Source organism: Pogoniulus pusillus, chromosome 12, assembly GCF_015220805.1.
Source record: "Pogoniulus pusillus isolate bPogPus1 chromosome 12, bPogPus1.pri, whole genome shotgun sequence".
Classification (NCBI taxonomy): Eukaryota; Metazoa; Chordata; class Aves; order Piciformes; family Lybiidae; genus Pogoniulus; species Pogoniulus pusillus.
Genome location: NC_087275.1, coordinates 17,503,014 through 17,647,192, shown reverse-complemented (window position 1 = coordinate 17,647,192; position 144,179 = coordinate 17,503,014).

Genomic DNA, 144,179 nt, shown 5'->3' with positions numbered 1-144,179 from the left:
TAGAGTAGTAAATTGTCTTCCAGAAACTTGCATATAGATGCTATTGGTGGCAGCAAGTGTGCCTTCAGACAACACCCAGCTGGGGCCCCGTATCCTGCAACCTTGGCCTCTCTGGGTTCAAGTTGTCCTATTGATGTAGCTCTCCATTGCACATTGCACTAGGTGTTACCTAGTGTGGAGGGTGCAATCCTAGGGTCTGTGTGCTGCTACTGCACATAGGGTAGTTCCCGTATTACTCAACTCCTCTTCACTTGCATGGTAACTTATGCAAGCATACAAATCTAGGTGCCTTCATAAATGGAACTCTGCTTTCTTCTGTGTCCTTAGGTATCTAACTGTGATCATGCAGACTCTGAGAAGACAAATGCACTAAAAGCTCAGATTTGCAGACCTGTGTTCACCACGAGGTCCTCTATGATGGGAAATGTCAGTGAGAATAATTTGACATCAAATGTATGTGTCCAAGGCCCCAGATTTAAGCAAGTATTCCCCAACATTCTTCATAAAGTGTTGCCTAGTAGGCGAGCAACTCATCTGTCATGGTAATGTAAGGTTTACTTTCTTAGTTATGAGCCTAGACTCTGAATATGCAGCATTTTTGCAAGGTGAAAATATTGGCTTTAAATTCCTGAAGTGGCACAGACATTGTTACTGGCAGATTCAGGAACCTGACACTTCTACATTTGCTTGTTTAATGAGATATAGATGGGCAAGCATTAAGATAAATGTTTCACAGAATTTGAATGATATTAATTCAATACCCCAGTCAATGTCTGAAAACCACAGAATTTTTTGAGAGCACAGGGCTGACAACAGACAGATCTTGTGGAATGGAGTCCACACTGCCCTGCTGTCCACCTGTCTGGAAGTGTATGTGGGTATGATTCTACTTCAGTGCTCTTGCTGGATCTCATCCACTGATTTTGCTCCCCAGTGTGCCTTGCACTGTATGTGGAACCTTTGCAGTGTCCAACATACTAAGCTATCAGCTTGGTCCCAGCTTTTAAAAGTGATCTGTTACTCATCTAGAGATCTCTTAAAAGGTTCATCTTCTACAAAGGAGTTAAAAGTTTTCTGATAGTCTGTTGGCACTAGTCAGTGCGAAAAGGGAGATTTTTTGGTGGTAGAATATTGAGTCATGGTCCTAATCACTCAGCTTTCAGGCAATGTGCTGTGAAATTACTTATCAGATGCCTCTTTAAGTTGAAAATGCATGTTAGGCACTTGGGCAGACAAGCTAGATTTTAGGTGCTCGGTGATCAGAACCACCACTAGGAAAATATTTGCTGAGGATAGAGCAACTATGGGAACAAAACATGGATATAATGCATGTTTCATTGTCACCACAGTTGTGGAGAAACAACGAGCACTTCATAGCACTGAAAACTGCACCTTGTCAGCAAAACTACGGGCAAGCATGTGAAATAGAATGAGAAGGAAGGAAGTTTTTGCTTGTAAAGTGGTGTCAGGAGTTTCCTGTTAGAGGAAAACCCAACCACTGTGAATGGATACAAATGAGTTGAATCACTTTTTTTTTTCCTAAGTGATTTAATTTTTTTTTTAAAGGAAGTGACATAAACAATCAAAGCAACAGAAATTTCAGCATGAGGTGGAGGTTCAATTTAGAGTGGAAACTAAAGAAGGTGAAATTTAACCTTAGCCTCCCCAGAAAATCAAAGCCTAATTTTGAAATTAGAGACTCGTTAATTTGTTCTTCCTTACTGGTAGTGTGCATGTGTAGGGAATGTGCTAGGTGTTTGCAGAGAAATATTTACCAATGACAACAGTTTACACTGCAGGTAATTCACAGATACAGTTGAAAGCAGGCTGGTTAAGAGTTTTACTTATTGATGTGTTGCTCTTGTCTTTACATAGAAGTAAGTTCCACAGAGCTTGGATGTTCAAATCAGCTTCATCTGTGGTCTGGAAATCTCAATCTACTTGGACCATGTGAATTTGTGTTCATGAATTCAATCTGCATTCAACTTCTTTCAACAAAATAGAAAACTAAAAAAGAAAAGTGATTGTTGTTTGAAAGAAGTTAAGAATCATGAATTTTGGATGAATGTATTGCTAAAACCCATGAGTCCTGTACTTAGCCCCCCAGTAACTGTACTGCATCCCCAGCTGCCCTTGCAAAACAGATACAATGCTCTGTAAGGGGAAGCACCCAATGACAAGGGTGATAAATCACCCAGATTGTGGGAGCTACCATGCTTTACTCAGTCTGGACTCCGCATCAAAGGTGTGTCAAGATGAGTGGTTCAGAATCTCCCTTATTTGATTATTAAGCTTCAGAGACGGTCAGGTGAATGCCAACCTTTTCTTAGGCTGGGAGCCATGAGTCATGCTTGGTTATTTTTGGAATGCTTCTGTGTATTTCTGTGAGTTTCTGAGGGAAAACCTAGCCAGGATTCCCTTTAGCAGCCTAAAGTAAGTGTCTTTACAGTGTTTTGCATGACCTTTTCAGAAAGGAGTTTGGTAACATGTTTCATTCAAGTTTCCCTCACCATCTTTTAAAACATAAATTCTCACCTACTTTAAGAAGCACTTCCCAGCATCAACTCTTTTGTTCAAATGCTGGTGACAATTTCCTTGACTTCTGTTTTAATAGTGGACATGAGGGTGACAGAATACTGGGACAGGCTGTCTAGGGGAGTTGTGGAGTTTCCTTCTCTGGAGATATTCAAGACCTGCTTGGATGCATTCCTGTGTGATCCTGCTCTGGCAGGGGGGTTGGACTGGATGATCTCTCGAGGCCCCTTCCAGCCCCTGACATTCTGTGATTCTGTGAAGTCTCCACTATGTTCCTCTTACTTCTTCCATTGTTTAAGGAGAGAGAACAATATGACATGTCAGTGGAGGAAAAGATGAATGTCTTTGTTTTAATGTATTTCCTGAGAAATGAATGAAAAAGCTTCATAGTGAGGATAAATTGACCAATTAGTAAGCATAATGCACAACAAAACTTTTTAAGATTGCAGATGCTGTAATCTGATGGGAACCTCTATATCTCAAACCAGGAACACGATGGAGTTCTAATTATTCTGCAATTGGGAGAGCTGATAAATGAAACTGTCCATCTCCAAAATATGCAGAGCATCTAACAGACATCTGATCTTGAAATTCAAATCAATAGGATTTAATATTTCACTAGCAATCATACATATGAAAATCAATGCTGTCAGGGTTGGTAATGCTCTTCCATAGAAGAGATAGCTACAAGCCAAGGAAACCAAAGGCAAATATTCAGGGATGAATTAACACAAGCTGTTCCAAAATTCTTGTCTGTTTGTTTAAAGAAGTGAAAGCTACTTTACAGTGACTTTCAGTAGATGTAGACTTCATATGCAGTCCTCTCTGGAAAGGAGTTGCCCAGATCCATACTGATATTTGTTGAGGGAAAAACACTCTTACCCTATAGATACTCAAAACTTGTTGTACTGGTCAGCACCTGACTATAAAATGTAAAACTTCCCTGTGAAGCATTGTTGTGTCTTGGGCAATGGGTGAGATATCCAGTGGTCATTAAATCTGTACCTCTCTTCAGACTCGTCTTCTTGCATCACCCGGCATGCCTTTCATGAGACAATCTTCTGTCCACAACCCTCCCTCCTTTAATGTGCTTCTCCTGTATCTACCAGACAAGAGATGGACTTCCACAGTGATATGCTGTTTTAGTTTGTAGAGAAGGAGAACTGAAGCAGTGTAATGGACTGATCCCAAATGCTCTATCACCAGTCCAAAGCAAAGCTTTCAGGTGTGCTTTTTTTACCTCTGACACAAGCGTGTTGTGAAAAAGAGGAAAGGATATTTTTTTCTGAATGAAGATCACCTTAGAGTCTGATTGTGCCTGGAATTGAAGTGCTGTCTTTCACTTATGTTTTAGCCAAAAGAGAAGGTCATTGTAGGAGATCTAGCACGACACTAAAAATGAATGCTTCAGAAATGCAGAGCCTAGAAAGCGAAGAACTGTCTTACAGTAGGTGCTTCAGCTACCTACATACATGAGGGTGGCTACAAGAGCATCACCTGATCTCTGTGTGTGCCATACAGAAAACAGCAGTGGCTTATATATATAGGACAGAAGCACAAGTCCTTCAAACCAGCTCCTCTTCCCTTAATCACCTTCAGTCTCATAGACTAAATTAATCTGTGTTGAAGACGAGAACCAGAACATGAAGGATATTGGAGATTGTAACACAGTTAAAGTCCAAAATGTTGCCACAAATATTTTATACCTTTCCTGGCAGCTTTTCTCTTCATACATGCTTGCATCTCACTTGTCTTTCCACAGGCACCTCAGCTGGGTGATTTGCAGCGAAATGTGTCAATAAATATCTACAACTAATACATCAAGATCTCTCACCTTGGGTTATTTCTAATTGTTAATCTCCTAATTCTTATGACACTTTCTTGTTCTTGACCCTTACTAGTTTTTGTTTTTAAATTTCATCCTAACACAGTTACTACCAAGATAATCAAATTTTCCCTGGGGGATGTTCTAACCCTCCTACTTTACATTACTAGCACACATGCTATATTTTACACCAGTCGTTAATTGAACAGCTGAGAAGATTATCCTAAGATGGGTCCTTGTAACCTCTGAGCAATCCAAACATTCTTCTTTCAGCAGTATTCATTATCATCTCTCTTCAATTAGTTTCTTATGGTTCTCTGATAATCTTTATCTGCTCCTATTACATAATAACTTCCCATGCAGCACCAAAGCAAATGTTTTACTGACATATGAATAGATCCAGCAGACTCCACTGACTTAAAATTGAATAAATCAGTCATCAGATTATGTGAAAGGCATTAGATTAGTCTAGAATGATTATTTTTTCAAATATCAGCTTGATTTAATAACATTTTCCATTTTCTTTGAGGAGTTTAATTTTTCTTTCCTTCACAGTTTGTCTCAAGTCAGACTTATGAGCCTGGAGTTATCAAAGGTGCATGAGAGGAGACCTCTTAAATGATGCAGTTGTTATTTCCTGAAGATTTGCTATGATCACTGATTTGACAGATATATTAAAAATCCTTCTTAGCAGCTTCCAACTGCACATCTCCCTCTTCCTGATGCATTCTGGAATGGACATTGCAATGACCATTGCAATGCATGACATCTCTAGGTGACACTGCTTTGGCAGGGGGGTTTGACTCAATGATCTCTGAAGGTCCCTTCCAACCTTTAATGTTCTGTGACATCAAGTCCTTTGTATTTTCATCTCCAAGGCTGATAATTTCTTTTCCTGTGCACTCATTCTCATTAATTATTCTTGATTTTCCATTTTTCTGTACTTACTGATCTTTCATGAATGTGAGGGAAACTATTTGAATATTTCTTAGTTTATTTGCATGACTTTTAATCTTTAATCCATCCTCTACACTTCAGTTGGCCCTGTTTCTCTGATCATCCTCCTTCACTCTTATTTGTGTAACTGCAGAAGGTTTTGCTGTTCTTGGCTTCACGAAGTTTGTCTTCATCCCTATGCTTCCTCACCTCCTGGATGCATCTGTCTGTGCTTCAGTCTTAGCAGGGTGCTGCTCCTGTGGAATGAAGGATATGGACCCTGAGCTGGGCTCTTTGCTTTTATGTGTGATCTCTATGCTTTCAGAAGAAGGGAGGGTGATTGGATTTCTCCTCTCTGATATTTTTCACCCCAGTTCTATGATGTTAAGTCATGCCAGTCAGGTGTATAATAATATAATAGAAAATAACTCTTTTCCAGAAACAAAGCATAAACCTTACAATCACCTTCACCTCATACATTTCTTATTCACGTGCTGACACTGGCTTCTTTGCTTAAAATTGTGAGAATATGCTATTTCAGGTGGGTGACTAAGGCAGTAGTACACATCAATATAATACTGGGACGGCAAACTGTCCAAAGTAATCTGAGCTGCAGACCTTAGGGAACAAATTAAGGATTCAGACTTCAATTTAATTTTTTTTTTCCTTAGAAGCTTTCCTCGATGCAGAATTTTAAACCAAGTGCAAGCAGAAAGAGGTATATCTGTTAAAGTTTAGTGTGGACTTTAAAAGAATGTAAATTGTCCTTTTGCTTTCAGTTATTTTGGTTATGGCCAGGCAGGATAGAACAATGTCTGTGTTAATACAGTTCCTGTGTCTTCTACTTTGCTTCCATCTTGGATCAACAGCACTTTTGACACACTCAGAAGCACTCTACTTTGGAGGCACTGGTGAGTTACAAAGTACTGCTTCAAAGAGGTTTTGTAGACTCAGCAGGGGGTGAAAAGTTATCTCATGTTATACCTTCCTTGACTTAGAGATACACCCAACAGTACAAGCACTAGTGGGCATTCTTTTATTGATCCAGAGATTCCCCTTTCCACAGTGGTTACTGGCCACGTCCTTTGCGCTAACCCCATGTCATTTGTGGCTAGAAAATGAAGACACCTAAGTATGCTACTGTCAGCCCCAGTGGACAGTAGCACAGGAGCCTGGGGAAGCCTATGTCTGCGAGACTGTGACGCCTGGATCAGTGCTGCCAGGCAGCAAGATGGCAAAATGAATTTCCATGATGCAAAAATTAGATGCGATTGATAGGAAGCTACGACTAAAATATCATATGTTATAGATATGGAAGGACCACAGTGCCAGTGATAAAGTGAGACTGGTCAAGTCTGACAAACGTGCATCAGAGCTGTGTTATTGACAGTGGGGGGATAATATTGATTGAGCTGCCAAGCTTATCATATTACACAATTATGATATTAGATTTGCATTTTTAATTCTTTTAGAAGAAATTGGCCCAAGGCAATTACAAGAGAGAAATGCTGGGATGGAGCCTGTTGGTCCAGAAAGGAGGAATCATAAGCTTTTAAGAAGAAGCAGCCACTGTCAAATAAAAGTTTTGCCTAGAAGACCCATGACAAGGAAACAATGGAAACACAAACCCAATAAAGCTTTAAAGGATTTGTTTCAAACAGTGTTGTCTCAAGGGACAATAAGGCAAAAACAGATGACCATTAAACTTGGGCTAATGAAAATGAGATTTACAGGTTGCTTTGTACAGATCATAATCCCTGTGGATGTGCAGCCTGTAGACTCTTGGAGACTCTTTACAGACAATGTCTGTTTCTTACAACACAGTGTGCAAAAGCTTCTAAATCTTTTAATCGTGAGCCTCATCTGTTGGCAGAAGCCACCCAGGCTGGAAGCTTGTCATGTACTCTTCTGCAAGCCACTGACTGTCACCCAGCAGAACGAATGACTTGGACATAATCTTTTCTCCTCACTGATATGTTCATTGCACAAAGTGGTTACAGGAGTTCTTCTGAGATTCTCTCCTCGAAGGAAATATCTTAAGGACAATCCATTGGTCTAGCCCTCTCGGCCCACGGCAGGTCATGTGAACAGGACACAGGGTTTCTGCTGTCTTCACTGTTGTATCAGTGGAACAGACACTGGTCATAATTATGCTTAATTTTCACTATTGTAGAGTAAAAAGAACAAGGTTTTTGAAGTCTCTCAAGATATGCAGGTGAAATGCTCTGAGCAGTTATCTATTTGACTATCTCCTGTTTTGGAGAACCTGATTTTTGAAGAAAATTTTAGTGCTGAAGACCATAAACAGAGTCAGCAAGGTATTAAATCATCCCTTCCTCACCCCAGTCACAGCTCATCTGTATCCAGCTAGCTCTTTTTTGACTTGTTAACATCCAACATTCTGACTGGGAGCTACTGAATGATTTGTGTTCAGGGACCACTTTTCATTCTTTCTGGAGACAAGAAAGGAAGGACTGGAAAATTTCAAAGGTAAATTTTCCTTACAAAAAGGCTGTTCTTTAGAAGAATACCCAAGTCAACAAAATCCTTAAGCAATAAAGGAAAAGTTTAAAAAGGAGGAAAGAATTATGCAACCTTGTCTCAGAGCTTGATGTATTTTCTATTAGCGTTGGGCTTGAGCTGCCAAGCTGAAGCCCAGAAGGTTCCCACAGCTGAGCGCTAGTGTCTACAGCTGGGCTGTGATTCAGGCTTTCTTTTAACATCTCAAAAAAACATCAGAGCTGTCTGTATTTAATGCAGTTAGTGGCTTGAAAGAGAAGCAGGTACAGGAGTGTTGAAGGTACCTCTGGAATCCCTGCACCGGTAGGAGGGCACACAGGAACCAGCCAGTGGAAAAGCATTTGAGCTGCTCTGTGCATTCCACTGCTAATGTGCTTCTGAGTCATCACACTGGTATGACACCATAGGCATGATTATACAGTTAGTGTGAGGAAGGGTTGTGGTACTGATGACAGTCCTTTTTACAGGGCCAATGGCTTTGTTATTTAATCCTGAGGTATTGGGAAAAGGTCTTTTCAAGGCTTCTGGGATGCACAAGTAGTTCTGCTTTAGTTCAGGTGTTGTTTAGACTATGTATTGGGCAGTGCGTTGTGATTAGTGAGCTTGATAGTCATCCTTTCATGCTATGTTAGCCTCCCATTTGGTTTACATGAGTGTTTCAAAAAGAAGCATGGTGGAAAGTCACATTTCAAATAATTCTGATTGTTCAGGGGTAAGCAAAGGTCAAAGGCATCCAGGACCAAAGGAATTTCCTGAAGCTCATTTAAGTACTTTCTTTTCCCTTACTGATTTTCTCCCCCAGTTGATGACATACTTTTCTTATGAGAATGTTAATTAACATTGCTGTATTAAAATACTTTCTAGAGATGGCAGCTTCAAAATTATCTGATATCTGTGTGTCAACCCTTTCACAAAATGTACTATGGTCCTCATCCAAGGAAAATATTTGTTGCTTTGAATTCATCAAGACTTGTATGGAACAATAGGGTTTAAAGGCTCTCCTAAACAATGATCCTTTGTATTCTGACCTATGTGGTTTTCTTTTGCAGGTTTGGCACAGATATTACACATGTTGCAGGACAGTTTTTCTGTTGTTGTTAAGTACATTGAACGTTGCATTCTCTAACTATGACACTGATCATGTCATAGGTAGCAAAAGATCTCAGTTGGCCTATTGGGAGGCTCAAGCTCACAGCAATAGGGAACAGACAAGGGGAGGGAGGAAACCTTAAAAGACTCCTTCCTCACCCCCTCCTCTGAGGAGCATTACTCTTCTGTAGTTCTGTGTTTTGCAGCTAATTTGCAGCAAGACCATAATCATAGAATTATAGAATGATCTGGCTTGAAAGGGACCTCTAAAGGTCACCTAATCCAACCCCCTCTGCAGTAAGCAGGGACATCCTCAACTAGATCAGGTTGGGCAGAGCCTTGTTGAGCTTCACCTTGCATACCTCCAGGGAAGGGACCTCAACCACCTCCCAGGGTAATTCGCTCCACTGTTCCACCACCCTCATGGTAAAAGACTTACAGAAATCAGTTGCTTGAAACAAATCATAGGCAATATCCATTGAATTCATACCCACATGCACAGATAAAGGAGAGCATGAACCCCTATGAAATAAAGATGTGGAATTGGCTCACATGAAGAGAATTTTTGCTGCATCTAGCCAGAGAGTAAAAATTCAGCGTCAGGAACTAATTATTTAGGATGTGGGGTAAGACAGGAAGAAGGTGAGGGGATTCGTAGTGTGGTTTATTGAGCTCAAGCAAGGCATATCAATGGTTATCCACAGTCAGGTTGAAAACTGCATTTTCTGGTTTTGATAGATTTATGTAAAATAAGGAAGCATCCCACCTTGGCATGCTGTGAGTTCACATCCCAGATAAGAATGAGTGCTCCCTGGATGAGCACCTTGGCAGCAGGGCCAGGGCAGCCTGCCGCTGGCCATGAGCCTGATCCTACCACTGCTCTGGTAGTGGTTAACCACACAGCAGCAAAAGATGTTGCATAGCTGTGGCATCCCTGCATGCTAAGAGCCTGGTCTCCTTGTGCTTGTGCCAATGCTTGGTGGAGATCCTCAGGATAGAATGGGATAGAATGAGACAGAATGATGAGAGAAGACATCATCTCATCTCTCTAATCCTAATGCCTACCTAATCTCCTGTCCTTGTCTACCTGCACTGCCAGTGTTTTGGGAGTGGATAGGTGCTTGGCTGGATGGAGGGAGAGGTTTTGTTTGGGAAAAAAGTAATACATACAGCAAAGGTCTGTTGAGCCCCTGATGTATGGGAAGTGCCTTGAAAGCTGCCCACAGCCCTGCAGGTATATAGAAGGGTCAGGGCATCAATGTATGTACAAAGCTGGGCTGCTCATGGGTCCAGCATACTGCTGAAAGTATCAGGGTTGAGATGCAGTGCTTAGTCCTTTGCATCCTCAGTGTAATGGAGTTGAATGACAAGGATTATGCTGTGTTATACCTGGACTTCAGCTGGCTGCCCCAAGGAGTCCTCTGCTGACTCTGCTCAATAATCAAGTGAGAAACACAAAGCTGCTAAATGTGAGCATAGAGGAAGAGGAAAAATGGATAGGATGCTCTTGAAGCTTGCCCATTCCCTGAGAAGAGACTGATTATGTGCTTATGAGAGCATGAGTGCACCAAGAGAGGCTCACGGAAACATGAGCTTTTGGTGACACTGCAACTTGCCATAGAAGCTATATTGCATACATTATCATAGTATCCTTCTAATGGTAAGGTTTTGGTCCACCATGTAATGGAAATAAGAGAAAAAATAGTTGTCCATGGCCTTTCTTTCCTTCCCAGTGTAATGGTGTCTGCTTTATGAAAGGCTGTACACTTCACTCCTCTCTCAGGCTGTCACACTGGCCAGCATTACATCTCCTGTGACAGAAGATCCTCAGCAAAAGCAGTTTGGGTGTAGGATAGAAGAGATGTGTACAGCTTTGTTCACTGTTAGTTTTACATACTGAGTTCATTACAAGGCTTTCTTAGTATGTGGCTGTAAAAAACCAGCACTACAAGAACAGTGAGATACTTCCCTCCTCGTCTTCACTGGAAGTTGATTTGTAGGCAATTACTGCATTTTGAGGCACCTTCATTTTCACTGCAGGAAGCAGGTGGTTTAATTTTTTGTTTTTAATTACTTAGTGATGATTCAGATCAGGAGCTTTCTTAATTAAAATAAACCCAAACAAACAACTGACCAGTTTTCAGCGTCAAGGGGTGTGTGGTGCTTATGAATGCACACACATGTGGGTAAACCATTTGCTTGGCTGACAAATTGGTATGAGGGAAGTGCTTCTGTCAATTGCACCTTTGAATTTCAAGAGCAGGGCAGATAGGCTACTGTCAAGCTTCATCTGGCTCCAAATTATGTTATTGTAGTGTTCCTCCTGTTAGATGGAGCACATTTATTTCCTGTTGATAGTATATAGCTGATGGCAGATAATTGCACTGACAGATTTAGAGACATCAGGCAGACTTAAGAGCCCGTGTTACGAAGGAAAAAGGAGGAGACTGTGGTTTCACTGACAAGCAAAAGCCACGGGGAGACAGCCTTTCACTGGGCCTAGACAGCTAACAGCCATTTAGCCTTTGAGAACTGCCTTCATGTTTTGTAATAGTTCAGACTTCAACTAGGGTGTGCAGTGAAGATCACAGTGTGCACCTTCCATGACAAAGTTATTTCATCAATCATATATATAATGTTGTTCTGCCTACAAACCCGTGACAAAAGATGGCTCACCAGAAAATCCACAGCAGTGCTGCTCCTCTTTGTCATTTATTTCTGCACCTGAGCATGCAGGACCACTGGGGGAAAGGTTTACATAAAATGGTTGCATCTGTAACCCTTGTCTTATGAGGTGAGACTGGTGGAAGCCACAGTTGCCTCTTTTTGTACAACATTTCAGTTGAAAATGACTTTTAGTACATACTTAATCAGTTGCCCACGTAAATGTTTTGGCTAAAAATAGCTACAGGAAAACCTAGATGCAAAGGTGACGTAAAGAAGTTTTTGGCTAAGGAGGCAGGTTCTGTGTTGTTGTCCAGACGGAGCTGGGCATTAGGAGCTTCTGGCAGCACTGTAGGGTTACCTTAGAGATTTTGATTTTTAACTGAAACTGTACCTAGCCTTGGTCTTTTTAGTTAAACAGGGATGCATTGCTGAGAAGGCAAAATGAGCTGATCCTATATACACATCAACCATTATGGAACAATTCTGAGCAGTTATTGAGACAACACTGAATTAATGCAGGGAAGTGTTAGACATCTGCTTATCAGTTATTCCTATGTGCCAGGCATTCTCAGAAACACAGTTGTGCAAGGTTGACTCTTTCTGAGGGATGCTTGAGTTCTTACACAAATCTGATTTACTATTTACCATGGTTCAATCAGTGAGCAGATTGCTCTATTGCTCCAAAAGGGGCAATGGTTTGGATAGTCTTGGAAAGCTTAAATGGAGAAGCAATTCACAAGCTGCAATGTTACAGTTCTGCATAGTAGTGAGCATAGCAAAACATATAAAATACAAAGAAACCCATAGTCTGGGTTTACACAGAAGCTCATTAAGCCAAAGCTTCACACAAAACCCAAAATCCCAGAAAACCTGAATGCCCCTTCCCCATTCCTCTCTACCCCCATACCAAAAGCATTTGTGATACAGCACAAAATTCAGCTTGGCAGCTCCTGGCCCAATTAAGACACTCCAGGCCTAATTGGCAACATTGCCAAGGCTGAACAGGCTTTACCTCCTCTGCAGGAGATAACAATCTGCTCACCCTTCCTAGGAGGAGAGAGAAAGGGGAAAGGGAATAATCTGGCTTTTTAGCTGGTTTTACAGGGAGGCAGGACTTACAGCTATGAAATACAAAGATTACACTTTCCAGTACACTTTCTGGACCGTTTTAACTTCTGGAGGTCTTCAACCTTGTGGCTCCCAAAGACAACTAGCTGAAATGGCCACACTATTATTGAGTTAAATTGGGAACAGTAGATTTTACCTAAAATAGTACTGCCTTTTTTATATATAAATGCAAAGAGAAGACAGCCATTCAAATACTGTCTAGTGAATTTTTCCTTTGCCGGATCAGGTGACAAAAAGACAATGAACACAGTGTCTTCAATCATTCCAGTTCTTTACGTCCCAGGTCAATAAGTATATTGCCTGTCATCTCCTCTTCTCTTAACGTAACTTAAAAGTGTTGGAGTGAAAAAACAGTCTAACAAGTGCTCCTGCTATAACAAGACTATTAGTTTCATTGATTTCCAAAGAGGGAAACCTCCAACTAGAACTCAAGAGATTAATACAACTACCTTTTAATAATATTAACTTTCTTGCAATCAATATTTTTTTCTCATATTACAGCATACTTTGCTACATACCAGGTACTATGCAAACAGGACTAATAGATACAGAGCCTGTGTATGTGCAGAGACCTTTTCAAAGGCTGGCGTAATGGACAAGCTTTAGCCAAATCCATTCTGTAAAGTCAGAGTGCCACTTTCATCTGAAAAAATAGGAGGGGCTGTTGGGGGCTCCAAAATCAGAGAGCTTTTGGTTGGTCTTGTTGTGGTCCTGGGGATGACTAGTGTATGATGATAGAAGTTATGCACTTGGCCATGGTGGACTCAGTTGTTTCTGTAACAGCATTGTGCTGCAGAGGTCAGGTTGTCAACCTTTGCTCAAATCCTGCAATTGAGCTGATAGAAAGTTTGGAGTGATTCCCAGCCTTGAGTAGAGCTCACTGGTATTCTGGACTGGACACAGAAACACAGGAAGAATGAGGTTGGAAGGACTCTCTGGAGATCATTGAGTCCAACTCTTCCTCTCAAGCAGGACCACCTACAGCCAATTTCCCAGGATTGTTTTCAGGCAGCTTTTGAATATGTCCAAGGAGAGAGACTCCACAGTTTCCCTGAGCAGGCTGTGCCAGCCCTCAGCCATCTTCACAGTCAGATTGTTTCCTGGTGTGCAAACAGAGTCCCTTGTGTTTCAGTTGGATGAGCACAAGTTTCACACAATGCTTAGTTGCATCTATTAAACCCTTTGATATTTAATTTACCAACAAATATAAAATCATAGAATCATTTTGGTTAGAAAAGATCTCTAAGATCATTGAGTCTAACAATGGTCTAACTCTACCAAATCTGCTGCTAAACCACATTCCTTAACACTAGATGTATGTGTCTTTTAAACACCTGGAGGGATGGACATTCAATCACCTTCCTAGTGTGTTATAACCCTTCCAGAGAAGAATTTTCTTCTAATACCCAATATAAGCCCCCTGCCACAACTTGAGGCCATTTCCTTTTGTCTTGTCCTTTGTTACTAGGGAGAAGAGACCACCACCCACCTCGCTACAGCCTTATTTTGTGTAGTTGTAGAGAGTGATAAGGTCTCCCCTCCTGTTCTCCAGACTAAACAACCACAGTTCCTGTAGCTAATTCTCCTAGGACCTGTTCTCCAGACCTTCGCCAGCATTGTTGCCTTCCTCTGTATCAGCACCAGCTCCTCAGCGTCTTTCCTGTAGTGAGTGGCCCAAACTTGAACACAGTACTCAAGGTGTGGCTTCACCAATGCTGAGTACAGGGGGACAATCACTTCCCTACTACTGCTGGCCACATTACTCCTGATACAGGCCAGGATGCTGTTGATCTTTTGGGCACTTGGGTAGGCTGTTCATGTTTGGCCAACTGTTGATCCACACCCCCAGGTCTTTCTCTACAGGGCAGCTTTCCAGTCGTTCTTGCCCAAGCCTGTTGCCTTGCTTGGGGTTGTTGTGGCCAAAGTGCAGGTCTTGGCAAGTGACCTTATTGAATGTTATACAGTTGGCCTTCGCCCATCAATTCAGCCTGTCCAGGTCCATCTGTAGAGCCTTCCTACCCTCAAGCAGATCAACACTCCCTCTCAGCTTAGTGTCATCTGCAAACTTTCTGAGGGGTGCATTCAATCCCCTTATTTAAATCATTGATAGAGACATTAAAGAGGACTGGCTCCAGTACTGAGCCCTGGGGATCAACAGCTGTGACCATGTAGCCCAGGGACATTAATTACCCCTGGCTGATAGGAAAACTCAAGTAAGAATCCCTTTGTTAATTGGAATATATTGCCATTCCACAGGGAAGAGAGTGAATCAGGATATTTCATGGCTCCTTCCAGATTGCCACGAAGAAACTCAAGGGCTTAGCATAGTGCTATCTCAGAACCTCATGTTGAATAGATCAGAAGAGTCTCTTACTCCAGTTTCTTCCTTCAGCATGCTTCACTACATTACAATTTGTGCCATTATTGTAAGGCTTTCTTCCCCCTCCCCCCTCCCCCCCTATCTATAGACTTCAGAGTGTATGAGGAATATGGAGAGTCGTAACCACTGTGATGTTTTCTCAAGGACATTCTGTTACGTGATCTAGTTGAAAAATTAAAATGTTTGGGTAACTTGCCTAGTGTCCTGGCTTGAATTAGAACAGAAATTCCCTTCAGTGATTTTCTTTTTCATCTAGGTCTCCTCTAAATGGTGTCACTTTCTGAAGTTAACAGCCTAATTTTTTGCACTCAGTGTTGGCTTCTAAAAGAAAAAATGCTTGACATTTGTAGCTGCTACTGAGGATACGTGGGTGAAAAGGTTTTCTTATACTTATTCCTGTAGACCTCCAAGATTATCCAGTCCAACCTAGCACCCAGCCCTGTCCAATCAACTAGACCATGGCACCAAGTGCTTCATCCAGGCACTTAGTCCAGGTTATGCTGTGAGAGCTGACTGTAAGAGGAATAATGAGGAAGCTCCTTGTTCTCAACATTGCTTTCTTTTCCAATCATCAATGCACACAAAGTGTTTTGTTAAAACACATATTCTTCAGAGAACTGTGCTTTAAAGCAGGAGAGATTTTTGTGATTATGAGAATGATTATGTGAGAACTGTAAGGCATTATCTAGTATAGCCTTCAAAACTCCTGCATTGGAAAGTTCTCTGAGAAAGGAGGAGTTCTGCCCTCTAATGCTTCTGCTTTGGATGAAGGTCTTCTTACCAACCAAAATTTCTGACTTTTGATCAATTCTGCTATCAAACTTTGTTAGCTACAGCAGGCTGGGCAGAGAACTAAATGTCAAGGCATAGAGAATATGAAATGAAAAATATTCATCTTCTTTAGTAGGGATATTTTTTTTTGCCAGAAAACAATAATTTATTTTGGATATTGTTAGGATATGTCAAATGGTCCTTCTCTTTTTACATAAAATTTACTTTTAGTTATCCTACCACTCCTGAAGAGTGATGTTAGGCACATTATATGGTGAATTTCTGTGTATAGCAGGGTGACTCTCATGTGAAGATTGTTGCCTGAATCATTACGAATTGTCCTCCAAACAGGTGGAACTGACTTTTAAAAGGACGAATTTGTGGTTTTGGGAACCTTCTCAGCTTTTGCTATACTACCGAGTTACATTTTGAGAACAGGGAGTTGAACAGCAGAACCAGGCATGGAGCTGAAAGTAGAGGGGTAGATGCTGCTGGTCCTTCTATGGTATACAACAATTAAAGATGTTTTCCACCCATGAGCAAAAGCTGGAGAACAGCAGAGAGAGGATTCATGGCATGGTTAGGGAAAGTATCTCCTAATTTTAACTCATAGTTGCTTTCCCTTCCCTGCTTCTCATTCCCAGTCCCAGAGTAACACCTTCCTTAGTATAGCATTGGTATTGTGAATGTGTTTTAGGGGCAGTGCGTGTGAAGAAATTAGTTAAGAAGAAGGAAAAAAATATTTGTTTTCAAAGTGATTCTGAACATGAGCCACAAAAAAAGACCTTGCTGGTGTTTTCTGTAAGAACAATATGTGCTGCACCCATACCTTGTCAAAAAATAATCTAGCAGAAAAAGAAGACAAAGGTAAGTAGAGACTGTTCAAATGTCACTCTGGGAGCCAGAGACAGTAATGGTAAACCTCAAAGGCTTTTTGCTTGTTTGCATTAGAATTTTGTGTTCATTTTTCCTAGTTTATCATCAGCATTCCTGTGTCTTTCCCTGCACTGTCCCTACTGCAGCCACAAAGACTGGATCCCAGACTGTGAAACCACAAGGACATGCCAGTCCCCTTACGTTTTCTGTTTATTAATCTCTTTAAAACATGTCAACGTATTTGCTGCTCCTTGCCATACAGAAGACACATGCTGGACAGGCTAGTGCAGCAGGCACTGGAGAAACCCAGTTGGAGAGCTGAGCAGTTCCGTGCTGTGATGTGCCAAAGGCATCTCCCAGTGTCAGAAGGGAGGGTGCAGGTCTCACACAGATGGTCAGTACAGATACCTTTTCCTTCCCTTGTTACTGGGAACAGTGGGAGAGTTAAAACTCTGATGGGCCTCCTTCACAGCCTGGAATCCTGGCTCTGCTTCACTTAGGGTAGTTCTGTGCGGAGTAAAATGCAGCTGTGAATGGCAGGAGTTAGTGACAAGCTGGGTTCGACAGGGCTGGTAGCTGTGGCTAAAAATTTTTCATTGCCTGTGAGCACACCCAGGGAAAGTGAAGTTCTCTTTCTGTCCAGCTTAGAAAGACACTGTTGCCTAAATGAAAGATTAATGCTTGAAAAAAGTCTGAAAAATGGATATCCCTTTGACCTTTCCAAGGTTTGTCATTTAGTTGACATACCCATTACCTCAAAAATCAAATGTGTTTGTCTAAACATTATTCTGATGTTTGGTTTGGGCACCAAAGGTCAGACAGCTGACCACTAACTCGCTGACAGTGATCAATTCAGTCTGAAATCTTGTCACTTTCCCTGTTTATTCTGCTATCCATCTCCGCTTTGCCAGCCTCCACAGCCACTTTCTGCTGTTGAGGCGCTTTTAAACCTAACAATAATCCAATTTAGAATTGATCAATGGGAACGTGTGGTCAGTAAGCAAAATGACAAAGTCTGCATACAACCACTGACCACAATCTGGTGGTATTTTACATAGGGCTGAGTGCAAACTTAATATAAATAAACAGCTCCCAACCACAACTGTTCCAGCAAATAGGAGGTGATAGGGACCAAGGTTTCACATGCTGAGGGCTGACACTTGTCTCATGCAACAAATCAGTGTGGCCCTCTGGTTTGTTATATGGCTGCCTAGGCTCGGTGTGATGCAAAATTGTTTCCCACAGGGAACAGCAGTCTCCCAGGTTTTGATGTGGTGCTTTTCCAACCAAACTCTGCTGTGAATTTCAGCCTTGTTAGTGGGAGAAGTTTGTGGAAATTGTTAGGAATGTCTCAGAAGGAAAAAAAAATCACACCACTCCACAATGAGCTGTAAGTACAAAGTAAGATGAGAGAAGGAGGTCTTCTAATTCTTAGTTTGTAGACTTTTTATTTAAAGGGAAGGAAGCTGGGGTTGTTCCCTTCATTTCAGTCAGGTAACACAGAATAATAGCACAGCAAGAAGAAGGAAGTAATTTAAAAACCACTTCTTGGATTTTCATGGAGAACAACACAATGCTTGAATAAATGCATCCCAGATAGATAAAAATGGTATTCAGGTAAACACCTGAGGCAAAAATCCTCTCCATCTTTCTAGGAACTTTTCAAATGTTGTTTTTATCCTTTTTGCTTGCCTGCAGACACCTCTCAGGCTTCAGCTTGCACAGACCAGAGTGGCATATGACAAATGATAGTGAAACACTATTTTATATTGTTTGTAACAACATTTTTCATTAGCTGCTAAACCTGAATCTGCTTTGCTTGATTGCTCGTGTGACTACTTGTGAGACAGAAGACTCCAGTCTCAGAAACATTACACCTAAGCCTGGGGTAGGGCACACTGATCCACAAAACATGCTCGTAGCAGCTATTTGCAGCATATCTTGAGATTCTGCTGGAAAACAGGAACTCTGCCCCAAATATTTGTTTTCACATATGTTCAAACTGTGAGCACACCTATGGCCAAGTGCTCAGCACTGGTGATGTATTTTGTCTCATCAATGTATGCAAATGCTACGGCAATGCTTTGCCCAGCCTGTGCTACATGCAGCGGTGCGTGCCCTATATACTCATCTACACTGCTGAGGTTAACCTTTTTCATTACCAGCAGTAATCTTTCTCTGCTATGGAATGACATTTTTTTCTGACTCCTAAATGTCAGTTTTCATACTTCTGCTCCAATCTGCTGACTGAACTTGTTTGATAGGGTTATTTTTTGGAGGAATTTGTTATTCAGCCAATCCTTTCGATTGTGTTGAATGTTTCTAGTGTCACACTGCTTGTGGGTGTTGCTTTATGAGGCTCATATGTGCTGCCTGTGCCACTTGTGTGCAAGATACCTGTCCAAGAATTGAACTGCAGCTGTCATGCCCCTGCTAACATTGTGGATCTGTGGAAATCTGCTGAGGTGAAGAACAGGCTCTGTCCATAGCATTTTCAGCCATCAGTGCATCTCCTGGGAAATGCTGGTTGATGTTATTGGGATGATACCATCCATTCAGCAAAAAAAAGCATGGTAAAACCAGCATCAGACTAGAGAGGTTCTTTTTGCTTTGATTTGGAAGTGGAACAGGCCAATGGGCTGAGCTTTGGCTGCGGTTTCCCTCATCAGCCCCTCAGGATGGAGGGTGCTATAATGTGCCATGAATCACAGTGCAGGAAAGCTCCTCTCCTGGCAGCTTGTCAAGAACACATGAGAGCATGAGTTCTTGACAAGTCACAGGCCCAAACACATCTTGGAGTCTGCTGCAATTGGCATGGCAACATCAATGACAGCAGAAAGTGCCACTGGTGTGATTTCAACTGGTGCAGCTGGCTTTTGGTGTACTACGAAATACTGCTCCTGCTTGGGCTGCACCTCCCTCCAGTATGCTCACTGGCTCTGCAAGAGACTTCATGCTAGCTCACTGACTCCAGGCTTGTGAAATGGAGGTTATTCATGTCTGTGACTGTACGACAGCAATCTTTTGTTATCAAACTCAGAGATTTTAGATGTCTTGCATCTTACCACAGATTATTTTGATAGAACATTTTCTGAAGGATGGTGGGAACGTTTGGACTCCTCTTTAGAGGGGGACCCAAGTTTCCCAGGGTGTTGTGGAGTCTTGACTCACTACTTTCTTCTGAAACTGCCTTTTTATTGTGTCTCTTCTTAATCCTGCAAAATTTATGAGGCAGACTCTAGGCTCAGTGCTGCAGCCAAGCTGAGGGACAGAGTCTCAGGCCTGGCAGATTTCCTCTTTTTCTATTGTTTCCCCATATTCCTTTGTCATGCTAAAGAGCAAAGGGAAAATTGCCCTTTCAGCAAGCATGGCAGAGTAACTTCAAACAAATGGGTCCCTGAGATAGTATATAAAATGTCTTATATTTAGTTGTTCTTCTTGATGAACTTAGCTTTCATCTCTATTCTCATGCCACCTGAGAGAACCTCTCCATGACATCTTGCTTTGACAGAAGGATGAACAATTTTACCTTTGGTAGGAGAAAATACAATTAATTTCTTCTTTGAGCTTCCTCCTAAGACTTCAACTGCAGATTCTTTCCTGAGTGTGCTGGAATGTAAATCAGATGGATATAATTTGGCTTGACTACAGATATGTAAACTCAATCTTTAGGTACAGGACTTGTCTTTACTGTGAATTCAGTGTACTACAGGCAAGTAGTCAGCCAGTGAAGGACATCTCTTTGGAGAGCAGTGGAAGAATCACTAAATTTCCAAATTTGCTGAGTGTTATTAAAAATTAGGAGGGGAAAAAATGTGGCATGTGATTAACAGTTCTCACACAGAAATTTACTGTGTAGATTCTTGACATGCAAGATCCATTGCTAGTACAAATTTATGCCAGATCATGGAACACAGGGGTGTTATGCTAACAGATAAGGATGATGTGGCTCCAAGCCCATGTATTTTCAGGGGCTACCAGGTTCTTTTCTGTCTTCAAAAGTTTATTTTAAAATGTAATGTTTATCCATTAAGAAAGAATTCTTGATTAATTGACAGCACAGACTAACACTGCCAGAGATCCAGAGATGGACTGTGTGGAAACAATGGCTTTCCATGTCTCATTTATTTTGTTCTTCATTTTTGAGCACATTTCTGTGATTGGAAAGTTCAGCTAATGCTGCAATGTAGCAGATAGAGTTTCATATCAGTTGTGCTCATTTAAAACTGTGCTCAGAACATATTTTCATGCATTCCTCCCACTCAATAGACATTGGTTTGCTGTTAAAATAATAACACATCTTGGCAATATAATCCTCCTTTGATAGCCTGCTCAATCTATTTTTAGGATGTAATTAAACCATATGAGTACAATGACAGCAAATTGATGACCTTTTAATTATTCCAGGACAGCTGAGTGTGTAGTCATTTCTCATATACCTGTTGAAAATAGAATGCTTTACAAAGGAATTATAAAGAAATTTGGCAAGATCTTTTTGCTTTTCACTTTTAAGCATATTATCTAGTTCCTGCCGTGCACCAGAAGTATGTGAATAGAACACAACATTTGCTCAGTCCCAACATTCACACAAACTAGAAAGTTTGAGTATCTGAGTCCTTCAAGTCCTGAAAACAGTGTGAGCAATAAGTTTCTGATGATTAAAATGTGTGTGACCAATGCTTATACACTTTTTTGGTCAGTTTTGGGTTTGGGTTATGGGCTGTGGATCTTTGGAGTATGTGGTCCTTTACGTCTGTCCTCTCTGAGCCTTCACTGATGGGTTTGCCACCTCCAGCACAGACGTAGCACAGCACAACCAGGGCACGGCAAGTTACTCAACCATTATGCTCTGAAAAGCATAATTCTCATGGCAGGGCTGTGGCCACTTAGAACAAAAGGTGTCTGAGCAGCTGTGTCCTGGGAGTTTTGCTTGGTGGTTTTGTTTTGTTTTGTTTTGTTTTGTTTTGTTTTGTTTTGTTTTTTTAAGCCCAGTTAACAGTGGATGCCCAGGAAACTCAGTACAAATAATAGTCGAAAGCTACAGAGACATGAGCATTTGATCTTTGTCACCTACATAACTAAGGATGAAGGGAGATGATGTCTCCATTAATTTAGTTTTTAGACTGTTACTGTTGATGGTGATCTGTACAACTGAGTCCTAAAACTCTTGGGAAGTCAGTGTGCTATGTACTGATGTGGGAATTACAACAGGAAGAGTAAAAGAATGAGTCTTTTAAACACTTTGGGGAATAGCTTTCCCTGAAACAGAAATGCTTCTAAAGACTGCCTCATCAGCCTTTGACCCAATAATGCAGTACAGAGTGGAGGCTTGCACAAAGCTGAAGAAAGACTGAATGTGGGAGATGATGCCTTTTTTCCCTTAATGAAATTAATTTCAGCTATGTAATCTTTAGCAGGATTTTTAAAGTCATTAATTCAAGAAAGAAGCAGGGCTGCTTTATAACAAAGTAGCACAAGTAAGTGATCTTGATTTATCATTGTGTATGGGGAACATACATTGTGTCTCAAGTAGCTTTTTGCTGAGTACACTTTATAACCAAATCAAGCTTATGATTTGCTGTCATACAATATGCTTTGGTTTTATTCTTGATGGGGTTTTTTAGGTGATTTTGCTGGATGTTTTTCATTCTCACTTGGCCATTTCTAGCAGTTTGAGTGTTTCCACTACACTGTTCATGACAAAGACCTCCATTAAGGGCATGCCTTTATGATGATATAGACTTTTAGCTTTCTTTTAAGTGATGGGAAAGGGGCAATAGGGCTTACATGAGGAATGATATCCATGCACTTTTACATGCCCAAAAGTCAGCTACAGAGCAGACCCAGAGAAGAATAAGATTAGAGTCTTCCTATATGACTGCAAGGAGTTCTACAGCCAAAAGTGGCTGTCTTGGTGCACTTATTCTCAACAAAAAAAAATTGATTAAAAGTTTATTGTCCACAAAGCTAGGTATTTTCAAAATGAACAGCCTAGTTTGTACCATTTTGGACCATTTATCTAATTCATAAAGTTTTTGCTATGAGTTAAACCATGCAACATGCTTTTGGCCAATGCAAAGCTGCTAGCTGAAATGGCTATACAAGGAAAAGAACATTCTCCCTTTGTTCCAGCAGCTTAGCATTTATTTTCCACTAAAGGCAGCAAGATACTCACCACAGTTCCTCGCCCAAACCAAAGGGTCTCTACTTCAAACACTATCAGCTGTGCCCTACAGTGTTGCCACAATTCCTAACAGATGGTGGAATGTCTATACACTGTATTGTTCAGATTAAACTGCATGAGGACTGTATATGAGTAATGTTCCACTATGACTTGGAACCAGCCAATCCGAGAAAATTAAGTGACAGCATGACAGTACATGACGTGATGCACTTGTCTGAACACTCCTGAAGCAGGGACAATGACACTAAATTATCCTAATTTTTTTCCCCAAACTTCTGAATTTCCTTGCTTTTATTAATACTTTTTGACCCGAGCTGCTGTGGTTTAATTTCCTGTAGGTATCAAGTAACAGTGAATCAAGCAAAGACCTTAACCTTTAGTCCCTTTTGCATTTCAAGCTACCTTGCCTCGACAGTGTTCAAGCTAGTGTTAATTCCCCTCCCTTTCTTCCTCTCCTCACTTTATCCTCCTGTTTGGTATTGTAGAATATCAACATACAGCCTATACTGATATGAACTACCGTTATTAATTGGGTAGCTTTTAAACACCACCACCCTGACAGACAAAGAAACAGTTTTCCAGCTACAGCTAAATGCAGCTTGTTTTGCCCAAATGCTGTAGGACTGCTCTGTGCAAAAGCTTGCACCAGGCACAGCAGTGACTGCATTGTCTGACAAAAGAGGAGTCCCAGCAGCACTGCTCTTTTGATCTGTTTCACAGTGGTGCTGTTGTAAGAACCTAGGTACAAAACCAGCAGGTTTGCTTTTCTCTGGTGTAACAATGATCCACCTCAAGTTAGCCACAACAATCCAGAGTGATCAAAGACATCACTTCTGTGAGTTGAGGAACTGAGAAACCACCGACTTCAGAAATCATTAAAAGACAAAGCATTTAAGTTATGCTGCATGAGTAAAAAGAACACACAGCAAAGTTGCACTTTGTTTAATTTTCTACTGTTTTCCATACCTTGTGTTTCCTTACTTTTCTCTCAAAAGTCCCATTGTGGAGCTGATCACCTAACCTGTCATCTATTTCATGCCTTCTGATTTGTTATGCTCCTTTCTTTCTCAATAAAACCACTAAATCTCACAATCTGTATTACACCAGTTTATTAGGAAAGAAGGAAAAAGAAATTGCTTGCTCTCTTGCTTGCATTTAAGGCAAGTATCTCAGGACAACACATTCCTGCTAAAGTCAGAGCTCAGGCAAGAGAGCAGCCATTTATAGGCTACGAAGTCTGAAAGAGCTCAGAAGCTGCCATGTGCCAACAGCTGTGCTGACAAACAGCACTTACTGCCTTTCACAGTCTTTGATTCAGGGGCTTTGCTTGTCTCAGAGAAGGCCAGCGTTAATGATTAGAGACAAGGACCTGAGTGGAATATGTAACCTGGAATAGGAAAGAGCACTGAGCTGTTAGACTTAACTCGGTTTTTAACTTGTAGCTTTTTTAAAGCAAGGTACTTCAAATAAGGTAGGTGATAGACACTGCGAGGTTAGTAGATACAGGTATGGAGCATGAGATAGCTTGTAGCTGTGCAGGAAGCCTGGTTACAAATCCTCTTGAGTGAGTTAGTCTGTGTTAGGATTTTGTCAGCAGAATCCCAGTTCCTTGGCAGATTTGTCCCCTGGGGCTGTGTAGTTCAGTTCTGGGATGGTTTCCTGATGAGTAAGAGGAGCTAATGGATGGGACACTGTGGGTGGCTAGCTCTTGTTTCTTCATCCCTGATGCTTTGCTGAACTTAATACCATGGCAGCAAAACACCTTTGGACTGGATTGGCTGTGCCTGGTTAGAGTCACATTTCCCTTATAATTCCTTTGCTTAGATTTGTGGAGCCTGCAAGGGAGCCCAGACCCTCAGGGTAGTACCTGTCAGGGTCAGATTCCTGGGATGGGCAGGTTTTTAGGAATTTGAGGCTATGAAGTCTGAAATGCCTTGGCATCTTCAGGCTGCCAGCTTTTGCTTGTGGCTGGTTTGTACCAAGCACATGTAGTTTTACTCTTTATTTCCCACCCCCCACCCCCCCCCACCCCCCTTTTTTTTTTATAACTTCCTCCCCTCCACCCCCATAAAATATGTGAAGGCTTTTTAATAGTAGAGAGAAACAGGAATTTGTGGAGTTTGTATGATTTGGCAAAGGCATATTTATACCTCTTGCAGCATTTTCTCTCTTTCATCCTCTTTGCTGCTGCCACACACATTTTCACTTTCTTGAATCAGCAAGCCTGTAGAACCAACACTTTTGATTCTTTTGTTACAGTCTTATACATTTGAAAACATTAAAAGAAGAAATTCTCTGAAATTCAGTGTGTCTTGACTCAAACTTCAAGGAGTACCGAGGAAAGCTTCACCATCCCCACCTGTGCACAAGGACTTGTGTGTTTTCCTCTTGGAGTGTGTGGAGCAGTGCAGGGCAAAGCAAACCGAGACAGCAGAGCCACATTGAAGCAGTTCTCTGGCTGAATGTTGCCTTTCCAGAGGAGCTTAACAGGCAAGGAACACTGCCTGCATTTCTGCCCTTGGCCTTTTGGTGTCATTCTGTGATTAATAAGGAGGACTAAGAGCTTCCTAACTGCTTCTCCTCTCTTTTCAGAGCAAGGCAGAGCTGGTAGCAAATGATCATAGAATCATAGAATCATTAACGGTGGAAAAGACCTTTAAGATCATCGAGTCCAACTGCAACCCAACTACTGTGACCACTAGACTATATCCTACTGAAAAGGCACTGTGCTTGATTAACCTCATAAAAGTTAAAGATGGAGTGAAGGCTCTCTGTTGCACCCAGTTCCTAAGACCACTAAGAGAGGTGCACCCATCACTTTCATTCAGTAAGGTGACCTCACAATTAGGTCAGCAATGCTCATCTAGAGATGCAATGTGGTAAAAAGGTTTAGGAGACCTCTGCCTGGCCCTGTCCATGCCCTGCAGAGCACCTCCAATGACTGTGTCACCTCACCTATGAGGACAGACTGAAAGAGTTGGGGCTCTTCAGTATGGAGAAGAGGAGGCTCTGAGGTGACCTTATTGTGGTCTTTCAGTATCTGAAGGGGGCCTACAAAAAAGCTGGGGAAGGACTTTTTAGGATACCAGGGAGTGACAGGACTAGGGGGAATGGAGCGAAGCTGAAGATGGGGAGATTCAGAATGGACATGAGGAGGAATTTGTTCACCATGAGAGTGGTGAGAGCCTGGAATGGGTTGCCCAGGGAGGTAGTTGAGGCCCCATCCCTGGAGGTGTTTAAGGCCAGGCTGGATGAGACTGTGGCCAGCCTGACCTAGGGTAAGATGTCCTTGCTCATGACAGGGGAGTTGGAACTAGAGGATCCTTGTGGTCCCTTCCAACCCTGACTGAATCTTTGATACTATGATAAGTGTATTGTAGTAGCTGGTATAGGCCTGACTGGCCTGGCTCTGCAAACACAGACTGAAGTCCACTTTGTGCCTGCAGGGGAATTGCACAACACTTTAAGTCTCCTAGGCTGAAAGATCTAATAGCTTTTTCAGGATCTACAGAATTGGGAGGCACTTGAGAAACAATAATGCAATCCTGCCAGCCACTTTGAAAGGAATAATTTCTTTTCTATGGAACTATGCTACAGAAGACAGTTTAGTTTGTCATCTTCCTGAAATTTGCTTCACCATCTAAATGCATGGATAAAAGCATTGCATTTGTGATAGAGCATAAAAAAAGTATCTTGGCTTCTTTCTTTCTTTCTTTCTTTCTTTCTTTCTTTCTTTCTTTCTTTCTTTCTTTCTTTCTTTCTCTCTTTCTCTCTTTCTCTCTTTCTCTCTTTCTCTCTTTCTCTCTTTCTCTCTTTCTCTCTTTCTCTCTTTCTCTCTTTCTCTCTTTCTCTCTTTCTCTCTTTCTTTCTTTCTTTCTTTCTTTCTTTCTTTCTTTCTTTCTTTCTTTCTTTCTTTCTCTTTCTCTTTCTTTCTCTCCTTTTCTCTCCCTTCCTCTTTCTTTCTTTCTCTCTCTCTCTCTCGCCCAGGTGGCCAAGAGAGCCAATGGCATCCTGGACTGGATCAGGAACAGTGTGGCCAGTAGGACAAGGGAGGTTATTCTGCCCCTGTACTCAGCACTGGTCAGGCCACACCTTGAGTGCTGTGTCCAGTTCTGGGCTCCTCAATTCAAGAGAGATGTTGAGGTGCCGGAATGTGTCCCGAGAAAGATGATGAAGCACAACCCTATGAGGAGAGGCTGAGGGAGATGGGGGTGGTTAGGCTGGGGAAGAGGAGGCTCAGAGGTGACCTTATTGCTGTCTACAACTACCTGAAAGAAGGTTGTAGCCAGGTGGGGTTGGTCTCTTCTCCCAGGCAACCAGCAACAGAGCAAAGGGGACACAGTCTCAAGTTGTGCAGGGGAAGTATAGGCTGGATGTTAGGAGGAAGCTCTCATTAGAGAGAGTGATTTCCTATTGGAATGGGCTGCCCAGGGAGGTGGTGGAGTTGCTGTCCCTGGAGGTGTTCAAGCAAAGCCTGGATGAGGCACTTAGTGCCTTGGTCTAGTTGACTGAACAGGGCTGGGTGCTAGGTTGGCCTGGATGATCTTGGAGGTCTCTTCCAACCTGGTTGATTCTATGATTCTATGTTTTATATATCTTTCGATTTTGAGGTCCTTCCTCTGTCCTTCAGAGCTCTCCATGTTGATAGCATGCTGACAACTGCTGTCTTCTGGAAGAGTGGGGGTTTTGTTTCTTTTTCAGCCTGCTTTTGAGTAATATTCTGCCAGACTGCAGGAATTTAAAAGAAGGTGGGGTTTTTTTAAATGCTGTACCAAGGTGCTGGCCTCCCCTCACAAACCCTGTTCTCTACTGAGACAGAAGAGAGAAGTACTTTTCTGAACCAGTTCTAATCTTAAAGGATAGAGTTTGGCTTGAGGGTTTCATGCTGAGGTTTAGAGTGACTTCTATTTTGCAAACAGGCCTACTTAGTCTCTTAGAGTTGCACAACCTCTTTAAGGTAGAAATATACATAATGCATACTGCCTGCATGCTCCAAACCACGAGTTTCTCAAAAAAGCCAGGGTGGTGGATCCTGCTGGGAAAGTTCAAACTAATGAAAGAAGAGCCACTTCTTGCTCTGTTGCTGTCTATGACAGCTATATTTCTGATGCGAAGTCACACGGGGAATATAAAACTAAAATATAGTTAATAAGAGCCTTCAATCAATGCTGGTTACTCAAATGCTCTGTCATTATCTTCTACTGTGATTTCAGTGCTGCTGATTGTATAGAAAATATGTCACCTGTTTAGAGAGTAGATTTTCTTTTCTTCTGAAAATATTGGCATATTTCTTCCAATTGAGGACATTCCTATTCTGCCAGAACCTTGCTTTGCTCAAACATGACTGAATAACCTCCTGTCTTTTAGAAGAGAGAACACAGAAGGGGTTTCTTTACCTTTAAAGAGATTTTCACATTTTTTTTGCTGCATAGCTCTAGATTTTTGCAGAATGACAGCAATAAAGCCTCAGAAAAACCAGCAGAAGAAAGCAGAGTGCTAATGGAAACGGACGTACTTTTCCACGCTCCTTCAGAAAAACAGAAGCAGCTGCCACTTTTTGTTGAATGGTATTTCTGATTGGACTGAATCTCTTCTGTGCTCTTCTTTTGCTCTAATGGGGGCAAATGAAATATTCTTCCCTATAACTCAGGGGAGTAGTTACCCATCTCCTCTTAATTTGAGTGATCTTTAGATTTCTTACACGAGGCTCTGAATCAGACAAAGTGCTCAGAGTCAGCTCTTATCCCTACATAGTAAATAAGGTTGAAATTTAAAAAAGGCCATTAGCAATCAATACGGTTGGGAGATTTAATTTCCAGCGCGTGCTTGGTTTGTTTGATTGTTCTATACCCTAAGAGTTCCGAGGGATTATCTCCCTATTATTACGTTTGCAACATCTGCCTGAGTAACCTGCCCTTCTCACATTGTTTTCCGTTTGACCAATCTAGTCTTAGAATCATAGAATCATAGAATCAACCAGGTTGGAAGAGACCTCCAAGATCATCCAGTCCAACCTAGCACCCAGCCCTAACCAATCAACTAGACCAAGGCACTAAGTGCCTCATCCAGTCTTTTCTTGAAGACCCCCAGGGACGGTGCCTCCACCACCTCCCTGGGCAGCCCATTCCAATGGGAAATCACTCTCTCTGTGAAGAACTTCTTCCTAATATCCAGCCTATACCTACCCTGGCACAACTTGAGACTGTGTCCCCTTGTTCTATTGCTGGTTGCCTGGGAGAAGAGGCCACCCCCCACCTGGCTACAATGCCCCTTCAGGTAGTTCTAGACAGTAATAAGATCACCCCTGAGCCTCCTCCAGGCTAAACAGGCCCAGCTCCCTCAACCTCTCCTCATAGGATTTGTGCTCCTTGTCTTGCTGCTCCCTTGCTGAACAGCTAGAGGACAGCAGCCTTACTGGGGCAATGACAGGCTGTCTCATCTTGCAGCTAGGATACCAAGGAAACAATAAAAGAATGGCCAGACCCCTCCCTTGAGATAGGAGCTGCTCCTCTTGCTCCAGCTTGGCAGTTAGAGTAAATTCGCTGCTCTGAGCTTTCCACCTATTATAGAAATGCAGAAGTCATTCCAAATGCAGTTCCCTCAAAGCTCCTCTTCAGGATAAAATGCAGCTGTTCAGTGGAAGGGTTTAATAATGCACTGCGCTCTCTGTAACTTAATAGACCAAACACCATTGGGGCAGACATTGGAATAGCTCATTCTTGTCACTCTGTTCAGTGAGAGGAGCATCATGGCTCTAAAGAGAGCAAATAAGTCAGAATGGAAGAAAACAACCAAACCAAAACCCACCTGAACAGTATTGCAGCATAGAACAGCAAAACTAGTGATGAATTTATGCTGTAAGAGTTAGAGCTTGCCTGACAGCTATGACTAGACTGTATCTGTTGCAATGAGAAAATGGCTTTGCCACCCCAAGACTAAAAAGCAGAGAAATAATCTAAATGAAGCAAAAAGTACAATACTCCAGATTGTTTGTGGTATGTCTTGCAGCATCCTCTCTTAAGTAAGCTAACTATTTCACCCAGAGAAATGTGAAAGTAATTCCTTGTAGATTAATTTTGAGTATATGCTGGTGGCCCCAGTGAGATTCATGTTCATTTAATGTCAAGTAGCAAATGTTAGGATACTGACTGAAGGGCTAAGTAAAACAAGTAGAGAGTAGCCAAAATGTAGTGCTTTACTTACTGTGTTCTACAAGGGAATATTACGGAAGCCAAACAAAATTATTCAAAGTAAGATTTAGTTCATCTGAAGTCTCTCTACACAGTGGTGTGGAATGTTTCACATTGTCAGAAAAAAGTTTCTTTATGTTGTGCATTGCTGTACACAGTAGAATTTTGAAGGAATATATCAAAATCTTCTAGAATTAGTCTTATTTTAATCAACACGATTTTGAAAGCAAATCATGGCATACAGTCCATAGTCCATACAGTCCATAGAAAAAGCTTTAGTTCTGTTTAACACAGGAGACCACATATTTTTAACTTAGATTCAGTAAGCCTTTTTAAGCATGAAATTGACGCAATCCAATATATCAAGCCTCTGGTCCGGTCTGTTTCATTACACTTCCTATATTTGAATATGGGAATAGTTTAAATATGCTTCAACAATAGAGAAGGAGAAGAAGAAGAATAAGAATGAATAATCTAGTTTGTTATCACCTTCATTTCTGATACTATGTCAAGAACTGGAATGAAAAATATGACTACACCTGTGACTGTGCTCTGGTGTAAGCTGGATCTACTTGCTGTCAGTTAGTTGGCATGATACATATTCTGCCATGTATTTAGCTGGCAAGTAGACAGCCTCTTCTCTCAGGAAAGACCCTTTAGTGTGTAAAAACAAAACATTCAAGTACAAAATTGTTTGCTTTATGCTGATGTCAACCAATCCTGATCTCCGAAGGTGTTCTTTGCTATTTGTAAGTAGCACAGGAGTCAGAAAATCATAGAATAGTCCAGGCTGGAAGGGACCTCTAGAGGTCATCCAGTCTGGCCCCCCTGAAGTCAACAGGGACATCCCCACTAGACCAGCTCACCCAGGGCTCCATCAAGCCTCATCTTGAATATCTCCAGGACAGGGCCTCAATCATCTCCCTGGGCAACCTCTTCCAGTGCTCCTCCACCCTCATAATAAGGAACTTGTTCCTAACATCCAATCTAAATCAGCTTTTCTCAAGTTTGAACCCACTGCCCCTCATCCTGTCACTGCAGGCCTTTGTAAACAGCTTCTCTCCATCCTTCCTGTACGCCCTCTCTAAGTACTAGAAGGCTGCTATTAGGTCTGCACAGAGTCTCCTTTTCTCCAGGTTGAACCCCAGCTCACTCAGCCTGTCCTTGTAGCAGAGCTGTTCCAACCCTCTGATCATTTTCATGGCCTTCCTATGGACCTACTCCATCAGGTTCATGTCCTTCCTATACCGAAGTCTCCAGAACTGGACGCAGTACTCCAGGTGAGGTCTCACCGGAGCAAGGAGTCAGAATCACCCCTCTGGATCTGCTGGCCACACTTCTTTTGATGCAGCCCAGGATGTGGGCTGCAAGCATGCGCTGTCTGCTCATGTCCAGCTTCTGGTCCACCAGCACCCCCAGGTCTCTTTCCACAGGGCTGCTCTCCAACACCTCATCCCCTAGCCTGTAGCAATAGTGAAGATTGTTCAATCCCAGCTGCAGGGAGCACTGAACGAAAGAACCTTTCCTAGAGGAGAACAGTATGAAAAAGCAGGTTTTCTGGACATTGTTTCTTGATAATAGCACTGCACATATCAAACATTTGAAGGACAATGAACATTTTAGTTCTGGGTTAAAGAGAGTACTAACAACAAATCAGTATGGTCAGGACATTTTTCTTATAGCCTGCTCAGCCAGGAATACTATGGATTGCACATTGTGAAGGAAAACTTCTTTTAAAGCTTTCCTTCCCACTGCCTGTTTGTATTTAGGCACTTGATTAAATAAAATAGTTCTTTAATTTAAGCATACATTATTATATGTATTCTGCCACAATACTGTTTGAAAATCCACCTCCAGAGCCCTGTGGGTCATAAAAAAACTGAGGCTTTTGGGTTTTTTTTTTAAGTCTTTACATTTGAGCCAGGTAAGATGTGACAGTAAGAAAGAAAACCCAAACCAAACTCTGAATAAAGGTTCTTAACTTAATTAATGTTGATGGACCCTAAATAGGCGTAAGTATATAATCATCCTTAGAAGGGGTTAAATTTGCAACTGATAAGCTGGGAAAGGCTGCAAGCACACTTAGAACTCAGGATTAAAAGTGAATGTGATCATGATAAATAATATTGATAGCCTGAAGGAAAAAAAACCCCACTATTTTGTTCACTAAGGAGAGAGGCAAATACAGTAAAATAAGAGCAAGAGTTTGCACAAGCACCACAGGGGAATGACTGGGCAGCAGTACGGCCAAGCAGCACCCAGGCAATTGGCAGTCACAGAGTAAACACAGGTGTGACTCAGCTCCAGCTTTGCCTTGTACCTGCATGGAGGGTGCTGATGTTGGGTCCCACAGGTCCATCATGGGGACTGTCAGGCTCTCACAAAAGCCACCCTGAATTTTGTCTGCTTGTCCAAGGACACACAGGAAACCTGTGGCAGCATGTGGGCTGCAAGCTGCATCTCAGGTCTAAGACATGTCCTGAGCAAAGAATCGCCTTCAGAGAGCAAGACAAAGTGGTGCTTTGATGTCTGGGGATGTGGCTGCTGATACTTATAGCGGTTGTGAAATACAGGCGTTTTGTTCTTTCAAAGGAAACATGCAGCTGAGCTGAAAGGCAGTACTGGCTTTGGTGGACCCTTTTCCTGATGACAAATGGAATAAAATTCCTCCTTCAAAACACTTGCTTTTATTCTCATTCTCAGCCTTTTTCATGGTAAAGTATTCTCATTCTCAGCCTTTTTCTTTTTCATAGTAAAGTGAAGCCTCCTGTCCAATCTTACCTTCTGCTAGGGACACAAGGAAGGCTGACTGGCAACAACATTTCAACTAGTGACCGTCTTGTGGCAAGTTTGAAATGCATGGCAAATGGATCTGTCAATGTAACTAAATTAATAATTCTGTATTTTCTCCAGTTTCTGCAATTTTACGATCCAGAATGGTTAATGCAGATATAATTCTACTTGCAAAAACAAGTCTTACATTTCAAAGTTGTTTGAAAGCTTGATAGATAATAAGAATTGTGATTAGCATTTTACAGCCCTCTCAATTTCACTTTTACTCCCCTGGTATATTTAGTATAGACACCAGTGGTGATACCTGCTTTCAGTAAAGTGTTGGAATATTTTTGGAAGGAATAGGGTGATAACAGCAATGGCAAGGCAATAAATTTCTATTCTAAGACAAGATGGCTTTTTAGGTAGAATTTTCATTGAGAGAAAATCCTGCAGGTTAGGACTCCAGTGTAGAAAAAAAAATGCTAAGAACACATCTTTCAAAAGTGGTTATAATGCTCATACCTTTCAGTCCAATGTTACTTTTCAGTGGTTTGGAGGATATTTGAAGAGGTGCAGAACTTATTAGAAGGATAAAGATGCAACTTCATCCTGGAAACTTAGAGATATTCCCCCAAAGCCTTTGTTTGCCCTAATATTCCATAATGTTAGGCTTTTAGAGTCAATAACCCATTAGTAATCAAGAGATGTATCATTTATTAATTATGCACCATATTAATATTTAATCTTTTGGGTTGCTGAGCATATTTCTAAATCTACTTTTTAATTACATTAAAAAAAAATAAATCTTCAAGGCAACCATTAGAAAAGTCATTTTTCTGTGCATTATGACTTCAATTACTTTGAAACAGCTGTCTGTGAACTCTGTGATGGTACAGTACTTGGTAAAATGGCCATCTCAGCTCATCCACCCTCTTCACTCATTTGAAAGCTAATTGAATATTAGAGCAAAGGGAATGTTACAAAGAATTTCCTATGAGCACTAAAGTACTCTGGAATTAGACCTGGAAATGTGGTGCCAACCACCTGCCACTGCCGCTTGGCAGGAGGATGCTGGCCAGTGATAAACAACCATCTGCCTGTAGGCTGAGCTGAGATTTCTGGCTCAACGTGCATGGTGAAGCAGAGGCATTAAAGAGGCTTTTTGCCCCTGGGGCCAGGAAGAGCATTGTTCTAACCGCGGGCTCCTTAGCTTGGAGGAGACAGTGTCAGGTAGAGGCAGCTGGGTGCAGGACCTGCCTTAGCCCCACCACAGGTGGAGTGCGATCAAGTGGCGTGCTTGAGGAGCCTGGCCAGCCCTTGTAGCTCTCCTAGGCAGGCACAGAGTGGGGCAAAATCCGTGATCCTGGGTCCTGTTCAACCCATCTGCAAAGACAGAGCTTTCCTCCATGGCTTTTCACAGATATATTACTAATAATGAAAATATTATGGTAAATCAATGCCCCATCATAAGTATGTGCAGACACAAAACGCAAAGTACTTTGTTTCCCAGATGATGAAGCCTTACAAGATGCCTCACTCAAGTGCCATTTTAACCCAGCATTTCTTGAACACGTCAATGGAAGCATCAGCTGCAAGCCACCCAACAGAAAGTCTCTTACAGTTTCCATTGTTGAAATCCGAGTTTTAAAATGTAACAGAGGAAATATTCCCCATCCCCCTCTCTTCTACCTTATGTGCTCTAGTTGCAAACTATTTGCCTATATATGACAATCAGATTCTGATTATTTGGGTATGAATAAAGGAGAGAGGTTTTTTTTTTTGAAAGCTGTGGATTTTGGAAGGAAATTTTTCATACTCATGCCATAACTTCAGAAACAGCCTCTAGAAATGAATCCCTTCAGTCACAGAAGAATACATGATCTATGGAGAAAATGGTGTAGTTATTCTGAACACTGTGAGTGTACAGTTGCATAAGGAAGGATAACCACAGAAGATGAATTACTCATATGGTGGAAGTCAGTCTACATAAATAATATCTACAAAATCCCAAAGGGCATATTCTTACTAGGAGAATAATGACTTGACTTCAGCAAAACTTTTTCTGCTTTATAGTCCAAACCAAGAAAGAGAACCTAAAAATGTCTTTAAATTAGGTGAACATACTCCTGAAATAAAAAGGTGCCTGGAGTCAGTCTGACTTTGGCTGAAGTCCTGCACATTGCATATGACCCTGGTAGCATTTAACAATGAACTCAAACCAGACAGAAATTACAACAGAGAAGTCTAGTATCTAGTCCTCTGAATTTATTTACATTCAAATCCAGAGCTGGTAATGATTTCCTCTATTTTAAAACCAAGACTTATCTTTTCTTCAAGGGAGGTATTATTAGCATAAAGAAAAAAAAATATCTTTATAAAGTTATTTGAAGTTGCTATCAGCTGTGCCACCAAAAGAAGAAGAAACATTCTCCTTTTGCAAACATATTTTGGGGTCAATCTGTGTAAACGAGATTAAGAAATGAGGATGAATTGTTGTATTCCTGCCACTTGAATATTACTAGGACATCTGAAAAGAAAATAACCCTGTAAGGATATATATTTACATATATTTGTGGCTTAAAGTAGGGTGAACTTTTTGAAAGGTATAACTTGTCAAAGCTGGCTCATGCTGCAGCCCCCGACAAGCGACGATATTTGTGGACACCAGACCTCCTGGGTTCAATTCTCTTCTCCTAACTGTTGACACTCTTTATTGCTCTCAACAACTTCTCTTTCCCTCCATTTTCCCATGTGGGCCTATTAATTTATGAAGTGATGGTGAGTCACTTAATGATGCTGATGACGGGAAAAGTGCCATAGAAGTAGCCAAGCATGATTTCCCAGGAGAGGCGATCAGAATGGGGCACAGGGGATGCTTCTACCAGTGAACTGGGAAGACCTTGATCCTGGCAAAGCAGTGCTCAGGCATGCCATCTTCCCAGAGCCTGGCAGGAAAAAATGTTTCCTTAGGATTGTTAACTTGTCTCCTGGCTGGTCCTTTTTCGTCTCCACGTTAATGCTGTGCATAGCTGAGAGAGGAAAAATAAACCCAAACATTAATACTTCTCCTCCATTACATACCTGATAAAAAGGAAAGTTGATTTTTCCATTAAGTTCTGCAATGGCTGGTTCCTTGAGTTTTCACAGGGCATTAAAGGAATGAAGCATTACCAAAAAGACATTCTGTTACAAAAGAGTGCTAATCAATGCTGAGAACATTGGTTATAAATTATTCACATTTTGGTATAAACTACTCAGATCTTAAAAAGACCCAAACCTCAAGACCTCAACGGCTTGCAGCCCTGGCACCCAGATACCACAGCATGACTGCCTCACCTGAGAAGTTCCAGCACAATAAACTGCATCTTGCAGCACACAAGTAGATGCAGCACAGAAATGCCTGTTTCAGTGGATTATAAGGAATAAATCACCGAGTGGCTTTGCCTGTGATAGAACCTGATCACTGTAACTTGTTGTGCATTCTTCCTTTACCACACATTAATTTTTAATGAAACCATTTCAAAATAAAGTCATAATGTGAGTCATAAATCACAAAACCGTGGTAATAAACCACTTTGGTTTATATTAGCTCTGTGGAGACGATACTTAAGCATTTCCACCATTAGCGAGGCATATGCGAGCGTTCTCCACACAACATTTCCTCTATTACTTCCATCTTAAACTGTGGAAATGTGGGAAGCAAAGCCAGTTCAAATCAACCTCTGGGTCACTATTTATTCTCCTAATTGAATGATCGTATCCTAACAAGTGAAGAATTTTAGCACTTTTCTGACAGCTCACAGCATTTTTCTGTGACTTAGAGTTATAAAAACAATAATGCCAGGTACAGCTGAGAAGGCAAATGGAAAAGAGAAGGGGGTAAGAGTGGAGGGAAAGGCAGGGGTAACTGGCATGAGGGCTAGGCAAGGTTGCATACTACTATTTAGTTATCACACAGAGCGCAGGCAGGTCAGCCAACCCTAAGGGCCACCTCTTGTTAAAAGGAGGAGCCATATTGCAGATCTACAACACAGAATATGAATTTTGTATTTTTAATTGGTTTGGGGGTTTGTTTTGTATTCCCATAACTGCTTTTGCAAGATATGCTGAGCTTGCCCTCTTACTGGTCTCCCCCCCTGTAATGTGGACCGTAACAAGATCTATAATAGACAGCAACTAGGAGTAATCTGAATGAAGACCTAGACTCTGCAAGCCAGTATCTCACACAATACAAGTAGCTGGGGTCTCAGATGTCTGAAAACCTGCACAAAACCACTTTTCATTGGTGGATTTGCTTTCTGGACACAGAACTGTTTGCAAGACGTGTAACAGTCTGTACATGACAAGATCATCCAGTCCAACCTAGCACCCAGCCCTATCCAATCAACTAGGCCACGGCACTAAGTGCCTCATCCAGGCTTTCCTTGAGCACCTCCAAGGACGGCGATTCCAGCACCTCCCTGGGCAGCCCATTCCAGTGGCAAATCACTCTCTCTGTGAAAAACTTCCCCCTAATATCAAGCCTACCTCCCCCGGCACAACTTGAGATGTATGGCTCTCCTGACCAGAGCAGGGACTTACAAGACACAAATATAGACTATTTCCACTTACTAGAAACCTTCTCTCTATTAAACTTAGTAAGGTACCAAAGGAAAGAGAATATACCTTATGCTTTTGTCCAGTAGAAATGAAAAGTCAGAGTTGGAATAAATAAGATAACTTGTAGCCATCACCTAACAATTTATTAATTCTCAGGTTTCAAGAATTTACACAATAATTCCCTTGGCAATTTTCATAAGCGTTCTCTACTTCCAGGCATGTAAGAATCCTGGGGCCCATAACCCATCATGATCTCTTAATTGGGCAAAAAGCAATTTCCAATTAGAGTTATCCTTATGTGCTTCATGACCCTGAGTAATACAAAGTTTGTATTCACACCTGCATGCACAAGCTTCTGAGGGACTTTGGGAATGCTAGAGCATAAATTAACAGAAACAATAAGAGAATACATAATTTCTGCATTTTGAGAGGGAGTTATAGCATCAATATCTGCAGGACAGAGCAAATAATCTATTTGAACACAGACTGTTGAAGATTGAAGATTTTTCCATATAAGTTTTGGTGACATGTATTCATTGTGTGTCTTGATAAAACAATGTTTTGATAACTTAAGAATGAAGCTAACATCTAGGAAACACCTCATAAGTTGAGTTAAATGCAGAAGCAATTAGGAGCCATATGTTTTTTAAGACAACAAAATAGCCTATCTGCTTTAGTCTAGTGGAGCAGAATTTATTTCTGCATCTGCAGCACTCAGCCTGGAGGAACTGGCTGTGCCAGTCCAATGACAGTGCCTCTGATATCACAGAATCACTTTTTCTGCTGCTAGGTGTGGCCCTACCAGGTGTTGGTTCCACTGAGGCCATATGCTTTCCAGTCAGGAACCACAGCAAATAAAAGCTCTTGGATGGCAGCCCCAACCACATGTACCTCTGCAGCCAGCCACAAGGTGTGTGCTTGTTGACCACTAAGGGGAACCAAAATGAAATGGTTGCAGTGATTTTTTGATAAATACTAAATGCAAAGATTGACAGACAAGAGGATGCTTGGTGCAGGAGTATGGCCATAAGGATGAACCTTCCCTTTCATGAAATGAAGATGGAGACAGACAGTTGTGGTTGGGAAGTCCCTTAGGAAGCCATCTAATACCCTCCAAGCTGGAGGAGGAGCAACCGTGCCAAGGCCCTTTGCTGAGTGACTGTCTCAATCTGAAGAGATTTCCCATCTTCTCCTGGCATATCAATCTGCTTCTTCAGCCTAGTAGTGTCCCACAGACATTTTTCCTTCAGTGCTTGTTTCCATGTGCTGTGACAAAAAGCGCTAAATAGTATTAACCTTTTTGGAACAGCCTTGTTATGGACATAAAGGCAATTATTGTGTCTTCCAACTGTTGCCTCCTTTAGAGTAAACCATTGACTCTTTTGTTTCTCTCCTATGATCTTGACATGATAATTCTCAACATGAGATCTTTTCTCAGCACTACTCTTCTCTGAACTCTGCTCCAGATTTTCTATGTGCATAGCCCTAGCCTGCCTCTTCCATTTCAGCTGACACTTTAGCATTTCTACAGCAGAACACTGCTAATGCAGACAGTCTCACACCTGCTGTATGCTTTCATTCACAGATGAATTGAAAACATCAGGCCTACTTGTAGGGACCTGACAACATAGGGTGCTTTATGGTGTCATTCTTGGATGCCAAGTTCTTGTCACTCTTAAACTTAAAATGAATACTCAGTTACAAGAGTCTCAGGTGCTCTGATGTAAATGAGTCACTGTGCAAATCTGGGATCTTCAGCTGCACATGAACCAACCTACCTTGTACTAGGCTTGTATCCTTACCCTTGCTCACACAAAGGCTTTTTTAAGCCTTCACGGTGCATAGAGGTTGAAAGAGTGACTTTCAAAGCACAATGAACAGGTCTGTTTGCAATTTTGAGAGCACCCAGTTGGCAGGTGCCACTCTGAGTAGCCCACTTCAGCCCACTCAGAACTTTCCTCAATGGCATGGCATCAGGTTGCTTTGCAAAAAGGCAGCTCTAAATTCAAGCTGTCCTTGTGGCATAGCTCTTCCTGCCAGTCACTACAAGTGGTGTGGATTTTCTCTGCACTGAGCAACAGGGTAAATCTAGCATATGGGATTCCTGTAGTAATAAATAGGAATGAAACAAACTCAATGATGAAAAGTAGAGCAGGAGATGAAAACTTTTTTTTTTACCTTAATACAGCAAAGCAGAAGATTAAGACTGTTGAAGCTCTTGTTTAGTCCTTCCTCCAAGCATTTGCTTTCACTGGGCTAGGAAAGAAAAAGCTGTACTTGAATTTGCTATTTTCCCTCATTCATTGTCCTTTAGAAGAGACCAATGACAAAACCATAGCAGGTATCAGAAGGAACCAAATGTTGACTTCCTCTTTGTTCTGCTCTCTTGGGTTTCTTGATGCAGCAGAAACTTAGACCAAAGACCCCTGCGAAGTGGACTAGTAAGCATTGTTTTGCCTTGAATCAGGCATGCATAGTGGCATTTTAATTGTGTGGTGTAAAGTTATGGAACCATTAACAAAGTTGCCTTTCTCTTCAATGTTGACATCAAATTACTGATTAAAATGCTAAAGAGTGCAGACATCTTTTACAAAACTCCAAAGCTCTTCATCATCTAGATGAACACAGACAGACATCTTTCAGTCTGTTTTACCTGCCTCCTCTGTTAAAACTGTTCTAAACAATAACTAATAGCAGCAGAAACCAATTTCAGTGAATATATCTGCTACAGTTTTGCAGGAGGTTCTTGAAGAATTATGTATTTTCTCAGGATAACAATTTTGAAAGTGGCTACAGGAAGGAAATATATTGGCAATTAAATTAGTGTGTTTTAGCACAACAAGCAATAAACTGCTTAACACTGAGCTTCTGTGAATTAAAAGCCAAAACAGCATTGGACAAAAGTCAAGGTTATGCTGACACATTTATTTCTCAGTAAATGAAGACTGTTTAGTTTTAATGCATTTGTGGTTAGCAATAGTTTCAAAAGATCAATGTAAATTCATTTTGAACTAGTAAATAATGTCTTAATGAGACTTCTGACAGCATGCTTTCACACCTTATGGTTCCTTACCTTTAGGAATGCCCAAAGGTGAACCTATTTTTCCTGGCATTTTACAATAAACAAATAACATCATGTAGTATTTTATGACTTCTGTCTGAAGTGTATTTGGGGGAACTGCAGTTTGGTTTTAACAACTACAGAACCGTGGTCGTTCACTCCACAGTATGTTACTGTTCTTCTCCTACAGGGGCTTAACTCTGGCTCAGGGGAAGAAGGAAAAAAAAAGAAGTTAAATGACCCTTTTTTTTTAACTGTCACATGAAGTAGTTTATATGAAACGAAGTGCAGGATATTACCACAAACCTCTGATGGTATGGTGATGTAAACCATCTGCCACACAGAACCTTGGCGGTGTTTATAAAAGCACTTCCACATTTTCTAACTAGAAATCCAACTCGGTTGGCATTAGGTCTGCCTGAGTCGCTCCGCTGGTATTTAATAGGTGTTTAGTCAGACACACAGTGAATCCATCATGGCAGGCACAAGGATTTTTCAACAAATCTGAGAGAACATCGTTGCTTACACGGGTAAGGCACAGGGATGTGGTGCAGCTAGCTGTCGGGTTAGTCTTTCTAACGTGCTTGTCTGCTGAACGTGCAGAATTTGAGTCTTGCAGCAGGGTGTGCTTCGCAGAAGTGGGGCTTCATATCAATCTCTTTGCCAAGCCAGATAACTTAGGCTGCAACCAAGCAGCCCTCCCAGTGACTTCTGCAGAGCTGTTCACGTGACTGGTGGTACGCATCTGCCTTCTGACTCAGGGTTCCAGTTTAAGCCAGCACTACAGGTCTGAAGGAAAAACAGGAAACACAAATCTTGCATAAATTTCAAGAACCCTCTAAAAATAACTCCCAAGCTTGCATATAATAAATTTTCAGTCTGACACCTTGCAACTTGCCAGGTCTATAAGGGAGTACTTCAGCAGTCAGATACATAGAAAGATTCCTTTTACTAACGATCTCCAGCTCTCTTATTCTAGTTCTAATAAAGTGGCAAGAGTAATAAACTGGATATTGAAACAGCCATGTCCTTGTGACTGCTATCCATCCCTGACCTTGAAGTAACATAATTCAGAGGAAGGGATTGCTAAATCTTGGCAGGAAATAAGTATTTCTTTGGCTCTCATTTTCTGGTGAAGCAAGTTGTTGTTTCATGAACCATTCCTCAGGAAAAGCATGTCCTCAAACCTACTTCACTCTTGGCTCTTCTGCTGGTTCCTTCTCCTAGGGAGGCAAGATCATGAGGTAAAATTGAACTTTTTCCAGGTCACCTGCCCTCATTGCACTACAGACATACTCTGAAGGCGTTATGAAAAGTTAGTGCTTTCCCAAACTAGGATGCCATGGTGTTATTACACATATTTTCATAGGATTATAGAATGCTTTGGGTTGGAAGAGATCTTTAAAGGTCATCTAGTCCAACCTTCCTGCAGTGCACAGGGACATCTTTAACTAGATCAGGCCATTCAGAGCCCTATCCCTGACCTAACCTTGAGTGTTTCCACCTCTTTGGACAATCTATTCTGGTGTTTCACCACTCTCATTGTAAGCAAATTACTTTCTCTGTCTAAGTCTATCTAAATCTGTCATCTTTTAGTTTAAAACCATCACCTCTTGTCTTACCTTAACAGGCCCTGGTAAAAAGACTGTCCCCAAGATAAGGTTGCACTAAAGTCCCCCTATAGCCTTCTCTTCTGCAAGCTGAACAACCTCAACTCTCTCATCTTTTCTTCATAGGAGAGGTGTTCTAACTCTTTCCTAACTTTTTGTGGTCCTCCCCTGGACCCACTCCAACCCCACATATTTCCTGCATTGAGGAAGGGCAACAAGGCTGATGAGGGGGCTGGAGCACAGCCTTATGAGGAGTGGCTGAGGGAGCTGGGGTTGTTGAGCCTGGAGAAGAGGAGGCTCAGGGGGGGACCTCATTGGTCTTTACAACTACCTGAAGGGAGGTTATAGCCAGGTGGGAGAAGATCTCTTCTCCCAGAACAAGAGGACATAGTCTCAGACTGCACCAGGGCAGGTTTAGGCTATTAGGAAGAGATTCTTCACAGAAAGAGTGTTTGGCATTGGAATGGGCTGCCTGGGGAGGTGGTGGAATCATCATTCCTGAAGATGTTTAAAAATAGGCTGGGTGAGGCACTTAGTGCCATGGTTTAGTTAATCAGGAGGGTTAGGTGATAGGTTTGACTCAATGACCCTAGAGATCTTTTCCAACCTGGTTAATTCTGTGATTCTGCAAAACAGATGTGTCTCAGTGGATGCACCCTGACTGCACACATCTTCTAGCTGTACTTGCCTGTGGGAATACAGCTCGACATATGACCTACCTTTGGCAACAAAAAGAATGAACTGGGCAGAAGTTAATAATGCAGAGGTAATTTTAGTTGTGTGGAAAGGCAAGTGGAAGGATTGTATAGGTGCAACTGTGTGAAATAAGCAGTTTTGAGAATCAAAGCCTGAAATCAATCCTTCAGGCACACCACCATCCAAAAAAACAAAACCAAGGAAAAAAATGAGCAAAAGAAAAAAAAAAAGCAACCTTCCAAAACTGGAAAGGAATGAGTCAACTTAATCAATCTAGCAGAGAGAATTAAAATAGAGTCCATAAAACTTTACAAGGAACTTCTCCGAAAGTGTAAACAGAGGAAAGTCTCAAAAAGCTTTCAAATGTAACCTGTGCCAGTAATTATACTTAAAGAAAACAATTATCCTTCTCAAAGTGTAGAAGTCAAACTACCACTAGGGTGTTACAATAATAATAATGCATAGGAACTCCAGCAGTCTTACAGGAGATGAAACAGGGGAAGTGATGTGGAAATGCTGGGTTCTTTACCTGGATTCATTTTGGTTAAGGGGATTTTCTGCATTTGACCCTTAGCAACCTTCGTCTGAAGAGAAGGATTATGCTGTGTTTAAAGTAGTTTCTACAAATCATCCTTTTATTCTTTTCTTCCTCAGTGAAACACAGCTTCTTTAGAAAACCATTCTTGAGAAAGTATGTAAATATGCTTCATGTGCTCTCTCTCTGTAATTTTTTTGTTCATTAGCCCTCTTAGATGCTAGATGTAGTATGTAACCGGAACTACACAGTGGCTTAAGTGTCATACAAGCTAAAAGTGATGCTTGGCTATCAACTGGATTAAATAAGCACAAAAATCAGTTCAAGAAGTGGCCACACACTAATATGCCAAAAAGAGCTGGCAGTACACAAGAGTCAGTTGGTCTATTCAAGAGGATGAGCTGCCAAAAGGTCCAAGTCAGCATTTGTTACTTCCTTTCTGTTGTTCTCAGTGTGACTGACTGCATTTGGTTTGACGTAAAGATGAGATATGCCTCATTGCTCAGCATGACACCTCATGGAAGCCCTTATACAGTTTGGGGTTTCTTTTAACTGGAAGGGATGTAGACAGGTGCCTGCTTGCACACTCAGATCAACAGGCAGGGTTGCAGGCAGGCACTTTGAGAGGAAAATAATCTGTTGGCAGCAAAAGGGCAGAGTTCTTTTTAGGTGATCGCTGGGAGTTCTGCTGTGATGTCCATCTTGCCTCCATGGGAAAAAGAGTACTTGAATTAGACAGTGATCCCAAGCCTACTGAGACAAGTCCTACTTTCTATGGACTTCAGTAGGCTTTGAACTAAAGTCTCTGTCCCTCTTAGTTCTCCAGAACAGCTTTTTGGCTTTAGTTGGGTCTGTATGTTTTACCTGCATCTCTGGAGGCGTGCACTTCATCCAAGAGGTCGTATGTTTATAACAGCTTTATGACACTCCACCTCTAACCTTGACTTGTAGGGCTGTAGGATTGTGAACCTGCCCCAAGATACCAGTGAATTTGCTAATGAACTTGCCCAGAAGGTACAGGAAAGGGTCAGTTCTGCACTTTACCTGAGACAAATTAAACCATAAATTTTACAACTTTTTGTTGACATTAATTGGGTTACACTTGTGTAAGAAATTCTTCTTTCTTGCTCATTTGTCTTGCAAGCTGTTTGCAGTGCCAAATATTTCTGCCATGCCAGTCACTCAGCCATGTGATTTCCAGGCTTAACAATTTCTCTGAGACACCACAGACTCAAACCTCACTGTAGTTTATTGCTCAATAAAAAACAAAAACTTCAGATATTTCACCAGACTGCTGTTCTTGGAGGGTCAAAGTAAAACTCCCATTTAAATAAGATTTTCTTCCAGCCTCCTCCTTTTTTATTAGTCCTTTATTCACATCTCAAAACCACTGGGCCCTGAACAAAAGGCTCTTTTCAGAACAGTCACTTGTATTCAAGATTAAGTGGAGTGATTTATTACATTTATGTAGTGTTAGGCATTGATCATTCAGATGTTAAATTAATGGACATTTCCTTACCAGCTTCTCACCAGTTCTTCTGGTACTGTTAATGTACCATTTGATCCAGAATACATGGAATAGTCCCCTCACTAGCTGTGGAGAAAGAGTTGTCCTTTGTCACTGTTGTTATTCCCCAGTAGGGCCAGTTGCCATGCCCAGACAAAAGCAGACCTGAGAGAGTTTTGCATTCAAAGTTTGTCAAAGGCAGAGGTGTTTATGCTGCGCTGTGCTCTGGGGAAATGTTGACATCCCTAGGAGCCACTCTGGTGCAGAGGTACACAGATCAGTAAGAACTCCTAGGTTCAGACTTAGAGCTTGAGTACCCTACTGCTGCACATTGGCACATGATTTTTTTCTGCTAATGCCCTTTGGGATCTGCAGGCTCAATCTTCAAGATGTTGTAAAGATGCTTGGTGCAGAAAAGGAGATGCTGGAGGAGAGGATGGCTACCTCACTCACTGGAGAGGCTGAGACATTTTCAGGAATAAATGTCTTCTGGGAAGAATACAGAAAGAACAGCAAATGTAATTTTCACTGAAACTCCTGTGAGGGAAACCCTTCGTTCTGTAGAGCCACAAAGGGGAAGCTTCCTTAGTTTGTGTAAGGATAGCACAATGTGATTTCTTCTGTCTACCAAAAGCACCCTTGTGCAAAGTACCCTTGAAGAAGTGTACTGCAAGTACATAATTGCTACCTATAGGAGAAAATTAGCACACAGAGAAGTCACTTTTTGTTGTATTTGTCTTGGTATAAGCTTCTTTGTTAAAACTAAATTCTCCATCCAAATGTGCCAAACTCATAAATGTGTTTAACTGGAAAAGCATTGATATTCTGCCATCCTTTTACAATGTGGTTTTCCAAATCTCTGTGCTTGTCAGGGCAGAGATCCAAGCAGAATGTTTTGGTCTGAGAAAAGATGACTGAGCGGTTCATTGTCATGTTGAAGCTCTGAGCATAAGATTTCAGCTCAAAGGGGTATGTTTAAGAGCAAGTTGCCATGATACAATGATGTGCCTCAAAGACACGTCCAAGGTAGTCCTAAACTAGCTGGTTGTGGTCCTAGAATGTGTTCAATGTCATTATTGATGATCTGGAACAGAGGATTGAGTCCAGCATCAGTAAGTTTGCAGATGAGACCAAGCTAGAAGCAGGTGTTGATCTGTTGGAGGGCAGGAGAGCCCTGCAGAGGGACCTTGACAAGCTGGATGGGTGGGCAGAGGCCAATGGGATGAGATTTAACAAGGCCAAGTGCAGGGTTCCACACTTTGGCCACAACAACCCCAAGCAGCACTACAGGCTGGGGACAGAGTGGCTGGAGAGCAGCCAGGAAAAAAGGGACCTGGGGGGAGTACTGGTAGATAGCTTAACATGAGCCAGCAGTGTGCCCAGGTAGCCAGGAGAGCCAATGGCATCCTGGCCTGGATCAGGACCAGTGTGGCCAGTAGGACAAGGGAGGTCATTCTGCCCCTGTACTCAGCACTGGTCAGGCCACACCTTGAGTCCTGTGTCCAGTTCTGGGCTCCTCAATTCAAGAGAGATGTTGAGGTGCTGGAATGTGTCCAGAGAAGGGCAACAAAGCTGGTGAGAGCCTGGACACAAACCCTGTGAGGAGAGACTGAGAGAGCTGGGCTTATTTAGCCTGAAGGAAAAGAGGCTCAGGGGTGACCTCACTGCTGTCTACAACTACCTGAAGGGAGGCTGTAGCCAGGTGGGGTTGGTCTCTTCCTCCAGGCAACCAGCAATAGAACAAGGGGACACAGTCTCAAGTTGTGCAGGGGGAGTATGGGCTGGATGTTAGGAGGAAGTTCCTCACAGAGTGATTGGCATTGGAATGCACTGCCCAGGAAGGTGGTGGAGTCGCTGTCCCTGGAGGTGTTGAAGAAAAGCCTGGATGAGGCACTTAGTGCCATGGTCTAGTTGACTGGATAGGGCTGGGTGCTAGGTTGGACTGGATGATCTTGGAGGTCTCTTCCAACCTGGCTGATTCTATGATGAAGCCTGATCTAGGTTTCTGCTGGTACTGATGTAACCTTGGGGACACTTGTAGTGTACACGCTGTAGAAGGGTGCAGCAGTAGTGTGATTTCTGCTGTCTGAGTGAGTTGTGGTACCTCTGTGTGACACCAGACTGTGTGATCAGGGATCTGTAGCTTATTGTAATTTTTGCAAGCTCTTCATTTACCAAAGCCATTCGATAGAAATTGACTTTTAGCCATCACGTTAGTCTCTTATCAAGCAAATTCACTTCTGCTGCACGAGGCATGCGTGCTTGTAAGGCACCTGAAGCACAGCAGCTGTCATCCAGCAGTAAGCCACACAGACAGATATGCAGAATTAGGTTGGTCTCCTGACTAGTGAGGCAATGCAGTTGGGTGCATGCTCAGATTTAAACACGTGCTTAAGCCCTATTCATGTCAGGGAAATCTAAGCATGTGTCTCAAACTGAGCAGTTAATTTAATTGTGGCAAAATTGAGTGGCCTTTGTAGAATTAAACTACTCAAGATACTTTTCATGGATGTGACCCAAAAAAAAGACTTATATAGCTTTTTTTGTGATTTTTTAAACTTACCCTTCAGTTAAACCAAGGATCCAAACCAAAATGGTAGTATGTATGATATGGATTTATGACATTCCCTGGTGGATTCTAGGTCAATAAAGCAGTGAATGGATTACAAAGAGGTCTCTAAAGTGTTTGCTGGAATTTGCCAGGAATGAATGAATTACTGTTTGGTTTATGACTGGAAAACATCTTTCTTTGGATGCTGCAGATCAGGCTGACAGACACAACGTGCTTTTGTTGTGTTTTGAACAACCCCATTTATTGTATTCAGGCCAGAAGCTGGAAAACAAAAGGGAAGCAGAATGTCACAGCAGTATACTTGAAGTAGACTGGAAAATAATACAGGTTCAATGCAAATGATTATTTATTACTCAGCATGATTACTTTTCCTGGAGTAACCTGGGGGCTTCCAACAGGACCAGTGCTGCAACTGTTACTCCGATACATTGTATGCGATGCACTAAGTTTGTACTACATTCAAAACTTACCTGAATACCTGCTTTACATTGATCTAACTCAAAAGCAAACCTGAGTTTTCTGAACAACTAGATGAACTATTGCTGAGCCCTGTCCAAAGAAGGATGTTTCATCTCCACCTGGCGTAGAAATCTTGTGTATAGGAACAACCACAGTCAAGATATTGCAGAATCACAGAATGTCAGGAACTGGAAGGGGCCTTGAAAGATCACTTAGTCCAAAGCCCCCCATCAGAGCAGGATCACCTATACAATCACACAGGAATGCATTCAGGCAGGTCTTGAATATCTCCAGAGAAGGAGACTTCACAACCCCCCGGGCAGCCTGTTCCAGCATTCCATCAACTTCTCAGTGAAAGTTTTTTTCCTCATGTTTCCATGGAACTTCCTATGCCTCCACTCCCACCCACTGCCCCTTGTCCTGTCATTGAGCATCATTGAGAAGAGCCTGGCTCCATCCTCTTGGCACCCACCTTTTACATATTTATAAACATTAATGAGGCCACCCCTCAGTCTCCTCCTCTACAAACTAGAGACCCAGCTCAGTCAGCCTCTCCTCGTGAGGAAGGTGTTCCAGGGAATATTTAAAAGTGTGAAAACTGAAGTTGTTGTGAAGGATAAGAGGCCAAAGGAGGGAACCTCAAGTCTGCTCAACACTTTAACAGTGATCAAGGCATCCTTGCTATACATGTGGGCCCCAAGACAGTAAGCTGCCCTCCCTATCTTTACTGCATTGGTAAGGTGGGTAGAAAGGCTCCTGCATTGCTTGACTAAAAGACCAGTAAGCTTTCTGGGATATTTTGATTTCAGGATGGGGAAGTTCAAGTAGCAGGAGGACAATGCTACTAGTGGGAAACTGCTGGATGTCCATGTCTCCTTATTCCCTTTCTAGCCAGAGGCAACAGGGATACCCTTTGCTATTGCTTGGTTTGGCCATCCAAGGGTGCAGACTGGTGAGAGGCTAGTCCTTTGGAGAGACTTTTTTCTTTTCTGAAGCATGGCTGATGTCACCAACAAAGAAAGAGACTCCGATTCCTGCCTTGTATTCAGTTCCTATCTTGGCAGCAAAATGATTACTTGCTGTGATTTGAGTGCTTGGCTTTTACTCTACTTTAAATTCTCAATTTCATATCAAATTGATATAGGTAAGGTTTTGGTGGTGTATGGTACTTGCTAAACACAAACAGCAGCATTAGTTACCTTGCAGCTGTCAAAAAGCAGCAGTCTGTTGAGTGGCGATCACATTCAGCAACCACAAGATGCATTCAGGGAGTTGGTACTGTCAGCGTTTGATATTAACACTCAATGCCCTAACTGCAATAATTAACACATAGGGCTAATGAAATTAGTGATGCAATTATTATTAATACTTTGCAAGCCTACTAATCACTTGCACAGCACCCACTGTGTTGGGCGGGGATTTTTTAAAGCATGTGCCTTCCCACTCTATGAAGACACTCAACTTTTGCTTTCTTTGAAGAATTAAGGAATTAAATCAGTGCAGGGTAAAAGTAGATGAGAATAACAGCAGTAACAAATACAAGGAATGAATTGGAGCATCTGTGTTTATGGTTTTATCAATTTATTATTGTCAGCAGTGCCAGCAAAAGCATGTTCTAGGTCTCTTAACTGAATGGAAAACATCCACTAAACCAGCCAAATTAAACTAAAAGAGAGGTGCTCTACCTTGAGTTCAAATAAAGCACAGACAGTAGGCAGCAATGGAAAGTCCATTACATTTTAATTTGCTGGTCATTAAAGTATGCCATTCATTTGTAATATTACATGGCAAGGAAGTTCAAGAACAGAAGTGTATGTTTTACTGTTCTTAATGGTCTTCTTATGAATTTCTGCCTGTGATTATGATCAGTTCTCTCTTATTGTTCATGAAATTTATGAACCAATTTATTACATCAGCTGAGTGGAAATACCAGATAATGCAGTGCAATAAAAAGTAGCTACTGATTTTAAGAAATCAGTGTGCCCTCCATGGTCTCCTGTGTGAAGAGCTAGAGGAAAGCACCTAATTACTTCTGCAACATAATGGTGTACAGAATCATTTAATCAAAATGGACACACAACACTCTTGTAATTATATGAAAAGGTCATGGAAATCATCAATTTAGATGAACATAACATGAAGAATACGACTTAAAACTTCCAGTAAGGCTATCTCCTGGAGATTATTTGAACCACAAAAAAGTGGTTTGTATTTCCAGTTTAATAGCTGAGGGCACAATGCCATACTGTGTGTTTTGCCTTACGAGATCTCAAAGCAGAACTTTCTTAATTGGAACTGCTCAGATACACAGCGTGAAGGTTCATTTCAAGTAACATACCTGCTGCTGGAAAATATAACTGCCTACAATTTAATTATATAGAAGCTATACTCTGGCTTTTTGATTGGTCCTGTGAATTTCTTCACAGAACTGAAACACCAATTCATCTGTTTTAGCAGAGGAGAAGGAAAAATGAACTGCTTTCAATTTCCTTTTTAGTATGCAGTAATGGATAATTTCCAGCTCTGGAAATAAAAAACGTCCCAGCCTGTACCTGGGGGTAACCTACTTCCACCAGGTAATACCATCTGTTTTCCTTACTGGAGCTGAGCAATGATTGACCCTGACATCTCGATTTGGGGCAAGACAATAGAGCAAGCAAAAAGCCTAATTCTGAAAAGTGGTACATGCTTTGAAGTGAAAGGGAAGTAACATTTATGTGACTGTCAGGGTAGGGCAAATTAAGGAGTAGACATGGAGGACACTTTACATGGCACAAAAAGTGCTGCGCTCACCTTGAGCCTGACGTTGCCTGGGCACTGGAGAAAGAAAATAACAGTATTATAATTTCCCTATGCTATTACTGCATCTCAACTATTCTCTGCTGAGATGAGGTTCCCATGAGGATGCTGTCATTAATGCAGATATTTTACTTCTGGTAGATGTTTGGAACTGGTGCTGGTCTCTTTACCCATGCTTTTCTTGTACTCCTCTTGGGCATGTGTGCATTTTATTGACACACCCTTTGCAGCCAAGGAAGATGTGATTGCTTTATAACCTGTTACTTTAAAGCAGAGTCTTCAGCACATTGGGACTGCCAAGGAGCACTCATGAATCTGGTGGAGAGTGACCATGCCCTGCTCCATTTCCCTGTTTCTCAAAAAGTATTTCAGCCCATCAGCTACTGCTCATGTCATTGAAGTTGCTGACCAGATGTCCCTACTTCTAATGCAACTCTTAATGTGGAGAAAAAACATCCTGGTGCCATTTCTGGAGGTCTGTGGCATTGCCCCTCAGTACGTGGATAGGAAAACAAACTCCATGGGCTGGCTTCCTTAGCTCAGGCTTGGTTCCTCACAGTGCTGTGTCAGGAAGCTTGGCATAAGGCACATAGTTCCTGCAGCTGCATATCTGGGATTGACCCATGACCAAAATGAGTTGAAATGGCAGATGTGAGAGAACAGCCTTTTTCATAAACATCTGGAGAGAGGGTACTGTGCTGGTTTGAGGTTTTAATGAGACCAGTTAGAACATAAGTTGTAAGAAGAAAATAAAGTATATATCATTCATTAGTTTGCTAAAAGGGATAAAAACCAAAATTTGCCCTTTGCTGTGGGATGCTTCTTCGCTTCTCCTTTGCTCTGCTCTAATATCTTTCACTAACAGATAACAAGCAAGCTTTTCTGATTGCTTGTCTGGGAGAGAGAGAGGATGGCTTTCAGCCCCTTCTGGGCAATTTCTTTGTCCAGGAAGGAGTTTGAATTTCTGTATTATTTCTCCTTTGTATACAATTGCAAACACTTGTAAATATATTGTGCATATATATTTGTGAATTTAGCTTTGCTGTAAATATAGCTTCATCTTACTTCCAAACCATCTGAGCTAGTCTGGTAAATTCCAGTAGTGAGTGTGTGTAAGTTCCTAACCCGCCATAGGTGCTTTGTCTGTGTCTGGCTACAAAAGAGTTGCCTTAAAGCCTGGTTATTGTGATGATCCATGCCACTGAATCTAAAACAGCTCAAGCTTGGTGCACTTCTGGCTCCAAAAAGGAAAAGTGTGGTACATGGATTGACTTTTCTTTGGGGAGATAGAGCTGGGACTTGGAACATACTGAGATGATCAGTTTTGCTGGAAGAAATCACCTAAAAAGCCTGTGATTGTAATTAAAAAGTGAAAAGGGGGAAGTTAAATTCAAATATGTAAAAGAGATGAAAAAAAATCCTACAGATGCAGTTTCATTTTATAGATTAATAACAACCAAAAAAACCTACCAATTTGCCCTTTATTATGTTGAATTGAATTTGTTATACGGGGTACACAGTCAAATCTGGCTCTGCTAAGAACTTTGGTTAAGTATGAGAACTCCAAGTCAGTTACATCTTTAGAAAGAACAATTGTTTTAAAATATGAAATGAATAGAAAGATATTTGCCAACAGATCATATGAATTTCTTTGTCCAGGCATGTAAGAGAAATGAGAATCAAGTTTATATTTCTCATTTAAAGAAGCAATTGCCAGTGGATTTATGAAAACTCTGAATTAGATGAAAGAAAGAGATGTGATAGAACAGTGCACCTCTGCTATTGTTCTGTACCTGTGTTGCTGCCCCTGCCTCTGGATATGAGTGTGGAGGAAGCAGATGTGCAGAGGACAACCTCTCTCCCCACATGCTCCCCACATGTCCCAGCCACTGGGGTCCTTGTGTCTGCTGGGCATCACTAGCCTTGTAGTTTTAGATTGTGGATTGTCAAAGTGTAGCTTCTTTATCAGAGCCAAATAACTGCTGCAGCTTGTTACACTACCCTCTGGTGCCTCTCTAGTCAGATTTTGGGTTCTGAAATTTGCCTTGGCAAAGCTGCTTGCTGCTTGCCAGTCTCAGCAGCAGGTCTCCAGGCCATCTTGGGGCAAGCTGCCACCAGAGACCCCTCTTGTCTTCTGCTTCTTTCCCCGGGACAGCCATGGAGGATCTATCTGTATCCCCTTGCAGATTATTGATGTGTTTCAAGCTTCTCCTTGTGCATTCTTTCTGTGTTCTGCTTCTGGAAGGATGGATTTGGCACTGTTCCCTGGTGCATGTAGGATGTGGAGCCTGTGGGGATCATGCCAGAGTTGTGGATAGGGCAGAGCAAACCAATCCTGTCAATCTGGTCCTTAGCACCTTTCTGGAAAGAGTTGTAACTATGCTCAGATGTTATTTCCAAACCCAGCATGGTGGCTCCAGCACAGAGACCAGGACTATAGTGATATTCATGCAGTGTGGAAAGTCACAAGGACACTTCCTACAGTTGGGCTTGTGGCCCTAGCCTTATTTAGCTACATAAACATAGACTCCAGTCATACAGCAAAGGAGATGGACCTAGGGCACAGGTTCATCTTGTGATTTCTTTCTATTTGTTAACTACCAAACTCCTCAGTCAGGTTTGGGCCTTTGCCAGACAGCCTTTTCCCAAAGCAAGGTTTGGAGATGGCACATGGTAAAGTTTTTTCCCAGTCCAGATGTAACCACTCTCACTGGGTGGGGAGAGCATGGAAGAGGAAGAGATTTAACAGAATGGATGTAGCATATGGTTTCACCTAGCCTCTGGGCCACATCACTGTTCTAGTTATTAGTACAAACCTAGCCAGACAGGATCAGCCCCTTCCTTTGAACATACTCAGCAAAGAATTAGTTGATAATCTGCTTGCATGACTGAAAGCAATTGTCCTTCTCAAACAAACAAGCAAAAAACCATTTAAATTAAAAGAACATTATTAAGGTTGTAAAGTCAAACCCTCAGAATTTAGCCATTGCCTTAGATGAGGATGCCTGTGCAATTTTCATTCATAGCCTTTATGTGCTTGCCTTGATGACAATCTGCAGTCATGGCTGCATGCTATTTTTTCTGCTGAGCATCAGTTTCCTTCAGTGCACAGGATGGGCTGCACACAAATAATGACAAGTTTGGTTGTGTCCTTTGCCTAATGTGTGATTCCAGGCTTTACTTGTTGCACAATGTCAAAGCCTGCTGTGAAGATATGACTATCAGTTTCCTCATTGCCTTTCCTGTGGTAGACACCAGTAGCCTGTGCACGGACTCCAGAAACAAGAGTGATTTTTAACTGTGAGTGCCCTGCTGAAAGGAGAGAATATAATACCCTTGTTTTGCAGTTGCAGAACATCTAGTAGTTTGGATGTTCCATTTCTAAGAGCCTGAGAATGTTATTTTTCAATCTACTTAACACTAGCACAAACATCTAAGAAAGATGCCACTTGACTGTGATTGAAGTTAGGGGTTTCAACATTTTGGCAAGTCCAACCTGAGTTTTGTCATGCAGAAAATGATGAATGCATGACTTGTAATAAATACTCAGACCTGAGATCATACAGGCACACTGTGGCAGAGGCAAGACCAGAATTCAGATTCCCCAAGGCAGCAGCCAGACTTTTCTGGTCCTCTGGTCCTCTGGCTCATTGGCTCCATACTTCCCAATCTTTGCAGCAAATAAAGCAGATGCACTTCAGACTTCATGCTGCTTTACCATCCCATCTTGGTTCATGCCTGAAGCTGATCTCTTTCATTTATTCATTGAAGCAGAGTTGCTATGGAAAAGATCATAGAATCAATGTGTCAGGTCTGCCTGGACCCTAACTTAAACCCAAACCTAAGTCTTACCTTTTAGGTAAGGAACTGAGGAGGGAGACATCATCCTTCCCTACTGGTATTGAGCAACCTGGACTGCTAACCCAGTTTTAAACCCAGACTCTCTTGCTCAGACACAGACATCTCTTACATAATCAAATAGCCCTAATTAGAGCAGCTCTTAGTTTCAGAATGCTTCAATTTTCAATATTAATGATATTCCTGGAAGGGAACAAAATAAAAATGAGTAATTCTTAGGTTTTGGGGGAGGAGTGGGTGGAGTAGAAAGATGTGTGTAGACTGGGACCTTATAGTTACCTCTGTGGTCTGAAAGCAGAACTGAAATGTCTGGAGCTGAAGCAGGGAGCTCTTCTGCTGGGGTTAATGCAGTTGCTGCAAGCAACATCAGGCAAAAACTCTTGTCAGGACCAGCAGCTAGGAAGGACAAGGAGAAACATGATTCACTGAGACACTCATAGATGTTTATGAACAGCAAGGAAGCTGCTGAATCTCTTTCAGTCCTTGGAGAGAAATGGGGTATAGTGGGCCGTGAACATGGTGTCTCTCCTGCTCTGTCCCCTCCACCCTGCGATGTTCAAAGCTACTGCTTCTCTACTCCAGATAATGTCAAAGCAAGTACAGCCAAACAGAGGAACACAGCTGGGCAAACCTGGGACCTTTTGAAAATGCTGTCCTCTGAATACAGAGAACAAGAATGGGGATGTCCAGGGAGTCACTTTTCCCTCCAGTCCCTGATAAACATTTTTCACTAGTTCTAAAAATAAAAATGCTTTAGACAGCTACCTAAGCAATCCAGACTCAACAAATATCTTTATTATACAAAAATAAAGAAAACCTCCTGCATGTGGTTTGCTTTCAACTACCATTATCTGTTTAGTAGACACTGAGCTAAGCAAGAAAAGCATACTAATAAAAAAAGGCAGATTTATGTTAGATTTCTTGCATAATATGGGGCAGACGTTTTCTTCTCTCCAGTGACCTTAGAAGTCCCTATGCTCTATTAATTACTGCTTTATTGTATGCATTCAGTGAGAGAGGAAGCACATGGTTGAAATTAAGTTTTCTGCGTAATGTTTTTGCCATGTAAGAAGGGAAAAGAGAGCTTCAGATTTAAGCCACGTAGTAGGCACAGGCTGATTGACTAGACTAGCTAGCCCAAAATCAGGTATTGGATGTGACTGATTTCTCACCTGCAGGTAAAAGCAGACTCTGCAAGGTCAGCTGTTGCTCCTAAATGCTGCCTACCCCACTCCAACTGTGCCTGCTGGCAACTGCTCACCACTGGAATTTGTTTCTGAACATTACAGAGCTTTTGAATTGCCTGCTCTGAAGCAACCATGGCCAAACAAAGGCAGTATCTCTTCACATCGAGCAGAGTCCCAAGCCCTGTGAACCCAGCTCCCTCTGTTTGGCGTTACTGATCCGTTGGTCTAAATATGGTACATGGCAGTTTGATGGAAATCATTTCCAGTAAGAGAGGATGTTTCCTCAGCAGTTTTCAAGTTGGCTCTGACTCAGACATTCTCATGGGAGCCCATTTAACTGGTCATTAGGGAGACAGCAAAAAGGCATTGAGGAATTTCGTAACAAAGATGTGCATCCTGTATGAAAGACCTCCTGAGAATCCTCCTGGCCATTGGCTTTGTGCATGCTTGAGAGATTTTATTAATGCTGCTGAAAAAGTATTGCTGAAACAAATCTGTTATTTGTGCATAATTTTAAAGATGCTGGATTGTACTTGTTCCAGCAACATGATGAACCACTGTGTTTGCAAAACGCTATGCTCAAACAAACCATAATTAAATGTTTAGAGTTGATTAACACCCTATATTGCAGCATACTAATCGATGGTGGAAAGCTTGCAGTTGCTAAATGAATAAAGGGAGGAAACATTCAGGTCTAGCTAAGCACAGTCTTCTCACAAGATAGGACCAGAGTAAATATGTCAGGCAAAGAGGCTATGGAAGAAAGTAAGAACTGTGAATTGCTCTAACAAAAAGTGTAAGAGACAAATTAAGTATCCCTTCATAACACACAGTCTCTGATGTATGCCTTTTTGTGCATATGTGCTTCAAGGCAAATATTTTTCAGATAGCAGTGATGTGATGTCAATAAGGCTTTAATCCTGTAAAGTCACTGAATATGAAGATTTCTTTAGGTGTCGTGGCTGGAGCCCACTGACTTTACCAAGATTGCTAACACATTTTAAACCAAGTCACATCTTAAGAGTAGCTGGCAGAAGAGTGGGCATCACAAAGAGCTGGAGTTTTGGCTTCTCCTTCAGGCCAGCCAGACTGTGACTGCTCCTGACTTCAAACATCCCAGAGTGGAGACAACAGGCAAAGCCACATATCTCCTGCCAAAGTGCTTTCTTGGGATTGGAATGTCTCAAAGCCAGTTGTGTTTTCTGCAAGTCTCAGGCAATCCAGAAACACAAGGGCCTATGGGATGAGCAACCCAGAAGGAAATCTTCGTATCCAGACCCTGACACTCACAAAGACAAAATAAAAAGGCCTCCATTATTGACCTTCAGATTTTAGACAGGAGATTTTTTCATTTGGAGACACACTGATTCTTATCATTAGCAACAAGACTGTTTGTTGAATGTTTACTGCCAAGCCAGACTGAATCACAACCACTTTTTTCTTGCCTGAATAAACAAGAGCTATCATGAGTTAAATCATGCTGCCTAAGTGTTGTATCAAATACCTACTGGATTGCAAATTTGGTTCCCAGGCATGTTGGTCTGTTGCTATGTGCAGGAGTAGTGACAATGGGGGAAAACAAATAAAAGAGGAACAGAAAGGCACAAGGTGAAAATACAAACAGGACAGAAGGAGAAGGAAGTTGGAGTAGATGTACAATGAATTTGGCAGAAAGAAATGTAGTACTCTAAATTGGGAAATGGTACACATCATAGCCAACTGGCTCCTTAGGCTTGCTAGCTGGGGTTCTCTGAGAGGGGAAGGAATTGATCTAATAGGTGGAATTTCAGAAAATTTACATCAGGCAGAGTTTTCACTGCCCTTAAAATTTCCTTTCCTTGGACACCTATATACCTTATGGGTCTCTATTCAAATACCTCATCTCTCTGATGGTCCTCACTGCAGTTAGTGTTATTGTAACTACACACGCTTCTTGTTATTCATCTGAACCTGTCTGATGTTCTTCTCCTTCATGCTAAGCTCTTGATCTCAATAACTTCTTGTAGCCAGAAGATCCTGTAGCCAGACAACTAGCGACAGGACAGGAGGCCATGGTCTGAAGCTGTGCCAGGAGAGGTTTAGGTTGGATATCAGGAAGCACTTCCTCACAGAAAGGGTGATTAAGCACCGGAACAGACCACCCAGGGAGGTGGTGAACTCAACATCTCTGGAGGTCTTTAAGAAAAGATTGGATGTGGCACTAGGTGGCATGGTTTAGCTGATGTCATGGTGTTGGGTGATAGGCTGGACTTGATGATCTCAGAGGTCTTTTCCAGCCTCAATGATTCTGTGATCCTTATCTAACAACATGCTTGGAAAAAAACAAACACTTTTCTGGGCTCATCTAAGAGGCTAGGTCTCTGTTTTAAGCTATTACACCTAGTCCAGCCTTTCCAATGTGTAGGTTGTTTAGGTAACTTATCCAATTTACCTCAGCCAAGGTATCTCTGCATCTGAACTGAATATGTAATAAAGATTTAGCAAATCAACAAACCTTGCTGGTACTTGTTTGGGGGAAAAAAAATCCTGCAATAAGAAGCATGAGTTACATATAATTATTGACCCTGCAGTGCAAACACTGATGATAGGAAGCTTTTAAAATGTGCATTATTAAACTAGCAGAGTCTTTATAGCTACAGAGTCATCAGTCTTTCATCAATTAAATGTGTATTTATGAACTCTTCTACACAGGTATGATTAATCAGAAAAAGTCAGTTTTAAGATAGCTGAAAAGAAAACCTGAACAACACTTTTCAGATTCACTGAATTGTCTATGAGCTGTTATAATCTTTAATTTAGAACTATGTAAATACACCACATACAGCAGCTTCTTTTAGAACATGCTTCAAGGTCCTTAAGTGCATGTAAAATCTTTCCACTGACTTCAAGCAGCTTTGAAAATACACTTAAACTCTTTCCAGTGCTGCTTGCTCCCCATTAACTTCTCTGGCATGTCCATGCTGCTCTTTTGGCCCTTACAGAATAGGAAAGGGGTGAGGAGTGTAATGCCAAGAATGACTGTGTACTTCATTTAACAGTGTTATCTTGATGGCACTCAGCTCCTTTCTCATCCAAATATTGTGGTTGATCACTGATGATGTGTTGTATGAGTGAGGGAGAAGAGCCAGTTGTTTTCAGCTGTTCAGTTGGAGCTGGCTCTAGGAAGAAATATAACCTGGTCTGTGCAGCTCAGGATCTAGGTCTCAGGATGGGAGATGCTGTGGTCCTGTGCTGCAAAAGGACTAAGTCTGGGGAAGGCAGAGCACAGGGCTTTATGAGATATATGTCCAAAGGGTGGGCTGGACCATAGGGCAACAAAGAAGATAGTCTAGGTTGTGTTGGTAGCTAGGAAGAATATGTAGGGCTAAGGTGAAAGGAAAGACATTTGTCCTCTTCTGGTATTGTGCAATGCTAATATCTCACTCGTGTTTATCTTAAACCTGATGATCCATCAAGAGCGTGAAACCAAACACATTGATGGTGTCCCCAGTGGGCATTTAATCTGCAGCCATAGGGAGTAAATGAGTTTCCCAAACCACCCATGCAGAAAGGGCATATTGTTCAGTCCACTATACTAACTGGTCACCAAGGGCAGAATTACGAGACTTGATTCAGAGATGGATTTAGACTAAGACAGAAAACAACAGGCTGAAATTCAGATGAACTGAAAATATGTCACCCTTTACAAGGCTATCCATACTCTCCTGACCTCATGTTTCTACTACCACAGCTATTTAGACTTATCAGGTAGGTCAGGAGAAGATGGAGATGAACATACATGCAGAGAAATCAGGGGCTGCTGATCACCTGAATCACAAAAGCAACTTCTGACTGGGTTCAAGACTGGAGTCTGAAGCAGAGTGTTGAAGTAACTCTAATCCTAATATTTTCTCTCTCTCTCCCTCAGCTTCTGCCTTTGAGTTTCCACATGATAGTGCAGCCTAATGATGACTATTAAGGCTGATTTTCAGGCAGATAAGTGCAGCTGAAAACCGGAAAGTCACTGCTTTCCCCAGCCACTAGGCCTTTGCAGGACTTGCCTGGCCACCTGCTGTCACTGGCTGACGTGCAAGAAGACAGCCTGAACACAAATGTCAGTTATTGACTTAACTCCAAACAGATGGCAGCAGCACCTGACTTTTCTTGAGTTCCTATCACCTCCAAAAGACTCTGAGGGGTTCTGGGTGCTGAGCCTCATTCCAGCTGCCTCAATTCTGGAGTAGGATGCTTATTGTCTAGGATGGAGGAAAGGAGGAGAGAAAAGCTTCAAAATAGCTGTGATCTTTGGTTCCAAGCCAAGGAAGTTTGACTACCTCTGGAAGAGGGGAAGTCTGAATAAATTATCTGAGCTGTTGTAGCCATTATCACTCCCTCTGGGTCTTCTCTGGGGAAGGTGCTGATGGGAGAGCACAGGAAAGGAAGCTGCTTAAGTCTGATAGAGCGGAGGCTTGCTGTCAACGTTGGACCAACCTGACAAAAGTGTCCCATGGAAAAATATGGGACATGAAGGCACCCAGTGGTGTTTGATTTTGTTTGGTCTGCGTCTGTAGTCTTCAAATATGGCAGGAGATGTTGTCAGGGTACAGAAGGAAGGAGCTGAAGCTTTCTGGGGGTTTCTGCCAGATTTTCGTCCTGTTGCTATTGGGGGACATTCTGGTGATAGGGTCAGAGTGCTTTGGAGAGTGAGAAGGCAGCAGAGCTCAAGATATAGCTCTAGTCCTGGCACCTTGTACAAGCTGCTCTCAAGCATATTAAATTAGAGAAGGCCTCTATCCCTGTGCATTGTTGTGCAAAACTTCTGCACAGAACTTGGAAAATCAGTCCCCTGACATGCGAGCTGCCCCCATCATCCCTCTAATGACCACCGCAAGCACCCACTGCAGCTGGTGTTTTTAATGCCTCACATGCCAACGGTTTTTCTGCTTGTGTGGGGGGAAGAGCAGCAGGGCTGCGGAGTGGTCTCTCTGAATTTCTCCTCAGCTCCGGGAGGGGGAGGCATGCGAGAGGGGATGCCAGGCGCCTGCTGTCTCTCCCTGGAGATGGGACTGGCTGGGGAAGCCGTGGGGGCTGGCGATCAGGCTGCCCTCTGCTAGACATGTGCGCAGACCTCTGTGTGCAGCTTCTCGCAGGGGTGAGTCAGAGGAGCGAGGCTTGCTGTGTGGGCATAGCTTCAGCAGTGTATCATTGCTTGCTTCCCCCACTCTGTCCCTGGGTGGGTTCTACATGGAGAGCCCAGATGAGGGAATTTCTTTCTTTACACAGTGGGTGTTAATCAACATTTTGGGAAGTGCAATTACAGGTTCACAACCTGTGGAAACCTCTGGGTTTCCCACACTTGGTCAGTACGGTCATCGTCCATGGCTCAGCTCTTTCTTTAGCTGCCAGAGACACTTAACCACTTACTGTGTCTGCATGAGGCTGGGAATGTTTTCTGCATGACTAAGGTGTCAGCCCTGGAGGCATACGTGCAAAAGCCAGAGCTAGGGTTTTCCTAAGAGAATTAGGAATGTAGTTTTTCTGGGAGCCAAACTACCCAAGGGTGGGTTTGGTTTTTTTGTTGGTTTTGGGGCTTTTTTAAATCCCTGCGTTTTTGTTAGTAGCTCTCCAGCTGAGCATGTTAGACTCCTGGCACTGCTGCCATGCTCTGCTGCATTACTCAGCTTTTGTGCTGACAGGCTGAAACGTCAATGCAAGTGGCTGTCAGTCTCCCGGGAGGTGAAGTGTAGAGCACCATTCCCTCTTTCCCTCGGGAAGTGGTTTCAGGATATAATTTGGTCAGTTATAAGAAAGGTTATAGGCTATGTTGCCTGAGGTAGTGAGGGACTGGACTTGCCAACACGCAATGCCCTTCCCAGCCGTGAATTCTCAAGAACACCCTAAGTGATATGGAAAAATAAGGTTTTCCCATTATGTGTACTTTCTGAGTTGTTCTGCTAAATTTCATTTCCATTCCCATTTTTCTGCATTCCTATGTAGCCATGTCCTGACTGCTGTGTCCAGAGAAAACCTTTCTTACCAAAAATCATAGCCGACCTACCAGCTCTCAGCAGTCACCACACTGGATATATATACCCTGACCTTGAGCTCTTGCCTATACAGCAAGGCTGTACTGCTCTAGCCTTGCTGTTATAATTAAACCAATCTCTACCTTTCCCCCCTCCTCCCTGGTGCAGATGCAATCACACAGCTATAAGGATGGTTATACAAACCTGGGTTATTCCTACAGAGAAAGCAGAGTGTGTTTTACCACAACAAGGCTTTTTTAGTTCAGTATAAGTACATCCCTACCAAGCCTTATGGGGATCTAATTAGGGATAATTTTGCACAGAAGGGTATATCAGAAGGAACATGTTGAAATGCTGATATGTGGGGAGATGGATACACAGGGCTACTGTCTATGTCTTATATATGTTCTGATGAGGCACTCACAGCTATGGCAGCACAGACCTAGGCACTTTGTGAGGAGGAGGTCATACTGCTGACTGAAATAATTGTATGTGTACAGAAACTATGTTTAGATAAGGGATACAGAGAAACAGAACTTATTTTCTGTCGTTTCCCACTCTTCAGAAGCTGGACTGCCCTGTTGTAAAGTAATCCTGGCAACACCCAGAAGCGTAAGGTTCAAGAGATTACATGTAAGGTTTGGCCTAAGAGACTCAATACTGAATTAATTTACTGTTTAAGTAGACCATTTAAGAGAACAAATTCCTATGGATTTATGGTTTATGGCCTGAGGTGCTTTTAGTGTTTCAAAGATTTTGAAGGATATGGGAGATCTAGAAATCTAGATGTTTTCTTCCTCTTTTGGAGAAGCAAATGAAGATTAATCTAAATTAAGTGGCCAGAAAAACTTCAAGTCAAGCCAGCTACAACACATCTGCAACCACAAGCCAGTTATACCTTTTCTGATGGTTTAATACAGTGTGCTAGACAATGCCAGTATCTGAAAGTCTGTAGTGGTTTCTACTCCATGCAAAAAAAGCCCCAAACCAAATCAATCAAACAAACAAACAAAAAAACCCACCCCCCCCCAAAAACAAGGTGAACAATAAACAAGTTACGCAATGCATTTTTCAATGTAGTATTTGTGACATATCTTCAGGGCACTCCAGTTCCAAGATGAGCTTTTATTCAAACACTGCTAACAGTAAAGCACTTTTTAAAGGAGCAAGAACTTCAGGAGATAGAAACTTCTAGGCCACGTACAGCTGTACCCTGCCTTACTCACTCAAATGCTAATACTGAAGTCTGAACCAGTTGCCCCTACAAGTTCAAGCAGCCTTAGACCTGCTCTGTCAGCTATTTATCAGGTGGGAAAGTCCCATATGGCCTTTTACATATAAAGTTGGCAAGGCTTGGCATCATCAAGGAGCACTTAGTCTTCACTCTCTCAATCGTGATGTGCTCCTAGCTGGGGGAAATGGATTGAGTAAATTTAACCTTAGCCAAGCATTAGAGTTGGTTGCTAATAACTGGTCGAAGGAGCTTCAGTCCTACTCTGGTGCTATGAAGGGTTTTCAGTGGTAACTGAGGATTAGCCCACTAGAAGTAACTTCTAGAAATTGTAGGTTTTCCAATGGCAGTATCAAAAATCAGATTGTGGCAACAGCTATCATTTCTTTCCCATTGTCCTTAAGTGTGCTGTGAATCTGCAGCCAGCAGGTGCAGGTAGTGTTGTGTATGCATCCTCAAATTCTCTTGCTCTGCAGTGAAGTTAGTCAATGTAATTTTTCAGACCAGATAAACTGAAGTTACCATCCCTTTATTTTTCCTACAGTCCTCTGGCTTTTTACTTTATCTTCCACACACCTGTAGGCAAGACCCTACTTTCAGTAAAGTCAGTGAAGTTCTGACATTGCCTTCAATAGAACTCAGAATTCCCCAACTCTCCTGTTTTACAGGAAGTGCATTGCCCCGAGCTCAAACCAATGTCTGACGTGTGGAATGTAACGCTTTCAGGTACAATATGTCCCCATATCAGTCAACCTTCACTACTGTAAAAATACTCTCCAAAAAGAGGCCTCTAGGTAGTCCACACTCCAATAGAGCCTGCTCTGGACTAGGTGTGGGATACCAATGGCAGCAGGCAGAAGCACCAAGCATTAGTGGAAGGAGAGTGGGCCAGGGGGAGTCTGGGGTTGGAGGGCTTCTGGAGGAGAGGGAGAGCAGTGCAATATGCATTCATTTGTGATATCTGTATAAATGTACAACTTCCTTTTTTTTCTACCTGGTGGGATTTTGCTTTTCAGACCTAACCTGCTTATACAAGAAATCACTTACATGGTGCACTGAGCAACACTTAATCATTTCCCCTCACACAAGGAAGTCAATGACTGTCTAATACGACTGATGTAATGATGTCCTGTGTTAGGCTTATGTGTCTCTAAGGTTATCCAGGAACTTTAACCATGAGGGATCAACAACTGATCTTTTCATTTCATTAATTTTGGTGTTCTTTTTGTGTTCCTATCCCTTTTAATTTCCAAGAAATCTTTGGAAAACAAACAGCATATGAATTTGCAGATTAAAGCAAAACCCCACGTTCATTATTTCACATCAAGCATTTTCTCATGGATGAATGAAGAGAGGAAACATCCTAGGGCCTCTGATCAAGGGAAGAGAGGTCCCAAGGCTTGCACCCTATGAAGAAGGATCTTGCCTTACGGAATTGTAAGTGTCCACACCAAAAACCACTGAACAATAGCTCCCTCCTTCCTGGGTGACAGAAGAGCCTCAGCATCCTTCTGTTGTACTCTTTTGAAGCAAAAAGGGAGATAAACTGTTGTTGAAGTACTGGTGGTGATGGACCCATGGCTTCCCATAAACACCTCCTCAGCTGGAGCACAGAGCTGTTGGTACTGTCAGTCTCACCTTGTTGATCGCTCTTGGCGCTGATTTAGGACACTTCCACTGGCTTACATTAGCTGCAATCTGGCTGTCATATTCTCATTTGCTGTCTGTATTTCAATCTAAACTAGTGAAAATGGGTAGCTGATTTCTGAGGAACCAGCAGCTCTGAGCTAACCAGAATCTCAGGTAGTCATGTTGTAGGATGAAAAAAGTCCTAATCGAGCTCCTGTTTTCTATGTGACTTTTTCTCTGAAACTTGGAGCCTTGCAGCTACCTCATGATTCCAACTGACCCACTCAGCCAGGGGCAGCTTTGAACCTAGGCAACGTAGAACTGCTTTGGGGGGCTTTGAATTCTCTGCAGGCAAATTCATTAGTCAAAAAGTGTGATTGGTGGTGACTGTTATTCTCAACTTGAAATGTCACATTTAGTTTTAAAGACAACCTAACACAGAAAAATACTTTCAATGCTCATCCAAGAAGGGAGGAGGAACTGCTGTTCAGGACGTCAGAGTGAATAGTGCAAGTGGTCTCAGTGCCTGGGGGATGTAGACAAATTAGGGAAAGGCCAGAGGAGAACTAGAAGAACAATAAGACTTTTTTAAAAACACGGTCTGTTAGGAAAGATTAAAGGATGTCAGGGGTTTAGTCAAGGGCAAAGGTTGGTGAGGGCTATATAAAGCCTTTGAATATTTAAAGGCTGCTACAGGATGGCAATCAATTTTCATCAAGTCCATCTAGGGAAGCAGGAAAAAAATCTACTCAATCCAAGGCAAAGATAAAATACCTTGCTTATTAGCAAAACCTCTTGTTGTTTGCTCCTTTCCACTCCCCTTCCCCTTGCAAAGAGAAGGGAAAGAAAGAAAAAAAACAAGTGAAAGGATAGAGCAGAGTATCCAGGAAATTAACTGAAACTTGCCTCAGCACAGGAATTTGTATTAGGTGAACGTTAGCTGCAGAAATAATGCTGAGAAACAAGTGCCCAACTCTCCTTTATGCTTAGTAACCTGCTCAGTGCAGTGTGACCCAGGAACCCAACATGGCTGAAAAAAACCCTTTGGCTATGGACAACTGGACTAAAAAACTTGTCTGATGGAGATTTTTGTGAACTGGCAGTCTGCTGATGCCAGTTGTGTTCACACCTCCCTGTCACTCAGCCAGCCACATGAGTCTTGTTGATTGAGCTTCTGAGCAGGGCACAGATTGCAGACAGGTCTTAGGACAACTCAGGTGCACTGCCCTCAGACTTCCCCTGTCTGGGGAAATCCAGGTGATTTTTTTCCTCCTCACTGACACCCAGCTGAGCCTCCTTTTCTCCAGACTGGTGTTCTTTGTCAGGCTGTCTGCTTTCAAGCCTTGTGCATCATCTGGGTCATTGTATGTAAAAATAATATTGAGTTGATTGTCCCCTTGTACTCAGCTCTGGTGAGGCTGCGCTTGGAGTACTGTGGTCAGCTTTGGGCACCTCAATACAAGAGAGATGTGGAGGTGCTGGAGCAAGTGCAGCGGAGGAAGGAGCTGGAGCTGTTTAGTTCAAAAAAGAGGAAACTCAGAGGAGACCTCATTGCTGTATGCAACTATCTGAAAGGACCTTGTGGAGAGGTTGGTGCTGGTCTCTTCTCACAGGTAAAAAGTGATAGAACCACAGGGAATGGCCTCAAGCTGTGACTGGGTAGGTTTAGACTGGACACTAGGATTTTTTTTTCCACAAGAGTGATCAGGCATTGAAATGGGCTGCCCTGGGGAAGTGGTTCAGTTTCCAACCCTGGAGGTGTTTAAGGGTTGTTTGGATGTGGTGCTTGGGGTTATGGTTTAGGGTGAACCTTGTAGAGCAGGATTATCTGCAGGACTTGGTGATCCTGAGGTTCTTCTCCAAATTGAATATTTCTGTGATTCTGTGATCAAAGCAACACTCACATTCTCCTTGTTGAATCAGGGAATCTGGAGAGAATATAAGGCAAGGCTGACATGTGTAAGTGGTGATATGGTAAGCATGAGGCAAGATGGAAAGACCTAGGCCTTTCAGTGGAGTGGAGAAATAACAAGTTCCCAGTATAAAAGCTGTCCCTAGGTTCCATGTCATGGCAAGTCGCTCTCTGCATCCCCTCCAAGGTAGCCCAGGTGAGAAGCAGTATGTCTGTCCTCACGTCGGCAGGTTGTCTGTGGCTGGTGCTCCTTCCCTCCTCCCAGCTGGTTCTCCAGGCCTTGCAGCACAGAGAGGGCACCCTTGTCCTGAGACTGCAGAAGCCCATGTTGTCACAGGCACCCCCACAGATGGCTCTGCTTGGCCCAGCATGGGGGCTGAGGAAGCCTCACTCCATGGCCACCAGGCTGTGCTAACAAGAGCCTGTGGGAGCTGCCAGGGGACATGATACATGGGAAGATCACTCCACTTTGCTAGCAAGGAAGCATCTTTTCTCTGAAAAAATCGCCCTTGAGAAGGAAAGTACTTTATAGTTAACAGCTGCAGCTTTTGTGAGACCCTAGCAAAGGAAGAAAGCTCTGGAGCCTTATGCTCTGGGATGGAACAGAGGAATATGGTTTCCAGGAATACTCAGGGGTATTATTTTGTGCTGCACATGTTTTCTGGGGTTTGGTAACTTTTTTTTGTCTGAGCCTGGTCTCTTTCTACAACACACAGCATGTGCTGTACAGAAGCAAGACAAGACAAAGCTAACCACGTAGGTCATGACCCTGAGTATGTGGGAAGCCGCTCTCCAAATATAAAAGTTAAGGTAAATATCTGGTGCTGATAAACACATTGTGCATGCTTAAGTCCACCACTGTTTCTTGGGTGCCCTGTGTTAGTGCAAATAAACTTCATCTTGGTTTGTGGCAAACCTCAAATATTTGACTTCGGTCTCAGCATGGTTGAGCAGACAGAGTTATTCATTTGTTCCTATGAACATTTTTTAACACTGTAACTTATCATATTAAATCATTCTTGACAAGGAAACCCCAAACTTTTCCAAAGAAAACAACAATAGAGCATTGGAGGATCCTCGTCTTGCCCATTCTAAAGTTGTTCTGATGAACATCCAGGTGCCAGCAGCTCTCCCACTCCAAGAAAAACATCAACATTTTCTCTTTGTTGGGTCAGTTTTATTTGTTTCAATGAAAATGGAGGGGCTACAACCCTACTGACATCATGTGTGCACCTCTGTCCAGGCTAAGGCAGGGAGAAAGGGCTGTGTGTGCGCCAGGATACCTTGGGGCATCCTGCTGTGGCCTGGTGGATGTAGATTGGGTTCACATCTGTGCAAAACCCTGCACAACATCCAAAAGCAAGTGTGCATGTTTTGGCCACCATCATCTGACTTTTGGGAGTACAGGGAACAGTTGGAGTATGTGGGGAACTACACCTTTGGAAAACTCTGACCAGAGCCAGATGGATCCCAGATTCCTTGGCTATGAACATCCTGGATTGTGCAAAGGGGGTGGCTATACTGCTGGAAAAGTACTGAATAGCTCAGCACAGGGGTTTCTTTGTCTCCTTCGCTTATACCTATTAGCATGAAGAAAGCAAAAGTCACAGCAGTTTCACTCTGGTCACTCCAGCTTTGGAGCACTGTTTGGGCAACAGGGGCTCGATGTGTCTGCTTCACAGCAATGTGACTGACTGAGAGGACAGTGGTACAGGGCCAACTAAGTTTGAATGGAATATGTAAACATGTTTAGCATATGTGGTGGCCACATCTGTGCTCCGAAGGACATGAATGGATGTTTCACTCCCAAAGAGGCCTTGGAGCTTAGCTGACATTGTACACCAGATTTAGATAATCCATCTTTGTCCTGTCTACCAACTAAATCTGTAAGTAAATGAGGTTTTCCAGTATCCTCCTGAGGTGTTGAAGGTCTAGCACAAAGCTGAAGGAAGTGCATGCAGCCCCTAGGTGCAGACTGGGGCTATCAAAACTAGGGTGACTGAATGCACATTCTTACAAACAAAGCATGTGGTTATCTGCCACACTTCTTCCCAGCAGGACTCATGCAAAACCCAGGCACATGGTAAGTACTTTCCCCAGAACAACCTGGTGAGTCTCCTTGCATGGAGACTTGGGTGCCGATCCTTCTGCCTGCCTGAAGCCAGGCTTTGTCTCTTGGCGATGCACCAGCCTCAGCTGTAGGAGAGTCCAGGATGAAAGCTTCGTCTCTGGAAGCTCTTTCATTTGGCAGAAAGTGCTTAAACATGTATTGTGTTTCAGAAAAAAAAGTGAGAGTGACTGTGTATGCTGCTGATTAGGATTTCCAGCAGAATGCTTCAAATTAAGTCTTCGTTCCAGCGAACATGGTGACTCAGAGGACACTGTTGTAGAAAGGGAAGCAGTTCTCCCAGTAATATAAAACTACACCCTTCAGCTGGACAGGGAGTTGCCAGTTCTACTGATCCCCTATCATGCATTGAAGTTAACAGTTTTGCCTGTTAACATGTCCATCACAAAGCTGAATTCTCACACTCTCTGGGCAAAACTCTGCTTGCTGCTTGTTGAAAGCCACGTAGACATACCTTTCTGCCAGTACAATCTGTGTTTCCTTTTTAACATCCTATTTTTCTCATTCCCAGCCTCTTTTGGCTGTCTCTCCCCACTATCAGTGACCCAGGTGGAATTTGTAAGTCCCGGAGGTTTACCCTGTCTGTGGGCTGCAGGGTGGCGAGGTGTGGGTGGCAGAGGCTGTTCCTGTTAGCACTTGGCTGGAACGGGTTGTTTCCGAGCTTCAGTTTCTTCCCACCCACACAAACGGGACACGCAGCACCGGCTGGATTTCCCAGCATGAGCCTGGCCAGGAAAATGCAGAAGCTTTGGCTCTAGCTCGGGGTTTTGGCAAAGTCCTCTCCCCGAAGCAGGGCCGGTAATGGCAGTGTGGTGTGACAGGGCGGCTGGCTGCAAACCCAAGTGAGCAGCTGGTACCCGCTAAGGATCGAATTTTTTTTTCCGAGGGGAAAAAATAAGTGGCAAACAATCTGCCCTTTCAGCTGGCTGAGGTTAAAATGCCAGGTTTGGCTCCTTCTCAGCTCTTCAAGCCATTTGTTGGGAAATATGTCCTCAGCCATGCCCTGGACACCTCCAACCCTCCATTTCTCCATAGAATGGACAAACAGCTGCAGCATCTTGGGAAATGCATCTCCTCCCTTCCTTCCTGGCAGGTAGATTCAGTTCTTGAGCTTTCTGAGGAATCAGTTGCATCAACAACGACAACAAATGGTTACAAAAGCTGTCAAATTTTGGCCATATCGAATGGTTTGTTGAGGAAACCATGAAGGTCACAAACTACTCAGCATAGACCTGCTCACTGGTTATTCGTGAAGGTTACCTTGTTGAATGGAGCAGATTAAGCCCATCTTGCTGTCAGCATTAAACTTGATGGACCTGTGATGATTCACAGCAGCTTGGAGACTGAGCTAGAGCACAAAGCAGTCCTTAATTTTAAGAAAAAAAAAATGCTTAGAGCACAACATGAGGCACAGAAACTGCAGGAGTTCCTGGATATGCTGTAACTCTGCTAGCCCTGCCCATCCTGAGACGTGAAGTTTACTCCCCTGGGACACACTGAACTCACTAAATAACAAACAGCACAGAGCCTCAGCACAGTCATGACTTACCAGAGAAGATAAAACCCTAAAACTGGCAAGGCAGAAAGCAAGCTGCAGCTTGGCAACTGAAACAGGTGCTTTGCCAGATTGGTGTTATCCACAGAGCTATGGGCACACTCATACCTATGTCCTCATGGAGGTTAGAAACCTGGTCTTGCAGGAGAAAGTATTATATAAAAAGTAGGGGAAAGCAAGCAAACTGTTCCTAAATTTCAGAAAATTGTAGCTGATTTGAATAAAATGGAAAAATTCTGGCAATAGAATCTGAGCCACTGTGAACAATCTGCACGAGGAGGGCAGGGAGGCTCTACAGAGTGACTTGGGTAGATTAGATCGATGGGCCAACATTAACAGGATGAGCTTCAACAAGGCCAAATGCCAGGTCCTGCATTCGGGCCACAACAACCCCAAGCAATGCTGCAGGCTTGGAGAAGTGTGGCTGGAAAGCTGTCTAACTGAAAGGGGCCTGGGGGTTCCAGTTGACAAGCAACTGAATATGAGCAAGCAGTGTGCTCAGGTGGCAAAGAAAGCCAGTGGTGTCCTGGCTTGTATCAGAAATGCTATGTCCAGCAGCAGCAGGGAGGCAACTGACCCCTTGTACTCAGCTCTGGTGGGGCCACACCTATAATGTTCAGTTTTGGGCACCTCATTACAAGAGAGATGTTGAGATGCTGGAGTGGGTGCAGAGGAGGGCAACGAAGCTGGGGAAGGGCCTGGAGAATAAATCTTATGAGGAGCAACTGAAGGAGCTGGGGCTGTTTAGTTTGAAAAAGAGGAGCCTCAGGGGAAACCTGTTCTGTCTACAGCTACCTGAAAGGACATTGTGAAGAGTTTGGTATTGGTCTCTTCTCACAGGTAAACAGTGATAGAAAAAGAGGGAATGGCCTCAAGCTGCGACTGGGTAGGTTTAGACTGGACATTAGGAAGTTTTTTTCCACAGCAATAGTGGTCAGGCATTGGAATGGGCTGCCCAGGGAGGTGGTTGAATCACCAACCCTGGATGTGTTTAAAAGTCATCTGGATGTTGTACTTGGGGCTATGGTTTAGGGTGAATCTTGTAGAACAGGATTATCAGCTGGATTTGGTGATCTTGAGGTTCTTTTCCAACCTGAATGTTTTTGTGGTTCTGTGAACAAGACTAGAAGTCAGATCCTTGGCAGTGGCTAAGAGTGGACGCTAAAGTAAGCAACAAGTGTTCAGTGTTACTGTCACCAAGTGCACATCCTTGCAGTCCTCAGCAATGTGTGACTCCTGAAATTCTGAACACAAAATTGTATCTACATCTTGCTGTGAAATGTCATTTGATGAAATTGTTCACCCTCTGATTTTTCTGATTAGCATTTTGGGTGTCACTGCTGATCAGTGGCAGTGAATTCTACATTTCAGTGGGGTAAAGACCGAGGCTGTGTCTTTTTTAAGTTAACCTGATGCACATTGAGGTGAACACAACCATAAATTGCAAAGATTATGAGTGAGCCATTCAATTTAGTAATCCATTCCAGAAGGTGCCCTTTTGGAACGTCCTCTTTTGACACCTGGTATTAGTGCATGGAAAACTTGGAGAGCTGGAAGAGACTTAGACTATCATTGTACTCTTTCCTGTGGTTGAGGGGTGGGGCTTTTTGTTATTTATGTATTTTCCCCCTTGTTGATTTAGTCAGTATTAGCTCTTGAACTTTAAAGAAATGCTGCTTTGAAAGTCAGTTTGAAGGCTATTATTTGATGCTGTAATTAACTTAGCCTTAACCTGGGAGTGGAGAGAACAAGCAAACATTCATAACACTTTAGCTCAGAGAAACTGACATCATGAAGATAGTTTTTCCTTACTACATCTCCATGTATGTCCTCTAGCCTATCAGATACAAGTATTGTGATAGACCTTTCCTTTGTTTGTCTCATCCCAGATAAAGGCAATACAAAACTTTTAGTGTTGCAAATAGCCTTATTTGCCCAATTAGCTGTGTGGGCATTCTGTTTTGCATGGTGAATGGGGAAAATCAAGCAGCCTATACAATACCAGACCTTTTAATGGACTACATGATGCTAAAAGATAATTTATCAAGGGGAAGGGAGCTGGATATTAGATGTGCCATTCTGCCAGGCACACATGATAAATGTTTTGGCAGGGTGCAAGTACAGTGCTCAGGTTAAAACATCTTTGGAGATGTCATTGCCTTATAGAACAAGGCTACACCAGAACTGATGCATGGCCATAGGGACAGAGGTGACAGGCATTCTGTTTCCAGCAGTGACTGCTAGCATGTGCTTAGGGAAGAGATGTGAGAAACAGGATCTGTGCAGTACCACTGCCCATGAGTACCACCTCAGTGCAACCATGAAGCTATAACTTTCAGAGATGGAAAACATCCTGCATGCTTTATTTCAATAGTCACTGATGTTTCTAGGTAATACTTCTCATCACACTCTTTAAATAAGATTGGACCATGTGCCTTATGAGGAAAGACTGAGACCTGGAGCTTTTTAGTCTGCAGAGAAGACTGAGAGGGGATCTAATAAATGTCTATAAACGTATGAGAGCTGGTGTGAAGAAGGAAGGGACAGCCTCTTCTCACTTGCACCCTGTGGCAGAACAAGGGGCAATGGATGTAAACTACAGCACAGGAAGTTCTGCCTCAACATGAGGTTGTAGAGCACTGGAACAGGCTTCCCAGAGAGGTTGTGGAGTCTCCTGTTCTGGAGACTTTCAAGACCCATCTGGATGTGTTCCTGTGTGACCTGCACTAGATTGTAGGGTCCTGCTCTGGCAGAGGGCCTGGACCCGAAGATCTCTAGAGGTCCCTTCCAACCACTAACATCCTGTGAGCCTGTGAACTGTGTATTTTAATGCTCTGAGGACAGCTGCATTTCCACTTGATGATTGTCCTATTCACCCAGAAGTTGCCATGAATCTAACACTCCAGTTGTATGCAACTCACAACGCAGCAGTGTTGGGGAGTTTGTGAGCCTCCATGGGAGATGGTTTGATGGCAGCAGTGGGACTGGCACATAGTACTCCCCTTGAGGAACTGGTCAAAGAGAATTTAAAAATGCAACCACTAAGATGTATCAAATCTCTGTGGTTAGACCTCAGGTACCCTCCACATCACCCACTACAGTGAGGCACCTCCACGCCTGTCATTCTGCACATGTAACCACTTCACAGGGTGAGCCCAGCAAGGGAAACCACAGGCTGAATGAAGACAAACTGTCATTTCAGGATTCACACGGGAATATAGCTTATCCTGTCTTATACAAACTCAGTAATTATGTCTGTCAGAGGGTTGATAGTTTACACAGATAATGTGCACACTACTGGCTGACTCAAGCAACTCTAGAGAGCAGCTTTCAGTATGAAATATGTTTATAAAACAAAATTTCTCCTAAGTTTGAAAAATTATTACTGTGCCACCAACAGGATATTTTATTTGTTGATAAAGATGATCATAATTTAAAGCACCAGTTAAGCTGGTGCTTTAAATTCTCCTGTGGCAGTCCTAGGGGTGGCATCATGCTGCTGCTGCTGGATTGGTGATGATCAAACTTGTATGTCTCAATGTATCATATGCAAACTGATGACACTGATTGTTTATGTGCTGCTTTATCCCTTCATCTTGCAGTTGTTCTTGCAGCAAGTTGCACAATGATGCCCCAGGGGTGTGAGGTTCTAGCACATGAAGAGCAAACATTCATCTGCCCAGTCTTGCATGGGGTGCTTTCACTCACATAACAAGTGTGGTCTCTGCAGGGCCTGGTGCCTTTACATTTTGTTCTGATATTAGAAAAGAACATGATCTATTCTCAAGTATTTCATTTGTCTTTGACTATCTTTAAGTGGCAGTAACAGATACAGTCACAACCAAAAGTAAGCATCCATGGAGTGCCCTAGAGGGAGATTGCTCTTCTAGTGCTGGCAGTCCTCACAAAGAATGTGCTTCACATTTCTTTCCAGTCTTTTTCTCTTCGAGCAGTGAGTTCCCTTTTTATGAATGGAGATGCTGTAACCAGAGAGCCTCTCTGTCAAGGAAATGAGATGTCAGTTATCTTCCTGACTTCATTAAAGCTAAAAAAACCCCGATTATAATAATAAAAAAAAAGAATCACTAAGGCTAAATACCTATTAATATTCCCTACTCTAATGAATTTGCCTGGGATTTATGGTGTACACAATATTTACAGTGCATGACTTGTTTTGCTGCCAAATTAAGGTTGTACTGGAAAAAATCATAATAAGAAGTAGACAGAAGTATTATAGCATCAAATCAAAAGCAAACTTTTGCCACATGCTGTAATACTGAGGACCATTCAATGTCAGCTTCATGTCACATGTCTCTGTTCATGTTAAGAAATTGTGGTATGCCTTGCAGCAGCAAAATTGTAACTTGTTATATGAAGAGGATGCTACAAAGTCCAGCCTATGACAAATAGAGGAAATTTAGGATTAACATGGCTTGGCAAATATATTCTTAAAAACATTCTGATTCAATAGGGTTTCTTTTTCAATCTCGACACACTACAGTATTGTGCTTGTAGTGAGACAAGAAAGAGAGAACAGGCAAATCACAAACAAGGGAAAGAAGGCAATCAATGTTGGTGATCTATAGCTCATTCACATTGTTGAATAAATAATAGCAGAGAATGTCTAAAATTAGATTTGAGAAGAAGTCTGAACTAGTCTGAACACGGGCTGATGCACATCTTCACTCTAACTAGCATACTGGAGAGTCAGATTCCCAGCTGGGGCAGGCTGACTGAAATCAATGTTATCCTCCTGCTGCTCTCCTGGCTCCTCCTGGCTGAGCCAGAGATGCTTATGCTAGGTGGGGAGAGGGGATATTGATGTTGCAAATGACTCACTTCTGGAGAGACTGGCAGTTCTAAGTGACATCTATGTGCAAGAGCTGCTCTGCATGTTGCGTGAGTGAGCCTTGCCAGTACGGTACTGAACCACAAGGAGAGAAGCCAGCTGCTCAGATTTACCATGCAAAGCCTGCCCTCCACACACTGTATCCTAAAACAAAATGAGATGGAGTTGATGGCATTCTCCATTTCCAGTCTGAGGAAAAGGAGGAGGAGAAGGAAGATATCAGTTAAGATTGGATCTTAACTGATTTAAAACAGTTTAAATTTAAAACAAAGATCTGTGGTCTTCTGCAGGAAGAAATGAGAACCAGACTGGCCTATCTCTCTGCAAGAAATGATAAGTGTAATAAGCAAGAAATGAGAGTGTTGGCAATGTTACTTTGAGGTTTAGTCCACTGAATTTGGAGATTAAACAGCATTAAAGGCATGCCATAAAAAATGAAACCTTACTGACTGGTTGCATCTGCTTCAGCACCTGCTTGGGAGTGACAGACATAGCATCCTCATTAGATGCAAGCTGCTTATTTATTATGGAAGTCTAAGCCACACTGTGTACATCACCCCTCCAAAATAATTTAACAGCTATCATCTAGAGAGCTTTTTTTAGCTGTCTGTTTGGTGAGAGGTTTGTGCTCCTCATCTCTCTGAGAAGGGAGTGGATCTCCAGACTACAGTCCTACCACTATCACATTTATCAAACTATTTCAAGCCATGCAGCTTAACTGTGCAGGACATCTGTACAGAGACTTCCAGGCTGCTGTAACCAAGGATTGATGTGACTCAAACCAGCTTTCCAAACCCAGTGCACTGTTCATTCACCCAGTGACAGAGTTATGCAGAGGAAACAATTTAACCAACAGAAGTTCATGTATCTCTGATCTTGCAAAATCCAGAAACCAGCCCTACATCCCACTTCTAGGTTGACAGGCACAAGATGCCCTCCAGCTCAGTCTCACTAGGGGCAGCTCACTCTTCCCTCCTTCCCTTGATCATCAGAGGCTGAAGGGTTTGGCAGTTCAGCCTGCTTGTTTTCTTTTGTAGCCTTTAGGGAAAAAAATGAGTCTGTTAACCTGCCTGGGGTCTCACAGACAGGAGCTGACTGATCATTTCCTACTGTTCACTTGAGGACTCAGTACTTTCCCTGGATATGTCTTATCACTACTCATTGTTTCTTTTCCTGCTTTTGCACTTCTTAAAATCAGCTTTGGTGGATTTCACACGCAATGAGCTATTCCCAGAATTAAGATTATGCAAATAATTGCTGGTTTGTCTTTGTTTTGGTTTGGTTTTTAGTTTAGATCCCAAGCTCACTGGAGTGAGCTGCAGTAAACTGGAGCTGAGATCCCTTCTCCTAATTCACAGAAAGGCATCAAATTTTGTCACCCTCACCCCATACCACAAGAGGTGATTTATGTCTAAAATGCTGGGAAATTCTATCTTCCAGATCTACAAACTACCAAATCTCACATTTGCAACACTTTTTCTTTCATTTTGTTTGTCATGATTTGCTGAGTTTGAGCTCAACTCACAAATAATTTCAGGTCAAGTCCGAATCTGGATATTATTTTTCCTCTGAAAATGCCATCAAATCTACATATGCTATTGAAGTGTGAAGGTACACATGTCCCACAGAGACAGATTTTCAACAGCTGGCAGCTGGGCACATAACTTGCATTTGGGCTTTTACAAATCCTCCTACTGATGGGTTAGTCAGTAACAACAAAACTTTCTGAGGAGGAGCAGCAGATAAACCTGTTAATACCTCTTCTGTACAACTGCACAGATCACTTAATCTATGTCTGAGGGACGAGGAAGAAAGCAGCAGATCACATAGGGAACAGAGCCCTGGAAATGATGGACAGAAGGATGCACTTGTCCCAAGTGCCTGAGAGACTTCTACCTTCTGGCAGCTGTAAATGCCACTGCTCCTTCTGCTAAATGATTCCTATTTATAAGAACAAGTTTCCCATCATTTGGGAACTCCAATTTGCTTCAATCCCGCTGGTTTTGGTTTATTTTTTTTTCACTGAGAAAATCCTCTTGCTTTTGGCAGCAGACTCAGCAGCTGGACAGAGCTCACTGGAGGGACAGCTCTGAGGAAATATTACTGGGGAAAATACACATTTAGGGCCAGTGACCCAAGACACTGTGGTTGAGAAAGGCTGGGTGGGGGGGAGGAAATGAGACCTTCATGTTTTTTATCAGCTTGTGTACAAAACCTACAGTTTAGGAGTCAGACTCAATCTCTTGATTGAAAAAGATGGAAATTATTTATCAGACTGAAAAAAAAAAAAACCCAAACAGCCTTTAAAGAGAAAAAGCACATCACAATAATGTGTGTCTGATTGGACTGGGTGTCTAGGAACCACGAAAAGAATCAGCAGAGCAGCGTCACCAACGCAGAGACAGAGAGAATCAATTTATAACCAGGTATTTGCTCCATCTGGCCAGAGGACTTTGGATTGATTATAATGGATTACTAAAATGTGTGGCAAGTTCATTACTGTCAAAGTGAGTGAACAACTGTTGAACAGTGCAGATATTTTATTTATGAGTGAATAAAAGAATTTTATAGCTGTCACCAACCTCCTGTGCTGGAACGGAATGAAATCAATTCAATGTTAAAGCGAAGAGAAAGATTTGAGGGAGAGGGGAGGATTTTTGTAACTTCATTTGTTATTATTTTCATTCTTCAGTTTGTTTCTGCTGGCTTAAATGTCTCTGGTTTTATTTGAAACTTGAAGGCAAGCTGAAGTGCAGCAAACAGACAGGCTTTAATAAAGAGATGCACGGTGTCTCTGATGCATTGTGGTTTTGTATATGGTTATGGTAAATAACTAGCATGCTGGTTTCTGTGGTCTGGCCTTTGCTATGGGTACTTCACCACTGGAGACTCATTGAACTTAACCCAAATCTGTGCCCAGGCTCCAACTAACACCACCACAGAAGCCAGAAAACTCCAACCAGGCCTCGGGCGTGGCAAAGCGGAGCGCCCAAGGAGGGATGCTGAGTGAGGGGGCCCTGGCCTCAGGGCTGGAGTGTTTGCTTTCAGCACATGTCGAGGACGGCAGCCCTGACACGTCTGGCCACTGAGAGCCTCGTTATGCCTTGCCTTTGTCACTGTGCGATCCCCCTTTCCCCATGGCTGGTTCCTGAGGGCTCTCTTAATAAATGAGCCCAAATGGGAGACAAGATGACAGGGCTGAGGCCCCGAGCACAGCTCCCTCTATTTCACAGGGGGATAGCCTTGACAGAGGGCACTCAACCCGAACTGACGTGGCGAGTGAGCCTGAGTGTCCCTGTCTCAGTGCGTGCCTCAAAAGCACCAGCCTCTGGGCCTGGGAGGCCTCCAACGAGCAGGATTTCACTCTTCTTAGAGAAATGAGTGTTGGGCTTTCTACCCTGGCAAAACCAGATTAACAGGACACACACCAACCAATGGCTTCCACTCCGAGTATTCCGTTTACAAAATGCTTGTGCACTGTCCTGATTGCTGCCAGAAAAAAAATCCTACCTGATGTTTTTCTCCTGCTGGCATTTAAAAAGGCTCTATGATACATATAGAGACATTCATATGCACATGTACATGTATATATACACACCTATGTGTTTATGTGTGCACATACCCAGGTGCATGTACATGGGCAGTCATTTTTCAGTCCAGCGCAAGAGCTAGGGCAACACGTTTATCTCTGTGAAAGGTGAAAAACCCTTCTGGAAGTGTACTAAAGCACAAATGACATGCACAGCGTGGGGGAGAATTCTCTGAAATTTCACTGAACTTTCTAGGGGCATGTCAGTCAGGGACATATGTAAGCATTGAACCACAAAGTCAGATGCATGACATTAGCAGGAAAAGGAACTCTCTGGGCTGAGTTCCTCCAGAGCGTGACATTTATGATTCATCTGACTATAAATTTGTGTCCATCTGAAGACAAGTTGGGTTGCTGTTTTGTTGGGGTTTTTTTTCCCCCCTTTTTTTCTTTTCCTGTGGAAATTTCTCACATAACACAACCTTTTTTTGGCTTTCAGCAAACAAAGAGCAAGGTTTTGACTTACACCTTTTGGGAAACTGGTTTCTTGATAAACACAGATGTTGTCCTGGGGACCAGTTGCCTCCTAAAATAAATTCAATCCAGTGACATTGCCTGTTGAAAAAGAGCAATCAACAACTTTCTTAATTACACATAATGCAAAGGAGTGTGGTTAGGGGTATAGAAACAACAGGTGATGAAAAAGGTCATCTTCTGACACTGCTCTCCTCTTTGGTTTTCATTGTTTGTCTTCACTGAATGTCATCAGGCAAGCTAAAGCATCTTTCTAGAGGGTTTGACTGAAAACCAGAGAAGATGTGCAGAGAACAGTAAACATGGTACTGACTGTAGAGTGGTGGATCAAGCTGTGAGGTCATACCAAGTCTGATTTCCTCCACTTGTCCGGCAGCCTTATATGCAGCTCCAGCTTGACTCAAGCATTTCTTTTTACTCCTGTAGTGGTGTTTTTCTTCTCTATCTTACTATCTTTCCTTTTCCTTCTGTTGGGTCAAGTGGAAAGAGAAGATAAGGTTCCTCAGGAGAGGAGGTGGCAGGTCACTGGAAAGTGCTCTGAGTCATTTGCTCAAAGTAAAAGAGACTAACTGATTGTCAAGAGAGGCTAAGAGAAAACACCCAGTGGTGCCTCAGAAGGGATCAAAGGAAGATTTCCTAGGGACCAGAAACAGCTGAAAATTCTGAAAGTTATAGAGTAGATGGCAGGACTCTCAAAAGAAAACAGCAGCAGCAGCAGCAATAGAGTGGGCAAGGGCAGATACAGGCATAAGCACTTCTAACCTTCTACCTGGTCACTTCATTTTCTCTCTTTATAAATAGATGTATGCTTGCTTGTACCCTCCCTTGTCAGTAGTTTTGTCACTTTATCTTTGTTTGAGGAGTTCTTAAGAAGAAGATAGCTATCTCAGAGCTCTGGCTGAGACTCAGATCCTGTCACATCACTTCTCAGCTTGCAGAGAGGATACAGAGCACAGATTACTGGGTCTCATCTGCAGAGTATAGGTCCATTCTTGAGTCCAGCTGCTTGCTCCCTCTCATGTTCACCTCTTTTCCTCATCCCATTCTCTGTGAACAGCTCCTTCCATTCTTTCTCTTCCAGCTGTCAATAAGTGAGACTGAGAATAAATATGAGCAACTGGTCCACAGAGGAACCTGTTGAACTGAAGCTAAAATTTCCCTTCAGGGAGCCCAGGGGATTTCTCTCTTTGCTTTTTTTTTTTTTCACTTACAAGAAAGAAGAGAGAAGTCAGTAAAGGAAGCCAGTGCAGCTGGCAATGGAGGAATTAGTCTCCTGGAAAATATACTTTCTTCCCCACCTCAGCTTTCTAAAATTGAACAAAAGACCAATCCAGGATATGAAAACTGAGAAACTTGGACTGTATTAAATGTACTTTTTCTCAGTTCTTCTCCCGAGTTGAGCCAAGTTGTGGAGCCAGTGGCAGCTGCACTGAAACAGAGGTGCAGACAATCAACAGCATAGCACAAGCAAACCACATTCTTCCTCTGCCATTGCTGAGGAGCATGCAGAGAGATGATAGCTGCAGAGTGATGATTATATCTTCCTGTTGGGAGAGAAATCATGAAGAGAGAGCTTACTATTTGTTTCTTGCCATTTGTTTATCTTGCATTGCATGCATCTGTGCCTTTGAGCACAAGAAACTGCAGGCAGCTCTGGACATCAGTGTGTGGTTCTAAGGAAACAGCAGCACGAGGAACTGACTTCTGTAGAACAGAGAGAGGGTGGAAACTCCCTTGCTATCTGCCATAGCATTGCTTCTGTTGGTACAAAGCAGACAGCAGCAGCATCGTTCTCCTCGGTGTGACACGCTTGCTGCGGCTGAGAGCACAACACACCGGCAGTGCCACTGGTGATCTGCAATTTTCATCAGAGGCTGTGAATAGATGGAAGGCCCTGCTGCATAGTGACAGGCTTTGGGAGAATTCAGAGAGATTTTTTCTTCTAAATACCCAACTCTTCACCTGAAATAGCTTGCTAGAGTCCTGACCCTTATACCCCATGCCAACATTAGCTGACTCACCCAGTTATCTGTCTAATGTTCAGCAGCTTGTTCCCCAACAGCTGTGGTGCACAAATGTCTTCAAATTCAGTGGGCCACACTCTGCATAGGGACATATAAGAGAGCACTAGGAGTAAGCTGACAGTGTTACTGGTGGAGTTCACTGGAAGTGTGATGACAGTGCTTATTACAGGAAAGTTTGGTAAACAAGTCTTGCTTTGAATAGATTTCTCTCTTGGCATAGCTGGAATCTCTATTTTCATGCAGAACGAGAAGCTTAGATGCATCGGATAAGAATCTAGGAAGCACTTTTTCAAACCAAAATGTTCTACCTTCTCAGTAATAAGACTTTAAAACATTTTCTTGCTCCAGTTCTCCTAGTTTGTTATTGTAGTACATTTTTGCTCTTTTGTAAGTGTATTACAGGTTTGCCACTCAGCACTCCAAATTGATAACACCTGGCAAACCAAGAAGAAATAAACTAAAGGCGGCTGAGGAGCTCTTTGATTTTGCATTTCAGTATGGTATAGAGTACTCAACTGTGACATGTTTCTGTAACTGTCTTAAGTCTTTCCAAGAAATGATATCATGTTTCTAGATGAGCAAGTTCAGATTCTGGTTATTTTTGATAATTTTTTGGTTTTAGAGTAGAAAATAGTTTTCCACTGCTGTTTCACAGTTTCCACTGCTCTGATCTTCCCTGCTCTGTCCTTCTTTGCATTTGCAAGAGTGTGAGGAAAGTAGTGGCAAATTGTCTTACCTCTCTGAAATCTTTCTAGGGGAACAAGGTCACACCTTCCTGCTTTCCTAGTACTTTCAACCTTAAGCTAATGAATAGTCAATATCAGAACATTTTATACAATACTTCACTTAAATATTTGCATGTGTCAAAGTGCTCTGCTGGTCTGAGGTGAGCCCCTCCACACATTCTCAACAGATAAGAATTTGTCTGACTTGTACAGCTATGTTTTCATCTCATCTCATCAGCCACTTCATATCTCCAATTTCATTTTCCTTGCTGATTTCCTTTAGACACCACACCACCACCCCCATACCCCCACGATGCAAAACACCCCCAAGCAGTGCTAGAGGGAGATGTGCCTGTTGTTTAGAAAGCCAACTATGTTTCTCGGACAAAAGTCCAGCCAAACTGTAACCAAAACCATTATCTTCTGAACTGGGAAAATCCCTGAGGCAAAGCTCTGTGGAGCTGACATGCATGACTGCTGGGCTGGATTACTACCTTTCAGCAGCTTGCTCAATGCTTTCCCTCCCTTGTCTGGAGAACATGCTTTAAGTCCTCTGTAAAAGATGGGTTGCAACATCTTCTGACACACTAGCAAATAACAGAATAACTGGAATGAGTCAGAGCCTTAGCCTACACTTGATTCGCAGGGGCACTGCAAAATCAAAGGGGAGCATTGATCTGACAGCATCAAACTGCTCAGTGTACAATGTATTAAAATGAATTTCTTGTTAGCTATTAAGAGCAGCATCTTGATTAGTATCTCTGTACTGAATGTTTTCCTGGGGCTGTGCCAATGGTGCCTCGTTGTCTGATTTCGAAGGGCTGTAATTGAGTGCTAATTGCAAGTTCCTATTTTGAACCAACACTATCCACAAGCCCTGATAAACTTCATAACCATTTAGCTAGAAATCTGAGAACTCCAAACAATTTATTTAGAAAGAAAGACACAGATGTCTTTTAACATGCTACACCGACTGCCTGCCCTACACTGCAAGGACGACATGTACACTGGCATTTGGATGGCGCCAATTAACAGCATGCTGCAGTGTGGGTTGGGTTAAAGAAAAAACAATTAAACATTTTTTTTCCTCCCTCTGACATGGTTTACATTAGCTATTTGTACAAGCTTCTTCCTGCCTGCACAGACACAGTAGCTTTGTGGTGTTTTTAGCCTCATGAAGACTAGTCAAGGTAATATCTGATTTTAGCCACTCGGGATGTCTTGCACTTTCAGTGAAGAGAAAATGAATTCTGAAGTGAAAGATAAAGATGAGGAGAACAAAGCCCAGTGTAGAAATATTCAGTTTATAGATGGGATGATGCAGACTGTTTTTCTGCTGATTTTCTCATTTGGCTGTTAATGCCTCATGCCACTCTGGAAGTAGCATGCACAATTACATACTGGCTGCTCCCTTGAATTCAGTTTTGTAGTGAGTGGTTTTCAGTGATAGAGAAGTGGATCTACTGCTATGCAGGCTTACAACAGCAGTATGCACACTTTGAGTGTTGGATATTGCATTCCTGCTCTACTTACTGGAAATGTAACCCCAGGGTCAAGTTTTAACCAATCTTGCAGCAAAGTCCTAGAATTTTAGAAAACCAGTGATGGAGGGGACTAGGACCATCACCTGCCCTGAAGACCTGTGTTACTCTTGGCAGCTTCATCTCCAGCCTGTTCTTAAAAGCCTTCAGAGGTCATGGGTCCACCCTGCTCCATAAGCCATCATTGCCCTTAGAGTTCGGGAAAGCCTATCTATGCTGAACCTGACTCTTCTGTTCTGCAGCTGCTGCCTACCCCATTCAATTTTTGCTATCAAAGACTAAAAAGGATGGGTTTATACCTTTGCAGCAGCCTATTTTGTGCTGGATGGCAGTAATCCCTCCCTCCAGCCATCTTTAGTCAAAAGAACCCCAGACATCTTGCACTTTCCTCACAGTCAAAACGGGCTGACTCATGGGCTCACACCACCCACTCTGCTCTAACTACCCAAAGACAGGGTGGGAATCTTTGTGGGAGCCATGGCAGACACCTGTGGACAATAACCCCTTCTAGCTACCCCAGCAAGATCTGTAGGAGCCTGTTTGTCAGAGCTCAGAGGTGATGCCTATGCTGGTCTCTGCTCTGAACTCAGTTCTCTTCGCTCGCATCATGACTGCTGTGTCAGGACAGCACGGGAAACCCTCACGTTTCTTATTCCCTCCTTACCACAATCTCCAGAGTTCAGTCAGAGATAATTTAAAGGGATTATCAGCCTTTAGCCATAAAGGATAACCTGTTTTTGCCAATGCTCAGCCTGTCTGGGGTCAACAGTGCAAAAGACTCATTTTTGCTTGTCTAACAATACCAAATCTGATTTGCAAGTCCAACTGGTTACATTCATCTGTTTGTCCAGCAGCAGCAGCAGCAGCAGCTTACTGTGTGTGCACGCAGGCAAAAGCACCTTTAAAGCTTTTAAATGGATTTCTGCTCTCAGTAATGTTCCTTTCATGAACCATAGCTATTAAAATGTGATGGTCATGTTTTTTTGGTCATGATTTTTTGTATACTGATATGAATGTCAGAGTACACTTACAATGCAGGCTGTTTTGCAGAATGCCAAACCTTAAAAAGTCTTTTAGAAGAAGACACAGCTCTTCAAAAGGCCATGCTTTTGCATAATTACAGCAGCATAACTCTATGCTCATCTAGTCAGAAACCAAACCTGAATCAGAAAGCAGATGTGGTTTATGTGATAGCATGTTGGATCTTTCTGTGTTTCAGCCTTAGAAGCTTTCACAATGGCAGTTCCAAATTAGCTAGTTTTATTTTTGTGCAATTTGCTCTTCTACTTGAGCAGAACTGACTTGCTACTCTCAACATTTGTTTTATGGAAGATGAGACATGCCCAGCTTTGCTGCAGATTCACCCTGATAGAGCGCTTTGTGAAGAGCTCTAGCATCTCTTTTAGATTCAGTTATGAATTTCTTGACTGTTATGCCTGGCCACACATAGATTGACACAAACAGATGAAGTAAACAATTCAGACATGTTTCTTTGGAAACTAAAGGTGCTCTGGCATCTAATGTTTGTAACTTGCTTCAGGAAATGGGTACCCACTTCAAAGTAGAAAACACACATTTCCTTTCGATAGGTAAGAGCTGTGGGACAATCAAATCCATTCCCCAATAATAACTAGTACAAAAATTTACTTTTAGAAGAATCATCCCTGCAGGACTCCACATCTTTTTCTCTCTCCCCTTTTGTTTGAAAATTGAAATTCATCTCCTAAATGAATGCTGAACTCACTCAAACCACACAAATAAATATTGACATATTGCCTTCAGTTCTCCTCCCCCATATCCATCATGTTGCTGCTTCTGCACACACGCTTGGGAACTCCTGACCTCTCAGCTGACTCTGAAGCAACACTTCAGAAAGAAAATTTTCTGACACCCATTTTATTGTAATGCTTTCTGTTAGATTTTTCCTTTCTGGGAGATGGGTAAGGTCTTGTTGGATCTGAGCCAGTTAAACAGGTGAAGTATTACCTTTCTGACAGCTACCTTTATTTTTGCCACCCACCAGACAGGTATTTTTAATCCTATGCAGAAATGTTTGTTCTTGATTTAGCCCATGAATATTTTTATAAGTTTTGGAGGTAGGACAGTGAATGAAATGGGAATTCAGAGGCCAGTGTGAAAATACAGAAGTTCTGGACATGCTCTTCCCTGACCCACTCTTCCTCTGCAAAAAGCAGGATCATACTACTTCAGGTGCCTTTATCAGAAGTCATGAACTCCACCTCCCTATGGCAGCATCCCATCCTGTAGCACCCCACGGCTATACCCTGAACCTGGCCACCCTTCCCCTGTTGACACACAGTGCTTGCTGCTGTGCAGGAGATGCCTAACACTACCCGTTTAAAAGGGCTGCTCACTCGTGCCCCGGGAGGCTCAGAAACGTGGCCTGCTTTACTTTCCTAAGCAAAAACATAGCAATGCATATAATGGTGACATAACATTTGCCTCCAAACAGGGGTCTGACATCGAGGAGCAAGGGCAGTTACAGTCTCAGAATGACAGCATAAGCTGGCTGTTTACTGCCTTTGCCCAAGTGAAAAATATCAGCTGGCTGGGGTTTCTTGGGTGGTGGTGGGGGAGGTTGTGGTGTTTTTTCTTTGTTATCCACTTAACAGCATTTTATCTGAAACAGGAAATGAGGGTTAGAGTTAGGTCAGGCTATGGAGTCTCCCAGACCACCGAGGAAAACAATAAACACGCAGACAGCAAGCCCTCGAAAAGTGAGAACGGAAATGTTGCCTCCGCAAAGATTAAACCAATTATTTTCCCAAAAAACAGCAAAGTGAATGAATGCAGACTTCAGACATGACAGTGAGCAAGGATCTGAGCTCATGTGCAGTTGTGCATGAGTGATGTTGCGAATGCCAGTGTGGGCTTGTATGTGTCTGGGACAAAGGGAGAGGAAAGCTGGGAGGCAGACAGATGTTGGCAAAGCCCGAGGTCCTCCCTAGTACCCTTTGAAAGTGTTACTTGCTTCTTAAAAGCTGGGGTGAATCCAGCATCCTCAGGAGGGAGCATGCTGCCAAGTCTCTGGTGGTTTGGAGCTCTTGCATTTAATCAATTACATTTGTATTGCCAAGATGAAAAGAAAAGAGCTGTTCACTTCTGTGCCCTGTATTTTGTCTATGTAAAATCAGTAGTGATGTTTGATTCCTGTGGTGAAAACAATTCAAGCAATGCCATTTATACCAAACAGTCTGTAAACAAGCATGATCTATCCTGAAGATGATGTTTCCAGGGCTGGCCATAGTCAGCCTGAGTGGAAGTAAGAAATACAAGCAATGCCTCTATATTTTTCCCCTAGAAAATTAACTTGGCTGCTTTCCATGGGGAGCACACAGCCTTCCCCTGCATCCCCTCACTAGAGCTGTCCAACAGCCCAACCAAGGTTGCCTGAGCTCAACCAAGAACCCAACCCCTCGGCTGGCTTCTCTCCTGTACCACAGCAGCCCTAGCATGGTATAGGGGCTCCCATAGGGTTGAGAAATCACAAACAGTGGCCTGCTGGTACAGCAGAACATTATCAGTACCCACTAATTGCACCTCATCCGCTTCATGCCATGATCTTCTCTTATGGCATGGTCAAAAAGTGAGCAAGTTCTCTCATATGTGATGCAAGGACACACCTGCACACAGGTGTTTAGAGCATCTCTCATAGAATCACAGAATCATAGAATCGTTTGAGTAGGAAACGACCTTTAAGATCATTGAGTCTACCTGTTAACCTAGCACAGCCAAGTCCACTGCTAAACTGTGTCCCTAAGCACCACACCTCATCTACATGGCTTTTAAATACCTCCAGGTTGGGTGACTCAAGCATCTCCCTGGACAGTTCTAATGACTGACTGCCCGCCCCTCCTTTACTACAGGCTAAACAACCCCAGCTCTTTCAGCTGGTCATCAGGCATTTTGAAACCTCTGGACTATGGAGGCTTCTAAGCCTGGGCTGCAAGAGCAGGAAATAAGATAGTAACTTAAAAAAATAGATTCTTTTACCTTTATGCTTTTTATTTTCTATGTTCTTTGTAATTATCACCCAAATTCTGACTTACTCTGTTGCTGGTCACCCTCTTTACTTCAATGTAGCTCAAATATCTGAAAAAAAAAAAGTTAAATATTTGGTAATATGCTCATAAATAATTACATTGCACTTTGCTGCCGTGGAATAATTGCAGTAGAGTTAATACTGTGGGCAGAGTCTATGCCTAAGAGAACAAAATACTTTGGCTAAAACACTGAGGAACTTGAGTGATACATGGGAAATTTTATTGAATAAATAGGACTTAAACTCCAATAATTTCTTGTTACATGTTTTTAACCAGAATACAAATGCTTCTTCAGCTAAATTCTTCTCCACCTCAGTGTGAAGGGTTTGCACTCCTTGATGAATAAATGTGCTTGTTCACTCTCTAAAAAGTCCACTAAAATTTTACACTACCAACTGTGACACAGTTTGTAGATTAGCAAACCCCACAGGACGTTACCCAAGCCTCAGATCCTGTCTTTCTGGCAACTCGTGCCAAAACTACTGCTTGACACATCAGCATGGCTTTTATTTTCCACTGACTGAGACTAAATAAAAGCATAAATTCATCATTTCTTTGAAACAGAGTCCAGAACACCCCTGATGACTGTAGTGTGCCTCCATCCTGGCTCAGGACATGAGACACAAAAGAAAATGGAGCTGAAGTAAGGAAAATGGTGTTACAACATCCCTGACTAAAGAGTACAAGGAGGGCTCTTGTTGCATGAGTTCCCTGGAGTGGAAAGGACAGCTGAGGCTCTTTATGTCTCATTGCACAAAGGTAAAGGTGGGATTCACTTTCTCACTGTGATGCACACGTTTTAGGGATCATCTGACTGCAGCTGTACATAACCTTCTACCTGCTTGTTGCATATGTTGAACAGCTACAACATCATTTTAAAGGATTCCTTCTAGGATTGCTTTTCCCCAGAGGTTCTCTTTGGAAAGAGCAGGAATTATTACCCTGTTCTCATGGAATACATATGTTGCTGTGTGTGGGACAGGTCTTTTCTCAGTAAGATATATGCCAGGCTTGTAAGGTGGGAGGCAGTGAGGGAGAGATACACTACCCATATATTGGTGTCTGGTGCTGTTTCAGATGGCCCAGAGTATCTTCCCTGATTCAAGCTGCTGCATCCAGGAGTGCAGGACTTCTCTAGCTCACATCTAACATCCTAGCAGGGAGAGTTTGAATGCTCCAGGCCACTTCAACTGGGCAGCGGCAGACTAGGTGGACAGAGCACCATGCACTAGGTGCCCACGTTCATATAACAGACTCCTGACATAAAGGGAAATCTTAATTAAAACAAAATTACCTGACCTCAAGCCTGATTAGGCTCTTAAAGAACCTTCATCTCATAGGGACTTTTTCCAGTGTGGTAGAGCAAAAGTTCAGCTTATGATGTGAAGGGTCAGCCTGGGGACGTCAATGCTTTCAAAGAACTTGCCTTGTTAAAGCACTCAGGCAGGTAGGACTCTCTTCTCAGTGATGCAGAAGTTTCTGAAACTGAGAAAACGCCTACACCAGCAGTGCTTACAGCCAAGGCAGCTGTGTATAAATGTGCTAAGTTCAATCACACAGAGCCTGCTGCGAGTGTTAGGAGCATAAGGCAGTTGCTGTCCCCACTGGGAAGCCCACGATACCACATCCTCAGGGTGGCATGTGCCTTGTGCTAGCCAGGCTCTAGCTCTAGAAGGGGCTTATGGGCCCTGGCATTGAAACTGTGACTGTGATTTAAGGATGAAAAAACAACTGGAAGGAGCTGTAGGCATCACTCACAATTTTCATTGCCTGAGCTGTTGAAAAGGCCTTTGACTAAGCAGTCCACACAGACAAAACCCAGTATAGCACACAAAGTGCCACAGTCTTAAAAAACATAGGCTGGAGTATAGCTTAGCTCAACAGAGACCACTTAATGTCATATACCTGCAGTTACCTTACTTCTAATCTCCTGTCAGCATTTTTGTGCTCCTTGTGTCTCTGGGTGTAAATCCCTAAGGACAGGGGCATTTTCTCACTTAGTTTTATTGCAGAGACATTGGTCCCAAATGATTCTTGAAGTGTTAATGTGATTCTGAGTAGGCATAAGGACAGGTCATCTCTAGTTCTGAAGTGGTGTAATTGCAAGTTTGCAGACATCTGTGACATCTCACTCACTTAAGAGAGTGGGATTTGGCTCACAATCCATGAAGAGCTCTGTAATGGGGATTAGCCATACATATGAGTTAGCCTGGAGATGTTAGAGTCATCATACAATTTCCTCCATACCTAAGAAGCCACAAGTTTTGTTTGTGAATTCCCAACAAAGGTGAAAGTGTTTTCTATTTGTCTTTAACAAGGAGAGAAGTAACATTACCTACACTGAGACAGAAGGCAGAAGGAAAGGACATGCCCTCTCTGCCACTATTTGTCAATGCCACTTTTAAAGGTCTGTATAGGACTTTACCCCAGAGTTTGTGGGTGCCATTCTCTGTTTTCAGAAGTCACAGGTGCACAAGCCTACTGAGCACATCCCCGTCTGTGGACATGGCATGAGGTCAGAAATCACCTTGCACTTGCCACCTATGCTCAAAAGTGACAAAAGACACCACTCGAGGCACCGGATGCAGCTTTTATCAGGATGGAAGTGCTGCAAGGAACAGAATTAGCAGAAGAGTTTCCAGTCTGGAACTGACTTTGCTCTTCCTGAGCACTGACACCCCTATCAAACACTAGTAAAACTCACCTCACACTATCCACGACCCCGACTCACTTATACAAACAGCTGATAACAATACCAATGCTGTCCATAGAGAACAGCTGCTGTTGCCTTTACTTCATGGCAGAAAAGTTGAAAAAGGCCTGACTCTTGTTCTTCACTGCAGAAGATGTTGTCATTTCCTGCTGTTTTCTCAACTGTCAGAGCTACCTTACAAGGAGCATCCAGATAAAATTGTCTCCCAGGCTAGATCTTACAGGCAAATAGCTACCCTTATCCTAGGTAGTACATAGCTCTGAGCAGCACTTTGGCTGATCCTGGAGCAGAGGGGCAAGAATTCACAGCACCCACAGGTCTGACATCTGCATTACTGTTTAGTGGTTTCTTTATCACAAAGAACATGGTTAGGAATGTACCTCCTTGCATCCCTTTGAACTTTGTTCATTCTTGGAGACTGGATAATTAGGCAAATATGTTTGTTCCAAGGCAGTAGATAAACCTCAGATATCTCTATTCAGGACAGAGCATGCAATAATCATGTTTTTTATTTATATGCCACATTCCACATCCTTTACTTGTCTGCATTTCCATGCAGTTTGTGATCTTGATAATCACTAAATGTGTGTACCTCCCAGCTCAGGGGGCCTGAAGCTACTCATTCCTACAAGTTGGGTGTTGTACATGAGGTTTAAGTATCCCTTACTAGATGTTGCCATCATTTACAGCTGGCCAAGTGGCCTTCTGGCATGGCTCAGCAGCTCATTCTTCTTTCATAAAACTCAGCAACATAGAAAGTGGATCCAGCTCCAGAGGGCTGTGGTTTTTTGAATCCTGGTTAGAAAAGCTGCCCCTAGCCCTGGTTAACCAAAGGGTTTCTACCTGAGCTGTGCAGCACCTGGATTTGACCCTTTGAGCACGTATCAGACTCAATATATGCACAGAAATGGAGAAATCAGAGTCTGAGAGAAGAATGTGAAAAACTTGAAGCATGTGCCACCCAAATTTGCATCACCTGTGAAATTTCAGCTTTGTCTGGACAAATTAACAGTGAAGCATTTAAAAGTCTTCAGTCTTTATTGCTTCCTAACCGTTCATGTGATGCTTCAAATCAATTCACTTCATCAGACTTGCCTGTTTGCTGTAAAATTTGGATGTTCGTTTCATCAGATCATGAAATGAGTTCCTGTACATTCAATCACAAACAAGGAATTTGTGTTTTAAACATTGAGACTTAATATTTTGTGGTAAACTGTTATAATTGGCTACAGAAAAATGAACTTAACTCTGTGTTACAAAGTTATATCTCACAGGATTTTAAAAGAATCACTGGAAAAAATACTATTGCCAGCTATGTAATTTATTGATTGCTACAGCACTGCAGTTACAGAAACCTGTTAGTGAACACTACTGTAGCCAAGCAGAGGCAAAGGTGCTATACAGTCCTGGGTATATATCACACTTCATCTTATTTCCTTTGATAGGTGTTAAGAAGAATGGACTTGTTGTCCCTTCTTGTGGGAGGGGAGTTGGAACTAGAAGATCTTCAGGTCCCTTCCAACCCAACCCATTCTGTTCTATGGGTATCACAAGAGAGGTCAGCTGGTGCACATAACAGGAGACCAGTACAATTCCCCATGCTGCCTGGTTTACCTGCCTGGGTTTTGCCTGCTGCTGTGGGCAGGGGAACAAGGGAAAAGGACCCAGTCCAGAGCTATCAACAGCCTGGACATGCAGGTCAGAAGTGGCTGGCAGTGAGCCTGCAGGTGCCTGGTAGTGGGACGTGGGGTGTGTTTCTAAGACATTTATTGCAAGTGTCTTTTAATAGCAGCTAGGAAAATCTGTGGCTACAGCTCTCTGATAATCCACTCTGATCTTTCATTTCAAGGTGGAAAAATGATGCTGATAAAGTCTCATAGAGCTTCAAAACCCAAGATGACTCTCCTTTTGGCTTTCTATTTCAGTTAACTGCACATGGTATTTATTAAGGCTGCATTTTTTCTTTCTGTTCCACTTATCTTAAAACAGCTTCCTCAGCAAAAGAAATAATTTGCTTACTCTTCTCAAAATGCTGTGCACTACTTGCAGAAATGTCAGTCTTGTGATTCAGAATTTTAGTGAATAATGAAATAGCAACTGATCCAGTGCTTGTATTGGAACATTCATGTGGGAAGGGTATCATGGAACAGCGTCTTTACACAACCATGCTGCTAATTAGGTTCTGGGCAAACTAATACCACTGTTGGAACAGCAGAATACATTACTCTTTCTCTGGCAAGTCTGTTGATAAACCCAGGCTGAGATCAAGAGTGCAATGGCATGCAACAGATGGTACCACCTGGGCAGTGCAGACATCATGGCACTGACAGCCTGCCCTCCAGTCAGAGAAGTCATACTCTTGGCTCCCTTTTACATGCGTGGAAGGTGTGTGACAAGCAACGGCACATGCCAGCAGGAACTTGGGGACAGCGTTGAACCCTGTGGCCAGCGAGTCTAGCCTCACTAATGGGGATGGCACTGCTGCAGTTTGTGCCAGTTAAGAAACTGGCTTATAGGCAGCAGCTGTATTCTCATCTTTAAAACCATTTATAAGGCTCTGGAGCACAAAAAAAGAGAAACCAAACCCTCTGCAATTTCCTCAAGCTGGCTTTTCAGCCCTGCTGGAGTCGCCATAGAGGTTATGGATTTGGAAGAGCCTGAGCCCAAACTCCTTGGCCCTATTTGCTCTCCTTATCATCCTCATCCAAGGAAGCAGAATGTGTAGCTGTGGTACTCTAGAGGAGCACTTGCCAGCAGGCACCTCCCAATGTGTGGAATCAGTCAGCTGTGCTGGGAAGAACTCAAGTGAGCTGTAGGGGAAGGAAATGGGTATTTGGGGTCTATTGCACAGTCTCACCAGAGTCCAAAGGTCCCCACTGAATTTTTCATGCCACCACTTACCCCCAAGCTTTCTGCAGGACAGATGAAATAGGGAAGGAGACATTTCATATCAACACTTTACCCTCCAGCTTTAAAACATCTTTAATTTTCTCAGAAACTTTGCATCTCTTGTAGCATGTGATTTGCAGAGATGAGCCCAGTGAGAGCTGCTCTGCACAGGGAACTTGTGTGTTGGCATTATCCTGCAACTTCCATTCTAGTGTAATAGTGATTTTTTTTTCCTGGGGCACACAATTATTATAATGGAGGATTTATATATATATATATATATATATATATATACACATACACAAACACATATACATGTGTGTGTTTATTATAGTTTATTCCAAAGGGGAATTAGAAAAGACCAGTGTCTGAGTGTGACACATGCCATTGTAATGGCAGCAGGTGAAGCTCAAACTTTAACTCTTGTGGCATGAGCTTCCACAGGGCAGTAGCTCTGCGCATACAGCATGTGCCAAATGTGGAAGAGACTAAGGTTCATATCTTCAGCTTGGACCCACCTTCCACCAGAGCAGGATTGCTAGTAGGTTGGATGAGCATGAACTGCTTAACTAAAGTAGAGATGGGGTCATCTGAGTTGGTTTATTCACCTGAGAAAGCAACATTCCCTTCTTCCTCCCCTCACCAAATTCACAATCTGCAAGAGCTGTTAGCTTAGATATGGCACAGGGCTTTAGCATGGCTTTTTTTGTTACAGGGCTGTGTCCTAACAGCTCAGAGGATGGGCAGAGCTCCCTAATATCTACTTGGTTGAACACTCACAGACACATGCTGGTTGTACTGCCTTTGCTACTTATCTGCTACTCTGCCTCAGGTGTGGGACACACAAGCTAATTTTTATTTGAAAGTCTTTGGGTGTTTTCAGGGTGATATGAGAGTATTTTTTAAGTTACCAACTTCTTTTTTGCAGGATATATCTGTTTCCTGCCCAGCTCTATAGGCATGTCCTTTGAGATGCAAAGCAGATAAAAGAGAAGCTTGGTTGCAGTACTAGTCCTGCCTGCTACTATGGAGCACTTAATCATTGTGCCTGACTGTTAGTGGACCGTGATGCCTCTTGCTCTCTTTGCCATCCCCCACAGTATTGCTTCTGGCTAAGACGACGATGCAGAATGAAACACCTGTATGCTGCATGTAATACACAGAGCTGGGGAGAGTTTCCCTGGAGCCCCATCCACACTACTTGCTAGTGTCTTTAGTGAGGGTGAATTGGAAGGGGAATCCATTAAAAAGAACAGGGAGGGGGGAAATCAATAATATAATTAGAAAACATTATATGAGGTAATAATGCCAATTAAAAAGCAGTGTACACATTTACAGAGGGCTTGGACTGACTGGCAAGGGTGAATGGGTGCAAGTCCCTGTAGTGCACAAATCCTGCTCCCCTGGCATGGAGTTGGCACTGCTCCCAGCACTGTGCTGCTGAATATGTGCCAGAAATTAATGGGCACCCAAGAGGAAGAGTAACAGGGGCAAAATTTCTCCTCCTGGTCTTGACAGTACAAGGCAGACTTGTGGCTTGAGGCAGGCATGAGTAGGAGGTTCATGGGTGGTTGTACAGGGTGAAGTTTACAGCTCTTCCATACAAGTAAGCAAAACATCACCCATAAACACCACATAAGCAAACAGAAATCAGCAGAGCAACTGGAAAAAACATTTGTTCCCTTGCCTAGGTAGAAAGTGAAGACAGGATTAGGGGCAGAGCTCCTCTCTGGGAAAGGGTGTTGAATAGTTTTATGGAGTGTATGGTGTTGTCTGAACCACTTGGCATTCAGAGAACTGAGGCAGTTCACCTGCTCTCTTTGCATCAGCAGAACTGCACTAGAGAAATGTCTTACACAGTTCCAAAGGTTCTGGATTCAAAGGAGCAGTAGCATGCTAGGGAGAGTGTCAGTTTTAGCAAATGTTAACCACACAAAAAACTCCTTCAGATTTCTTACTATTTAGAAAGGAATGAGTTAGTTTCCAAATAATACCAAAAGCTGTGGAATGTTATTGAGTAGGCTGTGCTATGCTCTGCATGGCACCAAGGCTTATTATGCTACTTGCAGGTAGAGAAGCAGTAAATACACAGTAAAATGTATGAAACATCCGACAGTACAAAAGAAAGCAAGCTTTCTGTTTTATCTCCCTTTACTTCAAAGAGAAAGTCCCACCCCAAGCTTCCAACAAATTCCTTCAGGTTCTGTACCTGGGGCCTGTGCAATTACACAAAATTACATCTGTCCAAAATTTGCTATTGATTATTTGTCATCAGAGTAGTAGCATTTTCAACAGCAAAGTATTTGGAGGACTTTTCATGTTCTTGACACATTTTTTCATTGTTTTCTTTTAAGCCCTTTCCTTCTTTCCTCCAATGAGAGAAGAACTGAATAACTGATGAGAATATCTGTTGTGATTCCATGGCAACTCTTCCCTTTTCTCATGCTGTGCAAGGAGACTACTGTATTTTGGTGTGAATGTTGCCTGTATTTGCACCCATTACTAGAAACATGAAATGTATGCTAACCAAACATCCTTGGTTCCACTCTTGAAGGTGAATCTGGTAGACAGATAGGTATTTGCAGGTTAAAAAAAAAAAACAATCTTCATTTTGGTCTCCATAAAAAAAATCAGCTTTTCCCCCTCTTTTTTAAATACTCTCAAGAGTTGGAATTGATGAGAGGGAGAGTACCTTATACACTACATTGCTCTGTTGGTATCTTCTGTTATGACTTCTCATTTGGTTTTGCATCTGTTTTGATCATGTTTGAAGTTAAAAGCAGTTTCCACAATTTCAATGCCAAATCTCAGTTTTCCTCCCCTTATGCCTATAACTGGACTCTAACTGAAATCTTCCCCTTAGTATTCAGCTTGACTACAGAGGTGAATATTCACAGGACCAGGACTCAGCAGACATTTGCATCTGTTGTTCAAGAAACCAGATACTGGAAAGCTGTACTTCTCCCTTCTTCAAGAGCTCAGATGATTCCTTTCTTCCTTCATTGCAGCCCATCAGCTGCATGAAAGAAACCAGCAATTTATGCATCATTCCTCTGAGGCTGTTGCTACTCTTCCCTTTTCCTCACTCAATCTCAACTGATGCTCAAGAGGGAGAAAAGCACTTAAGTACCTCTTTTGGGGCTTCGTCTACATTCCTCTCAAGTCTCCAGGATGCTAAAGGGGACCTGTGGGGGCTTAACATAAATAAAGTACGGTTTTAATGTTCATTAGACATCCTTCTGTCCCCTCCTCTCTCTCTCCATCTCTTCGACTTGTGCTCTCATCAATCAACAAGACAACTTTGCAGCCAGTGCAGTGGGTGGGGATGCAGTGATGTTTGGAGTATGTCCTTTCTGCACAGGAAAAATATGTTACCTCCTCTACTGTCCAAGTATGTATTGTACATACGAGCTCAATGAGTGAGCAGAGCAAACTGAAGAAAAGTGTGACAAGCAGATGCCCTCATCCTATAGGGGAGCAGCAGAGCCCCACATTGTGGCTTGGCCCTTCTTGTGGCCTCCAGAGGACACGTGCTTTAGCTCTGCTTCCCATCTCATTTTATTATAATTACTGGGGCTGTTCCAACTCAGCTACAGGCAGGAGGTAAAATGAAGCCATGATTAAAATAATTAGCAGGCGTAGCCTGTCTTGTGGTGCTCAGGCAGCTGAGGGAGCACCATGCTGTGTTTGCTTGCACCAGGAATCAAGCTTACATCACCTCTCTGTGCAGAGGCTGCCCAGCCACAGGGGTGGCAACAATCTTCTGCAGGGTAAGATTTCTGTCACCACCAAGTTCGGGGGGAAATGACAGGAAAGGAATATCAAATGAGAACTGGATGAAGTGTTTTCCTATACATAAGTCTTTTGATTTGAGAACATGTTAGCTAACCACAAATGTCCTTTCTGAATAAAGCTCCTATTTATCACATATGTATGTATATATAAGCAACATGATCTAGTAGGAGATGTCCCTGCCCACGTCAGGGGGGTTAGAAATAGATGACCTCTAAGGCCCCTCCCAACTCAAACCATTCTATGAGTCCATATATATATATATGACTATTAGCATGTCTTTAAATTTACTGCAAAAAACAAGGCACATACCACTTTGTTTGGGGCTGTGTGTTCAATGAGCCATAATCCAGTTTGTATTTTCAGTTATAGTGACTCAAGATGAATACTCATTTGTAGTGCACTGATTTAAAACTGCTTTTCTTTCCCTGGAATGCTAAGAGCTGGCAGGAAATAAGTTACCTGGAAGTCACCTTTATTGACAAAACACTGCTTCAGGCTTATGGTTTCTTTCAATTTACAGGACACTGAAGTACAGTTAACAAAAGGCTGTTAGATCTGCTGCTTATGGATTGACTACTATAGTCCAACATCTCATTCTTATCTTTCCAATTCCAATAGTCTTGTTGGAGGATCTACAACAGGAAACTCCATCTGTAAGACCAGGAGAATTATGAGAATCAGAACAGCCTGTTAAACTGGATGCTATTTTGTATTAAACTTCACACCCTTCAGTTGATCAAAGTATGTTCCTTGGCCAGAGCGGCTGCTTCTTTAGGTTCTCCTTTTCAGATGCACCTCAGCATAAAGATGCCCTGATTTTACTATATTTATGCTAGCCTGCTACTATCAAAACCTGCCTTCACTGAACTTACTCTGTCAGGGTTTATTTGAAAGACAGCAGTACTGTATATTGTTCCACATTAACATATTGCTCTCCCAAATAAAATTGTTTTGGCAGGCAATCACAGTCATCCTTGGACACCAGCAAGCACCAAAAGCTTCTGCTCTCTCCTTCTGCAACTCATTTCAAAAGTCTGAGTAATAATTCAGATTTCATTCACAGGTCTCTATGGCTTCTCTTTGGCACTCTGGCAATGGGAAGCTGACATACCTCAGGTTATAGTAACTGGAAAAATGAAGTGTAAAGCTGTTTTTAAGTCTAGAGAAATACATAATGTGTCAGTGAATACAGCTGTTTGAGTCACAGACATTCTTACAAGAAGAGATTTAATCTCATCATTAAAGTCACTGCCTGCTAATAACAAGTACAGGTCTTAAAATATGATTTAAAAGTCATTCAAACTTAATCAAGTGCTTTAGTCATTAGAAATGTTTGGCTTGCTCAGCCTGTCATATTGAACTGCTGCAGTATGTCACATTATAATTTCCTAATCTATTTCACACCCAATCCTTCCTCACCATAATGATTTTATCAGACAGCAGGATAGGGTAAAATGAAGTGCTCAAAGACACAAGGGGAACAGTTCATGTCTGATGTAGTGGTGTTGAAACGGGTGACAACAACAAATGTAATACTGGATCAGTGGCACTACAGGATAGCACATTTTCTAAGTAACAAGTCTCAAGAAAGGCCTCCATTTTTTGAAGACCCAGAACACAGATTATAGAATATTATATGTTCTTCTCAAAATACTTCGTAAACACAAAACAATCCTTCTTTAAAACTCTTTTGTGAGTTAGACATTATCATTACTGTTTAGCAGGCAGCTTATCCACTGCAATTTCTTTACCTGCTATCCCTCTCAAATTACTCAAGAGAGATTCAGAGGCAAAGTTTGGACTAGAGGTCCTGGATACCTATGATGAGAATATTTCCATCAGAAATTCTTTACCTGCTTAAGCTGTAGGACCATTTTCCCACCTAAGTAAAGTTAGAAGATGCCTCTGCTCATATCTGAAGATGTTTGGGTAATCTTTCCAAGCACATTTCAGTCGATAAGACACACTCAATCTTTTTCCTTAGCCAATATAACAAACCTTAGAGTGCTCATTTGTTGCAGGACAGAGGAGTTGTACTGCCCAGTACTATCCTCATTTATAATTTATACTTAGTCCAGAACTGTGGTGGGTTGTGGGTTTTTTGTTGTTTTGGTTTATTTTTACTGTATGACTTTCCTTGAGAGAATAGTGATCTGTAACAGAAAATCAAAACTTAAGGCAAATGAGAGCAGAGGTTGGAAAGCACCAGGAAAGCAGATAAAGGCTGAAGGGCAAGGCAAGACCACTGTCTGAACCACAGGCAGCTGAGCAGCAAAATGCTGCCTAATTCTGCCCAAGAAGTGAGTACTCCTTACCTGAGAGGAGTGCCACTGGCTTTGACAGAGATGAGTAAGGTCAGTCTTTCTTTCTTTCCCTCTATTTTCTCTCTCCTTTTTTTTTTTTTTTTTCAAAATCTCTGATTTTAAAGTCTCTGATATTAAAAAAAAAAAAAAGAGGCAGCTACAAAGTCTACTTTTTTTGTTCCAATAAAAAGCAAAAAAAACAACTTTAAAATCTCAAAAAAGTTTTGCAAAATGGGAAAAACATTTCTCAGACAGGTTTAGCAATGTCTTCCAGGAGTTTCACACAGCTGTGAAGCAAGACTGTCTTTCAGACTAATGCTTTTTGGCTATCTCCACTTAAATGAGTCTTTTCAAAGTATTATATCATGACTTCATTAAATCCCACAAAACTGTTTCCCCAGGAAATAACTCTGAGCCAACTGGATTCTAACTACCTGCTGTATCTCATGACCCCTTAATAATATAAAACATGGTTGAAATAAGTCAGTGCATTGTGTTGCTCTCTTTCCCTTGCTCTGTACCCTAACCTGTCATGGGGGCAATTGGAAAAAATCTGTTAAGGCTTCACTAATTTCTTTCCTCATTTCCTTTAGCAATCCTGGTAGCTGCCCAGGATACTTAGTCTTCCATAAGAGCATTCAATTTTTGGCACAAGACTTCTCATTTGTATCTGCTCATAATCTGTCTCCTCCTGTCATATCCGGAAATATGATCCTTTTGTTAAACAGTTAATTTGCTTCTCTTTGCAGAGAGGAGAAAGGGAGAGCAAGGCTGGAGGACTGCCTAACAAACCTGCAAGATCTTCCTTCTTTTTATTCCACTCTCAATTATTATTTCTTACTTTTATCTCTCTCTATTTTTTTTTTCTATTCTGAAAGCATTTCATCCTTTCCACACACATCTAAAATACACAAAAGATCAAACCACCCTTATGAATGTGCTCCTGGGCTGGATCCTTGGCTGAGGGAAAGCTGATACATCCCTGCCACAGGCAACAGAGCAACCTGGACTTATAGAAGCTGAGGCTCTGATCTAGACTAACAGTTTGCCCTTACCTATTGGATTTTGATTAAACTTCCAATGTGTATGGTCTTCACATTTTGTTTCCTCCCTGCATGGCTTTAAATATGAGAAAACTCCAGCTACCTCGTTGTGCACAATATAACTGAAGCAAAATTGCTGTAGAATTGGAATGAAGATCTAAATTTGAGTCCTTTCTTTGTGTGCTGCATCACTCTAGGGCTCCTCATTTCTGATGTGGTGCTTGCTGGTGAGATGGCTTCAGTCCAGCAAGACACAGGGATTAACCAATGATAGCCACATAGAAGAAGCAGCAGCAAAAGGTAATGTGTCAGATTTCCAAATGAAGGTCTGAGGTATCAAAGCTTCACACAAATGGCTAAACCCATATTGGCAAGAGACTTCTTTCCACTTTCCAAATAGCTTTAATGGTGAGGGAAGACAAAATGCTCTCTCGTTAAAAATGTGCAAAGAAAGCACACTTCTTTCGCCATTTCTTTGCACATGTGGTAATAAAGCCATGTTCACCACAGGGGACTCTGCTACTGAGGCTTATTTCTAACATCACAGCAAAAAAAATAAGATTGTGACCTTCCTTGCCAATCTCAGGTGCTGTCCATCAGCTGCCTTGAAAGGCTTGGGAAATTCAGAGGTAAAAAATAAGAGAAAATAGAGAAAATCATACCTTTAGCAAACAAAAAGGCAATAAATACCTCCCTCTTCCCTTAAGCTGTCAAGTGTCTTTTTTTTTTTTTTTTTTTCCAGAAGGATTTTTTAGTTCTTTGGTCAGGTTTTCTTTACAATGTGGAGGTGCCCATGACAAAGTGGCTTTTGAGCCTAAGAATGACAGCAATGAGAACATGAGGGAGCACAGAAGTCAGAGCTTTCCAGATCAGGCTGCGGTTCAATTTGCATTTGCATCATCTGAGCAACACTGTATTAGAGGAAGTGGCTTTCCAGTGGAAGAGCTTGGAGCTTATTTCTTTATCTTCTGGACAAAGAATGTTTTTTTTAGCTGTTTGGAGCTATGTCCATCTCTAGCTACAGAAGCTAGAGGATGAAGGTAATGGAAATAAAAAGAGTTAAATGCCAAATGTAATTGGAATGCTTTTGAATTTTTTTTTTAACATAATAATAATAATAATAATTTTAAAAGGCTTTTAATATATAAGACCTTGATCCTGAAAAATTTGCCCATTTAGCCAAGTGCCTGGTCTGAAATGCAGAAATAATGTTCTTAGAGGAAATGCTTTCCACAATACCTGATATTGAAGAGGAAGGGTATGTTACATGACTTATTTGTTCCAGAGTTGCAGATGGGCTACCATGCAGCTGTGTTCTTCAGCCACATCTCCACAGTGATGCTCTTGTTGAAACACTGAAATGCCCTGGTTTCAAATGGAGCTCTCCAGGCACTTTAAAAGTTAAATTTCAGCATCCATGTCACCCAGGTGCTTCTGAGAAACACAGCCAAATGCTGGTTTTGAGCATAATTAGATTTCAGAGAAATAACATGGTGAAGTTTAAGAACATGCCTAACTATTCAGGATAAAAAGTGAGAGACATAAACTATTTCCAGAATAAACAGAAATATTTTTTATTTAGTCTTGTCCTCTCACCCTTCATTAAGAGCAGCTTTTTTCAGTTCCAGTCTTGCATTGATACAGAGGGGACTTTAACCACTCTGGCCTGACCCCCAGCTCACAGTACCTGTATGGGACGCCTGTGGCATAGCCTAACTTGCTGGTGGTCAAGTGGCTCGGGATGCTGTTGTGCTAGTTTGAAGCTAGCTGGAATGTTTTGGTGAGAAGAATTAGATTATAGGCTGTGAAAATGAAACAATGGTGATGTCTACTTCACTCATAGGCTTGCTGAGACAACATATAGACAACATAACTATAGATAACAGAGTTACTCTCTGGGTCTGGCTGCCTGCACTTCTCTCTCTAACTTGCTGTCTGTGCAGCTAATCCCTCTGCTTCCTAACCCCCCTGGCCAATTCTCCAAACTCACCTTGAACATAAGGCAAAGTCTGGGATAAGGTAGAGGGGTGGAAAGGAGGTGGAAGGGTGGTTGGGAGCCCCTCCTGGGGAATTTGGTTTCTGGAAGGGCTGTTGTGTTTCTGTCATATTTTTTTTAACCTGTATATTTCTGTCTATAGCTGTATGTATTGTAAATATCTGCTTGTATATTGTGCTAAGCTGTAAATATAAAGTTTCATTCTAATCTCCAGCTTGGCTGAGTCTAGTCTGGGTGATTTCATAAGAGTGGGGGGCCAGGTAACACCCAAACCATCAGACCTGTTTATAGGGCAGACTTTCTAGGGAGATGACTGTTTTAATTTCTTTTTGCATAAATAATATTTAAAAAAAGAAGATGTCCACAAGTCTGTATGAGAGAAAAACAAGACTATTTGCATTCTTAAAAGAAGGTTTAGAGAGTTTATCTTTGTGCAATGCAAATAAGTGGCAAGATGAATCAGGGTCTGTTGTTCTTATCTAAGAGAATGCAAATTTGCTGAGGAACAAAGCCCAGTACAGAATTAAAACTACCTGTTGTTAAGAAACTAAAAACTAATACATTACACAACTTGCAGCAAATTTTCAAAGAGTTCCATACTTTGGGCTATCATCTCAATGGAACATCTACAGGAAGTATTCTCTGACAAAACTCAGAGGGCTGCAGCACCTCTGCTATGAGGACAGGCTACGAGAATTGGGGCTCCTCAGCATGGAGAAGAGAAGGCTTTGAGGAGACCTTGTCATAGCCTTCCAGGATCTGAAGGGGGCCTATAGAAGGGCTGGGGAGGGACTATTTACAAGGTCTTGTAATGTCAGGATGAGGGGTAATGGGTTTAAACTGGCAGAGGGGAGATTTAAATTGGATGTTAGGAAGAAGTTCTTTACAGTGAGGGTGGTGAGACGCTGGCACAGGTTGCCCAGGGACGTTGTAGATGCTCCCTCCTTGGAGGTGTTCAAGGCCAGGTCAGAGGAGGCCTTGAGTGACCTGTTCTAGTGAGAGATAACCCTGCCTATGGCAGGGGGTTGGAACTGGATGATCTTTGAGGTCCCTTCCAACCTGAACCATTATACGATTCTATACAACTCCCTCCTTATATATGGGTAAAACTAAATTCCACCCTCACCTATTGCATCTCCCAAGTGCAGGTCTAACAAGTGTCTATTTCTAACATAGTCTAATGCAAGCAGATTTCATTTGAGAGACAAATGTGAGTCATAAAAGGAAAATGAGACTGAATATCTTACACCCATTGAAATCCATAGGATTCTGTTTCCACTGAAGTCAGTGGGCCAGTTGTTAATAAGGGGTATAAACAAATTCTTTAAAAGTGATGCAAGACCTCCCTGCTTGTGGAAATGCTGAATTAACAATGCTGTTTCAAGTCAGGCACAGGTCTGAGCTTGTTTCCACTGAAATAATTGGTGATGCTCATACGGGTCTGTGCAGTTCAGGGTCAGTCTTTCAGCAGCATTAAACAGCCTGAGGGTGTCTCTCTACCTCCCAGTAGTTCAATTCAATAATTACCACAGAAACAAACTTAAGTTTTGCATTGCAGTCCATCAAAGCTGTGATCTCAACTGAAAAAAAAAAAATAACAGTTGCTCTTGAGCTTCAGATAGGTCTCTGAAGGAAAATGGTCACAGAACCGCAGAAACATTCAGGTTGGAAAAGACCCTCAGGATCTCCAAGCCTGACTTATATCCCTACTCTACAAGGTTCACCCTAAACCATATCCCCAAGCACCACATCCCAACGGCTTTTACACACATCCAGGGTTGGTGACTCAACCACCTCCCTGGGCAGCCCATTCCAATGCCTGACAACTCTTGCTGTGAAAAAAAAATTCCTAATATCTAGGCTAAACCTACCCAGTAGCAGCTTGAGGCCATTCCCTCTTGTTCTGTCACTATTTACCCGTGAGAAGAGACCAGCACCAACTTCTCCACAATATCCATTCAGGTAGTTGTAGACAATGAAGATGGCCTAAAGCCAAGGTTTTTGGCTCTGTCCCTCAGTGGTGGTACCTACCTATGAGAAGTTTTAGGAATTGAACTCTCAGTAATCCAGTTTTGTCACTTACAATGGCTCTCTGCACTGGTTCACATGAGATCACACAAGAGCACACTAACTACATGGCTAATTGTAACAAAAGCTAGAAATCATGAGTCACCCTCAATGCTGAGATGTAAAACTCGTGCTTCTCTTTATAGCAGTGTGGCTACATGAAACCATGGATCCTCCCTGAGATTTGCACTGCATCAGGATAAATGTGCTGCTGTGGGAGCTGGGTGTGTATGAAGAATATATGTGCAAAGAAAATAATGGCATGAGAGATGGAGTACGCTGATATCTCACACATCAAAGAGCTAGGAGAGTAAGTAGTACAACAAAAACAACTGTTATATTTTTCCACTCTCTTCCAGCTTCCTTACATGTAGAATGAATCACTGTGGATTCCTGCAGAGTATGCTTTTGGTAAATAGGCATGCTAGCTTGGGGTGGTACATCAGATGCAGATCACAAGCAATCCTGCTGGTGCCAACTTAACTGTGTTGCAGAAAAGCTGAGCAAGTTGTGAATGGAATAAAGGCCTGTGTATGCAGAAATGTTTGTGCCTCAGGATTTGATCCATGGAAGTTTGGAGACTGTCAAAGCTCCATCAAGATTCGACTCAATATGTTGCTGATGTGAAAATTGGGTTCCTGTTATTCACATTTCTAGATTGTTTTAGTTGCAATTGCCCTAATGTTTCCAAACACATTTATGTGGTGCTAACATGAGGCAAGTATCCCAACTAAAATGAGAGGCTTTGCATTGCATAAAGCTGAATACTCCTACATTACTCTAAGCAGTAATATATACTGTGGTTGGGGAATACCAAAAAGAAACTTTAATGCAAAAACAGTCATTAAAAATTCAAATTCTTGATCCTAGTTATTGCTTATCAATGATTGTGTCATTGGTGAACACTCTTGAGATTCCTATCAAGTGGCTCTAGCTTAAGCCCAAAAAGGACAAAAAGAACAGTGCAGAAGCCTAAGAGTGATTTCATTATACAAATGAAATGGAAAAATTCAGTGAAATTCCATCCATCCCTGAGGACTGGCTCCACTTAGAGGTTAGAGGAATTGCTGAGAGTGATCTCACATTTATGGGCTCTGTAACTGTCATTTGTTAGCAATTGTAACATGATTATGACTCAGGTTAAAACAACCAGAAGACAAAAATGCCAGTTGAAAACTTGGTCTCTTGGAAGGCCATAACAAAATCCCTTTGTTTCTCTTCAGGACCAGGATTTCGCCCTTGAGGTTTATTTGTTTCCATAGGCTGCACACAAAAAGAAAGGTGACCCCTCCAGAAGCCTCATGCCCTTTAATGGTCAAGTGCACTTGCCCACATGCACTATGGGGTGCTGCACAGTCTCACTGGTGACAGGGACCACACTTAGGCCACTGTCCCACAGTGAATTTACAACATGAAGAGATTGGCAGGACTCTTCTGGGTTCACCTGAGACCAGCACAGCTTGGTCTTTCTCCACTCCACTTTGCAGGAGGCAACTAGTGTGTCTGAGCTGGTGCTGAGCTCCACTTGCAAAGAACAAAGCCTCCTCCTCCTTCCCCTCTGTGGTGGCCTTATCTGCATCAAGCAGGTTTAGAAAGGCAGCATGTCTCTGTACACACTCTCCAGGCATGGTTAACCCAAAGCTTAACCACAGCCAGCTGATGTGTTTTTATCTGTACTGTCTCAGGGGGCTGATGGGATGTGCAGAGGTGCAGCTGTGCCAGCCACAGTGACAGCCAGGCAGGGTTTTGCCTGGGGTGTCCCTCTCATATGCAGGAGTCAAAGCCACCAGAGGTGGTTGAGTCATCCTGGCACACAGGTCTTGTTGTCTCCACTTTGGCAGCAACAGCTCTGACAAATGTACCTTGGAGAAAAGTAAAATAGGGTTTTATGTTTCTGCTAGCAATTGCTAGCACCATAATGCCAGCCCCTGCAAGCAAGTAACTTAACCTTAATCTCATGTGTGTGCATATTTTGTGGAGAGCAAAACAGGATCTCTGCATCTCCTAAGGAATGAAATCTTGCTAAAAATGAGGTGTTTGACAAACAGAGGGGTGAGGAGCATGAGAATGTACTTGGGTGAGGAGCACAAGAACATACTTGGATGAAAATCGGGAGGGGAATTCTGAGTTCTCTGGAGGACACTGTGCTCTGACAATGGCACTAGGGTTCCTTTCTGCCTTCCACTTGGCTGTACTTTGTCACATAGGCTTGCTAGGAGAAGCTGCCTCACCTTCAGCTGCAGCAATCTAAACATTTGTAATCTGCAGGGAGAAGTGAGGACAGTTTTCCTGATGGTGAAGGTGAACTTGCTGATATTAGATTGTTTTGCTCACCTTCTCCTTGCTTTGGGCTACAAGAACCCTGCTAGAGCTGTCCTTGAATTTGTGTGCTTCCAGTCCTAATTTTCAATATAAAGTGGCAGGCCAAAATGTTGATTGACCTTGGCAACCACTTTGCTATACTGGTCCTTGAGCCACTGTGGCGACAAAGCCTATGGGAAGCCACTGAGAACTGGGAACTTCTGAGGAGAATCCACAGGAGATCAAGGGAGTCCCACAGACTGCCTCATGCTGAGAAATGGCACAATGTGCATTTATTGCTTTAATGCTATTACATGGCAGTTTTCCTGCTGTTCATATTCATAATCCTATGAGTGTTTTCATCCCAAAGACCCTACCAAACGCACAGGCTAACAGCAGGAAAGCACCCTTCATCGAGGCAGAAGGGACAGAGGTGCCATCTCTGGAGAAGACTTGTACACAGCATTGACATTTCTGTACACAGTCTTGGTGCAATTGTGCTAAGCACACCTTGTGTGTTCCTATGATCTTACAAATGGTCAACTCAGAATTTGGCTACTGCGTTGCGCTTTCGAAAGGTGGGACACAGGGTGAAACACTGCCCCATGCCGCAGCGAATGACTCACCTACCATTGGCTTCAATGGGATCAGGATTTTATCCCACGCCTTTTTCCTCCCTTCTCAGCACACATTTACCCAGACAAATACTAAAAACGTTTTTCATGTTTTGTAAGAAGCTGGCTCAGGCTGCAGCTGAGTGCAGCACACATAGGACCGTGGCTAGATGTCAGAACTGCAAGGGTTGGTTTGATTTTAGGTCAGGTAGTGTGGACCTTTTCAATCACTCTGTGGCTGTATCAAACACCTGCTCAAAGAACTGCAAGAATCCACATTTACTGATAATTAAATAAAATATACAGATGTGAGGGGGAGAAGAGACAGAAACACTCTTTCCAACAACACTTGGCTCATTAGAGAACAGGAGACATTGATTTTAGAAGAGCTGATGGCAGCAAAGGCTTCACTCACTTTGCCTGATACAATGGCTATGCTGGCTCTGGTGGCACCTACATTAACAACAGGGAATTCAGGCCTGCTGCTCTGTGGAGGCACCCAGCTATGATTTCCTGCTTGAACAGTGGGAGTGGAGCAGTTGCAATGCTTTAGCATAAGCACAGTCAGGCATACATCCCCCTTTCAGCAGGATGTGTGAAAATAAAGAACATGAAGTAGGTCTGAATAGCATTGTTTACAAAGAAAACCAAAAAATTATAATCCCTACTTCTCTATTGCTCAGAACTTGTGTCTCACACTGGCAGCCAGCACAGCCTTGCTCCTGGCCTCTCTTCCTGTTCTCTCAGTGATTGTATTGCAAACCTGACACATCTGGTTCAATTCCATTTTTAAATTCACCATTGCAGATTCTGCCCCAGAGTGACCAAGTTTGTCTCAAAAGAAAGCTGGAATGAGGATTTCAATGTGTTTTATGTGGATATTCAAGTGCCTCTTGGAGTCAAGTGATGAGCATAGCTGAACCTGTCCAAGAACACATATCCAGCGTGAGAGGGGCAATGCTGACATACACGACCATGTTAAGGACAGTCAAAAGTGGCTAACATGCAGGCATGAAAACAAGCTGCTGTTTAATTCCCAGCTCAGCAACTTGGGTTGAAAACTGTAACAACTGTAATTATCAGCAAGTTTCCAAGCCAGACAATTGAATCACTCGTCTGAGCAGATGCCTTTGGGGAATAGCAATAGAGCGGCACTCTTCAGCTTGCTGTAGAACACGTACACGCTGTACAGGAGCCCAGAGCCCTTTGAGGGGTCACTCTGCCATTGCTGGTACACTCACCAGCTTTCAGTTTGGATAAACCAGGGGAGCAGCTTTTCCCACCAACTCCCACTCAGTTACTCAACACTACCAGAGGCAGGGTGATTTTGAGTCTGTGGAGCACTGAATGGAGGTGTGGGTACTGTGTGGTGTCTTACGGTCTGGGAGTTCCACTGGGTATTCACTATGAGGCACTAGAAGGTGTAGAGGAAATCCCCAGCCTCATCATCCTGCCCTTAAACCACAGCAGAAGCAGCAGGCATATGTGTTTTATGGCCAGTAAATCTTGCAAAGTGGCAATGGTGGGTTCAGAAGCATGTCTTGGATGAAAAATGAAGTAAAGGAGGTATAAACTGCTGTAACACAAGATCTGCTAGGCTCAATGAACATACTTAACTCAGTGCTTATTTGGTGCATCTTTTTGTGGAGCACAGACAGGTTTGTTCTAGGAATTGCAGTTTACTACGTTTTCTGGACTAGGTTACCTTCCTTCATGCTGTTTTTTTTCTGCCCTGCAGTCAGAGAGAATTAGCTTCAGGCACTGGATGCACATGTACCCATAGGAAAAACTACCCTGGTTTTGCTCACAGTTTACTGCAAGCTTGCCTGTTTTCCACAAGAACTGCTCAAGCTCCAGCAATAAATGCAGAGGGACTGAAATGCCAGAAGCCTCCCTCCAATCATTTTTCTTTTAGAAAAGTGAATATGTACTGCAAACCTCAGTAATTCCCTCCACGTGCCTTGAACTACATTTCTAGACCTGGAAGAAAGGGATCTTGCCATGTTAAAGATCTCTTTGCTGTGTGACTAAGATTATGTCCCACTGTGGATATTTCAGTTTTAAAAGTGAGATGAGACCTGATAGTGATACCACATTAAACACATCTCCTATTGATCCTTTCTAACCTTGCAAAAGAGCTGCTCTGCATTAAGTACCTTTTACTTCAGCACTGCTGATGGGACCACAGATGTTAACTGCCAGGCTAAATATCCTCAGAGGTCAGCAGACAGGGCATTGGAGAGGTCATAAAGTAATAATTTTCTGGCTAAGAAACAATAGGAGTGTTTACCCCCTGCCCTCTAACTCAGCCTGAGGACATGCTAGCGGCTCACTCTGAAATGCATTTACAATATTTATAAATGAAAGGGAATTAATAAAAGCTCTCCTTCCCACTCTTCCCTCCCCACCACATAGGGCTTCAAATGTATTGCAGATCAGCTTGATGTGTCAAATTATTTCACTTGTCTGAACTGATGACCAAAAGGCTTTGTACTGAACAAAAGATTGTGCATATAAAGATATATTTCCAGACCATCCTCTCCACTTTTAAAGGCTACCTGCACTGTACAAAAAAATGTGAAAGCAAATCACCTACTCTGTATTGAGGCACAAAATACCACCTATAACTGATGAAGGGGGGGGGGGGGGGAAAGCCATTCTGCTTTACAGAATGAACATTCTTGGCTTTCTGGTGTGTCTCTGCTGTATGCAGACAGATGGGGCTGGCTGCCCTGTCTTCTGGAATTTCCTTGGTATCCACTCCATGGGATTTGATTTCCAGAGCCACTGAAGAAATATCAGCGGGACATTGCTGCAGAGAGGGTAGCAGTGTAATTACTGAGTTGTGTGGGCTGAATTCCTTACAGTCACTGAAGTAGAGATCTATTTTCTTCAGCTGAAACATGTCAGGTTTTGCTAGGTGATAGACTGCAGGCTCAGCCATGATTTTGGTAGAGTTTTGTTGGTTTGGAGCTTTTTTGGTTTGGAGGTTTTTTTGTTTGCTCACCAAGAAAGCAGAAATAAATGTCTGCTACTTTTTCCTTACAGAATTCCAGCAAACCATGCTAGTTTTCTTAAAGAACGAACAGGCAACCTAAACCACCTCTGGAGACCTGCTGCTGGAACACCAGCAGATGCTATAAGCACATAAAGAGAGGCTTTTGCTTGTATGCTAATTCATTTATTGTGAATGCACTTCATTTTAGATATTCCATGACTCCTTATGATCTGCTTTTCGCTGCATCAGATCCATCTGCTTGCATTGGGCACCTTGTTTTGTTAACCCTTTTGGGAAATGATGTCACATATTTTCTCAACTTTTGGTAGTTGCTTTTGACTGAGTAATTTGGGCTTTAGCCCTGTTTTCTATTTCTCTTTCCTCTTCTTTCTCTTGACCAATATTTTCTAGGCAAGCAAGCAAACAAACAAACAAAAAAAAAAACAATGCAAAACTCAACTTGAAAAAAAAAAAAAACCTAAGAGAGGGAAACAATAAGCCTGCCTTTGATACATGCAGCAGCTTGAAAATTAGGTGAGTGTGTAATGGATAGTGCATGTGTGATGTGAGAAATGTGATGCCTGCCAAAACTTTATTGTTGTTACCATGCACGAGAGAGGAAGATTAAGCTAATAGACTTATACCAGCCATCTCTGAGGTACACTGTGGGAACCAAGGGGGTGGATGTCCTCTGGATGAAATAATCTGTGTGTGAGTAATTGCCTCCTAGTATTTTGAGTAAGACCTTAGGAAGATGGATTGTTTTGTCCATGGCTGGGATGGGTCAGTCCCGTGTAGTGGGACATGCTCTAGTGTTTAACTCTTTTCTTTAGGACAACACTCCTAACACTCCCCAATGCTACCAGGCTTAGTGTTAAAAACCTCCCCAGGTAGAGGACGGCTGCATGTCCTCTAAGAGCTAGGAGGATGGAAAAAAAAATATCTTCCTTTTTGAAATGAAAATACACTCAAATAAGCTCAGGGCAATTCAATTAATGATAATGAAAAGAAAAATAAATATCTCTATCAAAGTTTTTTGTGTGTGGACCATTCATCTTTTCAAATGTCCTTTTTAATCACCTGCTGTACATCAAGGATAAGCAGACCTTTTTGTTTTTTTCAGAGCTGGTTGTGTGATGTTTTATTGTACAGACACAGAAACATCACAGAAAGTTATAGATGTGTTTACATTTTAAGCGAGCAGGCCTATTGTCAAGATTCATCTTCATCCCCTTTTGCTTCAATTAATAAGTATTTTTCATTGAAAACTTGCCTAGTTTTACTACTGACTTTCCTATACCTACAGGGATCTTCTAGCTTGAGTAATTTTATTCCTTTTAGTCTCATTAGATTTTACACCAGAATGTAGCCTTGCTCTTTACCCTCTACCTGTTTGTTTTTCTCCATGATCTATTTTGCTGGAACTTATGAAAATTCTTTTGAAAACACAAGTAGATGATGCCCATCAGATCACCTCTCTTTTTTATTGCATTAACTGTGTTCCTAATAGACAGTGAAGCACTAGCGCTCTTCACAGAAACTGCGTGGGCTCTGACCCTTGAGGATTTTTCTTGCCCAAGTGCTGGACTTTGCTGTCCTTAATTAGACTCTCGCTCTCCTCTCCAAGTACTGAGGTGAGGTCTGCTAGTCTGCAATTCCTCTCATCACTCTTAGCTTCTTTCAATAAAGCACAGATATCAACAGTCACTTCACAGTTTTGAAAAACCGATGCTCTTTCAAGGATTCAGTGTATCTCCCTATCAGGATTTCTGCTCTTCACACTTAATTTCAGCAGATTGCAAGTCCAGGACTCTGAGTCTCATCCAAAGTCACTGAAGTCAAAAGAAAAGATCCTTTAACCTTTTTGCGTCTGCACTCATTAGCTCTATCCTTTCCTGCTTGCATCTGAACTTTGAAAACTGGTTTTATCTGTCTAAAAGAGGGTCTGCAAGTTGTCTAGGGACAGGTCCTGATAACAGGGAGATTTTCAGTGTAGCAGGAAAATATATTCCAGCAGCACAAAAGGTGCTATACTAACAATGTATAGCTGCAGTACCATGTATTCTATTTCTCATTTTTAATGACAGGAGTAAAAGCAAACACTTTAGCAGGTGGTAGAAGCAGTGCATGCGGAAGAGGGCAGAGATGCTGAGTTACCCCTGAGAAGATCCTCCTTTCCACCACAACTACCCCATTGCTGCTCCTGGAGTCCTTGTGCAGGGAGCAACAGAGCATGCTGAAAAGAATTCCACTGGTTGGTTCCATGCTGCCCCTCTGCCAGCCTGGGCAAGCACTGCTTCCCCAGTAGAGACAGACAAGCCCTTCAAATTCACTCACCAGCTTGTCCCTCTCTGATCCCTCTGCCTTACCCAGGGGGCTTGGTACACACACAGTAAAGCTGTGCCCAGGACCTTGTCTTTAAGTGTGCCTCCTTCTGCTTCCATGCAGGTGTATTTCAGCAAAAGGGATAGATTTTCTGATGCCTAGTTAAATATTTCCATGAGCTTTGGTATGAAGCTAATTTGGAGTGGAGTCTGATCATGCCCCAGTCTCAGCTTGCTGGTGGTTCTGTCTGGATCACAGACCTCCCTGAGGAAAGGGCAGTGGAGCAGATAGGAAAAACTGCTTAAAGTGTCCAATGCAACTTCCTTCCCATTATAACATCATCACTCCTTTCATTTGTAAGTAGAATCATTGTCAGAGAAAGAGGTTGCAGTTGCCATTTTTGCCACAGTGTAGCTTGCCTGTGAATGGAAAGGAAAGCAAAGCCCAATTTGAGAAAAAGAATGTGCTATGTCTTCTTTGGAGTCTTGGCCAGTCATAACCAGTGGGGCAGAAAGCCTAGACTGACAGCCTGCAGCACTGCTCAGGCTTTATCCTGGTTATTGGCACTCCTTACATTTTCACAGGATCACAACAGTTTGCTCTGTTTGTACTTCACCTATCAACTCCTGAAAGGTGAAGGGAAGGGAGAATAATCTGGAGTGCAATGTTCTTTTCCCAAGCTTTTCCCAGTGTCCCATATTGTCCCTTTGATGTCAGAGAGAGCAGGCCACAGACCACCTTGAGCATGCCCTGCCAAGTCACCTACCTGAAAAATACTTTCTGGCATTTCTTTTCAGACTCCCAGTCTAACAAGTGTGTGTGGGTAACACACACATTAAGCAAAACTGCTTCTGTTACTTGGACAAGAAAGATTTCAGTGTTCAGAAACCCACAATTCACCTGGATGAGCGTTTAAAGTGGAGAACAAACTCAACTATAAGAGATTATGGCCTAGTAAGAACAGAAATTCAGTCCTGTGCTTCCACTGATGCCACAGCTGCAAAACATCTTCAGCTCTATGGGTGCTGTATTGTGGTAATGACTGTCTGGGAGAAATTTCTTGGAGGTGCTTCTTTGAATAAGATGAAGCTGATGCTCCACATTTACATGTCCTCATTCTTTGGGAAGTCGAATGTTATCACTCCTGCTCTAAGTAGTAATTTGTAGTTAGAAGGGTAATTTCCACTAAGGCCATTAATAATTTTAGCAGTTGCATTGGTGGTAGTTGTGGTCACCAAATGGTTGAGAGTATGTCTACAGTGGTTCATGCCTTCAAATGACCCCTTCTGCTCTTTGGTAGGGACAGCAGTCTATGTGGAAACTTGTGACTTTTGACACCCTGCAAGGCACAATGTTTACTAGATTCCTCAATGGACAATCATCAGGGTGATCACAGAAGCATAGAATCAACCAGGTTGGAAGAGACCTCCAAGATCATCCAGTCCAATCTATCACCCAGCCCTAGCCAATCAAGTAGGCCATGGCACTAAGTGACTCATCCAGACTTTTCTTGAACACCCCCAGGGACGGTGACTCCACCACCTCCCTGGGCAGCCCATTCCAATGGCAAATCACATCTGGGGTCAGGTTCAAGATCCAGCCCCCAGAGAGGAGTCAGGAAGACCTGGGGTCAGGTTCAGACCACTCCCCATGAGGGTTAACCCTTCACACTTGTGTATCTCCACTGAAGAGGCACACACTGAAGGATCAAAACCAGGAAGCTCAGGAAGAGTGATCTCAGACAGAAATCAAAGACTTGACTAAAGCCACTCAATGCCAAATGATCAAGGCTTCAGGGGTTTCCACAAAGCTAAAGAAAAGAATAGGCTGCTACAAACAGAGCCCTTATTTTGCCACCCCCCTTCACTAGCTCCTGCTGCGTGCTGAAGAGTTACAGGGATCTTTTGTTCATTCACCCCAGTCAGCATGGTTTGAACTTTACCCACTCTGCTGTAACCGTTCACAGTGTCAGTGGCTCACGAGTGGCATAGCTGTGAGTACCCAGGCAGAACAGCTGAATGCCTGCTTATCTTTCTCCATATCTGGCCTAAGTTTTGCTCAGAGGGAAGGCAGGCAGGGGGAAAAGGAAGCGATTGTCATGAAGAGAATGCATCAGGGAAGAACAGTAGGAGGAATTTGCTGACCAAGCACTAATGGTTGAAACTCTAGGCTAAAGAGAGCAGTGAAATAATGCATTTTCCTCAGAGATGACCACATTCCTATGAATGAACCATTTCTGCTGTGTTCAACTCAAAGTGTTCAAAAGTTATTAGCAAGACTGAAAAAATCCCTGAGGATTTTTTCCCTAAAATATTAACAAAGGCTAGATTTGGGGAGTTTTCTAGCTTAGTTTTTCTGTTCATGTACTAAGATACTTGACCCTAGGTTGTTTGGCTTTTGGTGCTTTTTTGTATTGTTTGTAGAAGAGTGGTGCTGCAACTTGACAGCAAATGTCAATTGCAATGAAATTCCCAACTGTATTGTGGGAGGTAGCAACCCCACATTTCCTTTGCAGTCATTTTAAGCCTTCTCTTACAGTCCAGACAAAGGCAATACTGCTGCCTTTCCAATAAGTGCAATTTCCCAGTGTTAATCATAGAATCACAGAATGGCTTAGGTTGGAAGGGACCTCAAAGATCATCCAGTTCCAACCCCCTGACATAGGCAGGGACACCTCCCACTAGAACAGGTTGCTCAAGGCTGCATCCAACCTGGCCTTGAACACCTCCAGGGAGGAAGCACCCACAGCCTCCCTGGGCAACCTGTGCCAGTGTTTCACCATAGAATCATAGAATCAACCACGTTGGAAGAGACCTCCAAGATCATCCAGTCCAACCTATCACCCTGCCCTATCCAATCAACTAGACCATGGCACTAAGTGCCTCATCCAGCCTTTTCTTGAAGACCCCCAGGGACGGTGCCTCCACCACCTCCCTGGGCAGCCCATTCCAATGCGAAATCACTCTCTCTATGAAGAACTTCTTCCACTCTTACTGTAAAGAATTTCTTCCTAACATCTAGTTTAAATCTCCCCTTTGCCATTTTAAACCCATTATCCCTTGTCCAGACACTACAAGATCTTGTAAATAGTCCCTCCCCAGCCTTCCTGTAGGTCCTCTTCAGATACTGGAAGGCCACTGTAAGGTCTCCTCAAAGCCTTCTCTTCTCCAGGCTGAAGAGCCCAAACTCTTGTAGCCTGTCCTCACAGTAGAGGTGCTGCAGCCCCCTGATCATCTTTGTGGCCTACTCTAGACTCACCCTAACAGTTCCATGTCCTTCTTGTGTTGGGGGCTTCAGTACTGTACACAGTATTCCAGGTGGGGTCTCATGAGAACAGAGTAAAAGGGGGAGAATTCCCTCATACCAGAGCATCAGTGGAGCTGTGTGGAAGTCAGCAGATTGATGCTGACCTCTAAGACCTGACATCCATTGGCATATTACCCCCTGGCTCCCTGTCATGACTTGGGAGCACATAAGGCATTTTGGGCAGTTTTTAACCTTAGGTGGGCTTAATACTTGCCAACGGCTTTGGTGCAGATGTCAAGGATGGTTAGCATGCATACCAGGGAGTGATAATTCCTAGGAAGTGCATGCAGAACTGAAGCTGCTTTCAGAAAAAAGGTCTTTGGCAGAACACCAGCTGCCCTGGCATCATGTTTTCAGAAAGCACCTGCCGAAGTGTCTCAAATGTTTGCTCAATGGTTGTGTTTTAACTTTTGATGCTGTAGATTCATGCCTCAGGCATGCCCTGGGGAAGTAGGCAGCAAAACTCCTGCTATTTCACGTGGGGTATGATTAAGTATTTACTGCTGAGGAAGGACTGGGCACTGAAGAATGGGAACACTGCAGCTTCCCAGTTGGTTCTAGGGGAGCCAAAATGCTTTGTTCTTGGCTGTGGGTGCTCACCATATCCCAGCCAAAGGGGCCCTTCTAAAAACACTCATGGCAAGGACAATACAGAAGATTTGTCTCCTATTTCTAATGAACAGAATGTCTTCCTCTGTTTGTGGGGGCAAAATAATTTCTTTTCCAGCTGACTTTAACAGTTCATAGAAGAGGTGCAAGTTGAGGACAAATAGTATTTCAAGTTATCTTTATAATTTATGTAACCAAGAACAAAGCGATAGGTGTTATACACACAGGATTACTGAGGTTTTCTACCCTGAGCATGTTACTAGCTAAAGGACAGGGAACAGGAAAGAAGCCTTCCCCAGGATGGTCAGTGTACATACAGGGAGCTCCTCCCCTGAATCACTCATTGCTCTCTTAGCCTCACTAAGTGAGGTGGTTTACCTTTTTGGCCATTCCCTTTGGCTTGTGAGTTGCAAATGTACTCAATTTAAGTTTGCCTCCGAGCATGCTGACCACTCTTTGTTTGCAGTGTAGTAGACAAAAGGAAGCTGTGTTTCTTTGACACCAGTGTGTCACTCGTAGGGGATGTTTGCACAACAGAAATGAAAGCCTGAAATAAAAAGTGGTTACCTGTATCAGAACACATACTTAGTCAACAGGCAGTTTTCAGTGAGCCTTTTCTCTTGGGAGATGCACATCCAAATCTATCATTTTCTGGTTTGTTTTCTGGTTTTGGTCTTTCCCAAAACTGTCATTTTCAATATCAGACAGTATCTACATTAAGTAGCAGCTGAATTTGTAGCCATGAACATCTCTGCTGAATCAGTCTGGCCATCTAAACTACAGGAAGTGGCTGCTGGATAACCCTGGTTTTCCATAAAATTGATTTAACTTGCTTGAATTCTGAGGGCTGACTGAATTGTTGGTGAGTTTTTGCAGAAAGACATCCCTGTAGATAGCCTTAGCATCATGCTCCTTCCAAGAATGATGCATATTAGTAACTGGATGAACATTAGTCTCTAGAAAGCAAGGGCCTGCAAAGACCACCCTTTTTCAGATGAGAAATCTGAGATGCAGAGGAAAGTTGCCATTGAGCACCCACAGAGCAACAGAGTAGATGAACACTAAGGTCCCTTCCAATCTAAGCCATTCTCTGAATCCATGAATAGATGACTTGATGAGAGGGACTGCTGCTTAGCCTGTTGACCAGCCTGAGCTCCCTTCTGCATCATACTCATCTTTTGCCTTGTGTCTTTTCTGTTCTCATACTTGGGGACTTAATATTTTTGACTACTTAGACTTCAGTGTAATGGGCCTTGATGCCTGAATGGACTTCATAAGGCAAATTTTAAATAATAGGGGCAACCATAAGAAGAATAAAATCAACAAATATCACGACTGAAGCATTGAAAGACATGCATGGGACTCAGCTTCAATTTCTCTAGTAGACTTTGCAAACTGTAACATAATTTTCTGAAGTCATACAAAGTCTGTGTTGTCAGAAATATCTTGCTCACCTAGCCCTGGATTAGAAGCAGCTCTCCTTCTCCAAATTGTTAGTTGGGAAAAAAAAGATGTAGAACTCAAAAATATTGCTCTAGGCTTCTGGTGAGGGTTTTTTGTGCAGAGACCACCATTAAAACTGGTCTGAGATCAGACTCTCACACTGGATAAGTTCTCTTGCAAAACCATTTCAAATAGCAAATGTAATAAAGAGCAATCGTGGTGACAATTTCACAAGCCACCTTGCAGCCAAAAGTCAGGGGGAAAGTGGTAAATAATATAAAGTTGCCTACCTGTTTCTCTGCCATTGCATTTTGGTTCATATTTGTGGAAAAGCATAAGTGAGAAACACTGATGGTGGTGACTGCAGTGAATTTCTGAGGAGATTCAGGACTGAATGAGGTGGCTTTCATAAAGGGAAGAGCTAGACACTCTCGAGTGAGATGGGGGAATAAGGGAGGGGGGAAGTGAGAGGATCTTGCCGCATTAAACACCACTTTCTGTGGAAACAATTAGTGCTGTAAGTGTATTCTTGAAGACTGGGAGGCTTTACAATGAGATTACTTACAAGCACCATCTCTGCTAAAACGCCCATAAAGAGTTCCGCAGTTCTGAGAAGTCATCTTCAGAGACGCTGCTTATTGGAAGTCACAGGCGATATTTCATGCTGTACTCTTTCAAAATTAGCTAATGTTTGGGTCATACTCAGCCTTCCAAATTGCCAAAATCTCCAGGGCTTTTGCTGTAGGGAAACCTGATGGAGTGTAGACACCGCAAATCATCTGCAGCGCACTAGGCAGTGTCTTCTGGGGGAGCGAGCAATACGTATGGATGGTCTGAAGTCTGCAAACCAGTGTGGGCTCAGAACTGGCCTCCACTTTACCTGAACCGACAAAGTCTGCGGAGTTGCAGGTCAGATGAAAGACTGTGTCTCCCTCCCCTGCCCCGTTTCTGTAATGTGCAACTGGGGATAGCTGAGTTTTGTGAAACCTCAGGAGCTTGCTTTTTGACCTGTAAAGCAAAACAAATCCACGTGTGGCTTGAACTAGGAGCTTTGTTTTAAGTTTGTATATTTTTATTTTTCACTCCATGCAGCTTATGCCTTAGACAAGTAAACAAGCATCACCAAACAGACTGAAGTTAAGAAGACACTTCACCTGCTGTAGGTTATCTAGTAGCTGCCTACTGCAGAAATCATCTTTAGGTGGCTTTAAGTACTGGCTGAGTTGAATGATTATATTTCAAGCATTGGTCCCCATGCTTCTCTGTGAATGCCATCAGCAATTCAGAAGGATATAAAGTAAAACTGAACACTTGCAGCAAGGAAAATAAAGAGTTAGAGAAATCTCACATTCAGGGTGCTGAAGAATTTGAACCAGTTTCTGAGGTGAGACATAGTCTTCACCACAGAACCAGAGAATCACAGAATTAACCAGGTTGGAAAAGACCTTTGAGATCATCAAGTCCAACCTATCACCTAATACCTTCTAATTAACTAAACCATGGCACTAAGTGCCTCATCCAGCCTCCTTTTAAAAACCTCCAGGTACAGTGACTCCACCACCTCCCTGGGCAGCCCATTCTAAAGGCCAATCACTCCTTCTGTGAAGAACTTCTTCCTAGCATCCAGCCTAAACCTGCCCTGGCACAGCTTGAGACTTTGTCCTCTTGTTCTCTTACTGATTGCCTGGGAGAAGAGACCAACCTCCACCTGGCTACAACCTCCTTTCATGTAGATACAGAGAGCAGTAAGGTCTCCCTTGATCCTCCTCTTCTCCAGGTTTAGTATCTTTAAGAGTAGGTTGGACAAGCACATGTCAACCACACTGATGCTGCTGGTTCAGCTTCTCTTATCCTTTATATAATTTGTAAGTGAAATTAAACTTTTGTTTTATAGCCACCAGCATGTCTCCTTGCTTTAGTGAGCAATTCTACTTCAGCAATTACTACCACACTTGTTGAAGGCTTTACTCCAAAGCTAACACTAATTTCTAGGGCAACGTGGGAGAGATTTTCAAATTACTTCCTTCACAGTTCTTGGACTTTTATTGTCATCTTGATCAAATCATGCAACTTATTCCAGATGGTCCTGTTAAGTCTATACCTTATACTCAGTACCACGGGGCTAATAGCCGTCAGTCAATTACACACTTAAGGACATGAGCTATGCAAAACCAGACAAGGTATATTTTGGCTAATGTTGGAAGGATTTTTTTCTGCTCTCAGATTGGATTTACATCTGTGTGATACATAGGCAAAAGAGGCAACCTTCTAGAATGACAGTCTGCTGTGGTCTGCAAAATAGCCACCACCTTGTTCTCCTACTGTATCTAAGTGAGAGTCCTGGAAAAGATGTGGCAAAGCATTTCTATCATATTAGTTGTAGCCTTGATTTTCCTGCTCTCCTACTGGCAGCTGGAGCAAAAACATGGTCTCCCCAACATCTCCATGCCCTTCATTCTTATTCCCATACCAGTTCTTGCTTTGACCTTTTCTTTCACCAAACCTGTCTCTTAATCTCTGAAGTGGTAAAACTGAACTTTTAACCTGACAGTTGGGAAGACATGCACCAGATAATTTTATGTAGGCTCACTCCTGAACTCTGCCACTGTAATGCAGCCACAAAAGGGACCACAATGGAATAGATTACAGGACAAGTCCTGTCTCTGGTCTTCTCTTAGCTTCAATTTAGCCAATGCAGATAAGTGGCCCGGGCAAGTGCTCAGATTAGGTTCAAATGAGGCCAATCTGCACTATATTTTACAATTAGCTTGAAAGAATTTTGCTGCACATTCTGCCTAAAAATAATCTGTAAATTGACCAGAGTCTCTGACACGGAATCATTACAGATATTTCAGGAACTGATTCAGCATGAATAATTGAAGTGTAGTGGAGAGACAATAGTCTCTTTTAAACATGTGGTATTTTTAAGATACAATTCAAAACATGCAGTAGATACAATTCAAAACATGCAGTAGTAGGACTTTACTCTTACCACATTTGTTTTGATCAGTTCTTCTCAGGACTCAGTGTCTGTCTTTGGATAAGGAAGGAGTAGCACCAAATCCCACTTACAATTTCACCTTTCAGATTTACCAAACTTTATGGAATTACATCCTTCCTGCTCTTCTATTACAGAAGAGAAAGATGATTAAATGGAAAACTAAAATAGCAATAGGTACAACATCTTAGTGGACATTCCCTGACCACATGAGGTAACTTTTCAAAACAGTATGGTTAGTAAAGAACAAATGTAACAGTGGCATTATTTAAGTCATATGCCTTTTCTTTCTAGGTTTATGCAAAAATACATTTTGGGCTGCAGGATTGTGTGTTTTCTCAAAAGGATATACACAAATCTGTTTAACTTTGTTGCCTTTGATGACTTCACTGATCTTAGCAAAGGTACCTTTGTGCATGCCACTCTAGAAAACATTACCATATAGAAGCTGGTACAAGCCCTAACTGATATCACCATGAAGAGTCTCACAGGAAGGAGAATAGCTCTGCAAAGACAGGGCTGTTCTGCTGTTCCATGGCAACACAAGATTGAATTTCACACTGATGCTGAATAATGTAAGCAATGTGTCAGGAATGGAGTCTTAGTCACAAGTATCAGCTTAATGTCAAATAGCACAGAGTGCCTCAATTCCTTCCCATCCTCTTAAGGAAGACAACATGAATATGGCTATATTTCAGTGACACCTTACAACTAGAAGACCATGCAAGCACTGTGCCTTACTTGACTTGCTAAATGTTCAGGCTGACATCTTGACAGACTGGAAACAGTGGCGTATCTTCAGGTACCTCCTCACAAAAGTTATTCACAGTTCTTGGTAATTCACAAGTTTCCAGTTTAAGCCTTGGACAGGAAGAGACAGTAGTCTTGGCATCAGGCTTTCAGTTTGAAGTCATGTCTGGCTTTTTTTTTTTTTTTTTTCAAAAAACAAGGCCTTTATTTCATCATTTAGAGCATTCCACTCTTTAGAGCATAATAGCTAAAATTCCTGAGAATGGCATTTGCTAAGATTTTTCTGTAATCTTTTAATGCCTTCCAATACCCAGAGTACAATTAACATTATGCCTAATGGATATTGGATATCTGTAGTATCATCCCCCCCCCCCCTGCTCCCCACGCCCTCACCTACACTATAGATGCAGTACTTCCACATAACCTCCTCTGGGATGCTCATTTGAATGGCGTTTTTAATTGCAGTGCCTGGTGCTGGGAGAAGGGTAGTATGTCATTACACAGATGAGCACAACTGCCTTATGGCAAGAGCATAATGACTGTCAAACTGACTTTTAGCTTCAGGTTCTTTTTAAAATGTCTTTTTCCTTTGAGCATGGTCCATAACTCATCTCTGACTCTTCCTGTTTCTTCTACAGTAATTAATGGTTTTCCACAAAGCAGTATTTCGGATGTGAAAGATAAGATAAACTATACTTAATACATGTAGCCCTCATCTAAAAAGAAACTTACATGAAAAAAGATTTTAGGACACAACGTATCTCTTGATTTACTCCAAGTATATTTTAGGCTGTTTTCCTGTGTCTTCCAAATTCGTTTTCAAAGGATCACAGAAGCACTGAACATTGATCCAAAGGGATCATTGCAGATCATCTGTTTCAAACCCTGCCTTTGGGGTTTGAATTGCTCCAAGGATTGAGACACCCCCCACACACACAGCCTCTCTGAGTATCCTTAAACTAACAGTTTTGGGTTACTTTGTTTTGCTTTGTTAAAATAGAATTTTCTACATTTCAGCTAGTGCTCACTGGCTCTTGTCTTGGCACTGTGGCCTTTTTACACCCTCATGTATATTCATATACATTGGTAAACCCCACCTGGGACTGAGCTCTCTCAAGTCTTCCCTCGTATGTCAGATTCTCCAAAACCTTAACCATCTTAGTGGCCCTTGGTTGGCTTTGCTCCAGTATATTTGTGTCTTTCTTGCTATCCTTAACAAGTTGCCAAAAGACTTGCATGCTCCACAGCTCAGGATGGTGAATGTTGATATTAGTAAGCAGACTTAAGACTACAGGTTGCCAGCTCATGTCTCTTCACAAAATCCTTGTCTCATAACCATCTTGGAAGAGATAAATGATTGCTCAAAGCTAAGTATTTGGATTATCTGTAGATCTTGTTCATCCTATGATACCATTTTGTATTCTTATTTTGCAGAGATTTTCCACAATTTCTGTATCTTTAAATACATTCCTCAAGTCTCCATCCTTCCCAGTGCATCCAGCCACTGCACTAGAAAAACATGAATGTATCTGCATGGTGGAGCTGAAATGTCTTGCTCCTTTTGTGGGTGAGGCATGCAAAATTTGACTCTAAAATTGGAATATCAAAAAGATCAGGCCTAAAATCACTAGTGTTAATACAAAATAGGAAGTGGAGCTAGGAAAAAATATAACAGGGTAATGATAGCCACTTGATACAGGAGAATTTTGTCACAGCTGGCAGATGGATGGGGATTTTACAACACTGGATGAAGACAAAACAGCAGTTAAAAAGTAGTATGGAGAGTCTGGTAGTTATGTAGAGTGTTTTACCTAGGCTACTAATATACCTGAGATTTTGGAACAAATCTATGCTTTTGAGAGATTAATTGGATTAAAAACCAAACCACAACAACAGAAAAAGAGGATATCTAACTATTTGGAATAATACAGTACAATTCTTCTGGAAGATGGAACAAAATTCTGGTATTCTTCCTTCATAATACATCTTTATTCCAAGTGCATCCCTGAGCTTTGTGCTATTCAAGCACGAGTTGCCATCTGCGCTGGAAATGAGAACTTGATAGAACAGAAAGGAGTTTGCAACACAGGTAATTTTGAATGTTGCTTTACACCTTCTGCAATGTACTCCACAATGCTGTGAAACAGGTGTCCACGCTTGTCTGTTTAAAGCTCACCTGGTCTTAAAAAACAAATATGCCTGGAAACATTTGTAGTTCCAGATAACATCTTTCTGGTTGTCTGCTGGTTTCATGTCCTGTCGCGGGTTTTTTTTTTGTTCATTTGTTTTGTGTTTGGTTTTTTTTCCAAATCCTCTCTCTGTGTTGTTGAAGATCATCTCACACTCCCTCTACCAAATTGTCCATCATGTTCTTTTTCACTGAACAAACTGTCTGAGCCTGAGATAAAAAAAGTGAAAAACTTAGTGACAAATAGGATGGAAACATGGCTTGTTAACACCCAGACCCAGCATCCTGCCTGTCAGAAAAGGCGGCACATTGCAAAAATCTTTTCATCTTCTTGGGTAGAGTATTCATATCTCAAACCCAAGCCCACCATTTCAGCATTATCTTTCATTAATTTTTGGGTTGGCTTTCTTTCTTTGCTAGAGAATGTAACTAGATATACAGCCCAGTGTGAGCATTAAAAATTGGGTAGAAAAAGGAGAGAGACCTCCATGATTTAACCTTAGAATAAACAGATCAACAGTGATTTTTCTTTCATTTCATTGCTTGCATTTTTGTTACTCATCTATAATGGTGTCTTCTGTTTTGGATGATCGTGCTTGTCTTTCTTTATAATCACGTTTCCAGAGTAACAAGATCACAATATATTCATAGCTGCAAAACATCTACAGTATGAAGGATACTTTTGTAAATACACTGGGTCATATGGCCAGCTCTGTAGAACCTCATTGGACCATACAGAGGTATTATACCGGGGACAAGAGAAAAAAAATGGAATCTTTCAGTGGACTCACTAGTAAGAAAGGGTATAGGGAGCATGCAGGTAGATACTAGAGTGCAAATTCATAACTCTTAAAGTTTGCCTTGCCAGCACAGGAAGGGCTGCAATGGGTATTTATCACTAGCCTCAGGGGTGTGAAAGTGCTTGTGTAAGTATTATGTCATCAGATACAGTGCAGGACTCTTCTGCATTTTTCTGCACTCAGATACATCTTTTAGTGATTTTTAGTGGCTCCTATAAAAATCACATTAAAATTGTCTTTTTCCTACACGTTTGACTCAGCTTGCTTTCCCCTCAACTAGGTTGTATAAAGTTTCTAACATTTTCCATTTCCTTCATGTCTCATTAGTCTTGATTAGTGCTAAGCTCTCGTTCTAACAAACTGAGCCAGTGACCTAATGCTGGAAGCTTGATTTCCAGAAACTGACTTCCCAAATTACCAATTTAATGCTGTCTGTGGTCTGTTAAATTTAGGAAAACCTTATTCACAAAACTGATAGAAAGTCTGAGTATCTTCCCTGAGTAAAATCTTTGTCCAGCTGTAATATGCACTGCAGACCAAACTTAGCCTGACCTCAGGCTATAACTTTGTTTTGTGGCAGTTTTCAAGATTTCAACATGTATTTTGGGTTCATGCTGGAATGAAAGTAAAATCTTTGGAATGTACTTATAAGAGAATATGTCTAAATAACCCTTCTTGGCCAAGGCTTTAGACTAGTAGGTGCACACCTACTTATTAGGCCATGTAATTCTGCAAAATGGCAGACTCTGCATTTGAGCCAGAGCCACTTTTCATCACAGGTGACTTTGAAAAAAATATGTGGCCAGGTCTTAAATACTCTTACTGTGATACAGCAACAAGTCCGTAGGCTAAAAGAGAGCACTATTCTTTCTGCCTCTCTTTTCACCTTTCCTATGAAAATGTCATCAGAGCCTGCAGTACCTCACCATGGAGGTTTCTGCATCTTGTGAGACTTCTTATTCATCTCTGGCTGACCTTTGGTAAAATTTGACCTGCTTCTGTGTTAAGGAATTAGCCCTGGCTGGGGGCCAAACGCCCACCAAAGCCACTCTACCACTCCCCTTCTTAGATGGACAGAGGAGGGGGAAATACAGCAAAAGCCAGTAATAAGATAGAAGCAATTTAATAGTAATGACAAGCGCAAGCAGTAGACTGTGCACAGAAGCAAAAGCAAAGAGAGACGTTATTCTCCTTCCCATCAGCACATGATGGCCAGTCACTCCCAGGAAGCAGGGCTCTAACACACATAGCAGTTTCTCTGGAGGACAGATGCCACGGAGATATATCCCCACACTTCTTTCCTTCAATTAGTTCTTCTATCTGACCTGACATCATATGGCATGGAATATCCCTTTGGCCAGTTTGGGTCAGCTGGCTCAGCTGTGTCCCCTCCCAAGATCTTGCCCACTCTTCAGTGCACTCTTGCAGTGGGAAAATGTTGGAAAAGCAGAGCCTGGGTGCTTGTTCAGCAGCAGCCAAAACACTGCTGTGTTATCAGCTCCAGCACTGCAGAACACAGCACTAGAAAGATGCTTTGAGGAGAAATAACTCCAGCTCAGCCAAACCAATACAGCTTCTGATTACTGCTGCTTTCTCTGGACTACTTGTGTTAGTGATATGGAGATAAATCTGTCATAGCTGATGCATAAGGACAGGTCAAGAGTCTCTGCCACTCTCACCACTCAGCTGAAAGCAAGGCTTCATCCCTTGGGCCTTGGTAAGAAGACTGTACCCAGGTTGTATTACAACTTACGTTACTTTTGCCATCCTTACCACTCAACTGAAAACGTGTCACTCCTTGGGCCTTGGTAAGAAGACTGTACCGTAGGTTCTATTAAAACCTACATTACCTTTAGGCCCCTTTTCTCCCCTATTTTTCTAGAGTTTGACTTCCTACCTGGTTAATTTATGCTAACTTCAAGAAAGATTGCATTTATAGGTCTCTGCATGAATTTAACTCCACTGGTTTAAAATCACACCTTGAGTTAAATGGGTGCAACTGTCTTGTGTAGCCAAGTCCTTGGAGGCACTTTGTCAGGCATCTTGCCACTAATCCACCTTCAGAGGTAATGAATCTTGTCCCAAGGGGAGTAACAGATTCCTCCATGTTAATAATCAGCCTGTCAGACTAGAGATACTGTAACACTGTGTTCTACTTAAATCATTATTCAGTCTTCAGGTATATTATATAGACTACGGGATTGTAAAGTAGCTTTCTGGCTCATTATATTCTAAACTGGGCCCTGCAGAAAGCAGACATCCATTTGCTGGGTCCAGGGCACCTTTTCAGTTAGAGATTTCACAAAAGGACCTTTCCTATGTGTTTGCAATTTTATCTTTGAAAGTAGGTGCAGATGTTTGCTAATATCCTTTACAAATGATTTTTGGCCTTTGGACAAGACTTTCCACTTCCACTTTTTACACATGTGTGTATATATATTAGGCTGCAAAGAGTGCCTGTGTGGAGCTGAGGGACCTCATCAGCCTTGCTGCCCAGGGGAACACCTGGAAGTGGTGTGGCTCTCTATGCTTGCTTAGCTCCGTGCCAGTACAGTCAATTTCAGCGTATATATATGCCTTGCCTTCAGAGTACTTAACATTTCAGCTTGTAGCAATTAGTGCTGTTGTGTGATGGAGACTGCTGTGTTGACTGAGCCAATTAAGAGATCAATTAGAGCTGTACAGAGTGCTTAGAGTGGTAGTCTTGGGTGACTTTGGATTTAAAGGAATACCAAAATACTTCACCCCCCCCTCACACACACACACACACACACACACACACCCCTCCATCTGTTTTTGAAGGTAAAATTAGTTTTGCTCTGTTTTAGCACATAAATTATTTTTTACAGCACTGTGTTACTAAGTAGTGATTTCCATGAATTGGAAACACTGCAAGAAAACTCCAAAGCCTGTGTTTATTCTTTTGTTGTGCCTGAAAGTTTGTATAAAATCAAACACCATAAGCTCTAAAGGTCCATCTGCAGAAGGCCAAACACACCACTATTTTCTTCACCGCAAACCAAACCAAGTCCAAGTCTTTATCTTTTCAAGTTAAGTGAAGCTTAAGGTCTTTGTTAGGTAATTATTGTTTGCCTCACTTAGCACTGTTCAGATGCTTATGGATGAAAATACCAACTGGACACAGTTCCAGCAGGCTTGCTTGGTTTTCCAGCAGGCTGCTGGGGAACCTGGGCTTCTGAGCTTTGTGATCCCTGGACTGACTCACCGTAGCACAGTTTCAGACATGTCAGATGACACTACTAGGAACTCAGAGTTTCTGGAAGTGGAGGCCAGCAGAGGTGAAACTAATAAGAAAGTCTCAGGAAATGATATATTTCAGAAACACCATGCATGTTTCCTTTCAGAAACAGTGTTTGGGGATTTCTGGGTCATGAGAAGGTCTTGAAAAAAAATTATGTAGGCCCTGACCAAACAAAACCACATTAAATAAAAAGTATTATTAACTCTGAATCCTTCATTTCAGCCAGCTCTGGTCTTGTTCCACTTTGAAATCTATTTATGACCCTATGGAAACTTTCAGAAATCAAGGAAATATGCAGTCTGTAGTCTAGCACTATCTTCATTTCACAGATCACAGTACTAAACAGTAAAATAAACTGGTTTGGGTTTTTTCTTAATATGAATTTTGTTCTCTGAACATTGAGGAGTTAAAAGACGAACATGGACTATCCTTATGTCACATGGGTATTAAAAATGCTCAGGAATTGCAAGCGAGGATCTCAGAAACAGCAGAGAATCAGATTGTTTTACATATACTAATATCCCATAATCTCAGGGAAACTTAAGATGTTTTTAACCTATCACTTGGTGCAGCATTAATTACAGCAGTTTTACTGTATTCACAGAAAACCATCCTCCTTTTTCTTTTCTTGAACCACCTTTCTGTGCCATCTGCCGAGGAAGAAGGACAAAAAGAGATCATTTTTAAAATATGCTTTTTAACAGTCTTATGAGAGCAGAAAAACTAACAAAGAATTACTATTTAAGCAACTACAATCATCACCATCATCATCATCATCCTACAAAACCCCATATATATTTAAATACTACTAATAACGAATAGAAATGATTAATAAGAATAATGGAATAATCACTGATTTTCTCTCTATCCCCTCAACTAAGACAATTTCTGGAGGTGCTACATTTAGCATAGGGTTTAGTTCCAAGGCTCTTATAGACTTCAGTAACAGACATATTCTGAGTGAAAAAAAAAAATAAGGACAAATTTAACCTTTCCTATTGATGTCTCAGTTATCCATAATGACATAAAATAAGGTGTCAACATTTTTCCAGGCCCTGCTGATAGTAGTTATGGGCTGGGAGTATCAGTCCAGGCCATGTGGAGTAAGTTCCCAATCTGCTACTCCTGCTTTTTTAGTGTGTGATTTTTAAAGATTATTTGACTGGGATTAATATCACCAAATTTAAACATCTAGGTTGAATTTATCACCCTTGGCTTCCTTTATAGCCACCAGAGGGTTTGCCCATGCTGCTAAAACCAAGGAGTGCAAATCTAGAGTGCTGGACAGCTGACCACGCACATCTCTTAAATTCATATAAATATCTTAAGTTCCTTACAGTTTACTTCCTTGCCCCATTTTGGATAACTCAGTCAAGCTATTTCAAAGGCAGACTGACTACTGAGTGAGCTATCCCTGAGCAGCATGGAAAGCAAGTAGCCTGATCCACCCGGCTGTGGGGCAAGGACTAGGTCTTCTTGACTCTAATTTAGCAACACAGGCAGAACTAGAGGGAATTAGAAAGTGATGCATTTCTGGAGTGTATCCGTTTACCCTACAGTATCTGTTTACACACGTTGGGTGAATCACAGCCCTTGCATCTCAGTTTCTGGAAAACGGGGAATAACATCAAATAGCACACCACCATGCTGACAAGGAACAAGGAACAGTAAGTGCTGTGGGTAAGATAGGCATCACCTGAGGAGAAGGAAACCAGTAAAACGTAAATGATGGAGGCACAGGGGGATGGGGTGAGGTGGGTGGAAATTAACCCATGGAGCAACTACAGGGCAGTGTTTCTGGCCATTATGTTAGAGGTAATTCTGCATAACTCTGTGCAGTGGATCACCAGACTTCTGGAGCAGGTTGTGAGGAGGCAGACTGGAAGGGCTGTGCCCTGGGGCTGGCCTGGCAAGAGAAAGCTAAGATTAGGATGAGTGAGAAGTGAGGCTAGACTTCATGGTGTGAAAACAGGGTTTAGAAGCTAAAATAGCACTACTTGTGCAACGATATCAAACCATCTTACTCTGTGCTGGGAATTTCTCTGCAGTGTTATAAGAGCACTTCATGGTATACAACAGAGTGGTTCGGTGAAGAAAATCATGTCCACAGCCTTTCATGTTACATGAATTTTAAGATTGCAGATCCTGGCTTTGAAAACACATGTTTGGCTTACCATGAAAGTGGACTGTAGAAAAACAAAACAACCATTCCATGACACACAGTCATTGACTTTTCTTTCTTTTTTTTTTTTCCCCTCAAAAATCAAAGAACAGCCAGGAGTGGTTACAGAAGGCATTTATTATTGAATCTGGCCAAAAGCTGTTGTAATATTTACACTGGTACACAGTTGTTGGCATAAAGACTCTTGTCTGAGGAGTCAGAATGGATAAAAGCTATTGTGTAAGGAGTCAGAATGGGAACACAGTTGCAAACGTAGCACCGAATAAATAAAGTTTCATTAATGCATGTCTCAGTGAGAAAAAAAATGGCTGGGGACTCAAACAGCCAATGTCTCTGTGGTCCTTTTAGTGGACATCAAAGCATGCTCATGGGTCCCAAGCCACTCGCTGCCTACAGCCATGTTTCCATCCCAACGCCCGGGCAGCCCTGGGCTGAGCTCCACGGAACAGGGCCCAGGACGCCCCAGCACCAGTCCCGCTGGGTGCAGGCAGCCCCGGACAAGTCCTGTTCCTCCAGCCTGGGTGACAAGGGCCGCGCAGGGGCGCAGAGGGGTGAGATGGCAGATGCCGCCCCAGGGACGGGGTGACGCTCCCCCGGCGGCCCAGCAGCTCTCGGCGCGGCAGCGCTGGCTGGCGGCAGGCGCCCTTCGCGGCCCGCGCCGATAGATGGCAGGCGCAGCTCAACCGGTAGGCGCAGCTCAAGCCTGCCGCCAGCAGCGGCGCGGCCTGGGTTCCGCCGGGGGCTGGCTACTATCGGGACCCCCACAAAACACGGCTTTCTGGAGGGCTCCCGCTGGCGTTCTGTGGCTCAGTAGAAGTCAGCACTGGCTTAAAGCTTAACGCTTTAGCTGGCCCATGGAACGAGGATAGTGTTTGTTTCTGTGAAGGAGTAAGGCTGTGATATCCAAAGAAACAAAGCTAACTGCGTACAGCAACTCCAGGTCACCAAGTTCTATCAGCCGAACTTCAGCCGCTGTGTGCCACTCTCCAGCTTTAGCTGGCTTGGATTTCACTGTCTGCCCACGCCAACAGCATTGCATGGGAGTTAATAACTGCCTTCAACTTTGCATTTCACTTTTCTAACTTACCCCCAAGGAAGTAAGTGGGGCAGCACTCAGTGGAGATTTTCGTGATTCCAACCCTGTATTTCACCCTGACTCTCTCAATAACGGCATTTCTATTGCCACTCAATGCAGCTCTTTTTCTGTAGGTTTTGTTAGTACTGGTTTTGATTTTGTGGTCTGTTTTTTGTTTCTTTTTTTTTTGCCTCCCTGTGGCCTTTTTTCCCTGTTTTCTTTCATAGGAGATAATTTGAAGACTGAGAAGCCCACCACAAAACAAATAATCAAGAAGTGGAATCAAAAAAGAGGCCAATGGGATGAGATGTAACAAGGCCAAGTGCAGGGTTCTACACTTTGGCCACAACAACCCCAGGAAGTGCTACAGGCTGGGGACAGAGTGGCTGGAGAGCAGCCAGGAAAAAAGGGACCTGAGGGCACTGGTAGAGAGTAGCTGAAGATGAGGCAGCAGTGTGCCCGGATGGCCAGGAGAGCCAGTGGCATCCTCGCCTGTATCAGGACCAGTGTGGTCAGTAGGACAAGGGAGGTTATTCTGCCCTGGTACTCAGCACTGGTCAGGCCACACCTTGATTCCTGTGTCCAGTTCTGGGCCTCTCAATTCAAGAGAGATGTTGAGGTGCTGAAATGTGTCCAGAGAAGGATGATGAAACTGGTGAAAGGCCTGGAGCACAGCCCAACGAGGAGACGCTGAGGGAGCTGGGGGTGTTTAGCCTGGAGAAGAGGAGGCTCAGGGGTGACCTCATTGCTGTCTGCAACTACCTGAAGGGAGGCTGTAGCCAGGTGGGGGTTGGTCTCTTCTCCCAGGCAACCAGCAATACAACAAGGGGGCAGTCTCAAGTTGTGCCAGGGGAAGTGTAGGCTGGATGTTAGGAGGAAGTTCTTCCCAGAGAGAGTGATTTGCCATTGGAGTGGGCTGCCCAGGGAGGTGGCATCCCTGGGAGTGTTCAAGAAAGGACTGGGTGAGGCACTTAATGCCATGATGTAGTTGATTGGCTAGGGCTGGGTGCTTGGTTGGACTGGATGGTCTTGGAGGTCTCTTCCAGCCTGGTCAATTCTATGATCCTATGAAAATGGAAAGTACTGTAAATCTAATACTTTGACCTAAATTCTCCTTGCTTAAAAAATCAATAAAATCACAAATCTTAAGGTTTACAAATTTTGTTCCTCCAGTCCTTCTTTCACAGATCTTGCCTGTGAACACCATATAAAGGCAGGACTGTGCAACTGTCTTGACCACAACATTAGAACACCTTTAGGCAGGAGAAAGGAAAGGATGAAGTGGAAATTGGGGAAAAAAACCCATGTGATTTTCAGCCAATCAAAGCACCAGGGAAAAGTTTGTTTTCTAAGTAAAGCTTTCCCATACACTGTAAAAAAAACAGAAGAACAGGGGAGAATTTTAGCTTTTCTAAGTGTCTTTTAAGAATGCTTTGCTGTGATACTCAACAAGAAACTGAATTATATATTTTCCTGAGCATGTGGTATGCAAAATCCTTATTTAAATTTCAATCTCTTCAGTGTTTCTGCTGAAGTTTGTTTCAGTTCAGTCTCTCTTTTCCTCAGCACTCTAAATATCTAAGTAAGACTTCCCTTTGTGCAGCTTGCCTGCATGGGGGGAAAATATACCTGCGTGAACATACAACATATATAGGGGGGTTGTGTGGAGAGTTCTATATATAATCACTGCCATGATAAGTGATTCCTGATAACAGTGTCTAACTCTAGTACTTGGCTTCACAGAAAAGGTGGGAATTGTTATCATCCTGCTACTGCAGAGATGAAAGCACAGAAAAGTAAGCTAACCACTGAAGGTCACCCAGCAAGTCTGCAAACACAGACAGGTGGAGAACATAAGTTTCCTGATTCACTGGGTCACAAGGCAGCATCTCTTCACAACCAGAGTCTGAAGATGCTGAGCGTATTAACAGAGCCCAGATATAACAAGACTATAGCATTTACAGTGCGTAAAAAACAACCCAAAATAGGTCAAAACCCACATATTGTGCAATTATCAACACTTCTCTCTGCAGATGAAAGAGCGCAGAAGCACATGAGAAGACCAGTATGATTGAGAGCCACTTGGGTGTTTAGCATGAGAACTGGGACTTATGGGCAGTCAGCAAGAAGTACATGAGGTCAAAAAGAGGAACTCATGAGTGATTTGAGCTGGGGATTCGCATGACTTCACTGCTGGCTTATTGTTTGCATTGAAAGCATATTCAACCTAGCAACTACCACTCAATGTGAAAAAATAACCCTAAAACATTCCCAACATAAGAAAGATTCCAACTTTGAAAGAGTGTGATTTACCAGAGAGTCTTTTTCTGCGTTATGACATATTAGAGGTAATCTTGAGTTGTAGTAGAAGTTGTTATTTATAGAATCACAGAATCATGGAATTGTTTCAGTTGGAAAAGACCTCTGAGGTCATGGAATCCAGCCATCGGTCTGACACCACCATGGCCCCAACTTGGGACAGATCTGTATGCAGGTTTTGCAAATCACTTCAGCTTTTATAAAAAGCTAATCAAAATTCAAGTTCCCACCTCTGAGTGCAAATGCTTGCATTTTAGCCCTTCTTCAACTATGAGTGTGGCTCAGGAATAATCTGTTAGGTGCAAACCTCTCACCACCGCTGCTTGAGAAACTAAATATCACTTAGTCTTGTGTAATTCAAAACGTGTTTCATCAAGCAGGTGAACACAGTGCTGAGAGTTCATCAACAGTTTACCTTTTTGGGAGGAGGAACGATTCATTATGTCTTGTAGTCCTGGAGATAGGCCCTGCTGAAAGATTATTTGCAATTATGTTTTAAGTATTACTCCAAGACAAGCCAAAAGGTTTGAAGGTATAACTAAAGCTATGACAAGCCAAACATTTGTCTTAGCCCCGTGAGGCAAAAACATCATCAGATCTTTGGCTCTGGTTGTTGCAGCATGAAAACCTGACTAGTACACGCTGTGGCACACACGTGTGCATGCGCACACACATGCAGACATACATGCATGCACCTCAGGTCGCTGTGACCGCCAGGAAGCGATGCCAGACAGTTTTCAGTGCTTTGGCTCTGTCCCGACTCTCATTCATGGGCACAGAGCCGAGACAGAGTCAGATTTTCAGCTGCAGCCAGACTTAATGCTTCATTACTTTGCCCACCTCTACACAGGATATAGCATTTTTAACATCAGTAGTTAGCATTATAAGCTCTCATAAATTATCCCAGGCCTGTACTGCTGAAAATATGTTCCAGTGTGTGGTTGGTCTATGCCCTGCCCTGTGAGGTGGGTGGGATACCAACTTTGTGAACCGTGGCTGTTTTCCTTCTGCAGCCTCCGCTCAGTCACCATTCAGAGCCTTTGATCTGTGTCCAATAAATGTTTACCTGCTGCTAGTGTAGACTTCCCATGTGATCTACTACGATAGTGTCAAATGGGCCAGACGTGAGCTGCTCATGTTGGGCTTCAAACGAAAATCTTGAGGACAGAAGTGAGCACACTCTTCTAGTCAAAGAAGGTGCAAACTCAGTTGAAGCAATGCCATCATTGGGCATGCCAAGGGGTAATAAACACATTCTGTTGTAGAAGGAAAAAGAGAAAGGCAAGGCGCAGGTCTAGGGTACTGCCAAGATAACACCCATGCAGATGAGGGAGAGCTACAGTATGCCAAAGGCCACCCTTCATTTCAAAGCCAATTAGTGAGTTGCAAGCTGCTATGCATCCTTGCAGGACCAGATTCCCTACTTCAGCTGCAGCCATCAGTGAAGGATGACACATTAAATACTCTACCTTAAAAGCATCCTCAAGAGTTTTTCTGAGTCACCATGGACATTTGAATTACAGCTCCTTTCTTCCTCTTGTCTTTTCAGGATGAGAAGCTTGCCTCTTGTTCAGAGCACATTAGCTTGGCATTCTCTACTGGATGAGAAGAGGGAGGCATAATTTGCTTCTGTTGCCTAATTGATTCTCCAATTTCACACAGGTGCTCCAATACCCTAAGATTTTGCCATGAACAGGGAGACTAATGGAGTCAAATACCAAGTTGGTGAACTCTAGCAAAAGTGTCATCTTCTTCAGCTGTGGGCAGCCAGGGGCTTTTGACTAGTTCTGAGTGTTTAACTAGATCATGAAAAGTACAAAGTGCTAGGAGGAAACTAAGAGGAAAATATTTTTCACCCAGAAGCCTATAAAAGAAATAAGAGACATGTCAGACAATGTTGTTTTGGGCTTCAAGGTGAAGAGCTGAGTCCACTCTGCTGAAGAAATTTCCAGCCTGGTTATGTGGAAGGACACTTAGAATCATAGAATCATAGAATGATTTAGGTCGGAAGGGACCTCAAGGATCATCCAGTTCCAACCCCCTACCATAGGCAGGGACACTTCTCACTAAAGCAGGTTTCTCAAGGCCTCCTGGACCTTAAGGGCTGCAGACACATGGTTGCTTACTGAGAGCTTTTGAGTTACTTCTAGGATAAGTTAAATACAGCCTGCCATTTGGAGGAACAGACTGTGAGGGAGGAGAAGGAGAAATTGCAGATTAAGCTGTCCCACAACAGGATGCACGGGGCATACCCGAATGCTCAAGCTGCTGTTAATGTGTGGTGGATAACCAACCTAAAAAGGTGTGTGAGATGATCAGAAGCTGCTCACATGTAGGCCCTATTTGGGAGAAAGAAAAACTGTCAAGGAACTGATGGACTCTTTCCTACACAGGGTGCCATGAGAAGGACTTCATGGTTCACCAAAAGAAAAAGAAAAAACAGCAGCCTAAATTTCTGCCTCTCAAACTCCTACCAGGGCGCTTCTGTTTTTATCCTCCAGTCTGGAATGGCCCTTTGTGCTCAAATCATCAGTTACAGACATTTTGCATTTACAACAGACTTTGTTTTTTATCATATGACCTGCTTTTATAACCAGGCTCAGTTAACATTTTAATTTTAAAACATAGTTAACACTTTGAGGAGTACTGCCTGTTTTCAAATGTTGGAATGCATACATAACCTCAGGGCTTCATGTTCATGCTTTTTATGACCAGCACAGTTTAAAACAAAACCAACAACCAACCACCGAAACAAAACAACAAAAACCCCACCTTCAGAACACAAATTCAGAACAAAAATATCCTGGGGAATAGCAAAAAAAGCCAAATAAACAAACAAAAAACCCCAGTGCCACCAAGTCATATTCCTCAATGTCAAGGAAATGATTGGGAAGCCAGAAGAAGGAGCAAGGAATCAGCAGGTGATGGTGGTAAAGGCTAACAGGTCAGAAGTGCTGGGATTTTAGAGCCTTTGGAAAGGACAGCCAGCCTGCATGTGCTTGCTAGGCATGAATGCAGAGGACAAACCCTATATGTTTTACCCCTTGGGGGCTGCAACTCATAGTTTTGGCACTGACAGTTTACTCAGGAGAGATCCCAGCTTTGCATGCTTGACGCTTTGTTTGGCAGCCACCACTTCAAGCGCATGCTAAGGTAGTGTGTTGAATAGCAGGATTTCTTGTTCCTCTTGAAAAGAGCAATATACAGCAGCTATTACAAGTGCCCTGGCTATCTCTGCAAGAGTTAGCTCGATCAGAAATGGGGGGGAAATAACCTTTTCCACAGGGAATATGCTGCCTTGGAGAGACAAAGGACTTCATTAAAACCAGACTCACCAGAGTTTCTTTAAAAATTTTATAGCTGTTCAAATGTAAAACATATTTAACAATGGCTCTTTTGCAATGTTATAAGCATATTTATTAGTCTATGTGTGTTCATAAATCATCCTTTTATCCTCCTTGTTATTTTTCCAAATTAACACATTTTCGATGAGAGAGAGGATGAAGATTCTATCTCACCTATCTTTTGTGCTCCTCAAGAAAAAGTATTAAAAAAAAAAAAAGAATGGGGCAGACACCACAAAGCTTTGCTGATGGTACTGGTCAGAAAGGGGAATAAGACTGCCTCATCTATGCTCATACTTCTCTCACAGGATCACAGGATATCAGGTGTTGGAAGGGACCCAAGGAGATCATGGAGTCCAACCCTCCTGCCAGAGCAGGACAATGCTATCTAACACAGATCACAGAGGAACACAGCCAGACAGGCCTTGAAAGTCTCCAAAGAAGGAGACCCCACGACCTCTCTGGAAAGCCTGTTCCAGTGGTCTGTGACCCTTAGAGTTAAAGAAGTTCCCCCTTGTGTTGAGGCAGAACCTCTTTTGCTGCAGCTTACACCCACTGCTCCTTGTCCTATCATGGAGCAAGTGAGCAGGGCCTGTCCCCTGCCTCCTGGGCAGCCTTCAGACACTGATAAACATTTATCAAATCCCCTCTAAGTCTTCTTTTCTCCAGACTAAAAAGCCCCAGGTCCCTCAGACTCTCCTCATAAGCCATGCCCTCCAGTCCTCTAATCCTCATAGGCCTCCACTGGACCCTCTCCAGCAGATCCCTGTCCCTCTTGAACTGGGGAGCCCAAAACTGAACATAGTATTCACGAAGAGGTCTCACCAGGGCAGAGTAGAGGGGAAGGAGAACCCTAACTTCATACCCCACCGAGGTGCCAAAATTAGGTAGGATGAATCTGTCCCCTCAAGCCCCTAAACAAAGGAGGTCAGAGCAAGTGTGACTCTTCATTTTTCACCCTTCCAAGCCCTGCAGGAGATGTTTGGGGGGGGATAACTTCTCACATGACTGAACATAGACCGACCTACTGCCATATACCCATGGGGAAGCTGCCTGAAACTGCATTTGCTGGTTATTTCTTTTATGCCAGGCAGAGGCAGAAGGTGGGATACAGTGGGATGTTGTACAGCCCATCTTACTGTCCTCCACAGGACAGGAAGTCCCTGTGTACCAGCTAGGGGCAACTCTGTCTCATTGTGCAAGTCCAATGGGATGCAAAACCTTGTCAGGGATGGGGAGCCCACCTTGGAAAAGGGGAGAAGCAGCAAATGCAGTTTTACATCAGCTTTGCATTAACTGTCCTTGGCCTAGATGGAGAGATTGGCAGGAAAAAAAAGGTACAGTCAAGTTGACTGACCTTCCTGTTAACTTTTTCATCTCATGCATCCTCCTACCACAGCACTAACACCCGGAGCTGCCAGTGGTTCCCCAGGAACTACTTGAGGCCATGATTGCCACAGGCAGCTGTTTGGTGTCAAGCCAAAATCGACAAGGAGTGTGATGGGTGTACCTCCCACAGCAGTACAGCAGCACTGGGAGCTGGGAAAGCAGCAAGCATAAAAGCAGAATCTGTCTGTTCTCTTTCCTAGCAGCTCAGGAGATAGGCTAGACTAATAGCAGCAGCTAGGACAGTGTTTTCCAAAGTAGATCTTCTAGTTGGGGATATGAAGGAGCAAAACCCAGTCCCTCAGGCCTGAAGATGTTACTGGAGATTGCTCCTTCATGAGCCAAGTGCACCACCCCTGCAAGCCAGGTCTACAGACTCACATGTGTTTTATCATACAAAGTCATGTATTTAGACTTTCTCCATAGGTGATCTTTCTGGTTATTTGTGTGGTGTCTGAAAGTGAGAGTTTTGGAAAGATACATTCATTTAGCAGAAGCAAGTGGAGCAGTAAGAAACATTGTTGGTCCCTTGCTAACAGTGTGAATTCCCTCATGAGCCAAGAGGATCAACATGTTAGCAAGATAACTTCAGTGCAGACCATCTCTCATGTGAAATCCTGACAGCAAGCAATTCTTTTTAATGCAGCCATGCAAGCAATTTTGTTGCTCAGTGGTGCTTTATGTTAACTGTTTGACAATTGATACATCTGGCTGCTGATTTACATTGCTTGCTTTCTTAAATAATCAAGACTGAAAAAAAAAAGACCCAAACCAAAACACCACCCCCCTCGGCCCAATTAGAGCCACATTCGTACGATTTACACATTAGCATTTCTGAAATACTCATTCTTAGTGCAGAATGGGGCTGCAGCATCTCCCAATTATACAGAGCAATTAGAGAAGATCATCAAGACATTCTGAGGTCTCATTAGGGAGAGTGTTGGTTGTTGCAGACATCTTCACAGATTACAGTAGTGTCTAGGGCACATCACCCCCCTCCCGTACACACACACACACACTCTTTTGGAAGAGTTAGACCGTGACTTCTGTTGAAACAGTGATCAATGCTCTTACAGAGCAGTTTTATGTTTATGTATATTTTTTAAAATATAGTTTGTTTACACCATCAAATACACTTAAAATAAAATTAAAAATTATCACCACCACCACCACCAAAACCCAACCAAAAGTCCACTGAGTTTCTCTGTCTTGTCAGCTTTCATAATGGAACATTCTGCCGTAGATAAAGATAATTTCCAAGGGGAAAAAAATACAGTATATTTCCTCATAGAAAAATGTGAACAGCCTGTGCCTTATGGTGAGAAATACTAATTTCACTGATGAAAGAGCTGAAACAAATAAAAATCATATTTTCATAAAGCTTTCCTGGCTAACTGTCATGGGAAATGCAGCAGCTTTTGAACTCAAGGTGCTGAATTCTTCTGCCATGGTGCTCATGCTTTTTTATGTGGAGTGTGGTGCTGAGGATCAGAGATGAAATAACAAACATCTAAAAAATAAAATCTTCAAATCAGTCTAGGACTTCAGTCACATGTGGGGCTTATCACACCTTTCTGCACAAACTTAAATTTTGTCCTAAAAATGCAGAGTTCTTGCCATGAGAGCTGCTGAGGACCTTGATGTAAACAAACCTAACAGGCTGTTGTGCCAGCTGCCAGCTGTGCAAAACTCATTTTTTTCCTCACTAATTGGCCAGTTCCATGCTCTGGAGCAGATGAGGCATTTTGTGTATGGCAGCTGAAACAGCTATCAGAGGAAGATCCTGTTGGAAGTGGCAACCCACCCTGAGAAGTCAAGGCCTAGGGTCAACAGGAGCATGTAGTGGAATCTGCCATGACACAGCAGCATCACACGATATACAGGCGACTCACTTGTCTGCAGCAATTCCTGTCGTGCAGTCATGCAAGAGGCAACAGCCTCTGACTACTCATGCCATTTCCCTCAGCTGATCCCTAACACGCTCCTGCTCTCTGCCCTGTGCGTGTGTGGTGTCATCTGCAGAAGGCAGCATGGCTGCTCGGTCCTGACACCAGAAATGCAGGTAGTAACACTGCCTGCAAGGTTAAATAAGAAGACAACTGAGAAGCTACTTTTGCTACTGATATCACACTGCAAATCAGTCGCTTTGTGATAGAAGAAGCTGCTTGTGTTTTCCACAGCTGTCTTGGATAGCACATTCTTATGTTGCTGGTTGAATCCTCATCCTTGGAGGTGTTTAAAAGATGCAGAGATGTGGTGTTGAGGGACAGGGTTTAGCACCAGACTTGGTATACTTAGGTAATGATTGGACTTAATAATCTGAAAGGTCTTTACCAACTAAAGCCATTGAATGATTTTGTATGTATGATTCTCACAACCCAAACCCAACCCAAAATCTAAAAGAAAGCTGCCACTTTGAGAAGGTGTTTTTGAGATTGACTACTTCTAACAGAACATGACAGGAAAGATCACAGTTAATGCTGTGTGCAAGAAGCTACACATTGCACATAGCAGCTCATAAGAAAGTATTATATATATAAAGCTTCAGAAAAAGTTAAGTACTCCCAGATGTAGTAGAAGTGGATTCTTTATTAGTGTTCTATATCTATAGATAGATAGACAGACAGATAGATAGCCATAGTTTGTGGGGTACTTCTATAACATCTATTCAGTAGGCAGCTCATGAAGCCTGAAAGAATGTTTAAAGTGACATTTTTGCTTAGGAAGTTATTTTTCCTAGATAGAATTAGTGCATATGTTTATTTATGTTGGTGCTTATATATCTTGCTCTTGTCTTAGACTTTGGTTGTGTTGCTGCTGCTACTGGTTGTCATGGAGAATGCTGCACAACACCAGACATTGAAGAGATTAAAGCAGGGGGTTTCAGTGATATTTTGTTTCATCTTGGAATGCTGTATTTAAGTTTAGGGAGGAAACTTATGAGAAAAGCAAAACAAATTATTACAGGCCACACTCTTTCTTTTTTTTAACTTCAGAAGGCAGTGGAGTAGGGGAATGATTCCAGACAGTAAACAAGCCATCCCATCCGTAGCAATGACTGGCGTGAGTGGCATTCATTAGGAGCTCAACCTTGAATGGTCCCCAGAGATCAAGTTTCTGGCATATTGCACTCTTGATGGTACAAGAAAATCAAGTTCAGAAACGTTGCATTAACAGCATGTCTCAGTGTCGACATCTTCCCTTTAATCCGCTCTCTTGGGGGTCACAGTGTGCACTCTAACACGTTATTGCCAAACAAGTATCTATAAAACATCTGTTGCATGAATCTATTGATGCTTTTGAGAATCAGAGGGCTAAGTTTCACCTTTATTTCTGATCTCCTCTGCTCCTCCTTAAGATCCTGTGTTGCCTTATGGGTAGTAGGGTCATTTCCATGCATGATGCTTCCCCAGTCACAAGAAGTGTCAAGTACACCTGAGTCCCAGCCCCTCTGTTTTCTGCTTGATTCATCTGCTTGTCCAACCATGCACAGAGACATGCCAGGTAACTTTGCAGAGAGTACTGCATACATAAATGTAGAGAGGGAGAAAATGAGAGGGAAAGCTCATGAGCAGAGGCACAGTCGGATGCTAACACTGAAATGTGTCTCTTTATTTGTCCCCTCATCCAGTTAGTTTATGTCACAAAAGTAAGAGCCATCTAATGAGAAGAGATGTTGAAAGCTGAAGCACCAGAAGACCAAAGATCAGTGTAACAATTCACAGCAGCTTAAAGGCATGATTTGCTGCTTGTCAGGCTTGGTTAGGAGGGCAGCAAACCTTTTGGAAATGTAGGAGAAGCTAATTCTGTAATGAAGAGTGCATGTATTTCAAATGAATCATCTCTGACTTGCCTGAGACAAAACAGAGGTATTTGTCTTGCAAACCGGTATCTTTAAAACTATCTGCAGTTTGGGGTATCGATTCTGCTCTCAGGAAGTGTTTTCAGTTCCTTCTGTCATCATGAGACAGGATTAAATTACAATTGATTTTACTGTGGATTAAATATGTTTGTACTGGATTAATTGCTAATGAAAGCGTAACTGCTGTGAAAATTTACCCTACCACCAAGCACAAAGTCTACAAATAAAAAGTAAATGTTTTCTCAGGTGTAATTCACCTCTTTTCTCCTCGTTGCTTTGTACCAGCCATTCCTGCCTCTGCCTTTGCAGTTTGCAAAAATAGCTGTGGACTCTTTAGAAGCCTGCAAGTTTTGGAAATCCTTTGCCTGCTAATTTTAAGGGGAGTTAGACAGCTCTCTCTTTGAAAGTCTCCGTTAGGGTGTTTTCGCTCTTTCATGCTTGCCCTTTCCTCCTCTCCCAACAGTCCTATTTTTAATGCAGGGAGGTCAGCTATCATCCTGACAGATATTCAAGCGCAACAGACTTCTGGCCTGACTTGCCTTCTAAGCGAGAGTAGCTGCCAATTCACATCCGCTTTTCAGTCAGCAGCCATGAGATCAGCTGTTCCAGACTCCGGGAAACTCTGTGCCTGGCCAGCATCCTCCCTCTCCCCGCTGTCCCCTCTGGCTGGCCGCACAGCTGCGGCACCGCAGGCAGAGGCTGACCAGCCCCAGGTGCCAAACCTCAAATGTGAGACACTGTGCTGGCAGAGCAGATGTCATCTGAAGCATTTGGGCAGCACAAGTGAGATTTCTCAGGCTGGCAGTGAGCTACCCCCTAGTCCCTTGGGAGGCATCGCTGCTCTAGGGGATACTTTCTCCCAGTCTCACATGCCAATCTCACACCATCATGTGGAGCCTGAGGAGGGCTGGAGACTGAGTGGCACCTAACCCCAGGGTGGTAGGACCCACCTCCAGGTCAAAGCTGTGCCACTACAGCCCTCAGTATTTAACCACCACGGGTATCAAACAGGCATCTTCATATAAGAAGTCTCCAAAATTGCAAACTTTTGCCTCCTTCTCCAGAAGTTTTTTTACTTATTTAACCTCAAGTAGAATCATTGAGTCATGGACCAATTTGCATTGGAAAAGGCCTTAAAGATCATCTAGATCCAACATTCCTGCTAGACAAGTTTGCTCAGGGTCCCGTTCAGCCTGGCCTTGAACACTTCCAGGGATGGGAAGTAGCTGGTTTATTTTGTGAGATGGATTGCTGATACCTGCTCCTGACACAGGATGCAAAGCTTGGTGTGGGAAACAGAGAGGTTTAAAGGGTTTTGAGGAAGAGTTGTACAGTCACCCTGTGGCTCCTGGGAAGGAGGATTTTATCATGGCCAGTGGAAAACACATTCTAATCATCAATTAGGGCACTGTGGTAGGAATGAAGAATGCAAGAAGCATTTTATTTTCTGGCCAGCATTGCAAGATTTAACATGCTCAACAAGATGAGGGGATCTTCAGTTAGTGCCAGTCAATGTGAAGCAGTAGAGCTATGTTGGTTGGTAGCAGCTGTGAGTCATGGGGCTCTCCCTTGCCTTGGCTTTTCAGATCTCCTTCCTTCAGGAATGTTACGTTTGTGGAAAGCAATGATAATCAATCCTGGTATTACTGAACTGCCCTGACTGAGTTGATACACGGTGACCAGGTTAATCTGTAGGTCCTGTGTCTGGTTGAGTAATAGGAAGCATTGAGTGCTCTAGTATCCTCTATCAGCTTGTCCAGTTGTAGTGATTTCCTTCTTTTGCTTTTACAGACCTTTTTTTCCCCCTTTCTTTTTAAACTAAGGGAGATTTTTACAGTTGAAAAGGACTGTGCCACATATGCACACATAAATCTTTGTAGACTTTTCCAGGCCATGCTCAGCTTTAATGATAGTCTTCCCTCAACTATGTAAAGATCTATTAATCTTGAGTCACACTAGAATGGGTTTTGAATTAAACAAAAATGAAATTAGTTCATGCACCATAATTTCAAGTGCCTTTGCTGTAATGTCTGTGTGTCTAGGACACGTGTTTCATCTTAGTGTGAGATTTTAAGTTCATCTCAAGTTGACTGGCTAAGACTGGAACCAAATTTGTAATATCACAG